General features: G+C 40.5%; 1 protein-coding gene across 1 annotated transcript; it reads left to right on the top strand.

Annotated features, from left to right (window-relative positions):
* The first annotated feature begins 28,991 nt into the window (after positions 1-28,991).
* tacr1a (tachykinin receptor 1a) lies at positions 28,992-105,251 on the top strand. Its single transcript, XM_033618839.2, has 5 exons — positions 28,992-29,744; positions 61,081-61,275; positions 92,359-92,509; positions 95,855-96,051; positions 102,940-105,251. Exons 1-5 carry the CDS (start codon positions 29,341-29,343, stop codon positions 103,283-103,285), a joined length of 1,293 nt encoding a protein of 430 aa, XP_033474730.1. The 5' UTR covers positions 28,992-29,340; the 3' UTR covers positions 103,286-105,251.
* Positions 105,252-144,179: the final 38,928 nt, after the last annotated feature.

Here is a 144,179-nt window from a genome sequence, read left to right as displayed (position 1 = left end):
AGGCTAGACTTTGCGGTTGTTTAGACGAAAAGCCCATTCAGATCTCTCTGATTGCAGTGTTTCTCCAGAATCAGTTGGACACATATGGCAAAATACATCCATGAGCAAGAGTCACCATGGATGGAGGGTTCACTTGCAGGTGCCAGGTGGGAGCTTCTCGCGAGATTTTGAAGTATCTCGTCTCCTCGTTCAGGAAAAAAAATTACCACGTAAAACAGAAAAAAAATACCACAGAAAACAGAGAAAAATAAAATAAAAAATTACTCCGAAAAACAGAAAAAAATACTCCAAAAAACAGGGCTTTTTTTAATTGTCAAGTGAATGCAATATGCTTCCGTAATACAATTACCACAGTGCAAACATTTAAAGATACAAATTTAGAAAAAAAGTAGAAAGTATACAATAGAATATGCCAAAAGTGTAAGAATAAGTTTTAAAAAATATCTGTTAAATCTGTTTTCAAAGTGCACAGTCTGCAGAAATGTGCAACTTACTGCCCAGGGGATGTAAAAGTTCACAGTATATGTAAAACTACAAAGATATATGTAAGAAGGGAGATAGTAAGGATGTACGTTGAAGCAAGGCATAACATCAGGAGTGGATAGAGTCTGAGTCAGTGGGAGTCCAGGCCCTTGTGGATGAGGTCAGCTGCAGTCAGGAAGAAACTATTGTTGTGACGGGAGGCTTTGGTCCTGATGGACCGCAGCCTCTCGCCACAGGGAAGTGTTTCAGAGAGTTTGTGTCCAGGTTGGGAGTAGTCAGTCTCAATCTTTAATGCCCACCCCAGGGTCCTGGAGGCGTGCAGGTCCTGGAGAGACAGCAGATTGCAGCCAATCACCTTCCCCGCAGAGGAGAGTGGGAAATAAATAAGCTGGAGTTGTTTCCCTGATGTTCATGACTCATGAGCTCATCTCTGGTGAAAGAGCTCCGGGTACGACTGCAGAAAACTGAACTGACAATAAAAACAACACAAAACAATGTGCACCAACACACCAAGGCAGCCATCCGCAGCACCACCTTGATAGAAAAGATGATGAAAGGTGATCGTGAGCAAGAAAAAGTGGACAGAGAAAGGAATGAATGATCGTGCACTGCTCAGTAAGATCCACAAACCTCATCCTTCTAAAGGCCAACTCATCAGCATATTCATTGATCTTTGCTGAATGAATTAAATCTATCACCGCTACTCACATTCTGAGGGTCATTAGGTCAGGGGCAGCTCATCAAAGGCAACACACAGTGTCTCCCATCTTTCAGATATAATTGAGTTTAAATTTTCATCAAGAGGTAGGGCAATGTTTAGGGCAAGCCACTGAAAGCCAATCAATCAAAAGGTCAGAAATAACATTTGAATTTCAGAAATGTTTTAATGTCTCTAAGTCCCGCGGGATCATGGGCCAGCCTGGGAGACAGTTTGCATGGATTGAAATGAGTTTAAATTCAGAAACCCAGCTCTTTTCTTGTGTTAAGCCATCTGAATCCAGCACATCCTCTGCCAGCCTTCTTTCCACACTCCAAACCACACACGCACACATACATACATACATACACACACACACACACACACACACACACTTACACACACACACACACATACACGCACACACACAGACTGACTGCATTTTTTAAACACCACGCACTGTAGGGGGCATATATACAGTATGTTAATAAATACATATAAGCAGTTCTACACAGTGATGCACATCAATGGCCCAATTTGACAAAACTGGTATAGTTCTGCTATTTTATTGAGTATATTACTTTATTCCCATTGCAGACAGCAATGCAAATGTGATGACTTCTATAAAACCCCTTCTGGACTGTGCCACCCTTTAATTACTGTCATGACACCAGGCTCTGTAAGATGATTTTTTTTCCTCACCTGAGATGAGATGCCAGCAGCTGGCTGACTAGCCCAGAATGGCACAGGTAGTCAGTGATTAAAGGTTCAGCATGTAGGATTTAAGGGAATTTATTGGCAGAAATTGAATGTAATATAATAAGTATGTTTCCCTTAGAGTAGAATCACCTGAAAATAAGAATAGTTGTTATTCCGTTACCTTAGAATGAGCTATTAATATCTCCTCATCCACAGAGATTGCCATGTTGCACTGCCATGTTTTTATAGTAGCCCACACAGAACAAACCAATACTGGCTCTGGACAAGGACAGTCATGTTTTCCATGTCAGCAGCTGTAGTTAGCAGCCCCTCCCTAAAGAGAGCGTTGGAAAAACACTGATTATTTTAAGGTGAAAATGCTTTATTCACTGGTTTTATCAGAATACTAGTTCCATTTGTTTCAGAGAGGAAGAGATCCCTGTGGATAATCTGGCTCCAGCTAAAAACCTCCTGAATGTCTGGATCTTAAGTTAGTAGAAAAGAAATGAGCACACATTAACAAGTGCTGGGCTAGCAATTTGTCTGAGACATGCCAGGCTTACTTATTTGTAACATGATCAATGTGTTTAAAGCAATGTGACCATTTGTTTTGGAGAGGAGGAGACCTCTGCGGATTATTTGCATCCCGGTAAAAAAATTCCTGAATGTCTGGATCAGAAATAAGGTTAGAACAAAGAAAATAATGAGCACATATTAGCAGGTGCTGGGTTGGCGGCCTGTCAGCGACATGCCAAACAGCGTAGGAGAAACATTGATTTGTAATGTGAAAGTGCTTTATTCAGTGTTTTTACAGGTCCATTTGTTTTGGAGAGGAAGATACCTCTGTGTATTATTCAGCTCATGGCAAAAACCTCCTGAACAATGAACACTGAAGGAATTCTAAGCAGGAGAAGGTACAGCTGGTCATAGTCATAGCTTGGATACTTAGAGGCAACAGATAGGATTCATTTTTTTTTTAGCTTGGCGCCACCTAGCATCAGCAGTGTTGCTCGCACTGTCGCAACGACCAAATTGACCGTGGGGATCAGAGATAATCAATAAAATGTAGGCTGTAAAGCCACCAGTATACCTCTATGTATGTTTTGATGCTCCTCAGTCTAAGGCCGTTGCAGTAAAAAGTCCAGTGTTCACAGCTGGGCGTAACTTAGCTGAGCGATGTCTGTCGATAGCTGCCTCCATGAGAAGAGAACAGAAGGAAGGGGGGAGGGGGGTATCACTGTCCGAGGGCTGCCGTAGAATGGCAACGAGGATGTCAGCCGGCCAACACTCGCTACCCGGTCCCTGGTTGCGGTGATTTGCGATGCTGGCCAGCTAGGAATTAACTAGCAGCCAGTACAGTACAATCCTCTCTCGTCTAGCTAACATTTAGCCGTGTTACTTACTGATCCATTAGAAAGAAAGCTAGCTGGACATCGGTTTTGAAACCGCTTTGGTCACGGAGCTCCCTCCATCTCTTGAACGCCTGACTGAGGTTTACTCATGTTTTTCCTCTTCTTTTATCACTCTCCTTTTTGCTCTTCTTTGCCTCCTCAGACAGAGGAGCTCATTTTCTTTTGCTAAGCCGTTTTTCACTTGTCTCCAAACTTTGTCCGTCTGCCATCGTGACTCAACTATCTCATGCCCAACTCCTCGTAAGGACCAGCTCCAGTCCCTGATTGGTTGGCTGACCAATTTTGCAATACATGACGCGTTTCCTGCCGTAAAGCAGATTTTTTCCGCGAAATTTCGCCCCTGGTAGCGGAAGCTTATTACAAAGATTGCAAAGCCACTAAGTAACCTATGTAAGCGCTGATAGCCTGATTTTACTGTGGCCACTACCCTGTGCAACCCACATTATTTTCAAAATGATATATTTAGGAAAAAATGCTATCTGTTGCCTCTTTAACTTCAAACCTTAACTCGCTGGAATCACACATGCCAACAAAGCGACTGTCAATGGACTCTTATTTCACTAGTTGCACAATAAATGGAAACATACAGATACATGTACATTTGGTTCTGTGTAGACCAGAAGTGTCAGCTCTGGCCCACTGGATGACTTTGCACTCCTAATATTGCTGCACTTTGTGCCAGGTTTCAGGAGCAAGTTAAACAGTGAGTAGCTTCTTCATGTTAAATGCTGCTTAAGAGGCTTTTCACCCTGACCAGATTACAGCTTTCTGGTCATATTTAAAGACATTAAACATTGTGGAAAATATTGTCAATCAGCAGCTTCAGTAAAAACAAATCTATATCAGACCTCTATCTTAAAACAATATTAGAGGAACCCATTGCTAAAGCACTACCAAAACTTTTGATTTGGCAGTGGTTTGTGAGGCAGGAGACAACTTCACTGCCTCCTCAAAACTATTGTATAGAAGTGATACCACAAGTGAGCACGATGCTGTGCTGATATTATATACAACAGCACTTCCCCTTGCATGATATTGCTATCACCTACACTTTACACATTGTACACACGAAGAGCAACATTTCATCAGGATGCCCTGACTTGCGTCCCAGCAGCACTACGTAACAGATGACTTCTTCTGAGCCATGGCCATCTGGAGGCTCAGCAGCCTGCAAAGTGGACTTCATGGCTTTCTTAATTGCAGCCACTGTGATGCCCAGCATCGTGAATGCTCTGCAGAGGGAGCAGCCAACAAAGCCTCTAAATCTCACCTTTGTAGGTATGCAGTGACCCCTCCATCCCTCATTATACCTGGCCCTCTTCATCCTCATAATCACTGACTCTGATCACCTGTTTTGAGGCTTCAAAGAGCAGGACCTCAGAGATGTAACAGTGTCAGGGAACTTAAGCTGCTTACCCAGGTTTACACACAGCTGCTAGTTTGTCACTTGACCTGTGATGTTCACAGGAATATTATGTGTTCACAGCAAGGCTGTAGCCATGGAGTCACCATCACATTTATTTTTCCCCATTTTTTAATACAGAGACAGTTTGACATTGATTGTACAAACAGAACAGAAATGCAGTTCATGTAATACTAGAAACATTGGTGACAATGATTACAATTTGTTATGATTATGAATACATTTGCTAATTATTATTTTAGACACCGATGCACCGATGGTTGGCTGTTGTAGCATATCATTTTTTGATTAATTTAGGTTTTATCAATATACTGAAGCTGGACATTTTGAGCACATGTGAATATTGAGGAATGATGTAATTCTATGTTTCTTGACCAACAATCCAACTTTCCAGCCACATGGTTCATATTGTAGGAAAGATGACAGCAGTAGCCTACTGTTAGTTTTCAGAGATTTACTGACATCGAAGCATGTCTTTTGTAAAATATATTCTGCTGCTATTACAGTGCATTGTGCTTGTAGTATCTGTTTTCTAAATGTAAGATTTTGTATCTCTGTCAGACATGACTCAAGCAATAAAAATGTTTACTTGGTGGTTATGGCGCTGAACTAGACACACGCAATTTGGGTGAGCCTCTTGTGAATTTTCAATCCTTAAGAGGCATTCATACAAGCCATTCGTTATATTTTTGTAGGATACAAAACTTGTATCATGTCACTGAAAAAGCCAAAGGTCAAGTATAGAACAGACTCTCTCTCTGTTGAGGAGGACAACAAGGTAGATACCAGCAGTCATGCTAGTGCTAGCTTGCCGGAATTAGCCTGCCCAGACACCTTGAAAAGACAGGTGACGAAGATATTCTAAATGTGGATGTTATGCAAAAACTTGACTTGATGAGTATGGGATGCCGTTTGTAAAGTGGCTCACGCTGAAAATAACATCAACATTTTGCAATATTTAGCTTCAAACAATGTTTAAAAAAGTGTTGTGAATTTTTTAACGTCACCTTTTACCACATTTACAGCAATATTTGTTAACTTAGAAATATATTAAATAGTTAAATCTAAATATTAAATGTGACACCTAAATGTTAAATGTTAGATCTAAATATTAAATCTAAATATTAAATCTAGATCTAAATCTAAATATTAAATCTAAATCTAAATGCTAAATCTAAATCTAAATATTAAATCTAAATCTAAATGTTATATCTAAATCTAAATGTTAAATCTAAATGCTAAATCTAAATCTAAATGTTAAATCTAAATGCTAAATATAAATCTAAATCTAAATATTAAATCTAAACCTAAATCTAAATCTAAATATTAAATCTAAATCTAAATGTTAAATCTAAATGCTAAATCTAAATCTAAATGTTAAATCTAAATGCTAAATCTAAATCTAAATGTTAAATCTAAATGCTAAATCTAAATCTAAATGTTAAATCTAAATGCTAAATATAAATCTAAATCTAAATATTAAATCTAAACCTAAATCTAAATCTAAATATTAAATCTAAATCTAAATGTTAAATCTAAATGCTAAATCTAAATCTAAATGTTAAATCTAAATGCTAAATCTAAATCTAAATGTTAAATCTAAATGCTAAATATAAATATAAATATTAAATCTAAATCTAAATGTTTAATCTAAATGATAAATCTAAATCTAAATATTAAATGCTAAATCTAAATGTTCTGGGTGAAACTAAATATTTAGCTAATATGCAAATTCACACTGCCGGTCACCAGAAGTACCAAAATAAAAGCTCGAGATGGTCAGACTGTGTTTATAGAATCAAATAACGAATTAAAACCAACTTATCGGGGAAAATGGACACTTGAACATACATTAGCGTGATAATAACTACCTAAAATAACAAAAAACATGTTTGGAGAAATTTTATTTGATGTGTACTTTGAGTTGTTAGTGCCCCACAGCAGCCGCCATCTCCCCACAACGCGTTCTGCTGACTCTGATTGGCTTACAGTGCTGTCTATCTCGTTTTGGTGGGTATAGCGTCATTCTATTGGCTCTAACAAATCAAACAAGGTCTCAATCACTCAAATCGACCAATCGACCATCGGAGATGCGGAAAGCTCAGAATAGAAAATCAGTTTCAAATGTAGTAGGTGTGCATTTGTCAGTTTGGAGTGGGAAATAGAGGGCAAAAAACGAAACAGACAGTTGTATGTGTATATCCTAAACATCATTAGGGATTTACAGAAACAAAAAATGAAAGATATAGGATTGTACATGACAAAAATCACATGCAAACCTGGTACAATTTTGGAGAGCTCTCCTGAATTTTCTGTACTAAAACCTCTCTAATATTCTTCTGCTTCACTTTATCAGAATCAACCTTTGCAAAGTTAATGTTCACATATTGTACTGATTTGATAGAGGTTTAGAACTGCAGCTGCATCATTCCAAAGGGATACTCATTCTGAAAATGCTTTTTTTAGGTGAACTTCAAAATATTTCATTTGTGCTGTGTGCCATCTTCATTTACTCTTCACGTATAACACATATACTGATATTTACACATCTTAACAAATCTCACAAGTGTTCCCTTTACTATGACACCAAAAGTATTCAAATAGACTTGTGGTAACTGACCTATTTCATTTCATTATGGGTATGCAATTTTCGAGCAGAGGCCTATAAAATAGGCCCAGGGTTTAAATTAAGCAATCCTTTTATGACCAGGGTGAAAACCCTGGTTAATTACTATCCTGGCAAATAAAGAAAATTAACTCAGAAAGAGCCATTAATTCAATTAGAAATGTGAATGGTGAAATTACTACAGATCCTCTGGAAATTAAACAGACTTTTGCAACATATTTTAAGGCCCTCTATCAGTCTGAATACCTAAAGAATTTAGGAATCCAGACAATATTTCTACATAGGTTGGTCATTCCCTAAATCCAAGAAGATGCAATGGTTTATGGATGTAAATGAAAAGTCAAGCCTGAAGAGCCGAAGAGAAACAAAAATGTGAAGCTTGCCTAAAGGCAAGCTAACAATTCAACATATATGGAGTTTTCAATTATAACTAATTAATGAACAGATATATACTACATTAATTTATATGTACAATGGATAAGGAACTGGGTTTGGAAGAAAAAAAGATCAAAAATCAGAAAGCTGCTTTTAAAGTTTTGCTTGGAATAGTAGGAAGCCAAGGCTTAGACTTTCACTTCTGTACTTACCAACGACAGAGATGAGCTACAATTACCAAATTTTCAATGGTATTATTGGGTGGCCCAAGTACAGTTCTACCATGTTTTTGTTTTCCAAAAAGAGGTTGATTTTCCTTGGTTACAACCTGAATTGTTATCTGCAAAAGGTTTAGTTTTGGGTAGACTTTTATACTCAGCTCCCCTTAATAAATTATGGAAATTACAGTTAATCCTTTTGGAAAAACACCATTATTGTCTGACTTGAAGTACAGAAATATTTGGGTGACTCCCCTTCACTTTCATGTTTTTCACCAATATGAGGTGATGATCAACTTACTCCAGCTAAAAATGACATGGGCTTTAAAATATGGCCAAGTAAGGGCTTATGTAATGTACAGGAGCTCTATAAGGACAACGATTTAATGTCATTTGATAAGTTGAGGTTGAAATATTACTTGCCACAGAAAGTAAGAGAATGAAATGGCATGGAAGACAAGAAAACATTTTAGAGAGTGAATGGAATACAATATGTGCAAAGGCTCAAACTCAAACCATCAATGCTTGACTGATGTTACTACAATATAACTGGTTTATAAGAACATACACCACACCGGTGAAACTGAACAAATTTAATCCAAATAATCCTGACCAATGCCTTAAGTACAGCATACATCAAGAGACCTTGTATCACTACTAATTATGGGAGTGTGTTGAGATAAAACAAAAAATTGGAGGTCGGTGCTGCAATTTGTGTCTTGGATGACCTCATCTCCATTACCTTTAAGTCTTAGGCTCTGCTTGTTAGACATATGTTTGTTTAGACAGTATTATTCTGCCTAGGAAAGAGAGAATTATGTTTACTTCAGGCAAGGCCTTCAATTGCGCTCTGCTGGAAGAATGTGTGTTGCCCTTCTCTTGGCCATTGGCTGAGGGATTTAACAGCGAGTTTGGCTCTCAAAAAACTCACCTAATGAGAAGTAGGGCTTCAGAGTTGATTGGTATTTGGGAAATGCTTAGATAAAGGACACATACTTATTTGAGGATAGGGGGCTGTACATAGTCCTAAATGTGTGCTTAAACTATGTATTTTTTTGTTTTACTGCATTATTATTATTATTATTATTATTATTATTATTGTTAATAATAAGAAGAAGTAGATGTAGAATTTGTATATGTGTAGTTTTTAAAAAAAGATTTTACAATGATTATTATTGATATTATTGTAATAACTATATTTTTATATATGTAACGCTATATGTTTTATCATGGGGGGCATCATACTTGTTTGTGCAACTTGTTAAATGTTTAAAATCAATAAACATATGTTTACAAAAAATGTTTGTGTTTTTTTTTCTTGATTGTGGGCAGTGCTGGGTGTGGCACACACAACATGTTAACTAATGTTAGCTGGCTTGTTAATAGATACCACCAAATATGATGTTATTGGTACATTTTCCATTCCAGCCAGGCAGCATCTCCCATGTGGCCTGTTTTTTTCATGGCCAATATCATACAATATTGGCAGCAATTATATCTCTTCCACACATACTTTTTTTGACACTGGTTGAGGCTGCAACTCTGCTGGTCTAAGTTGAACTCCACGCAATGCAAAGATGCAAATGTGCTTTGCCACCAGTATCAAATGATTTATTCTCCCCTTTGCTCACACTGAATGTAAGTGAACAGGAGGTGAATATTCATCAATGCTAATTTAGTGTATGTGTGATTTAATTTCATTTCATTTATTAGGATCCCCATTAGCTGCAGCCTAAACAGCAGCTATTCTTCCTGGGGTCCACACCAAACACAGTACTATATACATGACAGTACATAATCACTAAGACCATCCCACCACCACCACAACAACAACACCAATCACAACAACGATAAACAAAACACAATACAACATAGGACAGGACCTAGCTCTAGTCATTGGAAAACAAACAAAATTCTTCTACGGAGGTATAAATTACAAATGATTCATATTTAGGTTATTGCACAAGGCATTATAAATGAAAACCAAAATCAAAATGGGTTTACAAAAAAGCCTCTAAGTGCTTCAGAAATCTCAAAAAGGTTTCATGATGCTAACATCGTTCTTATCATCCATTATTCATTATAGTGACCTACACCAATTTTACATAATAAGACATATAATTTAGCTACAGTATTAACGCTCTTGTACTATATGATAAGATCCTCTGGATTGTATACTCTTTTAAACTTATCTAGTTGCTCGCTAACTATCATTAGATGAGGAGAGCTGTTTAGTTAGGAGATGTTGTTTTAGTGATATTTTAAAGCGATCTTTACTGTTTTCCTGAACAACACTCAGGCAGAGAGTTCCATGTAACCATAGCTCTGTACATTACAGTGTTCTTCAACATACTAGTTTTAACTTTGGGTACTGGACCATACCACGGAGCAGTAGTCCAGATGTGATAAAACTAATGCCTTGATGACCTGTCCTGTGACATTCTGTGGTAAAAATTTATGACATCTCCTTATAACTGAAAGACGAGACCAAGATAATTTATTATCTAATGTTACACCTAAAAGTTTGGTCACCAGAACTTGTTTAACTGGCGCTTCTTTTATGTATAATTACACATTAAGAACCAGTTTGTTATTAGTTACCCATTTAACTACTGACTGTAGTTTTTATTTAAAACACTCTGAAGTTCATCAGTAGTGGATTCCGCCCAGTATACTGTTGAATCATCAGCATACATACATACTTTTGCTTTTTGTAAGATTAATGGTAAATCATTGGTGAAAATAGCATATAACAATGGACCTAGACAGCTTCCTTGAGGAACTCCACAGCTATTTGGTTTTACATCAGAGAAATTTCCATTAAAGAAAACTGTCTGTTTCCTGTTGGTCAAATAGCTTTTCAACCATAATACTGCAGTCGGGCTAAAACCAAAACATTTCAGTTTTGCTAATAACAAACTGTGATCTATTATGTAAAAAGCTGCGCTGAAATCCAATAATATGGCACCTATTAAATTGTTATTATCAATTTCTTTAAGCCAATTATCAGCCATTTGCGTTAGAGCAGTTTCCGTGGAGTGTCCTTTTTTATACGCGTGTTGGAAATTTGTTTTCAAATCATTAACTGAAAAATAGCATTGTATTTGTTCATAAACTATTCTTTCCATGATTTTACTCACAGCAGCTAACAGACTAATTCGCCGGCTATTAGGGCCAGAAAATGGCACACTTACAGTTTTGGATAATGGAATAATTTTTGCAGTTTTCCGAGCTTGTGGGTACACACATTTTTCTAAACTCAAGTTAAACACATGGGAAATTGGAGTGGCAATCAAGTGTGCTACTGTTTTCAATAATTTCCCATCTAAATTATCTACCCTGGATGGTTTGTCTTTACATCCAGATAACAACTTTTCCACATAACTCACAGTAACTTTGGTAAATTCAAACCTACAATTTTGATGATGCCCTAATGAAGAAGCATGTCACCCAGTGCAACACTGCAGCTCACTGATGTATTTTAATAACTTTTGGACAACAGTGGAGGTGTATGGAACAGAGAAATAACAAGTCTTAGGTAAGACCCACTATCTTTCCAAGCCCACTATATAATGCCAGGTAAATTCTGATGATCTCTGTCTTGCCATCTTCAAAAATGACTTGTCTCCTTTATGTTCTTTAGATTGCCCCAGTGAGGGAACTCCTGATACTTGGGGGAAAAGAGTAAGGCACATAAAGATTGTCCATCGCTAAACCTTGAACTCTCCTCATGTCATACTAATATAACTCTAATAATTGATAGTAAATAAGTAGATGCACCACACACAAGGGGGCTGAATTGCTTCTTCTTTTAACTTAATCATCATTTGAAACGTTACAAACAATGTGTTTCACACATGGCTTCATCAGGTTTAATAATGGAAAGAGTAACAGTAAAAATAAAGCTTCTGTTTTGTTTAGTTTTTTAAGCTTTTGTGAGTTTGAACTGCAGGACTTTGATGAGAAGAAAGCCAAAACTCTGCTGATGTTGATAAAACAAGTAGCCAGAGAAGACTTACAGTAATTTGGAGTAAATGTAAAACTCTTATTTTATCCTTGGAATATGTCAAAACTGCACTTTATATCTAATTCATTGTTTCAAGTGTGGACAGTAATTGTCAGCAACAAAATGAGGGACGTGGAGTTTGAAGCCCGGATGCTCCTCAACTCCCCAGAGGCCTTACCTTCTAATTTTCAGTGAGTGTTTTGACACTTATTTACTAATAATCAAGTTACAGTGGTTTCAGACGCATCCACATGATGTCCTGGTGAACAGGACCAGGAGCTTGGCATCAGTGCTGCTGAGTGAAATTGCTGATGTTGCAATAGGACAGATTTTTGGATTGTTTCAGCCCTAGAGTGGGCGTCAGCTCATCTGACACCCACTGCTGAACCTCTTGCCACCACTCCTGTCAACATGGCTTTAAGTGAGGAGCCACCAACACTCAGTCCAGAGATTAAACTCTCTTGTGGTGTTACCTTCACCAGCTTCTCTGTCACCCCCTGCTAAGCTCTCCATACATTAATGATGTTAAGGCCAGGGTGGATGAAAGTGACAAACCCAGCCTTGAAAATAATGAACCCATCAGAGAACCAGACCCTGCTGCAACTCCTGCTTCCCCAACTCCACTGACCCCTCTTGCTGAACCTGTGATCATTACTGCAGTGCAGGACAGGTTGACCATCAGCCCGACTGAAACAGAGCCGCCAACCTGCAGTCTGAGACAACTCTACTGAGGTGTCAGTGTCACCTCCAACAGTTGAGCTCAGACATCCCCCCTGTTACTAATGTCCAGGACAGGGAGGATACCATTGCAAAGCCAAGCAAAGAGGAGAACGCCAAACCCATCAGAGAACTGGCCTCTGCTCTTCCAGCTTCATCGTCTCCTCCGACCCCTCCTCTTTAATCTGCAGTCATTGTTACAGTAAACCCAGAAGTGAAAGAGGAGAGAGCGCAGGGTTTCTTCAGCTGGCTCTTTAAACCACTGCTGTTGCTTTGTAGCCTGTGACACAGACACTGGGTGACTGTCTCAGTGTATTCAATAAATACACATTTAAAAAGAAAACAGTTGTGGTCATGTATGAAATTATTTAAATGTGTGAACACTGTTTTATAATTGGGAATATTTTTTTATTTACAGTTAAACGCTCAGATGTGAATGAAACATTTTCCAGTATAGTCCCAGATTTCATGTGTTGTTGTTATTGTATAGAAACAGATGGTGTCTAAACAGTATTAGAAGCGAAGTGTGCACAACGTCTCCATATGTTTTCTTTGTAAAAAGTCCGAGGTCTGCTGTGAAGGCACTGATGATAGTCAAGGACTGAAACATTTGCTGCTGTTGTTACTCATTCTATATCATTTTGTTGCACTTTAGGCACCTTTTTGTGCACTGATGTCTTAAATAAATAGACTATTTTTGCACTGATCTCAGCCTGTAGACCTTTTAGTGGCTTTCCAGCCCAGTTACATTGGTGCACGGGTATCTCCTCCATTGTCCTTTCTTTGTAAAGAGCAAATATTCAGAACCTTTAATGAAACATAGTGATATCAAAAAGCAAAACTACTCAATTACAAGTAAGGATGCTGCATTCAAATTTGATTTAAGTATTCACAGCAAAATTTAATTATCATAAGCACCGATTATGCGGAATGGCCACTTACAGTTATATCTAATAATGAAAGGTTCAGCTACATATAAATGAATGTAGTACATATCTGTTCATTAATTAGTTATAATTGGAAACTCCATATACAGTGTATGTTGAATTGTTTGCTTGCCTTTAGGCAAACTTCACATTTTTGTTTCTCTTTGGCTCTTCAGGCTTGACCTTTCATTTACATGATGGCCTGCAGTGCACTGACCACAAGACTCTCAAGGTTTTACTAGCAATTAATTGGAATTAATTAACTGGAGGTGCACCATCTGAACAGTGTCTCTGTTTTCCCATTAATTAGTACCTAATTCTTTACATAACAACTGGAAATGAGTATGAAATTACAGTCCTCTAAAGGAGAGCATATATAATTTTATGACAATACTGAATTTTTAATTTGTAGAAGTACAAATAAAAACTGAATTACAAGTGCCTGAAATTGTGTTCAGGTACAGTGCTTGAATACAGTATGTCGGTGAAGATTCTCAGTCATCCAAGTCATGGTAAAAATAAGTGCTACAAACTTCTTGAATGAGAGGCGAAACATCTTCAAGAAACGCAAGCAAGTCCAGTTGCCTACGACATAGCACTTATGAGTAGTAAATATACTTAGTTACTTTCCATCTCTGGAGCAGCTGGGTCTTTTTTAAAACACATGTTCCAAAATGTGCAAAAAATTGAAATGGTAGATGTGGTCAAGATGGATAGATAGATAGATAAATGTGAACTGCTGCAACAGGTTGCCACTTGGCATGGCTCCATCTTGCAAGATAGTAGGTTTGTAACCTGAACTGAAAGACAACTCCGTCTCCCTAAACGTAACTACCTAGGCATGTCACCTGCAGTTATTGCTTTGGAGCTACTGCACAGTTTAATAATAACAGTTTAGTAATACAGTTTTACCAGGCAACGTGATCTCATCTCTACTCATTGATTCTGATGCTTGGGCAGAACCTTATGCATTGCATCGTAATGCAGAGGGTCGGCAGGTAGCATAGTAGTCATGTACTTCCAAAAATGATCCAGGGCAGGTGGAGACAGCTAGAAACAACAAGAAAAAGGTCTGCACACTGTAGCTCCCTTAAGTGCACTTCATTATTAGTCTGAAGAGGAGCATTAGCTCCAAATGTGACTTGTGGATGTGCTAATAAATTGCTCTCAAGGGAGCTACAGTGTGCAGACCTTTTTCATGTTGTTTATTAGGAAAAGAAACATGGTTGGGCGTCTTTAGCTATCAGCTATCAGGCTTCTCTCCTGTGGAATGCAACTGCATCTTGCTAACTCGGCCATTCTGGATGTCACTAACTCGGCTTCTTCTCTGGAGCCTTTGTGCTCCACTGTCTCTCAGATTAACTCATATCGCAGCGGTGCCTGGACAGCGTGACGTGTGTGGTTGTGCTGCTGCCGTGGTCCTGCCACATGCCTTCTGCTGCTGCTGCCATCATTAGTCATTAGTCATACTTCTACTGTTATTATACACATATGACTATTGTCACACATGTATACTGCCAGATATTAATACATACTTTAAACATATTGTACCACAGTAGCCAGAACTATAACTATAATATTATTACTTTCAATAATGTTGTTGTAAGCTACTGTCATTACCTGCATCTCTCTCTCTCTCTCTCTCTCTCTCTCTCTCTCTCTCTCTCTCTCTCTCTCTCTGTCTCATTGTGTCATGCGGATTACTGTTAATTTATTATGCTGATCTGTTCTGTACGACATCTATTGCACGTCTGTCCGTCCTGGAAGAGGGATCCCTCCTCAGTTGCTCTTCCTGAGGTTTCTACTGTTTTTTTTCCCTGTTAAAGGGTTTTTTTGGGGAGTTTTTCCTTATCCGCTGTGAGGGTCATAAGGACAGAGGGATGTCGTATGCTGTAAAGCCCTGTGAGGCAAATTGTGATTTGTGATACTGGGCTTTATAAATAAAATTAAATTGAATTGAATTGAACTTTAGGTTTAGGCAAGTAAAGTTACGTAGATAAGGTGTAGAAAAAGACACATGATGACAATGTACCTTAAAATAACTCAGATTTCACTTGGTTTCATAGGGTTCCAAATTTAAGTCTCCTGGGGAAATGTCCTTTTGTGTTTCGGCCTTTATATTACTTACATCTTTACTCTCGTTCGAGAATTGTTCACATGATTGCAGCCTTCCCCATTATGTGGGTTATATAACAATTTCTGGCTCATGATTACATGGGTCATATATGAATTGTGGTGCATCACTTTTCATAGGTATACTTACAAACAGTGCACGAGAACAGCCTAGGAAATGTGTGTGAATAGGTCTTAAACTCTTCTACTTCTGAGTCCTCTCACTACCATTCCTTTGAGGCAACATGGCACATTGTCTAATAGCAGCAATTATTTCTGCTATATTTTCTTCCTGCTACTGATACTAAGATTAGATCTGTCCTATTCATTGCAATTTCACACCTTTATCATATGTAATAATTACAAGAGAAACAGCAGTGGTGCAGACAGACCTGGATATAGCTTGTTCACACATGGTGAGAGGAGTGGGGTTGTGCTTGTCAAGTAGATTTGAGAAACAGACTATAACTGTTTTTATCTCCATCTGCACTCTGCACTTGAGATTCTGTGGCATTGTTGAAGCCTCCACACACAGCCATCACTTCAGTGGTCAATACAGAGGTGGGCCAACATGTTAAAACTCTTTCACAATCTTTCACATCCTTCAACAGATGTTAATCAACTCAAAATGAGATTAGACACCTGACTAAGTAAAAAGGCGAGGCAACTGTCTGTGTGAAATAATGAATTTCTATAGCACAGACATTCTGAATGTTCATATCAGTCATCACTTTCTCTGTATTTCTTTTTTGAACGCCCTCCTGCTTGTAAAGGCTATTTTTTTATTTTTCTCTGACTCTCATTAAACTTCAGTGAAATCTATTCAACTGATAAATTCAAGAATCGCTGTCTGGTTTTGGTGTGAGCTCCTGCAGACTCACAGGTCAAAGCTTTTGTTGCAAGAATGAACTGCATTCAAAAGGATTCATTTATAGCCATGGGAATCAGATGACCCCCTGCTGGTGTCTCCAACCAGGGACACTGTAGTGAGGTGAATAGTGGAGGCAACTTGGGAAATCCAAAATTTGTTTTTCTCTGCGATCAGCAGTCTCAGTAGTAAACTCAAAGGGCACTTGGAGAGCACAGATCTTCGCTAAGGCCAGTAGTCCAGTACAACATGATAATTGAATCTGCAAGCACACCCACTTTATATGTTTGGATTGGTAATTGGAAATACTTAAAATACTTACTTACATTTGTGAAAACTAGAAAACTTAATTATCAAAAACAGTCTTAACAATACAAAAACCAAAAAAACAAACCTCTATGTACAGAAAGAAGACATTTTTATTTGAGTCAAATTTAAATTTGCCTATAGAGAAAACCCCACATAGTGTTACAAGAGTACTGCTTCTCCCATTAAACTATCAGCCATGGCCACCCTGATACAGTTGCTGAATTGGTTGCCCACTGCCCCCCCCCCCCCCCCCCCGGTGAAAATAGTCGGTGGGCATCATTATTGTCATTAAGCGGCTGTTGCACGCTCAATTTTAAAGGCATCCCTTGGTACCATCCATGTTGGCATAGCTTGTTGGGAAGGTGACTGGGCGCTCTATAATTGAGAGAGGTAACAAATATCATGGAAATTTTCATAGGGGTCCCTTGAACTCTGACTGAAAGGCATCTGAATGAAAATGGGTTCTGTTGGTACCCATGAGTCTTCCCTAAACTTAAGTAGGCCTGTTCTCCGTAAATGTCATGCTCCTTAAAATCAATGTACTTGTTTAAATTAAAGCTGTATGTTTGTCTTTTTAAGAAAAACAACAGCCAGCCTATATTCACTGGAAGAAACCAAACTCTCTATACTGACATAGTTTTCAACTAGCCTTTATACTACAACAGCATAATAAAATTCATGAAATTCAGTTATAGCTTTTGGCTTTGGTGTGCCAGCCCAAGATTTTCAGTGGTCCCATCTGGCCACCCCTATGAGAACACTTGAGAGGTACCACTGGAAACCACTGTCTTTGAGTTCTTCATCACGACTGTTCTCTGTATGAAGTTTAAGCAGCTATGTGTGGGCTGCCTCAGAGGATTGCTAGTACCCATGATTGTGGATTGTGATATGGAGTCATTGTATTTCTACAATTGCCTATGTTTTATCCCTCCTGAACTTTACTACCATCTACTGTGTTTTAAGATAATGTGGCATTTATTCCACCAAAGTCAAATGTCCTTCCTGCAATTTTAACAAAAGTGCAAAATAATTTGCTCTGTAATTTGCTCCAACATTTAATGGGTTCTTCCTTGCCTCGTGCTACACCCATCTACCAGGGTTCATAAACAATCAGACCGATAGTTTTGTCATAATTCTGCTGTAAAACAAACATCAAGAGTGAACACAGTTAGGTCATTGCTGTGAAACAAGAGTAGTAAAATCTTGTTGGGTTGTCTTTTATTTTGAAATATAGCAATCCTGGTCAGGACATTAAGGTGCTGACCTTGAACTGCAACATCCCCAATTAAAGTGTGGTTGAGGACCTTCCTTCATCTCTGACTCCTCTCATTTTACTGTCATCTCTCTACTGTCCGCTGTAATAAAGCCATAACATGCCCATGATGTTTCTCTGTGGTGAAATACACAGCTGAATGAATGATGCCATTTTAAAGCTATCATCATTATGACCTATCACAACGAACATGCCGCTGCCATATTTTGCCTTTTTACTGCTCTCCTACAGAACTGTTCCCCTTTCACTGTGACTGCCTGGTGTTATTGTAGCCACCTCAGACACATACAGCGGCCCTTTCCATCACAGTTGGTGAGAAAGTGCCAGCAGCCATGAAGATATGCTCAGTATCAGTCACAGTAAGCTGAGAGAAAATAGCTTTCCTTTAACTTTGAAAAACAGATATGACTGATTAATGTGTTTCCTGATAGTCTGGGAAAGTAGTTTCAGTATCTGATGACAAAAGGAGCAAAAATGGCTCCATCAATTTCAGCAGCTTGGGCACATGCTGATTGAGCTGGATTATATCATCAGAGGTGTCGAAGTAAACAACTTGTCATCATAATCATCCTCATTTGCATCACCTGCGACTAGCTTGTTTTTCTGTTTGCTGAGATTGGATGTAGCAAAGCCCTTAAATTACGAAGATGACTGGCAGATATAAATAACTAGCAGCTATAGAGCGCAATCATAATTATCTCCTTCAAGTAGGTCATGTGTGTGGTTTGGTTTTTCTGTCTGTCAGCAGGATAACAGTAAAAATATTGGCCCCATTTTCACTGAAATTTGGTGGAAGGCTGAAGCATGGGCCAAGGAAGAACACATTCAAATTTGGAGATTGGACTCACAGGGTAGATATATGAATTATTTTTCACTTTCATTAACATTGTAAGATATGGCATCTGGCCTTGGTGGAATAAATATAGCCATATATCTTAAAACCCAGTAGATGACAGTAAAGCTCAGCAGGGACAAAACATACCCACTTAGTCTTTATCAGTTACATGTGAGTATTGTCTGTGACATCACAGGGGCGCCGTTTTGAAGGTATAGTTTCAGTGAGGATACAATAAACAACGAGTAAGTTATCCAACCCAATAAATTGTCAAATTGGAGGAGCAGAACTGAACTGAGAGAACACCATGCTGAGACAAACTCAGCCAGGATTCCAGAGAAGGTTATTTGGCTGAATTGTTATCTGTTTACAATAATGATGACCTGACAGCAAAAAGTTGGAGTGCTGACCCCACAGTGCTGCCTCCAACCTCTTAATTTAATACTACCACATGAACAGAAGTAGTTGAAGATATTTATACTACTACTACTTTATAGTGGTGATATTTCTGAGGTCTTCTGCTAAATCCAGCCTCATGTTTCACTGTGATAAAAACGTGTAAACTACATCAATAAGGCAGCCAAGCATTATCTTAGAGAAATCAGTTATTTAAAACTAAAATTAATACCAAATTACTTTAAATGTCCTCCGAATGAGTTAGTGTCTGAGTCATCAAAAATCATAAATTAATTTCTACAGAAGAAGGAGTAGATGTTTACCGTAAGGATCAACTCGGTTAGTAACAATATGCTGACGGAGCAACTCAATCTAATTGCTAATACAACTGGTTAAGAAGAGATGGTTCCTGTGATCTAACTTAGGTTGTCGGCTGAATAGAGCCAACTATTCTGGCTCGTCTTCAATCACTAAAGCAAAATTTTTTACAATTTTGTCATAGAATAAAAATCGTTGACAAAGTTAACACTGTGATAACACATCACCACATGTTCCTACCTCCATTTTTCATACCATATAATTACTTAACCTCCTGCAACCCTGCGTCTTCATATGAGGACAATACATTTTGTGTTTGCTGTATCATACACTTCATTTTGCTTTGTCCTTGTTCGTGCGCTTTTTTGTGCCATCTAGTGGTACGGAAATTACACGCTCGTCCATGTCAAAAAAGAGATGGCAGCCATCTCTGCCCAGTTTACAAGTGATCCCCACACAAAAGTGGACAAGTTAAAAAAAAAAACTGATCAGACTTTATGGTTGAAACTTGTGTATTTATACTTTATAATGTTTGAAGTGTGAAATGGCATACAAATTTTATCAACTATAGCAATACTAACAAACTACAACACTGTTAATTAGGAAGTACTCGTTTGGGAACCGTGGGACTATATTACTGTGTTACTGTTGCATTTCACACAGGCCAATTAGGTGTGACCGACTGTTTCTACCGGAAAAAGGACATTCTTAGCATGGACTATAGAGAAAATTCAGAGTTACAAAATGAACACATCACAAAGGCTTTTAGATATAATTTGTAATTTTGCTTTTGCACAGCCTTGGTAAGGCATGAAACAGAACTGACTTGATCTATTACCACTAACTTATAGAGCTACAAAATATTGAACAAATGTTGCAGCCAACTCCAGATCTAACAAACATTCTTAGAATCTAAATCTGCACTTACCCTGGTGTGCTTAATGATGAATTCCACATGACTGTAAGGTGTTTGGCCAATGTTGGTTATCAGCAAACACAAAACCCCCTAAAGACTATATAAGGGCAGGTGTGCTGTGTGCAAATGCTCCAGCACATGCCTAATGAATGGAGAAATGGCACCAAAAGATGGCTTTAAGAAAAAGAGGAACTTGGTGGACCTGGAAATTGAGGACCTGTTAAATAAACTCAAACAAAGTAAACAAGATTTTTCAGGGCCTGTACAGGAAATCAGGAAAATCAAAAACCCAGCAATAGCAAAACGTTTGTGATGCTGTGAATGCTAGCAGAGGGATACACATTAACTGAAATGCAAAGGAAGTGTTTTTACATGAAAAAGGAAGCAAAAAACTCATTGTCCAAGCCAAGTGGCCCTCCATGATGACAACTGGAGGGGGACAGGAGGAGTTGGCAGTCTTGTGGGTGGACCAAAGATTTCAGGAAATAATTGGAGAGGTGGCACTGACAGGTGTCCAGTCTGACGTTCCAGTTGACAGCTGTGCTGCTCCAGTTGTATCAGTTTCTGAAGCCCCCAGGTGCAGACAGTGATCTACTGCCAGGTACCTCAGGGACTCAAGCCCCAACTAGTCATGCATTTACAGACACACCAGCTAATGAAGGTACATCTTGCATGTTCATGTTGGCAGTGCCAGACCTAGCTTAGAAGCTTTCCACCAGCAGAATCAAGGCACATCCTCAAGGTGCACATCCTGTGCACTCACCTCAGAGCAAGTGCGTGCTGTTGGTAGTTGTAAAAGTGCTTCTGTCTGGTCTGGCATCACAAGTGGGGTCATGAGCCATGGAGTGAGGGCATAGCCTCAGTCATCAATGTAACATTTTTATATAGTTTAGTTTTTAAAAAGTTAAGAAGGATAATAGTTTCCATAATCACAAAACACTTAACAATCAGTCGCCCATCCCCACCGGCTCCTTGCGGTAGATGTGCCCCTAGGGAGTTGTTCTGCAGCACAAAGGAGTCGTGTGCTCCCCCTGGACAACAGGACATGACATTCAGAAGGTGGCAATTTGCATCTGATATTATCTGGTCAGCAATGGAATGGTACATTTTGGTGTTTTGATGCGTATGTGGGTGCAGTCTACAGTGCCAGTGATATTTGGAGTTCAGCTAGAGCAACAAAGGCATTCTTCATCTCTGTCTGTTGGTTAGCACTGTGCGAAAACGATATGTACTGGGGCATAAATGATATAATAGCTTTCAGTACTCTGGGACGACTCAGTGAAGACTGTGAAATGCCTGACCTGTCTCCTCTCCCTCTCTCTGAAAGGATCCTTTGGCTAAAACTCCAAGTGCGCTGATTACCTACAGGCATGGAGACACAGGATTTGAGTGGTGCATGTTTTGCCTAAATTGGGGTCCCGAGTATTGCACAAATCTGAAAGCAGAACTCTTGGCAATCTGAAGTGTGTCAGCAGCAATTCCATCTGTCTCGTCAAATAGGCTTGTGTGATCTCTACAAATATTTTCTCTGTTTGAGGCCTGGATGGCCAAAGCATCTAAGAGCAGTATGTACGTTGTTCAGAAGCTGAACACACGCAGTATCACCCAATTGTTTTATAGTTTTAGTTGAGATCAGTGAATCAATAGTATTTCTTTAGCCAGAATTTTAACAATCCAATCATTATAATTTCTCTAATACAGAAGATAATCTAAATTTGATTACATAATATTCATGTGTTTTTTTCTGTTCCTAAATCTCTGAACTTGTGTTTCCCTGTGTTGGAAAATTTATGGACTGTGAAAACAGGGTGTTTTGCTCTCTCCCTCTAAGAAAAGTGAGGATATTATATACTGATAAAATTCTCTCTTGATTAACAGAGAAGCAAAAATAAGAAAATGCGTGCATCCTAGAAATCAACGGGTACTAACAAAATAAGAACAAATTGTGGATACGAACAAAATAATTTAACATTTGTCTGTATGTCGCTTCTTGCATGAGGCTTAATGTCTGCTTAATTCCAAATAGAATGTTATATAAATCTATTTCACACAAATAATTTTCAGAGTAAATCCTAGTTTACTCATTTAAATTTAAATTTGTGAAAATAATCTGCTGTCAAACATGGATTATTGAACTGCAATAGATCATGCCCACAGAAATTTGACTGGATGATTTCAATGTCAGTCCTTGACTTCCATACTAATGCAGGCTGTCAAAACCCAGTCGGTTTCAGGAAACTGGATGTAGAACTGATTTGACATCAGCGTAATTTGGTCTGACTCACACTGACCTTGAAAAGATGAATGTGTTAACAGTCAATACATGTGACAGATGAAGAAGTATTGTACATGGCATGCTGATTAATTGGGGAGAAGATGGACATATTGTATGGCAAATTGGCACTATTTTAGAGGGAAAAATATAACTTAAAATATACTTGCTATGCTTTTCTGCAGTCAGTCATTCTGTAAAAACTGTATGTTTTTTTTTTTTTAATGCTGTCTCATTTAAGACAAAACCGCAGTTGTGGTGGCCCTCTGGTTGATCTGGTCTAAGACACATACCAGGCAACCACAAAACATCCAATGATTGAATCTGGGAAGATGATAGCATGTCAACTCCCACTGGGTCCAATTTGTCCTGTCAGTCTCCACTATCAAATGAAGCCAACAATACCAATCTTCCCCAAATAAAAGTTCACGTGTATCTGAGGAACTGTAAAAAGTTATTGACATTTGGTCTGTTGTTGCTTTGTTTGTTTGTTTTTACAATTACATAGGAGCACATTGTGATCCTTTTGTCTGTGTGTCCAGAGTAGATATTGGCGTAACAATAAAGCAAGCACATATTTCAATCCTGTTTCTTTTTTTTTTTTCTCACTTGGGTTAGCTGCGGGAGGGCCTCACGTGTTTCTGTAACGGCACTGCTCATCAACTAGCTAATGGTTGGATCAGTTGTCATGACATTTGTGTTCCCAATGGATAACCTTTGGTGATTGTCACTGTAAAAATGCTGGCATAAAGACATGAGCATTTAGCACACAGAGCCACTGTTTCTAAATACAGCCTCACTGAGCCGTTAGCATAACTGTAGATTAGTTTTGTTTGGGCTGCACCTTGAATTAAAGCAGCAAAAAAATTTATGTTAAATTTTTTACAATAGTCATGGTACATTCATGGCGTAATTGTACAGATTATTGTGACCAACCTGATCATTTCTTATCTATTGCAACTCAGATGCAGCTGGAAATAGTGTGAAATGAGGAGGAATATCTTATCAGTGTGTGTGCTAGAGGGTAATATTGTTCACCTCCTTTGCTTCTCCTTCCAAGCAGTTTAGACTCTACCATGGAGCTTTGACACATGTGATGGAGAGGACAGTCCAGAGTGGATTGAAGCTTTTCCCAAGAGAGAAGCAATGTCCTTGTGCCACAGGAATAGAATCGCCATGACTGGACGCCATCTATAATGGTATTGTCTTTGGAGAATGAACTGATGAAGTGATGACCTGGGTAGAACGCAGCTCACTGACAGTAAATGAAAAGTGGACAGTTTCAGAAATGTACAGAAGAAAGAACATCCAACACCTGGTTCTTGATATCTACAGAGGATGAAATTACTGTCACAACCCCCAGCGTGGTGCATAAGCCTATAGATATTTCTGTCACACATAATTCCACAATATTTTATCTGTATTAAGGGTTACAAATCCTGTGACCTACGGCTATGTTACAACCCAGCTCGCAGGGGAAAGGGAAGCAACACAAAAACCCAGATGTTAAAAGGTAAAGCAGTTTATTGTAACTTAAATTAAGGAAAACTGGTTAACAACAAACCAAGGAAGAGGACTGGTGGGTGCTGTTTAACTCAAAAACAAAATATAACAAAAAAGAGGACTCACTAGGAGCTTAACCTACACTCTGACTAATCAAAATAAAAGGAAAACAAATTCTGATTATCTAATCCATCTTTTAAAACAAACCACAACAAAACAGCACCCCTGCACCTAGTGACTCTAATACAGATTATTATCTACGTGAGGATGAAAATGTGTGGAATCAGTCTAAATGTTTTACAATTTCTAACAACCTGGCCACACAGTTCTTTAACAAAGCGGTGAGCTGCCACCAACAGTCAGCCACCCAGTCTGACAGGCTGGCAGGGCACTTATAGATGCTGGCCTTGATTGAGTGGCTGGGATTGGCCCACTGCACGCTTGCCACACCAATCAGGAACCCAGGTGAGCTGTGGACTGGGCAGTCAGAAGCAGCAGACGCCGCACCAATCAAAACAGAGGGGGTGGAGCTTCTGAGTCCAGTGGTAGTGCAGGCAGCATGGCAGACAGAGGGAAAAATTAGGCCCCGTTTATACGACAATGATTTCAACTGAAAACGGTAAACTGCATTTTGGCTGACCGTTTACATGACAGCGGCGTTTTGAAAACGGGTTCCAGAGTGCAACTTTTTGGAAACGGCAGCGTCTCCGTTGTCATGTAAACTTGCAATATGCAGTTCCTCTGAAAACGGAGACTTTTCGCACATGCGCATTACAGTTCCAGTCACTAGGCACACCGACCGTCACAACAACAATGCCGAGCTCTGTTTATGCTGCTCACCCTGTTGATTTGAAGTGAAGTGTTACTGTAGCAACTCCACCTCGTCGTCCATCCAGACAAAGTTATCTTTGCATGCTTTCGCCATTGTGTCTTCTTTGTTTTGGTTTGCAATCACCACGTTGTAGAGGAAGGCGCTTCAGCGCAGGCACATGGCATCATGCCGTGGTCTTGCTTTGCAAATTTACACTGCCACCCACTGGCCTGGCATGCATACTACAGCGTTTCCAGTAGGGATCGTTTCAATAACGTCGTCATATAAACGCATACGTTTTTTAAAACGCAAAGGACAGACTTTTCCGTTTTTAGAGAAACCGTTGTCGTCTAAACACGGCCTTACACACACACACACACACACACACGCACACACACACACACACATAATGAAGGTGGAAAGAGTGGCGGCCGTAACAGGCTATCATTAATGAAAAGATTGGCGGTCAGCCTTGGTGGGGTGTAGTGGGGTAATTTTGACTTGGTAACACTAAAGAAAAAGGAAGATCATGTGAAATGTCAAGAGTTGTCTAGATATATAATATATATCTATATCTATATATTCTCAGGACCGAAGAGTCGGACAGATAGAGAAATGATAATTACATTAGTACATAAAATTGCTTCCTCCTTTTTCCAGTGGACCTTAGTCAAGATGGCAGCCCACAGAAGGATCCTATAAGAGGTACATGAGGTTCTGGGTACTCTGGCATAAACACAGAACAAGCCTGCATGAAAGCAATAGCCTGCAGTGCAATGAATATGAGAGCTGTGAAGAGAGAAGCAGAGAAGAGTGAAGTGTCAGAGATGTGAATTGCATGAATTTCTGTGCCCTGTGAGTTTGATGTAGTACTTTATGGCCTCAGTGCATTACAAAAAAAAAGAAATGAAAACCTCAGGAAAAACTGTTTTGTTTTCCTATATTATTTCAATAGAGCCCCACAATGTGTCTGGTTCTCTGTGTAGGTTTATTGTGAGGCTGCAGTGTTTCTACCAGTGAGTTTACAGTATATTTTTCCAACTGCATAGTAGTTCTTAGTTATTGTGGCTTTAACTATACAACTCGGTAATATAACACCTTTATTCATGTATTCATGAGAATACTGTTCTGGTAATCAGCAGGTTGCCTGTGTGGCTAAGATTGGTGTGAAAAATTCTGCATTAAATAGACTAGATAGAGTCTGTTTACATGTGGGAGATACAAGGTGCTCAGAGAATCCTTTTATAATTTCTAAAGTACTCTCAGTGACACATGGGGTTGAAGGCCATGTACATTAGAGTGTGGATACCCAACCTGGGCCAAACAGGACCCGATAAGTTGGGCAGGGTTTGGACAAATACTTACAAATGATGTTCCGGTTCAGGTTAGATTCGACCTACTTAACATGGTGCTTGCAACCTCGCGTAGGCAGAAGTACGTACACATTTGCACACCAGTGGCACCATTTAAATAAATACAGACACATTACAAGTGCATCAAACATCTTGAGTGATTTGGTTTGCCTGGAACATGCAAAGGACTACAGCCTGTATGGACAGTTTTGATTTTGCCTGCACACCAGGGTCTTTCTATACTTTTTCTTTTTTTATGGGAAGTACACTTCTTCTTCTTCCTTTTCTTTTACTGATGTTAGAGTGATGGGGCTGCCTATGGTCAAGTGCCCTGTAAAAAGTTTCAGGGTTCTGTTCCTCAAGGACACCTGGGCAGTGCTCTGGAGGTGAACTGGCACCTCCTAAGCTACCAGTCCACATACGTAGGCTGTGTGGGACTTGAACCGCTCACCTTCCAGTTCCCAAGCCAAGTTCCTGCTGACTGACCCAAAGACATAGGGATTCATTCTTTGGAACTATGAATATCTGCACAAATTTCGCTGCAATCCATCCATAGTTACTGACCATCAGATTGATATTGTCATTAATAGAGCCATGCTGCTGGCTTCGCTTAATAAGTGACAGAGGGTTAAAATATCATACCACAGTATCAATTAAAATCACACCTCTTAGATTCACAGCACCAAAACCTGTGGCTATTAAAGCTCCTTTATCCGACAGTCATACAGAGAAAGTCCGTGAATAAAGGTTCATTCAGCTTTTCACTTTTTCAGAGTCCAGTGGCAAGCCTGGGAGAAGCCCTCCTAATGAGCTCATTCATCCTCTCACATTGCTCCTCTGGGTAGACTCCTGCAAACGCAGAAATGAAGAATGGATCCACGAACAAGGATCTGGTACAATAAATGAAGCTTGGTATAATAAACAATAAAGGAGTGCAGTTTTCCGACAAACCAATACCAGCAAAAATGTTGGCACTTTACATTTCTGCAAACTATGAATACTTTACATTTGCATGTTATTATGTAGCAGATACATTAAAACTTTATTAACAACACTGTGGTTAACATGTGGTTAGGTTTAGGAAAAAACAAAGTTAATTTGCAGTGTTGTATTAACGTAGTGTGTTTATTTTGAAAGAGACTGAATGTGAACGTTAAATTTCCTGTGAAAAAGGAAGTGTATCTTGAAAGAAGAGAACTTGACACAGTGTCCCAGAACGTCAACAACCAAAGCACCCAGGGTATCTTCCATTTTGTATGTGGAAGTGGAAAGTCCGTGACCAAAACGTCAATATGTGACGAGATTGGAGTGAGAATGTGTTGCTGAAACACAACCTGTTGCGCTGTTTGTTTCTCTCAAACAGTGGTCTGCAGCTTAACAGAGATCTAACCTTGGTGTCATGCCATCCCCATCTCTTCCACCTCCAGATGACAAAATCAGCTTATATACGACACAGAGGTGCAGAGGTACTAAGGGTAAATGTATTCATGGTTTGTAGAAATGTACAATACCAACATTTTCTTGTGGCAACTGGGCTGCTACTAAATCTATTGTACTACTATTGTAAAGAATTTCTGTTGCAGTGATGCAGTAATGCTCAGTGTGCAGGCGACAGGACAATGTGTACAGTGGGCTACGCCTGTCTCCTTGTCATTAAATGTTGTAAAGCTACATTATCATACTTTACATTATGTTGTTTTCTCTTTAGTCATTTCATTAGTACTGAATGATTACATTGCAGAGAGTATTATAACAACATAGAGACTTTCACTTCTATACACATTTCTCTTCCTGTGCAATGTGTGTAGAAGCCTCCTAAAGCATGTTGCAATACTTCAGTCTCTGTCATCAGTATGTTCACATCCTCAGAAGCAGCTGATCTCTGAATAGGCAACACAGTCCAGACTGTGAGTCCACAAGAGGGGGCAGTGAGTGGGCAGATGGATATTCAAACACTGTGGCACCTTACCACATTAAGTACACACCACATTCAGGGAAAAAATTTTCCTAAATTGAATGTAGAGATGAAATCTGTTCAAGATTAATGTTATCAGTGATGCCACTGCAGTGTTGGCTACCAATACACAACTACAACCATTACTATTGCGATTAGTAGTAGTGTCATTAATATTGGTAGTTGTATTATTACTCATGTGCCTGTTCATTTATTCTCCTGCTTGTGTGCTGTTTGCTATTGCCCACAGAGGAATTATTAGCAAATTTAATCAAATAAGAGGTATTTAGGCATGGTAATCTCGTTGGCTTGCCCGTGCGGTCTGAGTCGGAGGGAATAAATAACTTACCTGGGCTCATCCATAATCATAATTACAGAGACTGCCTATTGGTGTGTGCGCAGTGGCTCGTTTCATAAGCTGGTGTGCAGCCGCTCAGTTCAAGCAAAGAAGCAGGAGAGAGCTCAGAGCGGCTGAGGGAGCAGGGAGCTCAGATATGTGTGAGCAGTTAGAGGAACACAGACTTGTTTCGCTGCTGCAATGCGCGTAAAAGGCGCGTTTTCTTTTTTACGCACAGCGAAAAGTGCTAAAGAGTAATAGATAATGATAGATTGTTATCGTTAAGTCCACGTGAATGACTTAAACTGTATTCCTATGTTTATGATTTCCAAGACAGCGGAGTCTTTAGGTGAACATTCCAACAGATTGTGCGGCGGTCGGGCTTTGCTGAAGCTTTCCTTTGTTCAGTTTGCGTTTGGCACTAGGATCTTTAACTTTGTTACAAAATGATTTAGGATTATATCCAGTAGTTTTAGAGTGATTTCCGATCTTAAACAGCAAAATGGATCCTTTATATAATATCACCAATGCGTCAAATTGGACCACCGGCTCCAACGACACTAATAACGGGACCGAGTACTGGAACCAGTTTGTGCAGCCAGTCTGGAGAATTGTGCTCTGGGCCATTGCGTACAGCTGTATAGTTATCGTGTCCGTGGTAGGCAATCTGACAGTGATCTGGATTATTATGGCGCACAAACGCATGAGGACCGTCACCAATTATTTTCTGCTGAACCTGGCGTTCGCCGAAGCCTCCATGTCCGCCTTCAACACGGTGATCAACTTCACCTACGCCGTGCACAACGAGTGGTACTTCGGACTGGTCTACTGCCGCTTCCACAACTTCTTTCCGATCGCGGCTGTGTTTGCCAGCATCTACTCAATGACTGCCATCGCTCTGGACAGGTAAGCTGCGGACTTCACTGTCTGTTGTAAAAGTACAGAAGACATGCCTCTCCGTGCAGCGCACAGTTAGACCATTCACTTGATGATTGATCACATTTTTTGCCATTTCTCCTGAATCATTGACGCCAAAACACATGGATATTATGCTCAAATGTTACAGTGGATGCGAAAGTAAAGTGAAATGATGATGCAGAAAAACTAGGCATTTTCAATTTGCTACAGGTGGTAGAGAACACGCTGTAACATTACTGCGCTTCTCTGGTTAAAATGATAAAATTTGAGTGCTCTTTGATCGAAAAAATGAATGAAAAAGTTTTCTTTATGCTTGCTTTACATCTTTTTGCAATTGGTAACACACATTCCTCTGAGTTACATTAAAATATACATCACTAGTATCTTTTATTAATGGATTTATTTAGCATAAATCAAGATTCTATTACCACAAAAAGAACTCTTGTTTATTGCATATATTGTGCTATCTTACAGTAAATGTCACATAAATTAATCAGAAATGCTGCAGTTTGCTTCAGCAGCCTTTATTGTTTGTCTTCTTTTTTGTAGAGAGCAAAGCGATTGCAAGTGCTCAAAATTAAACTACTTTTTTTAAACAATCATTCACCTGTACTTGAGATCCTTTTTTCTAAACCCTTAACACAGTAACACACCTACATCACACAATGAACCAAATTGTTAATTTTCAGCTCAAAACCACATTTTTTACTCTGCATACACTAACTCTATCAAAACAAGGCAAACTGGACACAATATCAAATCATTCCTACCAAACACAAGCACATGATTTCTGTCCAAGAGGAACATATATTCTGGCACAGCCACTTTTGAAATACAATGGTTGATGGGATGACAAAAACTGCATTACCTTTCATGTGTCAGTTCTACCTGCATACAGTAGACAATATCAAGTCCATTATTTTTATAGTTTAGTTTCCTTTTCCTGTGAACCTCTCTACATTTTTGTACAGAAATTATAAGTGACAGAATGGCTGCAGTAAAGCTTTATTAGAAACATGAAATCGCTGCCAGTGATCAACAAAAGAAATCCATCATACATGGCCTTCTGGTTCCAAATGAGTGTGTAAAAATAAAATGTACAAATACAGTAAAAAAAAAAAAAGGCACAAAAGGGAAAATAATACAGTCCTGTTCTAATTTATACAACCTCCTCTGTGTTGTTCTGTGTCCACATTGAACAAAATCAATCAAAAAAAAAGTCCCCTTTTAATGATTCATGTCCATGTAATTAAAAGCACCTGGTTTTGTGTCTGATTGTGAATGGAAATAGCTGTGTTAGTCTGTTTTACACAACTTACTGTAAATCAGCTATTTCTCAATGTTTCAATATGCTGTTCATTCAGAAATACTTATCAGTTTTCAGTCTTGAGCTGCTGTTGTTGCAGAAGTTGTTTTTTGAAGAAATGTCTTCAAAATTGGCACAAATGTTGGACTTGGACTAAATGATGAACTGATTAGTTTTCGATGGTCATAGGTCAAGGTCACTGTGGCCTTGCCTGTTTCATTCTTGTGAACATGAAATCTCAAGAACACTGTGAGGGAATTTTTTTCAAATTTGGCTCAAACGTTCATTTGGACTCTAGGATGAACTGATAAGATTTTGGTAGTCAGGGGTCAAAGGTCAAGGTTGTTGTGACCTTGCACCCATCTCATTCTTGTGAACTCAGTATCTCAAGAACAGCTTGTTATTTCTTGCTATATGGTATTTCTGCAAATTTGGACACAACAATAAACTGATTAGATTTTGGTGGCCTAGATCAAAGGTCAATTTCTATGTGACCTCATCTGTCTCAATCTTGTGAACATGATATCCTAATACCTAAAGGGAATTTCTACAAATTGGCACAAACATTCACTTGGACTGACTCAGTGATGAACTGATTAGATTTTGGTGTGATATCTCACGAACCCCCCCCCCACCACCACCACACACACACACAAACGAAATTTCTTAAGCGATGTCTCTGTGAAAAAAAAACTGCTTTTCCAGTCACTATCCCCAGAGGGAAAACAGCGACAGGTCACTAAACAGCCACATTTGCAGCCACAAAGCCACTGGAAACACAGTGATTGTAGCTGCAGCCTGGCAGGTGTCTGGCTGAGGTGTCAGGTTATCCACCTCTACGCCACCTCCTGACGACAAAGTCAGCTTATATATGAAGTTGCTTTGGAAATGCTGATATGTTTTTTATAAAATGTACAGCTTCAACAACTGGTTTGCAGAAAGGTACAAAGCCAAAATTTTCTCCTGCTGACTGGGCTGCTCTGTGGAAGCTCTGTGTAGCTCAGTGAGTGAAATAACCCATCACTACAGTCCTGGTAAATGGTTCATTGGCCTTTGGATAAAGTCTGAGTCGTAAAGCCTTTGCTAAAAGCGGCCAATAACTTAACTGTGCATACTGTAGGCTATGTTAGGTTTTTATCTGCTCTTGCCAGACTTTATACTGTGGTGACTCTCCTGGGGAAATATGGGTTTTGAGAGTTTTATGTCTTTAAATCTGTGGCTTCTCTTTCTCTCAACATTCATGTGTGAAGGAACCCTATTCATCAGTGGTGACAGCTTCTTGTGACAATGAGGCTGAATGGAAATTAGATTCATAAAAAGCCCTGTGTGCGTGTGTAAGAGTGCCTCAGTATGGGCATGTGTGTCTGTGTGTGCCTTCTCATGTTCATGTGTTTCGGCATGTGCATCTGTGTGTGTATGGTTGTGTGCATGTACTTACTGTATGCATGTGCATCTGTGTCCGTTAATATTATATGAATGTTTTATTTACATTGTGTGTTTGCATGTGTATCTCTAATCCTGTTTCTTTTTGTGTGTATGGGTAAACATGTACCCATGTATTTATTCAGATCCGTACTGATACTGTTTCTATTGTAACCACACTGCATCCACTCTGCCTGAAGCTTATCAACTCTGCATCTGTGTCTTTCCTCTGCATTTCAGGTGATAATGGCCTGTAATTCCTCAGTATATCTCTCATTCACCAAGAAAGCCATGAACTTGACCTTTTCCAAAATAAAGTTAAACCTTCAGAGCTAGAGGAAATGAGAACGAAAAGGCAGATTAAGATGGCAACAGGCTGCACATTCAGGCATATTTGCCATTCAGGAGATGTGGAAATCTTGTTACTTTCTCCTGACCCGTGTCCATGCAACACAATGATGCTATTAAAAACCTGGTAGAGAAGCATTTATTTCACACTGACAGCATCATACTTTCTCTGACTGCGGTGGGAAAAGGTATTTCAATTGTGAGAGACTGAAGAGTGAAATGAATGTATTGATAAGGTGCACAATAAAATGTATAAATGTGAAGAGGCTTTTGTGATCAGACCTTATTGTAACTTCATCAATTTTTCAGGGGTTAGAGACAGGAATATCTCCTGATGGAGTCTCAACACCAGTGGTGGTGGTGGTGAAGGGATGAAGAGGAATGCTTGACGATCTGGGTGGATGTGATGTGGGCTAGGGTGGAAGGAACCCTGCATGCTGGATGTAATGAGAACTGAAAGCAAATGGGGTGGAGGAGGTTGCATTGATTTCACACTGAAATGACAACTATCGGCAGCAGAGAGCAGAACAGTTTAAAGGTGTGACAGCAACGATATGATTGGCTCACAGGGATTGTGGAAAAATCCAATAAGTTTACTGAGAGAAAGAACACCCATACTCACCTGATTAGTTGGATCAAAGAGAGAGGAAGAGAGAGAATGAATGAGATGCATGAAAGTCTTCCTGAATGAACTGCTGCTAAGCCTCAATTCAGAATTTCTGAAAATGTCAATACACCCACTGTGACCTATCTCTTTGAACCATCTCCCACTGTTATTTAGGCACCAGTTAATATTTCAATTCTTCAAGGAGCTCTATACAACATTCAGAGCATTAATATAGCAGCAAACCTTTACTGTGTAAAGATATAGTGGAGTAATGGCGTCCTGAGTAGAGAATGAGGTCATGTGTGTTGTAGTCCGAGCCTCTCTCTTCGTTGTTACGGTAGACAGTCTGGGTGCACATGCATGTTGGTCCATGCGAGCCCCTGTGTGTTTCCCACTGGCTAGCTAGCAGTGATTACATGACATTTGTCTTTCCAACAGTAATATGCCATGTTACTGTTCTTAAATTCAGTAATCACATGACCGTTACTAGTCAAATAATTATGCCGACAACGGTGATGCCATTTAGTATGACCTTGGAAAGGCTCTTCAGCCTTGTTAGCATTGTGCTGACTCAGAGGAGGAACAGACTGCCTGACAAATCATTTAAAAGACTCTTCCTCTTAAGGTAGAACAACATCTTCTCATTCCAACTCGTCAAATACCAATGAAAAAAACATCATGGTTTGGCCTAAAATTCTCATGGGAAATGAACAGCGGGCACTCAGGTGAAAGTCCAGAGAGTGTTTGACCCATCCACCACTCCCCCCTGCCATCACTATACGGACTGACTCACTCTGTAATACGGTAGTTGCTGGCAGCATAACAAACTGCCGCCAACCAGTGTAAATTATACCATCGCAAAGAGTGCCTCTGTGCATCCGTGTCTGATGCTTATATCCCCCTACTGCTGTGTAAAGTACCTATGTGTGTTGGTGTCTGACGCCAACATCACAGACAACGGCAGTTTATATGCCATTAAAGCATGTTTTTTTTTCACTTTTAAGCCTGTCCTGATTTAATGGTGTTAGGATTGCTGGTCACTTATATTATTTTATTTAGGCCCATTGATTTACTGTTTATTGAAGCAGTGATAGCCTACTGCAGTGTCGTCTTGATTCTCTTGAGCCTTGTGTTTTGCTGATATTTAGGCATGTGCAAGGGTTAATGTTATGTTGTTAACTGGCAGTTACATGAGGTGCATCTCACTTTGTTGAATCTTTTCCCAAGAGCACATAGCATGCATTGAACATACACTGCTTTGCATTGATTGCACTGAATTCATTGAATGTTGTGGAGTAACGCAAAAGTAATGTCATGAATTGTGTAATGAATTATTTTTTTATGGGGAGTAAATAAAGTAATGCATTACTTTTTTAAAGAAGAACAAGTAATGTGTACTACATGATTTTTCTTTTTGAGCAATGCCCCCAACACTGTTTTTTCATCTCCATCATTGCAACAATCACTCCTGCGCTGTGTTGCACGACACAACCCATAGATCACCAGCACAGCTGAGTGCTGCTGCCAGTGTGCTGGCTTACATGCTGCTGATTGCAGTGAAGTATTGAGAGAAATCCCTTCCTTATAGAAATATGCACCTGAGCCACACACAGGTTCATACAGTACCTCTGAAATGCTATATTTCTTTTCCCTTGAATTTTCTGTTGATGAAATTTGGTTTTGTAAAAGCAGTACTCAATACAATGATACATGTGGGGGGTGAAAGACTAAAATAAATGAAACAACAAAAATAAAAAGTTGCTTTATGGCTTCCCTCAATAAAGACGATTAAATCATATATTAGAGTGATGTTTATTTTAAGCTAAATGCTATATGTGTGTGTGTGTTTGTTTGTTATGGGTGAGAAGAAACATAATCATTGATCGGTGTCCAAGATGCCCGTGTGGACACAGTTACTTATATGTGGACAGATGATTACTGCAAAATTGATTATCTCTATGCCACTTTGAATTACATCAACAACAAGTGGAAAAGTGGAAGCTGACTGAGCAAGCGCTTTGCACATCTGAATGGGACAGACAGTAGGCTACAGTACATGAAATGGCATGTTTAATCATGGGTCAGGTTGCAGGAGTTCTATTAACAGTCAGGCAGGTCCAGATTTGACTTGGAGATAATTAATAATTAATTAAATGAGGTAAAGGGTCAGTTCCTGTGCTGAGTTTGCGGGCATGGTCGGGTTTACAAAACTGGACTTGTGCAGGATTCTGCCCTTGTGCTTACTTCTGGTGACACTAGAGAAAAGTCTAGAGATCACCAAAATCACCATCCTCCAGGGAACATGACAGTTTCAATATATGACAATCCAGTCAAGCTGTGAGATATTTTAGTCTGGACCAAACTGGTCGACCAACTGACCGATAGACCGAATGTGCCATTTGCCAATTGGCTGAGAAATTATGAGGCCACTCAGTTTAGAAACTCACCAGTTAACAAGTTAATAGTTAAAAACTTTTACGTAAAGCTGGCACAACCCAATCCAAGAGCTCTCTCTGTGTGTCTGTCTAAACCACTCTAGTCCACAAACATGTGACTGAAGCGTAATGACAGCTCTAAATTGTTCATACGGTGTGTGTAAATATAATTGTCTAGAATGACAGAAAACATTGGCCCTGAATAGATTGGTCACCTCTCTGCCTTGTGCCGAAGGAGTCCAGGAATAGGCTTCAGCTCCCAGGGGTTAGGGAGTATGGAGAATGAATTGAAGGATATTGTTTAATAGTTACAATGTATCAGTGTGCTCAGTGAAGTGTAGAGGGTATGACCAAATTCATTATTGTCTCATTCAGCGAGGCTAATTTCGCTTCCATTTAGTTCCGGTCTTTTGTGTGGCCTCTACTGATAGCTGCTCTAAGCTCTTGTATGCATCACTGATGATCACTTTCCCTCATGCTTAGTATGTAGCAATTTTTGAACTTTTTAGTTACTGGTTTACTCGGAGGGGACAGTTTGAGATTACAGACACTGATCATGTAGAATGAGCTAGCAGGTGCATTTTTTAAAGAGTCAACATAACTTAAGATACTCTTGATTGGAGAGGATCAGTAAGACCTGTATGCAAAGTAGCGAAAATATTGTGTATCTGCAGTACAGGCAAATTAGCATTGTTATTCAGTCTACGTATTAACAGCAACGTTTGGACCAGCTAAAAGTTTTTTGGTGAAACAGAGTTGAGAGCACTGCTGCTCAGCACAACCAAAGCCCCTCCCATTCCCACCTTAACCTGAAAATGCATTGGGAGTTTTCTGTGCTATCATTATGGGGACAAGGAGGTGGGGTTAAATATCCAGCAGTTCAATTGGCCCTGCATTTTGTCAATGGAAGCTATTAGCTTGTCAGCTTTTTATTAGTTTAAGTGTGAAAAGGTGGCAACAATCCTGAATAAGACACTGGCAAGACTGTGATGTTCTTGGCCATCAAGGAGAGCCAGAGTGCTATTACACTGCAGATAAGTGATCCCTAAATAAAAAACTCCAGTCAAAAAAAAGCCAACATTTTGTCATTATTAGTGTATGAATGAGTTATGGCCAAAAATGTTACGTTTTGTGAGGTTACAGTGACCATGACATTTTACCTTTGACCACAAAATTCTGATCAGCTCATCCAGTGATGAGCCAGCCAGTGCCTGAATTAAACCAAAACACATGAGCCAATCATTTGCCTTGCAGAAATCATCAACTTGGTCCCTTGTCCACCAGTTTTCCCAGAAGTAAGCGGAGTGTTTACAGAGACATGGTTATGCATGTGTTTAGGGTTGCATACACACCTAGACTCACAAACTTGGGAGGTGGCGGTACGCAATAAGAAGTGAGGGTACTCATGTGGACAAAAATCAGAAGTGCCGGTAAGTACCGGCCCATTTCAGGCCCTGCCTCCAGCCACAGCTTAAAAATATATCAGATTGTAGCTCCTCTGTGAAGATATTTCTGTGTTGCTCACATGTCAACAACATTTGTGGCACCTGCTATTTCATTTCAAAGGTGCTTTGGTGGAGCTAAACTGTGTGAAGTGCTGCAGTTTTGACAGGACATAAAACGGAAGGATATTGTAGCTTATACAACCACTGACACCTTCCTGATTTTACATTGCCATGTAGGGCTGCCACGATTAGTCGACTAATTGATGACTAATCGACTATTAAAATAATCGTTGACTATTTTAGTAGTCGACTAGTAGTCGGTTTGAATCATTTTTCACAGAAAAGTACTATAAAAGTACCCCAAAATACTCTTACTGCAGCTTCTTACGTTCAGATATTGGCAGCTTTACACACTCTCCTGTGACAGTGAACTAAAACCCTTTGGCGTGAGTATGAAACAAGACATTAGATGACGTAATTTTGGGGTTTGGGCAAGACAGACCGACATTTTTCAACATTTTAACACATTTTTCGATGAAATGATTAGTCGACTAATTGAAGAAATAATCGACAGATTAGTCGACAATGAAAATAATCGTTAGTGGCAGCCCTATTGCCATGTTTTAAGCCAAAAGGACAGCACCACTGAAACATGCTGACATGATCACAGCTATGAAAATCAACACCACACAGAATGTGGCAGCCTGCTATGGAGAACTCTGCTCAATATGACAGCAGGGGAAAAAGATTGTAACAGACATCAAGTCTGGCCCCACACTTCAGACTTTCATTCATACTATGAGTTAACTTAAAATCCTAAACATTTTTATTCATGGTTTTGCTGTGATAGTGATTTTGTGTATTTAAACTAAATAATTATCTCTTTAGTAGTGGTGGAATCCACCGTTCTAAATGAAAAGGGGCATTCCCAGAAAAACAATGCATATACCAGTCGGGTGCCCGTACTTGTATTGTGGACAACCTGATCTCACAGAAATACGCGAAATGACCACAACCTCTTAACACCGCATTCCGTGGTGGCAGCACGCAATGGGTTGAAATTACGTGCCGGTACCACTGAAACAATGCCAATGTAAAGTCAATTAGGATCCTTTGTCGTGGTGGACACACGGATTCCCTGATACAACAATGTCACATCAACCTCGTTTTCCTCAGTGATATCTTTAACATTCCTGTATACACACAAAAACACTAAAGTGTCCTTGATAACTCAACAATATGACAGGTTAATGTCAAGGCCATAAAATGAAATAAATGTATTTTGCCAGCTTTTGATAGATGTGCTGTGGGTGGATGGGGCGCGTTCCACTACTGTTTTGTAGCTACGGTCTGCCGTCTGTGGGCTTCATTCCATTTCAGATTGTCGTCCGTCTGCCGTAACCGAATCCAAACTTCACTAATAAGTAAATAAATAAATAAGAAAAAAAAATAAGGCTGAGCACGGAAGAACCAAAGAGGAAACACCACCACATGGAGCCGTCCGCCCCCGGCCACCCGGCCACCCTCCACTCCACCAGGGGAGAGCAGACCCCAAGCTAGCGCCACAGAACCAGCGGCCGCCCCCTGGCGCACACGGCTCCCACTGAGGAAACACTGGAGTTAAGAACTAAACTATGATAAGTGACATAAAATATTAAGATATAGGCCTAACATAAAATAAATTTGTTATTAAATAAATTAAAACATATAGCCCACAGTAGATAAAAGTAGAGCATGCTAAAAGTAAATACAATAATTGGCTAAATAGTATCTAAGCAATAATAAAGTGTCTAAACAATAATAAATTGTATCTAAGTTATCTATTAGGCTACCATTCCACTCTGTAAATAGATTTTAAAATTTCAATATAATTTTAATATTATTTTTGCTTATTTCATTATTGTTATTATTGGTTTACTTTTTGGTAGTATTGTTTTCTCTGAGGATGATTCATTTTAGTAACTATCTACAGTAAAAAAAAAAAAAAAAGCAAAGGAACAAACAAAAATCATTTTATACACGGGGCCTTCAAAGTGCTCTCTGAAACTACACCTGGCATGGCTTGTGTCCAAAAAATGAAAAAATCTAAACTTTGTCGTAGAGCTAAACCAAATACATCATTGGAAAGGTCTCAACCTGGAGAGTAACATATGTCAGTTCACCTTTGAACCTTGACCTCAGTGCTTGTTTGAGGGCTTATAACTCAGCAAGGAAAGGGGGTACAGACTTGGGACCAACTATTATAGAGAGCTCTTGACTTCAACTATCATGTGAGTGTAGTCAACAACTGAGGGTGCTGTCAGATATGGGTAAAATATGGATAAAATTAATTTTCACCCATTTAGAAATTCGATATTTAAAATCTGATTACACAAGTGTGTTTACCATCCCCTTAAAGTCCACAGTGTATTCTCAATTCAGTATTTACAACTTCCAAATCTCGGAAAAACACTTATATTTTTTAAAAACTACAATTCCCTTGGACCGCGCCATGCAGTTTGATACATATCAGCAACATAGTTGTAGTTCTTCTGATTTGCAAAGTAGGGTTCTAAGTAGGGTTGTAAAAAGATATATCTACCCAATATAGCTAATATCTAATAAAGCCGAACTAGTAATGACACTGCACCTAGATGAACTATGTTAAGAAAAAGCAAGGATGATGGCTAATTTTAGATATTTTAGATAGTACTCTCGAAACAGCGTTTTTGGGACGGTAGGTTTTTTGTGGCTTGTTGGAAAATAGAGTTGGAAAATAGAGTCGTAAAAAGATACATCTACTGATTATATCAAATGTCTGGTAAAGCCGAACTAGTAATGATAGTAATGGTAATGAATATGTTAAGAAAAAGTAAGGATGATGGTTAATTTCAGATATTTTAGCAAGTTCTCTAGAAACAGCGTTTTTGGGGCTCCGGCTGTAGAGTTGTCAAATAGTGTTGTAAAAAGTAAATCTACTGAATATGTTAAATATCTTGTACGGCCGAACTATCTTGTTATCATTATTATTATTATTATTATTATTATTGGTGGGAAATTATAACAGAGGAATATATTTGCTGTTTTAATATCAAGAACACTTTCGTGTTTTTGTGTGTATACAGGACGTTGTTGAATCAGGGAATCCGTGTGTCCACCACGAAAAAGGATCCTAACTGACTTTACATTGGCATTGTTTCTGTGGTAGCGGCGCGTAATTTCAACCCATTACATGCTGCCACCACGGAATGCGGTGTTAAGAGGTCGTGGTCATTTCATGTATTTCTGTGAGATCAGGTTGTTTGTGGAGCCCCAGAGACCAGGACTGAGCACTGTCCAAGGTGTGTGTGTGTGTGTGTGTGTGTGTGTGTGTGTGTGTTTGATTTGGAGAGAGAGAGCGACAGAGAGGAAGAGAAGGTTCAACGTAGACTATTGCACTCATTTTTTTGGGTAAGTTATTAATAACTTACTTGGAACGCTGCTTTGTCACTTTTCACCCACCCACCAGAAACACTGCCTCATTGCCAAATGGAGCAGAGGAGAAATAGACATAACGTGTTACGTCGGTTCAACCTTGCTTGTTTTCTGTGATCGTAATACAACTTTCTTTTTGTCGCAAGCCATAGAATTACGACAGGGAAGTGAAGTTTTGTTAACAAAGGAGAAAAAGAAAGAGAGCAAAGTAGAGCTGCATGGCATGAGCAGAAAGACAGAGAAAAGCATCTGATTATCTTTTTTTTTTTTACATAATAACCCTTATCCATCATTCATTTTGTTATTTCAAGCAATTACATATATCATACTGCTTACAATGGTATAATGGCTTCTATTGTAGTTGTACTCTATCTTACATGTAAAGAGTTCATCATTATGATTATGATTGATGATCATCAGCTGTTTTTGTGCCCCCCACCCCAGATCTTGATGCCTTAAGCACAGTGCAGGATGCAAGGTATTGTACATATACAATATATTTCTGCTGCTCAAGGAGTCTTTTCTGTAATATTAAACCCCATGAGAAGTTGTCACGGTAACCAAGTGTCACTAAATGAGCAAAGTATAAGATTTTAAGGATAACAATTTGCACTAATTAATATTTTCTATAAATGAAACAAAAGGTATATAAAGAAAGGGTTCACTTGTGAAAAAAATTACAAAAATCTGTGGTTCCTCTCAGCTATACAGAGCACTTTAGTCATAACAATTTTTATCATTTTATTATTATTATCATGATTATAGTGCTAGCTACAAGTTGGTATATAGGGAAGCATTTTCATAACGGTAAATCCCTTTTGGTTGCGATGCACTGCACCCGTTTCAGAAGATCAAAGGACAAGTGTGGAGGCTCTGCTTTATCAATTAAAGAGCTAAACAGACAAAGCAAGTGTGATGAACCAGCCACAACCTGGCAAACCAATGGTTATGTTTATAAGGGATATCTTAAAGAAGATAATAAATGATCTTCTAACCATTAGGCTAATAGAGCCACAATGTATAAAGCCTTTAATAGAAAGTGTTACACAAGTATTTATGATCTCAGTACCTTTTTATTTATTTAACCTTTATGTAACCAGGAATAGTCCCATAAAGATTCAAAATCTTTTTCAAGGAAGTCCTTTTTTCTCCTTTAAAATCTCCCATGCTCATAACAGAATCTAGTTTAAGGTGACCCTTAAGGTCCCAGGTTCGGGGAATGAAATACATAAGTTATCCAAGTGACCGGAGGCTGCAGCTACTGACAGTTTTAGGAGTCAGAAGAGAACATAAACACTGAGGCTGTTAATGTAATATGGCCTTATAAAGACAAGTGTACCAGTGTTCTACAGTTGTATAGTGAAGACAAACCAACTTTCTCACACAAACTGCAATAATGTGTGCAATAATGTGTGCAGAAACCTGTATCAGTGAGAAATTGCAGCGCAGCGTAGTACACTGACTCTAGCATTATCAGGCAAGACGAATTTGCATGCATGTATAAAATGTCACCATAATCAATTACTGACAAAAGCACTGCTTGAACCATTTTTTCCTTGCACCAAAAGAGGAACAGCATTTGTTTCTATAATAGAAACCCAACCTCACCCCAAGGTTTTTTCTGTAAGACACTTGATATGATGTTTAAAAGACAGATTGTCTTCTAGGGACAAAAATCAGCTATTTGTAAGTTAAAGTGACACTTACCTTTCTGGAAATTTTACACTTTCCTTTGTTTAGGTTAAAATGCTATTAAGAAGCTGATGACACACTAAAATGTACGTGAATTCCACCAGAAATAAAAACTCATAATTATACCATTCTCATATAAACTCTTTATCATCGGACCGAATGCAATGATTGGTCGGAGTTTTCTCCTGTCCTGTCTGCCTTCCCCACGTCGACTGATGTAAATGCTTGTGTAACATTGCAGAAAAGGCTATTACTAAGAGAGAACTCAATGCTGGAAGAGCCAAAACTCGGGTCAACATTGGCTCTGCTTTCGAGCGATGGTGAAGACTGATGAAGCTTCCTCCTGAGCTAAAAATGGACGAGAGCAGAGTTTCTGCTGGACAGGTATTTTTAAAGTTTGAATCAACAGGGCGGCGCGACCAAGGCTTGTGGCAGCCTCTGTGTACACCGGCAAAGTAAACACGGTGCAACAAGAAGTAAATTTCTCAGCACAATACAGTCGAGAGTTTCTAACAGACATTAGAAACTGCTGCAGAGATCTGACGCTACAACCGCAAGAGCTCAGGATGTGTAACAAACTTGGTCTGCTATGTCGAGCTTAAGTGCAACACACACCGCCGCCATACGCCATGCGTCAAAACGCCCGCCTCCATTATATTCTATGAACAAACCCACACCGGCGCCGGCCGACACGCCACACCGTGCCGCTCTGCTTCAGCCCACTGCTCTATTTCCAGCGCAGCCGGCGCTGCTAGAAAAGGCTTTTATGTATGTCTTTGGCCAAATTTAAAATTTTTAATAAGAAGATTTTGATAAGAAACTCACCCGTGAAATCCAAGTTGTTGTTGCCTCAAAGTTTTTCCTCTTCTTCTTCCATTACTAGCAGTTGGCAACCGTTGGCAACTAGTGTAGGTACAGCCACCTAGCGGGCTGGGGTGGGAAATACATTTTAGTGTCGATGGTGCCGCTGCGCGCCGCTGCCAATGTGTGTTGGGGGATGGCACTTGACAGCCACAGCGCCGCACCGGCGGCAGTGTGTGTTGCACTTTAGACGAGATGACTGTGGTTTCACCTGAAGCTGTCCCGACGGGGAGACGCCAGCAGCGCTGTGACAGGATGCGGAAGCGGGGGAAGCGCTCAGGCTAAGAGCTAACCCCATCAAACCAGCTGACTCACGGAGGAGTGAGGGACTGCTGCATCACCTGGTAAGCTCTGTGGTGTATACACAAACAGTTCACGGTGCTGTGATGAAGGGGATCTCCCAGTTCTGCTCTCAGGATGTGGAGTTTTTGACTGTGAAATGTCAACCCTTTTCATCTTACTATTGCACTATATGTTCTTTCTTATATGCTGCACAAATTGTTTTTAAATGTTTTGTTTCTTTTTGCTTGGGGTATGCAAAATGTCATTTTGTTTTTGAGAAGAGAAGTTCAGTTCCGTTCATAACCAGTGTTGGGTAAGGGTTACTTTAAAAGTAACCAAAGTACTTTACTGCGTTACTTTTTAAAAAAGTAACCAGTTACTTTACTGCGTTACTCCCTGAGCAAAGTAACTCAATTACTTTAAAAGTACTTCCAACGTTACTCCCTGAGAAAATTAACTCAACCACTTTTAAAGTACTTTTGAGTATTCTACATTTCCTATTGGGCAATGGACCACAGGCGCTAAGCCTACATTTTTTTGTCTCCAAAATTAAAGTTATGGACCACTCGTCCTTCACTGAGATCCAATTCTCCCATCACAGCCGTCACTTTGACCAGTAGAAACACAGAATGATCTGCTGCCGTAGACAACTGTACAGTATGACAACAACACCCCAGCATTTTTAATATTTCCTCTCGGGATGTTACCACACAGAGTAAAAGGGGGTATTGATGGTGTGAAACAGCAGAGGCACTTTGTCAACCCGCTGAGTTAACGTTACTGTCATTAGCATCAAGCTAGCAAACAATGGTACATCCTCACGGTCAGACATAAAGTAATAACATTAACAAATAGCGGCGAGGCTTTTACTCACCACAACTGCAGAGGCTCCCAGCTTCATTTGAAACAAACTACATTATAGACGGTCCGTTATTTATTAATCCCTCCGTGTGTTTATATATTTACTTTTTATCCGCTCCATTGTCTTTGTAAAGTTAACATATCGCACCGTCATTTCAAACTCAACACTTGTTTCAAATTAAAAGCCCCTTATAACCTCGGCTGAGAGAATCCCTCCATTTTCTAAACAGGCTTTTATTCTGAAGCATTTGTCATAACTTCCTGTGGAAGATACAGTAGCTTTACGTATGGCGCTTCAAATGTAGCTCCTGCCACCTGCTGACGCTTTTAGGTGACTACAACAACATGTCGGCTGGCACATGAACAGACACAATGACTTAATAGTGAAAGTAATAAAAATAGGACAAGAATAACCCGATGACATCACACACGCCGTGAAAGACGACCGGGGATAACTGGTGAGTACCAGAGTGTAGCGTGTACCAGGCATAATGCAAGTCCTGAGTCTGAAATATGTCTGTCAGCGAGTCCTCCACCTTTTTTAGACTCCACCGTAGACAACGGCAGCATTTCTTCTCCATGTAGCAAGCCACAAGCTCCGTGGCTTCTTTCAGACTGATATCTCCCTTATTAGAACAGCTGAGGGAGCAGCGTTCTAAAAGTAACGGAAGTAACTGATGTTTTGTTTGAAAATGTACTTAAGTATTTGATTACTCAAACAGCAAACTAACACGTTAGGTTACTCGTTACTGCAAAAAGTAATCAAAGTACTCTAACGCGTTACTTTGTAATGCGTTATACCCAACTCCGTTCATAACATTATATATAGTCTGAGTGGGCGGAAGTTCGCTGCATAGATCAGCCTCTCACTGGGCGGAACGAGCCACCCGCTGAAGTCCCACCCTACCACCTCCGGTTGTGTAGCAGTTTTCAACCTTCAGCACGTCCTTTACTAACTTCTGCAGTGTTTGATCTTGCAGGGATGTAGCCATTTTTCTGCCATGGTTCGCGTCCTGTAGGCGATATTTTTGTGGGCGTATTACACCAAAACCTGTTTCCCCCCAGCAATATTTTTGCAAGTGCACCGTTGCTGTGGCACCGCCAAGAATGATTGTGATTGGTTGAAAGAAAGAAAAAAAGCCGGGGCGTTTTTTCTCCAATCTTAAAGTGAGAGTCGGTGCAACCAGACCTTTCTTTTCTTGAGAAAGGTCTGGTGAGCGAGACTACATTATATATGACAACACAGCATCCAGTTGCTAATAGCTAATGTTAGCCTACTGTAGTGTAGCCTCTGAAAAATTAACGTTATCTTCCTTGTGCGTTTCCACTTACTAGTAACGTTAACGCTACTATCTAACGTTAGCACTGTAACCTTATTCTAAAACTCATCAGTCATCACTGACTCTGGTTGAGTTTTAAAACTCTGTTGTTGTTTGACTGTCTTGGTTGTAATGTTACACTCGCTCTCCTCTTCTGTTTATCTAACGTTACTTTGCCAAGGCCTACGTCTATCACAGATGTACTGAGGACGTAATGGAGGAGGGGGATGGGACTTTGGAGGGAGACAGGAGTTGTGGATGTTCAAATTTTTGCAAAAGTGCCGTGTGAAATGCAAGAAAGGTAAGAGTTGCTTTAAGACACATTCAATCACCTTATTATTTGAAGTAACAATCTGATTTACATCATTACCTGTTATCACACTGACCCTGGAAAGCACATCATTTAAGTTTTGTCAGGATTTAGCACAAGTCTCAACTTACAAAGATTAGATTAGATTAAAAACAGACTGCAGCTCCTTAATCACGCTCACTAAAGTGGGCAGAAGTATAGATAATAGTGCCGTCTGCATAAAAATGAAATTTTATATTGACAATATTGCAATACAAATTACTGATATAAATTGTAAATAAAATATGGACCATGGAGGGATACCATTTTGTATATTCAAAAAGCTAGAAATACATCATCATCTTGGACACCTTGCGTTCTACCACTCAAGTAGTTTTTAAGGGCTCAACAGTTTTAAAGGACAGCCCTAAATTAACCAGTCTCTGTAACAAAACAGCTTGGTCAACTGCCTCAAAAGCTTTAGAAATGTCTAAGAATAGTGCAGCACAGTATTCATTCGAGTCAGTTGCACTTGTGATGTCATTTAAAACCTCACTGTAGCAGTGAACGGCTTGACTGCAATTGTAAAAACAAATGCTCTTGTCTCCGAAATGCACTCTGGGAAACACCTTAGTGTAATGTACAGTGCTTTGTGCACAGCTTGTCAGTGTCTGACTGATGATAAAGTGCAAGTGAGCTCCCGGGTGGATTGTTCCTTTAAGGGCACTTCAGTGGGAGTTGTTTAGAGAAAAAAGAGTGTTACTCATTCACAACCTGCCAGCTTTGTGACCACTCGCCTGCCTCTTTGACTTAGGAGCTACTACATGCTGCCTGTCACACGGCCGAGGAGCTAATAATACAGTAACAAATGCGAGAGTGATTGAAAGAGACTGGACGTCAGCTGAACTTTCACAGAGCTGGACCCATTATATTCACCTGCTGTGGCTGAAGCACACAGCCAGCTTGTCCAAGACAGACCTGGTCATGACAGCAGGTGACTTGGCGTACAGCGTATCAACACCATCATCTTACCCTGGCCTCCTCTCCAGCTCTCTCACCTCTCTCCTTCAATTTCCACTTTCTCTACTTCCTCCCCCGTCTTTTGTCCCCAGAGGGATCATCTCGGGAAGTTATTCTGCTCAGTGCCCACCCTTCTCTTTCTGGCTCTCTGTGCATGAAAAGTGGGAACAATGTGTTTTTCCTCCACAAAAGGACTAGGTGACATGACTAGAAACAGGCGTGACATAGATATCAAAAAGAAGATGATGTCGGTGGGTGCATGAATTAACCTCAACTCTAGCTGGCATCACTTTCCAAATTATACCATTTACATATCTACTGTGAGTGAAATTTTCCTGTGTAGATTTTTTTTTCCTAATTGAACCCTGAATTCACAAACCATGAGCACAAATATTTCATTTTATTGTAACTACACATGGATCTGTGGTCTTTATGGTTTGGTTATTTGTTTATTTATAGGGGACAGTGCACGTTAACACTGACATTTAACACCGCTCATGTAAATGTGTTGGGTTAGCTCAACAGCTTATTTTCACCAGTAGTACAGACACAATAAAAAAAATTATGTTATTGGGTAGAGAACTTCAAGAAAAAAAACACCAACACTGAACAAAAATTGAAATGCAACTCTTTCGTTTTCCCCATTTTTCACAGGCTTAAGTTAAAGATTTAAAACTTTTTTTTTTTTTTTATCACAAAAGATTTATTTCTCGCACACATTGATCTTAAACTTGTTAAAATTCATGTCAGTGAGTACTTCTTTTCCAAGACGGTGCATCCACCTCACAGGTGTGGAATATCAAGATGCTGATTAAACAGCATCATTACTACACAGGTGTGCCTTGGAATGGTCACAATAAAAGTCCACACAACACAATGCCACAGATGGCAAGTTTTGAGGGAGTGTGCCATTGGCATGCTGACTGCAGGAATGTCTACCAGAGCTGTTGCCCATGAACTGAATGTTCATTTCACTATCATAAGCTGTCTTTAGTGTTGTTTCTGTGAATTTGGCAGGACATCCAATCATCCTCACAACCGCACATAGTGTGTAACTGTGTCAGCCCAGGACCTCCACGTCCAGTGTCTTTACTTGCAAGATTGACTGAGATCAGCCACCCAGACAGCTGATGCAACAATACGTTTGCACAACTGAGGATTTTCTGCACAAAGCATCAGAAACTGTGTTCATCTGCATGCTTGTCATCCTTACCAAGGTCTTGACTTGACAGCAGTTAGTCATTGTAAATGACTTGAGTGTGCAAATGCTCAACTTTGAGTGCGACTGGCACTTTGGAGAAGTGTTCTCTTCACAGATGAATACTGGTTTACGTTGTACTAGGCAGATGGCAACGTGCAGGCAAGTGGTTTGCTAATGCCAGAATACGAGTGCTCCATGGTGGCGGTGGGGTTATGGTATGGGCTGGCATGAGCAATGGACAACCAACTCGTGCATTTTACTGATGGCAGCTCTAATGTAAAGACATACTGCGATGAGATCTTAAGGTGATTGTCATGTCATTCATTCGCATTAATTTGCATTTCTGGAGTGCTCGTCATGTGAAACCCTAATAATTGCATTTGTAAAGATAAAGTTGTACATGTTAGAGTGTCCTTTTATTATGACTATCCCAAGGTACACCTGTGTAGTAATGAAGCTGTTTAATCAGTATCTGGTGCATTAAAAAAAGTCTTAGCCTTTTATCTTAAACTTATGAAAAATGGGAGCAAACACCAAAGTGTTTGTTTATATTTAGGTTGAGTTTAAGTGAACATGTAGGAGGCAGGTGGACTTTAAAGTGACATATATCCAACATGGTCCCAACATGTTAAAAGACAGACAAAAATATGATGTAAAATAAAAATGTAGCAAGACTAGAAGTCTATGCAAGCGGCTCTGTGATGCTCCATAGCTGTCCTTTGAGCTAAATGCCAGCATCAATATGTTAACATGCTCACAATGACTATGTTACCCTGCTGATGTTCCAGTAAGCAGGTGCAACGTTCACCATGTTTATCATCCAATTCAGCATGTTAGCGTGCTATGTCCTCTAATTTATGCTGTGCTCCATTTACCTCGGAAGTCAGAAGCAAGAGTTGGGAATGACATCACGCCCAATTTCACCAGTATATATAACAAGTTGGAAAACCATTACTTGGCAGTGGAGTTTGCTCTGGCCAGGTTAGGATATCAATGCATTTTGTGATATTTTTGTGCATACAAACACTGTGGCAACATGTCCAAAGATAGAGGTTGGACAGTCCTGTGTGTTTGACTGATTTAAAGGCATCTGTAACAATTTCAGTTGTTCTTTGAAACAAACAAATTTTGCAGTCAAAAGTGTGTCCGCACATGTGTATTTACCTCCATCAGCGTATCTAAGTATGTCCATAAGCTCCGAAATTCTCATTTACATATACATTGCGACCGGTGTCTCATCATGTATGTGCGCCATCTTGAAAATACAGGTACATACAGGGACATACTTGAGAAATATGGAATCGCCTTTTGCGTTTTCACTTGTCGGTTTCCGGTTTCCACATGCAGGTAGAGTGACGAAAACCAGCAGCAAGCAGGCTATAGTCACAAGTGCCGGTGCATTTGAAAAAAGGCAAAAAGGCAACGTGACCGGCGATTTCAAAAAACGAGGGTCAACATCAGGGTAGCCTTTGGTGGAGAGAGCTGCTGAAGGAGAATCACAGCTAACAGCGGCTAACAGCTGTTAGCGACCAGCGCTGCTAACAGCGCCACTAACAGCTGTTAGCGATGCAGTGTTGCAAGGAGAGGAATGAGGTGTGTGAGGTTGAGCCACTTGTCAGTTGTCAAAAGACAAGACGTGATTGGTTTGTTTCAATTTACATCCGCCCCAACAGTCCTACGTTGTAAACACAGCCAGCATGGTGAGGAGGGGGTTTGTCAACTCGCGTCGCGTGTGTCTGTGTAGGAGCCTGAATCAATACTCCATGAAGTATCGGATGACATGGTTTCATCAATGTTATCATAGTTTTTCAGTACACAGCAGCTACCATTGTTGCAATACGCGTTTGAAACAGTGAGGCGCTAGAGTGCGCCATCTGTTTGAATACAATATACGATTTCAACAATAGATGGGAGAAATTCCTACACAGTGCCTGTTTAATGGAACACAGATAAGACAGAAGTGCTAATAAACAGCATATTAACCTACAACTGCTTTCACTACTATTGATGCGTGGAACAGCCATCTTGGATTTTGAGGTCAGAGTTGGTGAGGTACTCCTGACTTTTCATTCATTCATTTTCGGGGTCGCCAGACTATCGCAGGGCTAATATATAGAGACAGACAACCATTCATACTTACATTCACACCTACAGGCAATTTAGAGTCACCAATTAACCTGCATGTCTTTGGACTGTGGGAGTGGGAGTCCCCAGAGAGAACTCATACTGAAATGCAAACTCTGCACAGTTCCTGGGAACCCTCTTGCTGTGAGGCAACAAAGCTAACCACTGCACCACCGTGACTTTCCAAGTACAAAATCTGACTATAAGAGGCATTTTAGATGACATTTCCGACTGGGAACTCATAAATTCAATCTTCCCAGTACAGACAGAATGCACCATAACACTAAACACAAGTACAGCTAAGAATGACGTTGATAGTTGTTGGGAATTTCTTTCAAAACAATACATGTGAACATCTTGGTGGCGTCAGGGGATCACCAAAGTTAGTAGGATCCAGATAACATGGATGGATTGTACATGTGATGCAGCTTCTGTTGGTTTACTCTGAGCTGTACAGGCAGCAGTCCCACACTTCTAAATTTATCACTGCCAGCATGAGATGAAGGATGAGCATTTTGTAAATACTGAATAATTTTGCATGATACGCATTTTGTTCCTAAATTTAGAAGCCACTGCACCAACAGAAACTCATGTTCACTGTCACTCTAAGATGATATTCTAGCAATTAGCAGAGACACGTTGACACGAGAGTGACTGGTCCAGTTTGATTCGTAAATATGTAACACGTGTCTGAGATACAATTTCAGTTTCAGTTTTTCCTGATCTCAACATTTCATGTCACAGGAGGATGGAATTTGTGTTTCACAGATACGTAGTTGTTTCTGTCCCTCCTATTTTAAGGCTATATGTGTTTGTATGTGCTGGTCAGGTCACTGCGCACACAGCACATTTTGCATCAGGATTTCTTGCCCTAAGTGAGCAGGAATACATCCACTATTATTTTGACTGTGAAAGACAGTGTCAGTGCTTCTACAAATCCACATCCATCAGAGTCAGTGACACACATTTAGATAATTTTGAACAGCTGCCTCAGAGCCATGTCACCTCTGAGTGAATAAACAACACTCCAATCAACACTTGTCATCTCCTGTCACAGCAAAAATCCGCTCCCATTAGAGCTTGAAAAATGGCTTTGAGGCTGGTAGTGCCCTGCTTAAGGGTACATCGTCGACTGGTGCATGTTTTATTATGGATGTGATGTTATCTTTCATTTGGTGCTCTTGACTGTTTTAATTGTTTCTGAAAATTAATTCAGCGACAGTTTAAGTACAGTGACCCTGAAAGCTTAATGCACCGCAGCTTAGCAACACATGCAAAGAGACAAAACACAAGCAAAAAAAAAAGTTCACAGAGAAAAACAGCTAAATACAAAAAACACAATAAATACAGAAATGCTGCAGGTAGCACAGAGGATAACATAAACTTTTTCCAGGGTTCCTACAGCTTAAGACAGGTTAAATTTAATTAATTTAATTTTTGAACAATGCAGTAGTATTTATCAAAAGCACAATGTAAGCAGTGCTCATTATAAAAGCGTAATAATGTGCTATTTAAATCTTAAAAGATTTAGTCCCCCCCTCCCATTCCTAGTAGTGGTATATCCCACACTCTTTCCAACGGGCGGGGCTAGCAGCCGTTAGTACTTGGCAGCAGTTGCAGCGTGTGGCTGGACACATCGTGCGGGGTAAGATGTTCACTCACACAGATACAGTTTAACTTACACAAGTTACAACACATCCCATTTACTGTTACAACAAGCCCCAGGCCCAGGCTGATAATATAAACTGTCTGCAACATTTCTCCTGCATTGTTCAAAAGCCAGAGTTTAGTGATAGTCAGAGAGGACAGGAGAGAAAGAAGAGGAAGAGGACAGGACAAGAGCAGTCAGTGACGGAGTGGCTCGTAGTTAATATCTGTAGGCTCTCCACCTGTCACTGAGACAAACATGACAGACGTGCAGTTTAACTGACGAGGAGCGGTCACTACGCGCGATTATTACGCACGGTTTTGAGGTGTGCAGCGGCAGATCTCACAGCACACTGTTTATAAACCATTCACCAGTTTAATTACAGGAAATGTTTATCTCACTGCCGGTAAAAAAACGAAAAAAACAAACAAAACGGTTTGCTCCTGCAGCCAGGCAGAGACGACGGATCCATTCCACACACCTGAGCCAGATGAAAAAGAGGGAGAGAAGGAGAGAGATCGAGTTTCGGTCTTTGATGAATGAAGCCTTATTGTTTTGCTGCTATTAAACAATGAGAGAGTTTTCTCCATTTACTTAGTAGCATAAATATTCACACTACTGCGCAGAGACAGAGACCTGCTCTGCTCCAGACACACTCAGCACCTTGGACAACACAGCGCACCTGACTGTTGTCGTTGTGTACATGTTAATTTGATTTCAGTCATTTTGTTTTAAATCTGGACATGTGTAGGTGGACTCAGCCAGTGCTAAGAAAGGTCCTATGCCTGCCTGTTGGAGAGATAGAGAAAAGATTAAAGCGTCAAATTGCGGTAAAAGATGTTGTATAAAAGACAGGCTACAACTTTTTTTCCTTGTCCCCCCCTGGAATTATTCTCTAAAATTTTACTGTTTATTGTCCCCCCCAACTATGAAATGGGATTTTCGCCCCTGGGGTGGAGGCGTGTTGAAGACGAGGGTAGAACAGACCTAGGAAATAAGTGGCGTTTGTTGTCATGTTTTCTTGGCGGTTTTGTGTTGCTATCTGTGTATGTGGGATTCAACTGCCTTGATTCACATCATGCTGAGTTTGAAGAACTTTTTGCATAAAAAACATTGAGCGTTATATGCATTGCTTTATACTGGTTTCAGTCAACATTAGCAAAGGCATGCGATCGCAAGTGGTTCCCACCGCCAAATCAAACGGGATCAGATTAATCTGAGCAAAGTCCCCAACAAAGGCGCATGTCAAGCATCGTGGACAGGAGGTTCCAGACACAAAAGTGGCTTTACAATGCAACATTAGAAAAAACAATTCATAAAATTCTTCTTACCATGTCAGAGCATTCTTACGATTAATTCACAACATTTTATTATCAATAAGGTGTTATTTTAGATTATGCATTTTTAGACTAAACCTGGTTTCCAGGGAAAAGTGATGTGCACATCCAAAATATCTGGAAGAAGTTTACTGCCATGGTTCTAGCTTTCTGAGTGCAAAATTCAGATAATATTGCAGATACTTAGGTTTAACCTGCTTTAATTACTACTTATAGTAGTATTTATTAGTATTTAGTATTTATAGTCTATTACTATTATATTTATCTAATTATGTATTTATTTATTTATTTTATATTATATTATTTAATAAGAAATAAAATAAAATAAAATAAAGAAAAAATAATGAAAAAATAATAATTTTACCCTTAGCACCCCAAATTCTTTTGTAACTCTTTTCTGTTTGCTTTTTTTTTTGTATTTGCAGGGTGTTTCTGCATATGGTTGATTTTGTCACTTTGCAGCACTTTTACTAAATGCAGGGGATCGGATTTTCAAGATTATGCCTACCTCAACAAGCAAGCTCATCTTCTACCTCAGTGGACACACACTGCTTACCAAGAGCATTTCTCTGTGCACACACCACATAGGCTAAGAACACTCAACCAGGGAAAAGGTGATGCTATGGTGTGCGGCTGGATATTAGTTTTGCACAGGACCCAGGAGGTGTCTGCTGGTTAGTGATGAGACCGAGGTGGCTGAAGGAGTTATATGTATGCATGTGGACAGTAATGAAAACAACAGTGGCAATCCTTCAAATTACCCACCACCCACGACCCAACACACACATATGCATATGCACACGCACACGCACGCACACGCACACACACACTTATTTCTGATGGGAGGGTTGTCTCTTTTTCTTTTTCTTTTTTTTTATGTAACCTTCTGCAAAACAACAACAACAACAACCCCCTGAGAGGCCAATAATCTAGAGGAAGCAAATTCATGATCAAATTTCCACAGCCTATTTTCAAATGCAATTTGGAAAAAGGACAAAAAATCACTGGCAGGCTTGAAGGCAGGCAATTTCACCTGTCGCTTTCGCTGCTTCCCTCTTAATCACTTACGTTTCTTCAGGAAAACAGCGTAGCAGCCTCATGTTGTTTATATCGAACTGTTGCATTGCCATGGCAGTTTAGGTGCTATTTGTGGATAATTGGAGGTGTATGTCATGCATGCTATCCAGCACTGGCTGCCCATGCTGCCTGCCACCTATTGAAAAGGTATCCTATTGAGAGGAATGTGATTTTGCCCACAGACAGATATTTGGAAAGCAAAATCTCAAAGGTGTGCTTTCCAAGATTTGAAATGAAAGGGAGTGAGAGCAGAGGTCTCTTTTGACAAATCAATAAAAGTGAAAGACCTCTGCACTGTAGCAGTGGTTGTTGGGCCTTTTTTTAGGTAAATAAAGAGTGTTCATGTTGCGATATGCTGGAGGTGCTGGAGTTGAGATCATTCTGTATTTAGTGGAAAAAGAATTAAACTGAACTGAGACACTAAAACTGAAACATATTTAAATTAGATGAAAAGTGGCCTAGTGTGTAAAAGTGTGCATGCAGCGGATGGTTACAAAGCTCCTTTGCAGATTGATTTTCTCACTGTTGCCCTGAGGGAGCTTGAATTTATGACTTTCCATTTGTCTTCCATAAATTCCACTCTTAATGGGCAGAGTACCATATAATGCCATGAATGTTTAAAGTAAGACATGAAATATACTCTGAAGTATTCATGTTAAATGACTTCCTTGATATTGCCTGACCAACCCTGTCTCCTATAAATTAACTTCTTTTACATCTTTGATAAATCAATGACAACATTCAGCTCTAGTGCAGGAGAAAGTGACAGTCCAGCCCAGTCGGCAAAAGAAGATGTTGGCAATTTGAGTTTCTGCAAACCATGAACACTTTACATTTGCATGATTCATGCACATCAAATCAAAGTGATATAACTTTGTCATCAAAAAGTGGAGGGGATGGGTGATGGTGTTACACCCTGGTGAGATGCCTGCCAAGCTACAGACCACTGTTTGAGACCAACACACCACAAAATCAGAGTATTTTTAGTGAGTCATTGCTATGTTTTCAGTGGCTGTTTAGGCACCAAACATGGGTGTTTTATGGTGACCCGTCACTGTGCCTAAATCTAACCACACATTAACCACAGTATTGCTTAAATGTTATTCAGAATATCCACTAAATAATACCATGCAAATGTAATGAACCAGTGGTTTGCAAAATGTACAACACCAACGTTTTTCTGGCAATTTGGTTACATAGTCATACAGTGAAGCAATGGTGGTGAAAAGCATTTGCTTTCAACCCTGTTGGCTCTAATGTGTGTCCTGTACTCTGGCTGATGCTCCTCTCATAGAGGTCTTCATGGGTCCACTTACTGCTTAGAAAGGGAACCAAGGACCAGATCCAAATTACACTCTGATCAGGTAGGACGTCAAATGGATCCAACAGCATTCAATATCAGACCTGATGACACTGTACGTTGTAATCACTGAAGGAGAAAATGCTTTAGGGAATGAACTTGATATCTCAAGAACACCTCGAGGGAATGTCTGTCAAATTCTGCAGAAACATCTACTTGGACTCAGCGATGAACTGATAAGGTACTGAAGGTAATTCTGACCTCACGTCCATCCCATTCTTATTCACATAACATCTCCAGAAGGCCTTGAGGAAGATTCCTCAAATTTGGCACAAATATCCACCTGGACTCAAGAATGAACTGATTAGAATTTGGTGGCTGAGGGTAAAAGGTCAAATGTCTAACAGGATAAAATGATGAAGGGAGGACATTTTATATCCAAAAGGCCAAAGGTTCTTTTCGGGGAGACATTTGGTCAGATACTGAATTGGTGACACTAATCTTTGGTGTCCACCTTAAAATTTTGCAGATTGTATAGCTCTTCTGTTTTGACAGGTTGAAGATGTGTGTGAAGCATCCACACTTTAGAATATGTAGCTTCTTTGCAGCAAAATGCAAATTTGAAGCATTGTCTGCTGTCATAGCTACGTATGATTCTGGACAGACAAAGGTGTAAACTGTAACTGCAACTTAACTGGTCTGCAGAGGCATACAACTGAGAGGTGGTAATTCTGGCTTCTATTATTTCTGTAAATTGGTCTTTGAAACATAACAAATTGTTTTCAGATTAGTTTCAATGACTTAACTTTAATTCTTAAGACACTATTATATTTTTGCTTTTTTCAAGTGTGGCTGCATGTTAATTGTAATTATATCATGCTGGTGTTGGTTTTAGACAAGTCTGTTTCAGATCAGGTCCAACATTTTGGATCTGATAAAACAGTTAAGTGTAGTTTTTACGCTTTGGTTATCTTCGCAGAGTAAATAAACAAAATATAACATGCTAATTAGTAAGATTTAGAGGTGCTGCTGGGCACATTATGTTTCCTCTGGACAGAGACCATTTCCCCAATGTCAGTCTATATGCTAAGCTAGGCTAACCGACTGCTGGCTGTGGCTACATATTCACAGTATGAAAATGGTATCCATTTTGGATTCAGTCGGTACTGGATTCAGATTTGATCATTCCTATCAAATCCCAACCCAAACATATTTTGCTGGTGCAAAGCAGTGAACATCTCTTAGTAATAGGACAGTTTTGCGTTTCCTCAAGCATCAGCGTTTCTGTGTTCCTTTTCTGAAACATATCTCTTTAAACCCATTTCAAACCGGGTCCATGTCATTGGTTCGACAGCCCATTGGTTCGACATCCCATTAGTCCGACTGTCCGCGGTGCTGAACGGCTCGCAGCGGGCGTATGGTGCACCGCGACCGGCTTGAGGCGGAGCAGGCTCACGGCTTATGTGTTTGTCACTTTCTTTTTCATTTTAACCCACACCATGATCTTTTCCTGACCCTAACCAAGTGGTTTTTGTGCCTAAACCTAACCAGACCTTAACCACAGGGCATCATGATGATTTCGGAACAGACTTCGGAACAATGGGTTTAATATGGTCGGAACAATGGGATGTCGAACCAATGGGCAGTTCCCTTTCAAACCCACACAAACAGTCTAGATTCTTTCATTTTTCTTGATAAACTTTAGTCTTCAGTCATGGCAGATTGAAAGCCCATTACAATGACTGAACCTTTACTGTTGTCTGCTCTGGTGTAGAGGATACACTAAATCTGAGCCCAGTGCTTGCATACATGCCAGCAGGGGTGATGATGATTTGGGCTGTGAAGCAAGCAAAGCACGGTCCTCTGCAGGTGTGTGTTTGATTCTGACATCAACAGCCCAACTGTGACTCACCTACAAGAAGAAAAGCCACATGGCTGCCAGCGCTGTTTGAAAGCCAAAGTAAAGCCAAGGCTGTGCTCTTCCATTTTCAGCAGACTGCTGGGAGTGTTTGATTTCAAAGGCCTCCTCTTGTCTCTGATATAATTAGAGGGAGAACGTCCATTTAGCAGATTCATTTGGGTTATTAGCAGGATTAAGCCTTTAATTAGACTTCTATGGCTCAGGATGGCATTTCACTGAAGAGTTTTGCTTTAAGGGAAGCCAACAAAAATATTAACACTGATTTGACTGCAGTATACAGTACATGTTTTCAGACTGTATACAGTCGAGCATGACAGTATGTAAGTTCAGTGCTTTTTATATACACATATAGAAATGGAAAATGTGTCTGTAAGAAATGATGTTAAATCAGACATCACTTTACTGGATATATAGCTTCCAGGTTATTGTGTAATTAGGAAGAACAAATAATGTTTAAAGAATTTAAATGAAAGCAAATCAATACAGACAAATTTCTGTTAAACTTAAATAAAAAAATCTGCTGTTAGCAACAAAGGCACTTAGGTGAAGTACTGCATTTTCTCCTCACACCCTGAAATATTGTATTATTACTGAGGAAATGGATTCAACTAGCCAAAGTGTTTTAAATCCATTTCCTGATCAGACTCTGCGTTAATGGTGTACAAGATCATTTTAAGTTATTCATGCCTTGGGTCCCCTCTCTGATTAGGAACCTGATTATGACATTGTGATATGATTACTCGAACGCTGATGGGAATCATTTGATCATAGATATAGTCTACTTCATAGATATAGTCTACTTCATAGCACACACTCTTTGTAATATAAATGTGTTGGTTTATCTCACGTTTATCTAAATAATAATAATATGATATTTGGAAAATCAAATCTTACCATGTTGTCTGAGCTGTAAACTTAAAAAAACAAGCCTCCTTTTAAATGTTTCTGATGCACGGGTGAGTGTGTGTGAATTCTCATATCCTGCAGGTTGTGTTTCAGTGTGAAGTTTGAGTCACACTGCAGGGGCTCTATTTTCAGTTTCTGAGTCTTACACAAATGATCACTGTTTACACTTTGCCTACATCAAGGACCAAAATAACTTGTGATCGCACACTGAACAATAAATCCTCCATATGTACAACGTGTTATCCTCTCCTCCAGTCTGCCTTTAAGTGAACAATCAAACACACTAACACAAATCAGATTTATTTGGTTAGAGATGATTTATAATGTGTACTTTTGGCTTATAGATTTAATATTTCAATATAATGGATTTGTGAGCAGTCTAAGTGTGATCTGGCAACAGTTCCCTCAAAACTACAGTTACTGTAACAGATTGGAGTCATATTTTTCAAATCAGATGACTAATATCCGTGTGAATTTAACATTGTCTACTGTAAAGTGAGTAAGCCAATGACCACCATAAGGAAAAAAATACACTCAAGAAAACAAATTCTGTCTCTCTGAACAACATTAATTAATGCTATATTTAGACCTACTACTTCAAAGACTGTTCTCATGTACAATGCAGTGAGAAATCATTTAAACAATCACACAATTTGTTGTGTTGGCTTTGTACTGAAACTGTGACAATATGGTTAAATTGTTGGCTGGGGGTGTTGACATCCATGTCAACAGAGAAAAGTCCTTCTTATTCATTATCTCTGCATTTTAGGGGACACAAGGTTAATCATCAAGTTTTAATGAATTTGAATAAGACATCATATTAAATATTTAGTGTCAAATCCCTTGCAGTCAGTGAGGACCTGAGGGCTCTGAGTCACAGACATGAGCAGACCCTTGGTATCTTCACTGTTTGTTTTGCCAGACCTGCACTGCAGACAGCCAGATGGCATGCTTGTTTTCATAGGATTTTGATTTTAGTCTGGTCTTCAACAGGTAGAGACGACTGACATGATCAATCACTGCAGCCATTGCCTTGCTGCATCATCTTAAATGTGTTCACCAAATATTGATGTAAGCACCATAAAGCTAAAAGTCATCACTTTAAGCTTAAATGGTCAATGCCAAATATTGCCATAATACCATCACATATAGTAAGTCAACATTTGTTAGATGAGAGGATCAATCTCACTTTCATGCCTGTGCAACGAATATAATGCAACTAGAAGCAGCCATTTAGATTAGCTTAGCTCAAGACAAAAAAAATGAGGGAAACAGCTAGCATGGCTTTGTTGAAGAGTAACAAAATCTGCAAGCATCTCTTAAGCTCAACAATTTCTTAGACTATATTTCATTTGTTAAAGACACACAAAAACAAGACCATGATATAACACTACCACCAGCAGCCAATTAGATCAGCTTAGCATAGAATAAAGACAGGAAACAGGGGGAAACAGCTAGCCTGGCTATGTTGAAAGGTAACAAAATCTAGTAGTGCCTCTAAAGCTCAACAATTTACATGTCATGTCTGGTTTGTTTAAACAGGAGCATAAAATGGACTCTTCCTTGGTCGGGTGAATTGTACCTCTGGGGAGAGCCAGGCTAGATGTTTCCCTGTCTCCAGTCTTTATGTTACGCTAAGCTAACCAGCTGCTGGCTGTAGCTTCATGCATCATAAAGTTTTTAAGCCTCCACGCCGCTGATAGCCTTGGCTGGAGGCATTATGTTTTTGGGTTGTCCGTCCGTATTTAGGTCTGTACCTGCCCCATCCTTGTGAACAAGATATCTCAAGAACGCCTCAAGGGAATTTTCTCAAATTTGACACAAAGGTCCACTTGGACTCAGCAATAAACTGATACATTTTTGGTGGTCATAGGTCAAGGTCACTGTGACCTTGTCTATCTCATTCTCATGAACACGATAAATAAAGAACACTTAAAGGGAATTTCTTTCAGTTTGACACAAAGGTCCACTTGGACTCAACAATGAACTGATTGGATTTCGGTGGTCAAAGGTCAACATCAGTGTGATCCTGCATCTGTCTCATTTTCATGGACACGATATCTCAAGAACACCCTGAGGGAAGTTCTTCAAATTTAGCACAAACGTCAACTTGGACTGAAGAATAAACTGATTAGAATTCTGTGGCCAAAGGTCATAGGTCAAGGTTAGTGTGACCTCATACGCTAGTTATGACAAAACTTTACACAAATGTCTAATAGGATAAAATAATGAAGTGATGACATTTTGTGTCCAGAAGGTCAAAATTAATTCCAAACATTTTCACTGGTATGAAGTCAGCCTACTGCTTACCATGGCAAGAAAGTGCTAAGAAACCAAAGAGCAAAAGGTGATCATACAAACTGCAGTACAACAAAGGTGGTGTGACTAATATGCAACTTCTACCTAGGTCTGGAATCAGTACTCAGCTGTTGTTTATTATTATCATATCTTCTCCCCTTTGCCCCTGCAGGTACATGGCCATCATCCACCCTCTGCAACAGCGCATGTCGTCCACAGAGACCAAGGTGGTGGTGGGAGTGATCTGGGTGCTGGCTCTCCTCCTGGCCTTCCCTCAGTACTACTTCTCCAACACGGACCAGCTTCCCGGCCGGGTAGTGTGCTACATCGACTGGCCCGAATACGCTGTGTGTGACTTCAAAAAGATGTGAGTCTCTCTGTGGAACAGCTATTCAAATAGTCAACAAGCCCCGTTAATTACTTTTGAATTGACAGCAAATGTGGGAGGATGTTGTTTGTATCAAGTGTAAATGAGAGAGCATAGCGAAAAAGCACGGAAGCTTTTTGTGCTTTGTAGTGAATAAATTGAAGCCACATCATAGGGGATTTGTGTTCTCCCTCAACTGAAAGGCAAACAAATCGAGCTGGATGGGAGAAAAGAACAGTTAGATTTGATTGAAGCGTTACTCCACCATTCATTTTCGATTTGTAATTCCACTATTACAACTACTAAGCTAAAAGAGAACAGTTTACCAGGTGCTTTACAGAGCAAAACATTTCAAGATATAAAACTAGGACAATACACAACTGAAAAAACAGGAACAGAGAATAGGTTTTGAAAAATCGGTTTTAAAATCTATTTTAAAGAATGAAAACAGTATTTGCAGGTTCAAGCACACATCTTCAAAAACAATTTTAGTTTTCAGCTTTTTTTAGACATGCCTAAATTTGAAGTCAGAATACAACTTTCAGTTGCTAAAAGTGGATTAACCACATAACCACATGTCTATTCAATTCTTACTCAGTGCCCTAGGTTAAAGCTGAGAACTATGATTCCCAAAATTCAGCTTTTCACACTCATGTTAGCTCACAGGCACGTGTCCATGGCTTTCATCAGTACCATGGGGTCCATAAAGGGTGCTAGGGTGTCACCCGTCCTGCAATTCCAATTGTGAAATGCATATTTTAATGAAAAATCTTTTTTTTTTTTATTATTGTGTGAAAATCATTTCACATAAATCATGCATACAGAAAGGGCTTATTTTTCTAATGGTGGTAATTGGTTGACACCACTTGCAAAGTAACTGGATCTGGGGCGGTACATTTTATGTTCTCTGTGCAGTTGAGTGGCTTTGGGATGGATTATGTAAAAAATAACTTGGGTAGGTTGACAAAATTTTAGCCTGGTTTATCATAGTACAGACATTTTTCTTATTAAAAAAAAACATTTTTTTTTTTCAATATTCATATCATTGGCTAATAGTGATGTTTTTAAAGCTACTTGGCAACACTTAAGTAACTAGAGGACTATTTGACCAGAGGTGCACCTGTCGGTTTATAGCTGGTCAGACCAGCTAGTAGTCAGTTCAGCAATGGCTAATATAGATGAACAATTATTTGCTGAAAACAGAACTGATTGACTGCTCAAAACTGGAGGACATTATCACAAAAGCTCACAGTGAAAAATTGGACAGGACCAGCCAAAGAACTTGAATATTAGCAGCCTTCTGGACGTGACCAATGCCTGCTGTTTCGGAGACCCACATCTGACAAAGTTGGACAGACATGGGACAAATTTTCCGAAAAAGTAAAAAAAGATTAAGAAAGCAAAACTCAAATGGAAAACCCAATGAAACTCAAACACTGCTAGCCAGCTTAGCGACAGCTATGGGTTGGCATCACTTAGCAGTAACAGAGGTGTACATTCATATATTATTGACTGTGTCATATGATTTTGCATTAAGTGGCCACAATGAGAGCTGTTACATGGCGAACCCTGGGATTTTTAATGGACTGGTGGTGTTTGCAACTGAATTTGACGATGTGCTTGGTTGTATGCTGGCGATTACGATTGAGCACAAAGCAGAGGAGATCAAAAACATGAACTCTTCAGCCATTCAGGAAGAAACTATTGATGTGTCGCAACAGTTTCAGTTAGTGCTTGTCCTGTGTCACATAGACAGTGCCCATCAGGTTCAGGAGCACCTTTACAGCTTCACTCTCATATACCATCATGACAGCTCCCCAGAAGTGAAGCAAAAACATTTCAATCATCCCCTGGTGACTGGCTTATGTATAGGTCATAAAGCGCACCCTCTTTATGTTAGCAAATGGAACATGGGCCAAACAAAAAAATCAAAGTACATGTCAATTGAATTTACAAGGTTAAATTCTGTCTTTCTGATAACTTTTAATTAGTTATTTGATACTACAAAAGAGGATTTGATGTCATGACAGACAGCTAACTGGGCCAGTTGGTGTGCTTGTGATTAATGGCCCTGCTTGCGATTGGTTGGACAGGTAAATGGGTGGGAACTCTATTCTGCGAAGGTCACTGCTGCGCAGACTCTGGCTCAAAATGACATCACTGGTGCAAGATGACAGCATCCATATCCAGAAAAGTTTGTCTTAATTTTTGTACAGTGGAAGGAAGTGGAGACAGTTCGTCCATCTTTATGTACAGTCTATGAAACACTCTCAATGTAGAGACTGTTGCTACATCTTTTCTTGACCTGTTATAAGAAATTTTGCCAGCAGAGGAGATATGACAAACTAATAGCCCAGACGTATGACGGCGGAGTGTGATGAGACAAGAATCCATTGGTGTGTGTGAGGCGATACCAGATGTGAATAATTTGCCCAGTATGGACATGTGCACCAATTAAATCTAGTCATACAGCAAGTAGCTCACCAGATCCAAAGAGTGCGCTGTTTTGTTTTTCCACCAAATTGAGTTAATTTTTTAACTTTTTTCCTTACACCCTCAAGAGGACAACTGGGCTGGATGATGTGGCACACTGCAGACTTCCAAAAGCAGCTCCAACTCGCTGTAACTTCCAGTCCAGGCTGTCAATGATGTTCATGAAGACAGAGAAGATTTAATTAAGTGCTTTCTACAGTATGAATACTGGACAGCCGCAGTTCGATGCGAATACTGAGCGAGATCTAGATAGATTACTGCAATTCTTAGAAGACTGGGAATTTATCTTCTTCTTGGCTTTGTTTCACTCTGTTTCTGCCAGCTGCAGAAAATAGATATTGACATGGTGTACATCCCAGGTGTGCTGAAAACCTTTGTTGACAACATACAGTGTTTGTGAAGAATTTGTTCCAGTCTTGTGCAAAGAGAGCACACAGCATCCCCTCACAGTGGCCTCCTGACTGTGAAGATGGCCTGACCTGGAAACCTATGGCCAGACTGCCACTGAGGTGTACAACATTGTTATGGCCTATATCAGGGAGCAATTTGGATTCACAGGACATCTTCAAAGAGCCACATTGTTGAAAGTGAGACTCAAAAAGCAGCTCCCACAGCTCTCAATTGCACAGCTGATGCGTATCCAATGATAACCAAGGTGAAACTGCACACTGAGCTCTCTCTTATCTTCAACAGAGAGGAGTTCAGTGTCTATAGTGGAGCTCTACTCTACCTCATAGTGGACAACAACCTCCAGCTAACCTTCTTAGAGACAATCCACCTCCTTCAAATTCAGATCACAACCCCCATGAAAACATCGGCGGCTGAGAGAGGTTTCTCTGCCTTGAAAAGGATAAAAGCATTTCTCCGAACCTCTATGTCCAATAAACATATTAATACGCTCACTATTTTGTCGATTGAAAAGAGACTCTTAAAATGTATTCACAGTTTTTAGAACAAGGTCATAGACAGATTTGCATCCTTGAAACGATGACAGGCCAAGTTGAATTATGAGTGAGCTATATGCTATACGAAAAGAAATATGCTGATAGCTAAGAAAGAAAATGAACCTGAGTAAAACAATCAAACTGGATATTGACAATTATGATTGTTTTGTATGTGATAACACTGCACAGCAATTAGTTTTTGATGCTAATTTTTGTGTTCAATTCAATGATGTGCTGTTGCCATAGACTGTCTAAGGTAATGGACGTAGCCAGTATGATGTCACCCACTGGCTTGTGGACTCCTGTTCTGAAGCTGAGTTTGGACTTTCAGGCATCACTATCTTGTTTTTATTTTGGAGCAAGAAGTGCCCATAATGTGATGCGAGGGGGAGCTGTGGAGAAGGATCTGACTATAGAATCGTGATGCTGTTCTGTGTTATGCAGCGACACTGCATTGTATTTTATCTTTAAATTGCCCAGATTTCCACGCGGTCAAACAAATTATGCGGGCCCTAATGACATAGATGCCCAAGATACTATGACTTTTTTTATTCATGTAGTTACTATAACTATTATTATTATCATTATTATTACCACTATTATTATTATGTTTATTTTTTACAACCTAATGATGCCTACATCATAGCAAATGACCTGATTTCTTGGTTTGGATTCATATATAGGCTAATTAAATGGTGCATTCTGTTTAAACTTAAATGACAATGTAAATGATAGAAAACTGGATTAAATGATAAATAGGCCTACATCTATAAAAAAAAGAAAATAGCATCTAACAAATGCAAAAAAAAAAAAAACATTAACAGAAATAATAAACATGACTATTTACTAGGTTTGTTGTAAGATATATTGTATTTCTCATTTTAACACTTGAATTTACGAACCAAATATGGTCATCTTAAATGGTAAAATACTTGCCGACTGCTGTAGGATTTTGTAAGTGGTGCAATGTAACTAAGTATTCTTACTTTACTCGAGTATTTCCATTTTCATACTTTATACTCCTAATCTACCATATTGCAGGCAAATATTGTACTTTTTTTGTAACTACATCTGTAGTTACTTTGCAGATTAACACAAGTAATTCAGATAATAAATGATGATGTGTTATTATAGATTAAGCCACCTGGCAGTTTAGTGGGTGATCAAGATGAGCTTCACCTTTACCAGCTGTCACATTAAAGTGATGAATACATTAATCATGTTAATAATAATAAATTAATTATTTTCTAATAATATAATATTTGATTCTGAAACAAACCATTTGTATGATCAATACTTTCACTTTAGGGCACTTTCATATTTTGATGCTAATAGTTTTGTTCCTTTACTAATGTTACAGGTCATCTGGTTTCCCTGTTAACATGTGACAGCAGACGTTGTGGCGTAGTGGCTGTGGGTCAGGAGGTAGAGCAAGCCGTACACTAATTGACGTTTCAATCCCCAGCTCATCCAGTTTGCGTGTCCAAAAGAAAGATTCTGAACCCAAGAGTGTGAGTGTGTGTGCATGTGAATGGTTAACTGAGTGGTAGCCTCAGCCGCCAGTGTATGAATGTGTGTGTGAGTGGGTGAAAGTGCTGTGAGAGGTCAGAGGACTAGAGAAGCACTATACAAATAAAAATCCATTTACCATCCCCAAGATGACAGGAATGTCTGTAATGTTTGTGAATTCGGGCAACATTTTATGAAACTAAAAACATATGGTTATTTTTTACCTGCAGCCCCTGGCGACCTCTGTCTTGCCAACAATGCTGACACTGCTGTCTTTGCCAGGGAACAGCGGGCAGGCAGGTGTCAGATCTGTGCAGACCACCGCAACAAAAACACTGACACATCAGAAACAGTATGATAATAACATCCAAAACACAACAAGATTCAGTGACATGAGAAATGCTTTCAAAATGGGCCATCATGTTTTGAAATACAAAAATGACAAAAAAAAAAAAAAATCAGAGCTGCTGCCTATTGGATTGCTACCATAGCCCCCACCTAGTGGAAAACACCACACTACTGGTTATTACTCTCATTGTTAACCATGCTGCATAAAAAACGAAAAACAAAAAGACAGTACTCAGGCAAACCTCTTGCCTCATTTAACACCAGACCAGAACCTAATCTGAAAAACCTAATGTGAACAGAGACCTACATGCCCACCTGGCCCGACGGTAGTTGTTTATCAACCCAAAACAGATTGAGGTCAGCCCCCCATGCACTATGCAACTTCGCTAAAAGCCCACTTTGCAATTTTGCCTTGATTCTATAAATTAAAGAGCCTGTTCAAGCATCCCCTTAGGTAGCCGAATACAGACCTGATTTTATATTGTTAGTCTTTTGAATTGCAGCAGATTTTGAGAGCTTAACCAGAGGGCTGCACGGAATGCAAATTATTATACTACAATGGACAGTCGGGGGATTTTACTCCCAAGGCAGAGAGTTTTTCTGATTCAGAGTCATGCAGGGTCAAAGTCTGATCTTCAGCTGTGTATTCAGTAGCTCAATTTCTCCCTATGTTTACAGCATTATGATCTGCTTTGTGTTTGATTGTGGTTATTTTCCTTCATGCAGCAAACACCGTATTTCTGTGATTCGTTTTTTATATGTTCTCTCTAATGGGCCATTTAGAGGAAACATCTGAGAGAGCTACCAGCTATCTAGTGCAGCACAATAATAAGTTATATGTTTGTGTATTTTTTGTCTCAAAAGGGGGAACTTACGAGAAAGAATCCAGACATCATAGTTAGAGATCCCCTCCAGACATGTTGTAAAATAAAAATATATATACACTGGCTGACGGGTTTTATTTTTTGTTTTGTTTTTTAAACAAAGTTCAATCACCTCATTAAAAATATCTTAAAATTACACTATTCCTAAAAAAAAAAATCCAGAATCTGTGAATATGCGAATATTGTTCATTCCAATTTAACAACTTGACACTTTACTGTGAAGTCCATTCTCAGTGTTTGTGCACTTGAGGTTTCATGTTTCTGCAACACACTTAAGTCACATGCTGGATCATGTAGGGACCACTGGAACTCCATGGATAAATTCATCCATTTGTGCGACTTAAACTGAATTTTTACTGTGAAATGTAAGACACAACATGGACTCTGTTTCCCACAATCCTCGATTTTTCACAACTCCACTTGAGCTCCACCCGTGACCTTAGTGTCCACAGTGACCATAGGTTATTGTAGCCAATGACCTATGATGTCATCTTATCAACAACAACAACAAAAAACAGGTCGCCCCGTTATTCTTTGTCTCTCCAAAGCAGCCGAGGTCGCCCAAGGAGCCACAAAGCAGGTTACTGGCTGGAGCACAGCACCTTTGCCGGCTGCCCAGCCCCAAAAGCTAGGCTACATGAGTAAAGACATTTGGTCAGTGAAAACAGAACAGAACTACTAAATTGGCCTACATTAAACACTCACATGAAACAAGGGAGATTAGCATGCTAGGCGTTATATTAGCATGGATGTATTCGCGCCTAGTTTAAAAAAATTTTCTCAATATCAACTCACCAGGCAAACCAACTACTCGGGACATGGCTTCCAACGCCTGCTCCTTTTGATTTCGGTCCCTATATATAAACAGGCTCGAATCATAAAGGACTCAGTGTCCAGCAGTGATTAGCTTCTCTCTCATTTTGAAGTAGGAATGAATGTGTGGTAGGAATTAAAGTTTCCGAGGATGTTCTCTGGGTTTCACACAAGCGATGGACATCAACTTTTCGATTGGTGACTGGTCATTTGCAGCCGAAATGCATCATAGCTAATTTGCATAAAGTTCACGACTCCCCAACTTTCATCTGACGCTCTGGTCGTCAAAACGCGGACACTTTGCAGCTTTTGCAGCAGTGGTCGCCAGTGCCCATTGAAAATGAATTGAATCTTCGCCTTTGCAGCTTTTGCAGCTCTTGGTGTGCACGTACAGTAACTCCTTCCACCAGATGGCTCTCTAAACTCCATCGTTTGCACCGCACTTTTTAATGGCACTAATGCGAGACTTGGCCTGTCCCTGATTAATTCAGCATGCACCGCTAACCAAGAGTAAATTAGTTTAGCACTGCACAAATTGTGCTGGTTAACCTAACTTTACAAGCAAACAAAGTACCAACGCAAGTTAGCACTGAGCTGCAGGGAGAACAAAAGGAGCAACCGGAATCGGAAAACAGCAAAGCAAAGACGGCACTGAAATCACAACCAGGTCTCACTCCGAAGCCAATCTGGCACTTGGGCAGTGACTTCCGGCATCAGACACTGATTAAGAAACGCCGTCCTTTAACGTTGGTATGATATGCAGATAATCGCCATTAGAGTTTAATGGCATGACTGGGCATAACAGTACACGACCAAGCACAGGACTCTTTAAGTTTTTGTTTATGTACATGTAATGTTATTGATTTGGTTTAACGCTATTCACTGAGCTGTGTTTTAGTGATCTCTTTGTAGTTTGGTTACTTGGTATTTGGCTTTGCCACACCATTGAGTTCATATTTATGTTAGTGATGCATCTCAGGCACAGGGTCTTGCACACAAACTAACCATCCTTTTTACTAACCGAGCACCGTTACTCTACACAGATCACATGGATACACTGATCTGGTCTTAAACGTACACACTGAGAGGAAACTCAGAGTTCCCACTCTACATGTTCTGTTTTCTCACTCATACATGCAGAACATACGGAGGCACAAAAAAAAAGTGCAGAAATATTCTTCCTGGCACACACCCAACTCGTGCTCACTCTGGCACACGCCCTCACTCTCATATCCAAAACAAAATGAATACTTTAGAATCTGTATGCTGATCCATGTAATATTGTACAACAGTGAATATGACTAACCTTTACTATCCAGAACTCCAAAAACCTCAGCCTTTACAAGCTATTGAGATGGTAATTATAGTTGTAGTTATTAATTTAATTATTCATCAGAGTTCCAAATTGATAGTTCAGTATTTTTTATGAAACTAAATTAATTAATTTGTTATCACTTTTCCTTTTCAAAGGGTGGTGCCCTGATTTAAAATGAATGCAAATTAAATTCTGTCATTCAATTTAGATATTGGTAGCAATTTAAATGCTTTTTAAGCTGTTGCACCTACAACCACTACTGGCTCCCAACTAGTTGTGATTTACCAAAATCCTGCTCGCATGTACACATGTCGAACTGAAATTTAAGGTGAGCATAGAGAAACTTCCTTCCTTCAGCAGATGACCATAAAAACAAACTTGTAGTGTCATACTCTGCACATACATCGTTCTGCGCAGTGAAGCTCAAACATCCAGTTCAAGTAACAATAAGTGAAACACACTTTGACTGGAGGACAAGGCAGGTAAAACAGCAATTCGAAGAACTTCAGTATTATTAACCCACAGGCTGGTTGGAGCACTTTTTGCATATCATTTTAAACTCTGTGAGTGCCATAGAGGTTTGGCAAAAAGCTTGCCACCATTTGGATTAATGTTATGCAGAAGGTTGAAGATAGTTAGGACAAGCACTAAGAATAATTAACAGGCACAATGTGACCCTGGTCTGCCTGCGCAGTGACAGTCAGGGTTGACTAGTCACCTTTCCTCCACATATCATCTTTCTTTGAGCTGCTAAAATAGAACCAAAGGCCTCTCATATCATACCAGTGACTAAGCATTAATGTGAATCATTTTAACACTCTGTATTTATGCATTGCTTGGGCAGAGGAAATAGCAAAAGCTGTCATTGCTTCTGAAGCACACCAATTTCATCTCCCCTCACCCCGTGATCTACGATGAAAGAGAAGGCAAGGAAATGTATTGTTGTGCAAATGCTGGTGGTAATCTTCCCCTTGCACACACAGAAACCTTGCTGTGCAAAGCAAACTTCTGAAGCTGCTTTAAAACACAGGGTAAATGCAGCATGCCTGGAAGTGCTTTATTCACACTTTGCGCCACCCCAGTAACTCCTATTTCTTACATTTGTCTTTTTGTAATCCCACAGGCATAACTAGCCGACACACACATTTGAAGGCACAAACACAGGTTCATTTTCACAAATGTGCACACAAGAGTAGTTCAGCGAACACAGGAAAACACCCACGCAATGACGCACATATGCAGGCACTCAGATCCACAGCAACACGGCTCCAATCACAGCTCTGCTGATGGCAACCTCTCAGCTCATCAGCAATAGTGTTTACCCTGCTCTGCTGCCAGCCTTCCTATTGCCCTCCCCTTCTACTGCCTCTGTCACATTTCTCTATGGAAATATAGTTTGTTGTGAACAGCGCAACAGCAATTTCATTGTTCATTAAAGGGTGCCAGCTGCACTTATTACTTTTTTAATGAAACTGTAATCAGTGACACATAGGAACTGAGTGAGAAGGCAGCAGTCATTCAGCTCAGCAGCTGAAGTTGTAAATGATGCATTTGATTAAGGCTGACCCCGGGCCAGATCCTACATGTGTTTCTTCGTGGGCGTTGCCCCATTGCCACTATCGCAGTCACCCTGTCTGCCGCCTTTGCAGTCAGTGGGAATCAGTAAGTATGGCCTCTTGGAGAGTTTTAATAGATGACACTGTTTGTGAATGCACACTCACACAGATAAATGTTGTACATCTCCACCCCCATGACATAATCACACCTACCAGAGAGACACAAACACTTCTACACTGTAAGAAAAAGATAAGAAACCCTCTCATTCCCTCCTTTTACCTTTTTATCTGTCTCTGTTCTGGAGTCTACCCTGGGAACCAGATGAATCTTTGAGCTCACGTTTTATTTGCTCTGGCGGATGTGTTTGTCCCTCCCCTTCAGACAGATTTCCAGCTGAGATTTCTACTCATAACGACACAATACGTGATAATGTCATTTTTGGCTCAAGCATCCTCGAGCTGAGGACAGTATAGAAAGCATCCAAACACTATCCAAACAGCATAGTAACTGTCATATAAGTGCAGCTAGATAACAGCACCTGGATCACAACCATAATTGGGATGATTGAAATTAATGACTGTTACTCATTGGGGTTACTGTATGAGGTATGTGCATATGCCAATGCTCATCTGGTGGGAGAGACATAGGACAGAGAGGGCAGAAAAGAGAGCTGCAGGATGAGGGCTGTATTTTCAATTTTTTTTTTTTTTTGCCTTTTTTCAGAAAACTGCCTACCCCAGCTTCAACAAAATGAAGTCATTTTGAATTTTCCTCACCTTTTTATCCTGCAGAGAATATTTGCTTCTCATGAGAAAAGAAGTACAAGAACACGTCACAAATTAGATCAGTGTTATGATGAAGAAAGACACACACACATAATAAATACATACAATACATACGGTATGTAACATTCGGGTTTATGTTGGTTGGATTATATGGAGGAGCAGGATGGTGACTTTCTTAAAGGTCCCATATTATGCTCACTTTCAGGTTCAAACATTTCATTTGGGTTTCTAGAACATGTTACAAACTATGATGTTAAAAAAAAACAACAACACATTATTCCTCTTGTACTGTCTGCCTGAATAAATCTGTCTTCACCGTTTTAGCACCTGTCTCTTTAAGTGTTCCTCCTGAAAATGCTCAGTCATCTCTGACTGGTCAGTGTTTCTGGGTCTTTCATATAGCCAAACTGACTGTAACAGCACTGTCTATCTTTATATAGTTGTGACATCACAACCTCACGAAATCCTAATGATTTGCTTAAAGGCACAGTGTTTGAATATCCTCCCGAGATGTGTCCTCATATAAGAGCATCACTTTTTGGGTTTACTTGACCTTATACTTCATTCTACTTAAAGGAGCTATATGTAAGAAATCTAAAGCAAATAGTCGTAAAATCCTCCTAATATGTCACAGAGACTAAGGAATAATGTTCATATAACATACTAATCTCACTGACAACAATAGTACAGCCAGAATATTCACATTTAAAAAAATATTTTACGGTCCGCAAATCATGTTTATGTTTTGAATTTGTGTTTTGGCCTGTTGCACCACCCACCGCCGTCTACCAGTCACGCAGTCAGTAGAGTCTCAGCATCAGTTACAGTTATGACTGAGCTACAGCAGCACGGCAAACAGCATTAGCAGTGTTCCAGTACATAGCATTAGCAGCCAGCTCCTCCTCAGCTGTATCCCAGCAGCAGCGTTAGCAGTGTCCCGGTACATAGCATTAGCAGCCGGCTCCTCCTCAGCTGTATCCCGGCAGCAGCGTTAGCAGCAGAGAAGCCGGACTTGCTCGAATAGTCCGCTGAAAGACCGAAGATCACAGACGCGGCGACACGGCCCTGCCACGGCAGCCACCCGTGGGCAAACAAATCAGTCTCCAGCGTGCCGCTGTCCAGCAACCTCAAATCTGTAGGGAAGGGGGGGCGGACACGACTCGCGGCAGTATTTTGAATTTGAATGCAGTTACCATTTTGGCCACATTCTTACATATAGGGCCTTTAACTTCGACCTGTTGTCCTTGTTCATGGACCCTTTTGTGTGCCATCTACTGGTGGTAAGAGCACAATACACTAATCCATGTAAAAACAAGATGGCAGCCTTCTCTGCCAAGTCAGTCTGCAGCCCTTGTTCTTGACTCACATATCACTGAACTAACCAATCAGAAGCTAGAGGACAAAAGGCCAAAACACACAACACAATGTACAACCCCAAACCAGCGGCAGACAGATGCGCGTCAGGGCTTCTGGACATGCTGCCCCACTGCACTTCATGCCACTGTCCTATTTTCAGTCTTTTCAGGTGATAAATCAATATTCAAATTTGTTCATTCAAATTTAATTTGTGGGTGTCCAGACATGATTTTAAGATAATGCAAAAGTGGAGGAAGTACAGATCTTTCAGTGAAGCAGTAATGACTTAATGTGGTCAGTTGCTGATGAGTTGCAGCACAGTGCGTCCTGTGTGTGCTAGGGGCAACACTTGATGTGCATCACCTGACGTGCCTTTAGACTGAGGTAAAAGTATGACAAACCCAATGTGTTCTCACCCCACTCTTTCAATACCATCGCTTTGTCAGTGGACCTACAGTACAGGCCAAAAGTTTGGACACACCTTCTCATTCAATGCGTTTTCTTTATTTTCATGACTATTTACATTGTAGATTCTCACTGAAGGCATCAAAACTATGAATGAACACATGTGGAGTTATGTACTTAACAAAAAAAGGTGAAATAACTGAAAACATGTTTTATATTCTAGTTTCTTCAAAATAGCCACCCTTTGCTCTGATTACTGCTTTGCACACTCTTGGCATTCTCTCCATGAGCTTCAAGAGGTAGTCACCTGAAATGGTTTTCCAACAGTCTTGAAGGAGTTCCCAGAGGTGTTTAGCACTTGTTGGCCCCTTTGCCTTCACTCTGCGGTCCAGCTCACCCCAAACCATCTCGATTGGATTCAGGTCCGGTGACTGTGGAGGCCAGGTCATCTGCCGCAGCACTCCATCACTCTCCTTCTTGGTCAAATAGCCCTTACACAGCCTGGAGGTGTGTTTGGGGTCATTGTCCTGTTGAAAAATAAATGATCGTCCAACTAAACGCAAACCGGATGGGATGGCATGTCGCTGCAGGATGCTGTGGTAGCCATGCTGGTTCAGTGTGCCTTCAATTTTGAATAAATCCCCAACAGTGTCACCAGCAAAACACCCCCACACCATCACACCTCCTCCTCCATGCTTCACAGTGGGAACCAGGCATGTGGAATCCATCTGTTCACGGCGGTTGGAACCAAAGATCTCAAATTTGGACTCATCAGACCAAAGCACAGATTTCCACTGGTCTAATGTCCATTCCTTGTGTTTCTTGGCCCAAACAAATCTCTTCTGCTTGTTGCCTCTCCTTAGCAGTGGTTTCCTAGCAGCTATTTGACCATGAAGGCCTGATTGGCGCAGTCTCCTCTTAACAGTTGTTCTAGAGATGGGTCTGCTGCTAGAACTCTGTGTGGCATTCATCTGGTCTCTGATCTGAGCTGCTGTTAACTTGCGATTTCTGAGGCTGGTGACTCGGATGAACTTATCCTCAGAAGCAGAGGTGACTCTTGGTCTTCCTTTCCTGGGTCGGTCCTCATGTGTGCCAGTTTCGTTGTAGCGCTTGATGGTTTTTGCAATTTTCCGGACTGACTGACCTTCATTTCTTAAAGTAATGATGGCCACTCGTTTTTCTTTAGTTAGCTGATTGGTTCTTGCCATAATATGAATTTTAACAGTTGTCCAATAGGGCTGTCGGCTGTGTATTAACCTGACTTCTGCACAACACAACTGATGGTCCCAACCCCATTGATAAAGCAAGAAATTCCACTAATTAACCCTGATAAGGCACACCTGTGAAGTGGAAACCATTTCAGGTGACTACCTCTTGAAGCTCATGGAGAGAATGCCAAGAGTGTGCAAAGCAGTAATCAGAGCAAAGGGTGGCTATTTTGAAGAAACTAGAATATAAAACATGTTTTCAGTTATTTCACCTTTTTTTGTTAAGTACATAACTCCACATGTGTTCATTCATAGTTTTGATGCCTTCAGTGAGAATCTACAATGTAAATAGTCATGAAAATAAAGAAAACGCATTGAATGAGAAGGTGTGTCCAAACTTTTGGCCTGTACTGTATATGTCAGGTCGTATACACTTTCAGTTTTTGATGTTCAGGGACGGCATGTCAATTTACACTCTTTACATCCATGTAGTCTTTTTCAAAATAAACTTAAAACATACGTACAATGCTTTGCTTTTAGGTTAATTTACTTGGGTTTAGGCAACAAGAGCATGTGTTCAGGCTTGGCGTGACTTAAAATTAGGTACACTTGTTACTAACGACATGTAACGTCATGTGACATACCTCAGTACTGTAGCATGCCACACGTACTAGCACAATCTATTGATATTAAAATAACTCCACTTCACACAGGAAATGATCAGTGGGATTTCAGTCGAGAGAGTTTACTGGCCCATACACCACCCCGCTCACCCGCCCCGTACACACTTTCACGCTCTCTGTACCACTGAACAGTGTGTTTCATACTGCTGCGAAGGGTGTCTCTGTATGTCGGTGTCTGACGCTGACGTCTGCTGACAAAGCGTTGGTATTTGACGATGTGGGAGTGAGAATGGGTTGAAAAACCAGTGGCAGATTCACTAATGAAAGTATTAATAATGTTAATAATAACTGTGTTAACATGAATATGTAACTTGTTAAGTGTGTAAATTGGCACAAATAGATGATTTAACTTCACTTCTGAACTTTATACACACGTACATTATGAGACCCACGCTCAAAGAGAGGAAATCACAGAGTGAGCACACCTCGTCCTCTGTCATCTCTCTCCACTAAATTGGGCTTCACACAACATGAGCCTGAGATTAGTGCCTGCAAGGCAGTGAGAAGAGAGGCATCCTGTTACCTCCTTTATTCTCTTGCCTCTACTGGCAGGCAAAGTCAAAAGAACAGCTGCCCTTCCTCCCAACACACACATTCATTAATTATGTATACTGGTACAAACACCCACATCTTTAAATAAACAGGCACAATTGAATTATGCATGTAAACATGCCTTTCCTTCACATAATTCACACTTTAGTGCTCATATACTGTAGAATAGATGTTGATACAGTTCATTTCGTGATACAGGATTGAGCTGAGGGTGAGCTCAGCTACTCATATTTGTTGCATTTGCATTTGTTGCATTTACACACACACACACACACACACACACACACACACACACACCACACCACACCACACCAGCGGCCAGGAAAATAAAGACATTTGAAGCATGTTTGTCCGCTGGGGGAGAGAGGAGGCAGCAGCAGCAGCAGCAGCAGAAATTAAAACAACATAAGTTACTGTGTATAATTTGTCAGGGTGTCTGTGGCCTCTGTTGAAGGAGGTTTTATTGACTCAGCTTGTGTGACAGCAAGGTGACATGGTACAGATCTTATTCCCCAATGTGTCATCCATCAGTGGCGGTTAAGGGTCTGCTGGGGCCCTCTGGGGAGATGGTTTCTGTCAGAGGGAGTCCCTCTGCTCTTACAAGGTAATACTTCAGTTACAGTTGGTTTGTTGTAAATGAAAACTTTGAAAAAAGTATGCATAAAACTTTTTCTTTTTTTTTTCTTCCTTTTTTTTCAGTTGGGCCAGTGCATTGCTTTTCAAAGTCTAGGCAAAGACCCTCCCCCGGTAATAGTAACAGTGGCGGAATGTGAATGTGACTGTGTACATTAACTCAAATACTGTACTTAAGTATGCATTGAATGTGACTGAAATTACAGGTCCTGAAATTCCCTAATAATTTCATAGAAATTTCCTGGAAGGTTTTGTGTAATTTTGTGCAAATTCTCAGTAAAGTATAGACTAGCGGTTCTCAACTAGGGCTCCAAGGGGACCTGAGGGGTGCTAATGGAGTTCCAGGGGATTCCTGATCATAGGTTTCAGTCCCTTCATGGTTATCTCCTGAACTGTAGTTGACAACTATAGAATTCTGGTCTTATTCACATTTAACAACCAAAATCTTTTTATATGGAGGTCCCTGAAGCAAATTTTATCAAATGCAGGTCTGTGTTCTAATGATGATTCTGTTACTAAACCCAACATAGTGACAGGGAATTTAGGAAACACTTCTGTGCGTTGTATTAGAGGGTAGGCGTGACTATGGTCTAATGGGTTGGAGGACTTGTTGAAAACACCATGACAACAATTTGCACAGCCAACAGTGGTCGGCTGGCAGTAACATGGTGGAAGATTAGCTCGCTAGAAGTAATAGTTGGCCATAGACTTGTAGGTCCTAGCAATCCAATGAGAGTCTCGTGATAAAACCAAAGAAAGGGACCCACTTGTAAAAGCATTTCTCCATAGTGCCTCTAGTGGCCAAAAACACCACAGGGTACCTTTAAATCCCATTCACATACAACACTGCAAGGAAAACCTCAACAAAAGAAAAAAAATCCATTCATAAAAATAAAATAAGCAAACAGTAAACATCTCTTTGCTTTTTGTGTCTGTCAAGAAATGTTGGCACAGACACGTTTTTCATGATTTTAACAAAGTGGTCAACAGTCAGTTTTTGAAGACACATAAATGTTTTCAAATTCGGGAAAATCACCAGAGGCTGGCTTCCTTTCATTATTTGTTTTCTAAAGATGAAATGCACACACAGAAACTCCTAACATCAAAAAAAAAAAAAAAAAAAAAGTAAAGAAAAGAAAAAGAAGAAACAACAAAAACGAAACAAAACAAAACCCCACAAGTCAAACAGTGAAAAGTGTCAACCCACATTAAAAAGCCTCTGTGAGGTCTTGGAAGAACAGTTTGGTGTTTCTGTTTCTTAAAGATATAATAGGTAACATTTCTGCATTAAAACAGCAAACAGCACATTTCTTTCATTAACTGCTTGCCATTTTGCAACACAGTCATCCAGTAAGGACCTAATTTATTGGTGTGATATTGATTCAGCTCACTACAATGTGCTACTATGACAAATGACCTATACCAGCCACCCAGTTAATGTGTAGGCCCCAGATCGCCACACATTAATTTTCTTTTTTTCTTCCTCTTTTTTTTTTTTTTACCATTTAACAAGGGTAAAAACCAGTGGCGGCTGCTGGTCTTTCAAACAGGGGAAGCTCACTTTAATGTTTACATCATAAAATTTGTCATATTGTAGCGAGGCAGTAACTTATAAAAGGAACATTTAATTGAAGCCGTTTTTCAGCCACACTCATGCCATAGAAGAACCACAGCAAAACACACCTCAGTGATTTTCAGATGGGTTTACAAACGGTGAAAATTAGCTATATGGCTTATGGAAATAAGGAACTCTGGACGGCTCAAGCTCGAAGTGCAACGATGCTGGTGTGTATTTCCAAAGCGCTGTCAATCACAAAGGGGTTCAGCCTTTTAGACAATTCCTCCGCGTCCACTGTGCCGACACTCGAATGGATGACAGGGAGGTCGTGTTTGAAAACTGGTGATAAACAGCTGATGTTTGAACATCATAGTCATGATGTTAAATGCATCCTAGAGCACGTTTAATGCAATGAAAATTCTTATTTTAATGTAAATTCAATAGTGCATATTTAACCATTTCTTCTATGAAATTTTAGGGGAAGCTCAGCCTCCCTTGTTGTCTCAGTGCAGTCGCCCCTGGTAAAGATCTTATTTCATTGTAGAGCTGCTTACAGTGCATTGATTCACTCAGCCCCTCTTTGCCGTGCTCTCTCTCTCTGTTTACCAGACCACAGTGACAAATGTGACAAGCTAAATGAGCCAGGTTCACCGCTAGTGCAACCTATGGTCCCTCTACCTTATTCCCCATCTCGGAAACTATTTTGCCAAGGGAAGAGTCAACATGCAGCTCCAGAAACGGACCACAACAACAACAACAGAATAACGTTAGTTGTAGGGGCAGTCAACTCATCTAATGCTAATGATCAATTAATACATTACTTCCTGTATTGACTATTGTAACACAGTTGTCTTCGGCCTCCCCACCAAACTCCTTAACAGACTTCAAATCATACAAAACTCTGCTGCCCGGGTCATTACCAGCACCAAATCATCTGACCACATCACCCCATTCTTATCCAACCACCCTGGCTTCCTGTTCAGTACGGGATTGACTACAAAACTATCTGCTCACCTTCAGAGCCCTCCACAATGTAGCCCCCACCTACCTCTCTGACCTCCTCCAGGAATACACCCCCCTTCCACTCCCTGCGCTCTTCCTCTGCTAGTCTCCTGACCATTCCCACCTCATGCCTCAGCACCATGGATGCCAGGGCTGTCAGCTGCACTGCCTCCAGGATCTGGAACTCCCTGCCCCGACACATTTGACAGGCTGACAGCATAACATCAAAACATCATTCAAATCTCGTCTCAAAACCCACCTTTTCAAACTAGCTTACTCATTCTAACACTGACTGTACACTATACCCTGTACTCCAAGGGATGTTCAGGGACTTCAAAAGTTTCTTGTACCCATCCCCTTACTTGTGTTTTTCACCATTTAGCAAAGTAGCTTGTTGCATATCGACCTTCCAGAAACAGTTGCATTCATACAATGAAATGAAACCCCTCGACTACACATGCATTTTATCCTTTTAACTAATTGTGTCACTTCTCAAACTATCTGTTTACACCAGTGAAGTCAATATGTACAGGGCTGCCCCTGACCAAATTGGGGCCCTAAGCGAAATTTTATTTGGAGGCCCCCATCCCAAATGTATCATAGGTACAAAATGACCGTACAACAACTTGCCATTTAACTTGACAACCTTTACTGGCAATAACAAATGTACTGTAGATACAGTAGTTTGGCTGTATGAGTCAAATAAAATAAAAAAATTCAACCTGAAATAAATAAATAAATATTAAATAAAAATAACTTCAAACTGAAATAAATAAATAAACAAATCTGAGTCACAAACAGCCATCAATTACTCATCAAAAGAAAGTAACTTCCACCACCTCAATCCCCCACCCTTGATTAAACACTGAAAATAAAATAAAAGAGGGAGACAGGTTTTTTCTATTTAATCTTATTTTGTTATATTTCTCCCTCTCCCCTCTCTGGAGGCGTCCTATCTCCCTCAGCCCTCCGCCTCTCCCACCTTAATTAAACACTGAAAACAGAAGTAAAATACAGAGACATTCTTTTCTATTTTCATCTTAGCTATATTTCTCCCTCTCCCCTCTCTGGGAGCATCAGACCTCCCGGCCCCGCACATACCCCCAAGGCTCGGGTCTCCCCCTCCGTGGAGCCCGCCCGCCCTGCCTTCCCCGCACATACTCCTGAGGCTCTTTTGGACGACATGTCGACAACTCTTCACCTACTGCAGCTCTGCAAGTGCCTGCCAGCGCACCCCTCTTATTGTTCAGATGTCGAGTGCTGTCAATCATTGCAGCGACGCATGGGCGGTCAGGTCTCTTCTCTCCTTCCTCGAGCTGATTCTACGCGCGCCTCACGGTAGCGCATGTGAGCATCCATTACGCATATGCGCAAATGCATCCCCTCGCGCAAAATGTGGCCCCCCATGGAAGATGAGGCCCTACGCACAGCGCGTGTTCTGCGTTTAGGGAGGGGCGGCCCTGAATATGTACAGTACAGGCCAAAAGTTTGGACACACCTTCTCATTCAATGCGTTTTCTTTATTTTCATGACTATTTACATTGTAGATTCTCACTGAAGGCATCAAAACTATGAATGAACACATGTGGAGTTATGTACTTAACAAAAAAGGCGAAATAACTGAAAACATGTTTTATATTCTAGTTTCTTCAAAATAGCCACCCTTTGCTCTGATTACTGCTTTGCACACTCTTGGCATTCTCTCCATGAGCTTCAAGAGGTAGTCACCTGAAATGGTTTTCCAACAGTCTTGAAGGAGTTCCCAGAGGTGTTTAGCACTTGTTGGCCCCTTTGCCTTCACTCTGCGGTCCAGCTCACCCCAAACCATCTCGATTGGGTTCAGGTCCGGTGACTGTGGAGGCCAGGTCATCTGCCGCAGCACTCCATCACTCTCCTTCTTGGTCAAATAGCCCTTACACAGCCTGGAGGTGTGTTTGGGGTCATTGTCCTGTTGAAAAATAAATGATCGTCCAACTAAACGCAAACCGGATGGGATGGCATGTCGCTGCAGGATGCTGTGGTAGCCATGCTGGTTCAGTGTGCCTTCAATTTTGAATAAATCCCCAACAGTGTCACCAGCAAAACACCCCCACACCATCACACCTCCTCCTCCATGCTTCACAGTGGGAACCAGGCATGTGGAATCCATCCGTTCACCTTTTCTGCGTCTCACAAAGACACGGCGGTTGGAACCAAAGATCTCAAATTTGGACTCATCAGACCAAAGCACAGATTTCCACTGGTCTAATGTCCATTCCTTGTGTTTCTTGGCCCAAACAAATCTCTTCTGCTTGTTGCCTCTCCTTAGCAGTGGTTTCCTAGCAGCTATTTGACCATGAAGGCCTGATTGGCGCAGTCTCCTCTTAACAGTTGTTCTAGAGATGGGTCTGCTGCTAGAACTCTGTGTGGCATTCATCTGGTCTCTGATCTGAGCTGCTGTTAACTTGCGATTTCTGAGGCTGGTGACTCGGATGAACTTATCCTCAGAAGCAGAGGTGACTCTTGGTCTTCCTTTCCTGGGTCGGTCCTCATGTGTGCCAGTTTTGTTGTGGCGCTTGATGGTTTTTGCGACTCCACTTGGGGACACATTTAAAGTTTTTGCAATTTTCCGGACTGACTGACCTTCATTTCTTAAAGTAATGATGGCCACTCGTTTTTCTTTAGTTAGCTGATTGGTTCTTGCCATAATATGAATTTTAACAGTTGTCCAATAGGGCTGTCGGCTGTGTATTAACCTGACTTCTGCACAACACAACTGATGGTCCCAACCCCATTGATAAAGCAAGAAATTCCACTAATTAACCCTGATAAGGCACACCTGTGAAGTGGAAACCATTTCAGGTGACTACCTCTTGAAGCTCATGGAGAGAATGCCAAGAGTGTGCAAAGCAGTAATCAGAGCAAAGGGTGGCTATTTTGAAGAAACTAGAATATAAAACATGTTTTCAGTTATTTCACCTTTTTTTGTTAAGTACATAACTCCACGTGTTCATTCATAGTTTTGATGCCTTCAGTGAGAATCTACAATGTAAATAGTCATGAAAATAAAGAAAACGCATTGAATGAGAAGGTGTGTCCAAACTTTTGGCCTGTACTGTATGTAAAACTTTTGTACTGTATTTCATGTTTGTAATTAATTTTAGATCACTTTTTGAGAGATCCGTTTTCAGACATTAAAGGGTCTTTTTCTGTTGATCACATTATTTCGACTTTGATTAATATTGTTAAGAATAAACTATGAAAATTTCCAAGGGGGATATTTTGTATCAGCACCGCTTTTATTCTAATGACTTAACTTTTGGGTACGCCTCAGAGGTAATTAGTTGTTTTCAAAAGCTCATTTACATCTCTGTTGTTTTTCACCTGTTACAGAAGCTTGCTAATCTCTCTGACCTCTCATCAGTATCACATTTCGGCAGCTGGATTCATTTTGTTATGGTACCATTGTTTATTTCGACAGTGTAGAGCCAAAATCCCAGCAAAGGATGTTTTTTAATGTGGTGTTTAATGTGGCACCAACCATCTTAACCACCCACAAAGCCACTTTAATCATGCAAATCAGAAGGATCTGTGAATTTATCCATCAGCTCTCTCTGCATCAGTAACACTTTGATGATTCACTGTCTGGAGGACTTTGGAGGAAGGAGCACTTCAGAAACAGTGCATATGTCATTTAGATGGACACAGCATCTGATGTCAGTGTGTCATTTTAAGCACTCTGGTTTTGGGAGGTGTGTGCAGAAATGTGGCAGTTTAGCAATGTTGAAACACAGTGGGAGCCTTTGAACCTCTCTGTCTCTCAGAGAATTGACCCTGACAACATCTTCACCCACAGCCTGATCCTGGCAAGTCACACTGACACAGTTGACGTTTTCAAAGAAAGAAAGTAGGTTTGCTTTGACAGTGGCATTAGAAAAAAAAATCTAGATGCCTGAAAGCTGAGAAATAACATATGCTTTAGCAACAGGAGAGCCAAGAATGGAAATGCTGATTTTTTTTCCCCTCTTCTTTTAATGTGTCCCAGATTGGAGAGTCACCACATTATTTTAGCTTTTACAAGACAGAGATATATTAACAAGCACTCCTGCTTCTTCTCCGTCTTCAGGCTGTTGTGTAAACCAAGACATTTATCTTAGCTAGTGGTGAATTGCAAATGTGAATGAACTACCTGGTGTCCTTTATATTAAGCCTGTTTTTCATGTAAGGGAATTAGCAAGCTGTTACAGCCAGTTTCACACCTCAGCAAATCCAAATAAGGATGCCAAAGACAGTGAGCAAAAGGTATATTTAATCTGGTTACATTTCCCCAAAACTGAGCTTATATTTAGCAAATAACAGATGTGATACACAGTATGTTGTCTATGCTGTTCAATCTGAACTGAGAAACACACTTCCTCCTACATTACACACACACACACACACACACATAGACAAAGAGTTTGCCTTTAAACTCTGGGCACTTCTACATACAAATCACATTTCTACTAGTAATTGGATTGCGGAAGCTTCCGTTTTCTCTGAATTGATTTTCCTCAGCCTTGTGGTAAAGGTTATCGGCACCTTGTGTGACCTGCTGCTATGTGCATTGGCTTTGGTAACACTTTAAATAGTGTTTTATTGCACGGTGTGGGAGAATGCTTGACTTCTTGGTTTAATTAAAGACAAGATTAGATTTTATTGCGTTTCTTCTTTCCGCTCATGTGAAGGGAGAGGGTAAAAAAAGCACAGGTGTCACTAACAACATTAACGACGGCTCTTACTATTGAGCTGTGCCAGTGAGCCGACACGCACAACCATGTTCACAGCTCATTTACATTCACATTTTAAGCAAATTGAATATGCGGTAGAAGTGTGACCAAACTGAGAATAATCACAAAAGTGAGTATACATGTTTTAAACAAAACCCTGCTTTTTAAGTGTGCTGTTGATGTACAATATTATCCTACAATTCAATGCACAAAGGATATGGAGGAGCTTCCCACAGCTGAAAAACATTCAAACTAATAACAGATGGTGGTGAGACAGCTCAAGAAAGATGGTGTAAAACAAAAACATAAAGACATAAATTGTGCTTGTTTGTGTGAAGTTTAACAGTAAAGTCAAGCAGGCAGTGGAACACTAAATACTCCAACGCCACAGATTGGTTGTTTGTTGGTGCACATATTGCATTTCCTGTTGGTAAAAACTGCACTTGATTTCTTGTATCCTGCCTGCAAAAACAGTAGACTATGGCAATGTAATTGAGGAAATTTTCAATTAGTATGTATCATCGGTAACTGATGTGGCCCTGCACAGCCTGCTCCATCCACACAGGTGTTTTCACTTTGTTTCACTGATTAGACCTCTCCTCAGGACTGCGTGGGTGCGCACTGACTGTGATATCTCTCTCCCTTTGTTGTTAGTGCAGTTGCACCTGTTGAAGCCTGGTCACAACGGAAAGCAGTACAGCGAAGTTCATCCAAGCATCCCCACAAAACAATTGGTGCTAGAAGTTTGGTGATGTGCGACCACTTGCAGGGCTAGTTTGCAACTAACTGGCAAACAGTAACAATGTCGTGATAGCTCTGCTACAAAAGTAATCTAGTTAAGAGAATATGGTCATGAGAGCAGGGTGCCAACTACAGGGGAGTCAGGGGGAGCTTGGCTCCTCTTAATAAGACATAAGCTCCCCTGAAGGCATGATTTGTGAAAATTTGGGTGGTCTCAAAAATATTTACAATATTATTATTTTTATTATTTTCTTAAATCACTGAACTCAACAGGCTTATTTTTGGGACAGGTGTCTATATGGAACAGGCATTTCATTCCTTTTGCACAAAACTGTTGCTCAGCAAAGATTGGAAATGCGATCAAATTGTTAAGTTGAACCAGTATGAATGTTGCTTTAAAAAATTTTTTTAAAAAAAACAAGACTTAGCTTAGATCTAGCTCCGACAAACGGCATCAGAGAGGATTACAGAACCCAGCACTGCAACACAAAACCACTTTATCTAGTTATCTAGTTGTGAAAAACCCCTTTGATTCTTTTGATCGGTGAACACTTATGGACTAAATGAATATGAATGTTACTGGGAAATCAAAGAATGGACACATGATTCTGACTTTATGACAGCTGGTAAATCTGAATTGATTACGGTCCCCACTGGTGCTCATGGTTTCAGTAAAATGCACTTAACGATTTAATTGCGGAGAATCTAACCGAGTTAATAATATGTAGCATGTCCATATTGACATAAATGTAAACATTCATATTTGTATGTGCGATCTAAACAGCTAATGAACGTTAGCTCAAGTGGGTAGCCAACAGAGCATGTGAGCAGAGCGGGGAGTGGGAGGATTTTGTGTTGAGCGAGGAGCGGCTATGTTTTTAAAAGGTGGAACGGAGCCTTATCTCTCGCTCCAATTTCGCTCCGGTCGCTCATGCCCCACCCAGAATGCATCTTTGCACCTGCGCACACCCACACTATTTTCTTTCAAAACTATGGAGTTTACTGTGTACTTCAGAAAAGAAACTGAGAAGAGAAGCAGCGGTACCTTGGAGAACGGTCCCTAACTGCGGGGAGAGGCGAGAGGGCTTCCCCGGAGGTCAGCCGCTTAACCCGGTCGTCTCCTCTACACTTTGACTTATTTCCACCCTGCCAGCGATACCGTGTAGAACGGCCCCTAACTGCGGGGAGAGGGCTTCCCTGGAGGTTGGCTGCTTAACCTGGTCTGTCTCCTCTATACTTTGACTTATTTCCACCCTGCCAGCGATACCGTGTACAACGGTCCCTAACTGCGGGGAGACGGCTTCCCCGGAGGTCGGCTGCTTAACCTGGTCTGTCTCCTCTACACTTTGACTTATTTCCACCCTGCCAGCGATACCGTGTAGAACGGTCCCTAACTGCGGGGAGAGGGCTTCCCCGGAGAATCTACCAAGCTCATGTTTTATTGGTGCCGTAGCATTGTTCCAACCTCTCATTAGTCTGACGTCCCGTTGTTCCGATATGTGATTATTACTGTATTTGTGTACCATAGAGGATCAGCAACGCAACAAAAGTAGGCTACTGGTCAAGATACAAGTGTAATAGTGAGGAGAGAATGAAACACCATAACCTCCTGTTATTAACTCTGGGGTCGGGGTTGTGTGGGGAGCTCTCTGCAGTGCTGAACAGCTCCCGGCGGGCATATTTCTGCCTTGATGGTGCGCTGCGACCAGCTCTGGGTCAGCTGGGAAAGGCTTGAGGCGGAGCAGGCTCACGGCTTATGTGTTTGTCACTTTCTTTTTCATTTTAACCCACACCATGATCTTTTCCTAACCCTAACCAAGTGGTTTTTGTGCCTAAACCTAACCAGACCTTAACCACAGGGCATCACGATGATTTCGGAACAACGGGACTTCGGAACAATGGGTTTAATATGGTTGGAACAATGGGATGTCGGACCAATGGGCTGTCGGAAAAATGGGCAGACCCCGTTTTATTTGTGAATAGAAGATTACAGGTTAGGGTAATACGACGGAGTTTTTTTGAGCAGAGTGGTGAGCGAGTGGAGCGGGATAAAGTTTGTGATGGAGCAGAGCGAAGAATGTGCAGAACAAAGCGGAGCGGACAAGCGGCGCAAAGTGACAGGTCTGCAAGCGAGGAGCGGAAATTTTCACCCGCTCCGCTCCGCTCACATGCTCTGGTAGCCAACAACCTAGGTTTATACATCCGCTACTTTTAAGTGATCTCCTTGGCAGCAACACTGGGCGTCTAACTGAGACTTTTGTATTATATTGTGATGTTTTGTTTTGATACCCATGTGGAGGATGATGTGGTCACACGGAACCTGTTTATATAGAATACATTGTAAAGTCATTGTAAAGAACACTGGGCCTCATTCATCAATATCTTCCTAAGTTTTCCTTAAATTGGTTCTTAAGAAAGGTCCTTAGAAAAGTCTGTGTCAGATTCATGTCGTGTTCTTAAACTGCAGAATTGATCACACCAGTGTTCTTATAATGATAAATGCCATTGTCGTAGTTGAAGGCATATGTCAGTTGATGCTAATTAGAGTATGTCCAAAAGAAAGTCCTATGAGGGTGGAGCACCAGACTAGCGGCCATATTTAGTAGCATCAGGAGTGGATATAAAACCACACAGAAAGATTCATTGGATGCTTAAAATGTGTGACAATCAACCACCTGACCTGCAAACCAAACTCTATGCAATACAGTAGCAATAACTGTCATAACTGAGAACAGAGACAAGCACCATGGCACTCTCAAAGTAGTGTGTGTGTGTGTGTGTGTGTGTGCGTGTGTGTGTGTGTGTTTAGAGAGAGACAGAGAGAGGGGGAGGAGGTCAAGGTGTATCCCTCTTGCTGTGAGGCAACAGTGCTAACCACTGTACCACCGTGCCGCCCAGCATATTTATTGTTACATTTTTTTCTAAAAATCAGATCCATTGTTTTATTTTGTCATACCATGTTTACTGTAACCTCTGTAACCAGCATAAACCAAACTACAGATAGTAATGCAACAATACTGTAAGAACACTAGGCATATCAGACCGCCGTCCCTTATTATAGCTTTGGCTTTCACTGCAGTGAAGGATTAATTTTAAAGGTGTCCTCCTCAGTTTAGTCTGTAAGGCAGACTAGTGTCTCTGTAAATCTTAAAGTCTTCACTGCATATGAGTTCCCTTCAGGCTAAAGACTCCACCTGACGGAGCTCTCAAGGCTCTGATCTTAGTTGTCTATGCAATGTTCTCTCTTGGCTGGTGAACACATCTTCTATGCAGTGTATCTGTGTCTCAGCGTGTGGTCATTTGCAAGTCTAAAGGCACCTTAAGCCTTTAGACAACTTACACCTTTATCATTTTTATTTCTACATAATGTATATGCATACTGTCATCCCCTGCATAGCTCAGCCCAACCTCAAACTGAACACAGGTCTAATCAAGCAGAGTAATTGCAAACACCTGTGTGGATCAGGCAGCTCCGCAGTCCCGATGCACTCTGACGAAAGCTCCTGTGCTCCTGGGTATTTGGTGGGATTAACATAATTGTAGTTAATTGCCAAGAAAATGGCCTGTGAGTCTCATCTGCAGCATTTACAGAGGGGAAGACAGATTGTCCCTCTGTGGGTGCTGGAGTCAGGGGGTCTTCCCTCTCTAAACACAGCTAAACACGATATATACACTCGCTCTACACAGCTCAGGGTGATATAATACGATTACCCACATTTTAATGGACATTAATGCACACACACACACACATTCATACATGAACAGACCACAACACTCCCTATTAACCTGTGCAAACACTTAACAGGGAATTAACACGATTAAACAGCGTGTCTGTGATAGATTACCAAATCATGAGCTAAATACTTTAACTGTCATATTTAATTATCTCATTAAGGGTTTAAATTCATTGGACAGGTATTGAAGCAGAGGTCTAACCGATGCCCCTCACATCTTAAATTGTGTTACAAAACCAAGCAATATCTTAGTCCTCTGGCAAACAAACTAATGATGATTGATTTAGCTCTTGACTCGAATGAGTAACTTTTTATTTTACTGCTTGCTGCATCAGTGCTTCGGAGATAGGGGGAGTTGTCAGGGAGAAAAAAAGATTCAAAGGCCTGCTGTTAACTCGGAAATATCCACTGCCACTGAAATGCCCTTAAAATAAACATTAAACTGCATGTGGGACACTAAGGACTTCTATTTGGTATTCACTACAATGTCTAATGGTTATTTGACACAGGCATATATGTTTCCAGTCGCCTCTCTGTCAGATCTGCTAGATTTCTGCCAAATGTATGCTCTTTTATGCTCTTATGTCTATTTCGCAAGTCTTGGGGGTGCTTTTTGTGGTTGGCTTTGAACAATGGTGGCACATGGCTGAGAGTCATTCATCAGGATAAGGAAATCAACTCACCAGTCTGCACACTCCTGCCACTTCTGCTAGCTATACAGGTTGAGGTTTTCAAATGTAAACATCAGTAAACATCAAGGAAGAGATAGAGAAGAATGGACGTCAGCTGAACTAGCATCCTGCTCGCAGTTGTACAGGTGATGGAAAATAAACTGGACGACCTCCGTGCTGCATCAGTTACCAACAGGATATTAGGAGCTGTAATGTCCTTTGATACAATTAAACCTGGCTAAATCTTGGATGAGAAACTGGACTGGTCTCCCAACACTGGCGTCCTCTACAGGAAGGGGCAGAGCCGCCTGTTCTTCCTGTGGACACTGAGGTCCTTTGACGTGTGTGTGGAGATGTTGACGTTCTATCACACAGTGGTGGCCAGTGCACTTCTCTACGCTGCAGTGTTTTGGGGAAGCAGCTTGAAAGACAAAAACACCAAGGGTTTGGACAAGCTGGTTAAAAAAGCTGGTTCAGTGCTCACATTAGCCACAACAGGACTGGACTATGAAATTTTGATAAATTTTGATTTGATTTGATTTTTAATTTCTATTTCTGCTCTTTTCCTGTATGTCGATCTGACAGAGCAGAGGACTCTGGTGAGAGAAGGAGAGTCATGTGCTTTACCGTGTGTAAGGACTGGTAGAACTGGTAGAAACATGAAGTGCTGTCCTGTTTCTGCTTTAGATCACTGCTATATGCCATTTAGAGGCGGCTTCAGTGCAGCGCTACCCGCATCGCTCTCATTCAAGGAGAAGAGTAGGAACGTTAGCGTTTGCTCCCGGTGTTAGCACTCACCTGGCTCGCGGGCTGTTCAAGCTCCGGACATTAACCCATCCCGGTGTTTCCTCCGCAGCCTCCACTTCACCCAGCTTCACTCAGCTGCCTGACAAACCCGCTGCTTCTTCCCACTTTAACCTGAAGCGATGTTTTAGCCTAGCGGACAGCCCGCGAACCAGCTGCCCGCTAGGCTAAAATATCGCTCTCACTCACGGAGAAGAGGAGGAACGTTAGCGTTAGCTCCCGGTGTTAGCACTAGTCGAGATCCAGCGATGTCTCTAGCCGAGTCGGCTGTCACTGGCTACTGAAGTAACTTACAGCTATGGAGCGCTTCTACCAGCTCTTCTAGTCACTGAGCCTCGCCTCCATCTCAGCAAATATATTACAAAAATATAGCCTTGCGGGCTGCATGCCTGGCTCGCCAGGCTGCCCACAAGCCCGCCAGGCTGCCCACGAGGCTACATTTTACAATGCTAATTGCAAATGTTAGCTGGGCTGCCAGGCTAACTTACTCACCTAACACAAGGTGACGCCTGACCCATTGCTGGGACCAAGCCGCTAATAACTCAAGCTCCGGACATTAACCCATCCCGGTGTTTCCTCCGCAGCCTCCACTTCACCCAGCTTCACTCAGCTGCCCGATAAACCCGCTGCTTCTTCCCACATTAACATGAATAACAAACCAGGGCTCGGTGCTCCGGTTGGATCCAAACAGAGAGCCGGGGTTAGTTGGGAAGCTAGCGGAGGCTAACTGGCTGTACTTCCCTCCGGTCATGCTGCGGCTAACGCCTCGCCAGCCGCTCCCAGCTAGCTCCGGATTGTTATTGAGGTTAAAGTGGGAGAGGCAGCGGATCTGTGGGGCAGCTGAGTGAAGTGGAGCCTGAGGAGGAAGCACCGGTCAGCCCCGGTTTCGTTCCGCTCTCTGCCATTTCGCTTCGAAAATACACATTGCCATTGCTCACTGGCTGTAGCCTTTTATAGGGAGGGAGGGCCAAGGGCTCCGAGAGGGAGGAGGGGAGGTGGGGATTCACATGAACGTACATGAACGTGCAGCCGGACCGGCTTGTAAACAATGGGCTGGAGATCAACACAGAGAGAGGGTGTGTGAGGTCATGCTATACTCCAGATGAAATTACACTTCTAGTTCTTCACATAGCAATTTTTTAATTCCTTCAATCTAGAAATGATGAATTTCGCTTATTGCTCCTTTAAAGTACCTAAAGGCCTGAATGACAGAAACATAAGCTCAATGTCCATTTCTTATAATTATCTAATTTAATGTGGACAAAGGATGGATTTTTAAGAGCTTTCAATTAAGTGCTATAACTGCACTTAATCTTAACAACAAATCAACATTTTGAAAAGAACTAACGATTTTTGTGGAGGAAGATCAACACATCCACATGCTCTGCTGGGATTCTGGTCTGCAGCCTGTTGGCTGTGAGGCCTGCAGCGACGAACACCTGCTTGGAGGGCACCGATGTCCCAGGGATTGCCAGATTGCACCTTGCTAAGATGGCAAGCCTCAGAAATCTTCTCTCTTGTTCTTTGCGTCAGGGAAGGAAATTATTTTCAAAGAATGGGGAGATGTCCCTCAAGCAGGCTGTCATTCCACCTCACTCTCTGTCTCTTCCCCCCTGACGTGCCGGGTTGTGTTAGTCCCCTCCCAGAAGTTGCACCATGGCACTGCTGTTGGCAACATGTCACTCTGTCTTGGTAGCAGAAGCAGCAGCAGCAGTCTTGAGGCCCCAAATGGATGCCAATTCCACAAACCCTGCCAATTCCAACAGTTGTGTTTTTGAGGTTTATGCAAATGAACCTATAGACCAACATGTGTAACTGGTCATAAACATTCTCTGTGGTTAACCGATTAATGGTTAACTGTTGACAACACTTACCATATATTTTTACATTTAATTACATTTCTTCACAAAGCTGATCAGGTCTAGTCATAATCTAAGCTTTGAGGGTTGTGGAGCAGGGGGTGTAGGTTTGGTTTTAGAAGTACATGTTTTGCTTGATGTTCTATTCAAATAATATTTTAGAACATTATTAAAAATACATATATTTTTTATTTACCTAGAAAATGTAAGTAGAGGTTGTTTTCCTGCCTTGAAGAGTGTCTGCATGTATTTCTCAGATTTTGCTGAGCTCCACAACATTTTTCCTGCTCTTTTTTGTTTTGTGTCCAGTTCTGTTTGGAATTTATGCTGCTCACAAACAAATTGGATTTCTAGTTTGCATGACATTTAAGTAACTTTGTGATTCGAGAAAAAAATTTAAGTGCATGCAAATGCACTGAAATTCTAACTGGGACACTTGAAAAGAATGAAGCCATTGTTAGTAACATATGTCTTGTTGTAGGTACTATGTGTGTGTGGCCATCCTGATCTACTTCCTTCCTCTACTGGTGATGGGCTGTGCTTATCTGGTAGTGGGACTGACCCTCTGGGCCAGTGAAATCCCTGGAGACTCTTCTGACCGCTACAAGGAGCAGCTGACTGCCAAACGCAAGGTAACTTGCATTTTAGACAGCTACCCACGCACCCTTAAAAATAAGGGTTCCAAAAGGATTCTTCCTGAAGGGCTGAGGTTCTAGCATTTCAACCCCAGACAGTACTCTTAAATGTAGGGATGTTGTTACTCATTGCTCCATCCAGCTCTTGCTGCGCGTCCTCTTCACCAGTGATACAAAGGAACTTCTGCACCTCGTTTATCATCCACAGAATGGGGTTGGCATGGCGAAATTTCAAGAACAGAAAAGAATAGGCTGACAAGAGTCCCTCTTAATGGGATAGTTTTTAAAATAGTGGGTTTGTGCAGTCAGTTAAGAGCAGGGGTGTAGTGTTACTGTACCAAATGCACTGGAACTATGCTCTGCCATGTTTTTCTCCAAGTGAGGAAACAGAATTCACAGTTCACATAATCTGGTTGAAACGCTTAAAAGATTAAATCATTACTAAAGCATATGTCATCCTGGAAACAGTAAAAACAAAGTAAAAACAAAGAGTTATATTGACATTTAAGGTGTGTTGATTTAGTCACATTGTCAATTGAACTGAACTGAACCAGACTGATTGGTGGAAACAAGGCTTTTGTAAACTAAGGGTTCAATTAAGAACCCTTTTTGAAAGAAAGTGTCCTTTAAGATCGTTGAACGCATGGATGTTTAAAGCTCCTCACCCTCAAATATTTAAATGTTTACCCATGTATCAAATGGATGTAGATGTATCTGAATCCCTCTAATCAATATGTTTTACTTGTGTCCTGCAACAGTTGATATCTTTACCTTCATTTTATGGCATACATTATCACATGGTTGGCCAATTGCTCCACTCTTTTGCTCCATGCTTTAATAATTCAATAACTATGAATTGGATTGCAATGAAATTTTGTACAGATATTCATGTTCCCCAGAGGATATATCCTAAAGACTTTGGTGATGAGGTTGAAATTTGTGGTTTTGAGTGAAATTTCTCAACATCTATTGGATGGATTGTCATGAGATTTGCTGCACACATCCATGTCTCTTTCGGGATGAATTATATTTTAATTTTGGTGATCTTCTAATTTTTCATTTACCACCATCATCAGGTCAAAAGTTTCATGTAATGACCAAATAACTGCAGTACTAATGACATTCCCATCACCCACAGCTGAATTAATCGTTAGTGTTAAAAAACAAACTTCAGTATGCCATCATGTTGAACATGCTGATGATGTTGAACATAGTAAACATTACATCTGCTAAACATCAGCATGTTAAAACACCATTATGCCTCAAAGCCTCATAGAGGCTGGGAGAAAGGGCATTCATGACAATTCTCAGAATCTTCCTTCTTGGAGTCTTCCTTATTAGTTTCACAATTCCCTTGATCATGTTACCACAGTATGCATTATTATGGATCCCACTGCCTTTCTTGACAAGTCCTGTCCTATTGTGTTGTGATTGGCTAGAGCGTGAAACCTTCATTTAATTTAATTTTTAAATGTTCAGAGAGCAGAGGGAAGTAAACCCTGAGAAAAAAAATGACTAAGTCCACAGCTCCACATCCAGGCATATGTGAACACTGGAGGAAAGCTGACAGAGGACCCTTGGTCCTGGGCAAGGACCCTACCAACCTCGTACTCTCCCTCTGGTTGTCTGGCGGAGGAGAGCACAGCCTGGGATAGTGGGGTTGCTGGAGGCTGCTTAGGGGCTGTGGCCAGGCCTGAAGAGGCAGTCATAGCAGATGAGAGGAGGTCCAATGTCTGCACAGCATGTTAAAGTACCAGAGGGAGGCTGGGAGGTCTGCGAGGTCTATGCCCATGTCCAAGTGCTCTTGGCTTTCCACCAGTGTCTACACTCTGCTGGATGCGGAGTCTCGAACATGCTCTGTAAACACTGGTTCACCTCTCACCCACTATGACTGCCTCTCCAGCACCAGTAAAGCCTCCAGGTTTTTATAAACAAAACATACATCAAGAGTTTGTAAAATGTGTTTTATGTTAAACTAAACTGCACACAATGATAGCACAAAAAACCACATGGCTGTGGTTAGGATCAACATACACTTGCACTGCATGAGTATGGACGCCTGGCCTATGCTAACACTTGAATACAACATATGGCATGTCTGGCAAAGAAAATCAGTGGGATCTATTATAGCGCATACAGGATAAGAGTCTGCCTCCTAGTCTAATGAGGCAGCCTCACAGATCTGTTACATCTGTCCATGTGTGTTATTTTCAGTTCATTGTCAGTGAGCACTGTCTATTATTGACAGCTCAGATGATATGCATATGAGTATTAGGTTTCCTCTGACAGACAGAGAGGTCAAAGCAGCCTAGCTTTGTCTCGACTGACAGATTTGTTGTTTAGCCAACAGAGAAGCTTGTTAAAGAAAGGAAGTTGAATGTTGAGTCCTCAGAGGAGACAATGTATGTAGTACAGCATGTATCATCATCGAAAGATTACAAAAACAAGCAGAAAACTGTCAGAACCTGCTGTACCTGTCATATATATATACAGTACAGGCCAAAAGTTTGGACACACCTTCTCATTCAATGCGTTTTCTTTATTTTCATGACTATTTACATTGTAGATTCTCACTGAAGGCATCAAAACTATGAATGAACACGTGGAGTTATGTACTTAACAAAAAAAGGTGAAATAACTGAAAACATGTTTTATATTCTAGTTTCTTCAAAATAGCCACCCTTTGCTCTGATTACTGCTTTGCACACTCTTGGCATTCTCTCCATGAGCTTCAAGAGGTAGTCACCTGAAATGGTTTCCACTTCACAGGTGTGCCTTATCAGGGTTAATTAGTGGAATTTCTTGCTTTATCAATGGGGTTGGGACCATCAGTTGTGTTGTGCAGAAGTCAGGTTAATACACAGCCGACAGCCCTATTGGACAACTGTTAAAATTCATATTATGGCAAGAACCAATCAGCTAACTAAAGAAAAACGAGTGGCCATCATTACTTTAAGAAATGAAGGTCAGTCAGTCCGGAAAATTGCAAAAACTTGTGTTTATATATATATATATATATATATATATATATATATATATATACCATATACATATATATATGTATATATGTTTATATATATATATAAACATATATACATATATATATGTATATGTATATGGCATGTTCATTGTACTAACGTGTCTGGTGCTTTGACAACCTAACATCTCTTGCAGCATGAAGGCTTTATGCAAGATTAATACCAATTTGTCACATCCCAGCCTTCAGCTGGTCTGATCTGCTCTGAAAAGTACATGGACACTGGTGAAAGCCATAATAGAGGGGGAAGCACTTCAGTACAAATGAACACTATGAAGACAAAATGGTGCTGTTGTATCCAACAGGTGGTGAAGATGATGATTGTGGTTGTGTGTACGTTTGCCATCTGCTGGCTGCCCTACCACGTCTACTTCCTGCTGCACCAGTTCTTTCCTGACATGTTTGAAGAAAGATTCATCCAGCAGGTTTACCTGGCCATCATGTGGCTGGCTATGAGCTCCACCATGTACAACCCCATCATCTACTGCTGCCTCAATGACAGGTCAGTCAGCACCTAGATACACACACTTATGTATTACTTATTTACTGCAATTATCAAATATTTACCTCAACTGCAGAGACAACCAGGCCTCTTTTTGACCTGGCTTATTTTAGACACAGGGATAGTATGTATTATCATAAGTTAGTGAGAAGCCTCTCTGTTTTATGATGTGCTGCAATTTTAATTTGTACATTTAACAAAAAGTGTCAGTCCATAATGGCAACTGTATTATTTTAACACAAATACTGCTTTCATTAATCCATTCATTTTCCATTTTTGGTGTTGAAGCTGTAGTTGGTAATGTTTATAAGAAATAACTTTTTGTCATTTTTGCTGAAACTGTTACAATATCCTGACAGTACTTAATGGGACAGATAATCTGTGAAAAACAAATCATGTTCCTCAGCTTCCTCCTAGTACTTAAATGCCTAATGGCATTTGTAAGAATCCACCACAGGTGAAAAAACAATAACCAGTCAGAGCCAAGGAGTCTCTATCTTAGCTGTCAGTCTTAATCATTGCTCATGAACTGCGGTCAAATTGTCAAACTAGGCAGCCCTGATCAAATATGAATCAAGAATCAGGTTTAGGTTACTGCATTGCCTATTTCTCACCACAGATGTTTTCAGAAACATATTTTAGTGTTCAGAACATCCATACATCTATCCATCCATCCATCCATCCATTCATTCTCTTCCACTTATCCGAGCTGGGTCACGGAGGCAGCAGTCTGAGCAAAGTACTTCAGATGTCCCTCCTCCCAGCCACGTTTTCATCTCCTCTTGGGGGATCCCAGTGTGTTCCCAGGCCAAATGAGAAATATAATCCCTCTAGCGTGTTCTGTGTCTGCCCCAGTTCTTCTTACCAATTAGACGTTTTAGAAAACCTCTAACAGGAGATGTCCAGGAGGCATCCTGATCAGATGAGCAAACCACCTGTATTGGCCCCTTTCGATGTGAAGGAGCAGCAGCTCTACTCTGAGCTCCCTCTGTATGTCTGAGTTCCTCACCCTATATCTAAGGCTGAGCCCCGTCACATCAACTGATCTCAATCTTTCTGTCACTACCCAAAGCTTATGACCATAGGTGAAGGTTCAGGCATAGACGGACCAGTCACTCAAAAGCTTTGCCATCTGGCTCAACTCTCCCGCTTCACCGTGACTGTCCAGTGCAGTGCCCGCGTCACTGCCAGTGCAGCGCCAAATCGCCTATCCATCTCACGCTTCATCTTACTCTCACTTGTAAATAAGACCTTGAATTACTTGAACTCCTTCGCTTGCAGCAGCAACTCTCTCCCAACTCAAAGGGGCAAATCTACCATTTTTCAGCAGAAAACCATGGCCTCAGACTTGGAGGTTGTGACTCTGATCCTGACTGCTTCACACGCAGCTGCAAACCTCTTCAATGAATGCCTGAGGTCAAGTGATGAAGCCAAGAGAACCATATCATCTGCAAGGATGCAATTCTGTGGGCCCCAGACTGGACCCCCTCCTCCCCCCTGGCTGCACCTTGAGATCCCATCCATAAATAGCACAAACAGAATTGGTGACCAGAGACAACCCTGGAGGAGGCCAGCACCCACTGGAAACATGTTTGACATTGTGCCAAGCGTGCAGATATAGCTCTCATTTTGGTTATACAAGTATGCAGCAATGACCTGGAACCCTGTATTCTTGCAATACCTTCCACAGGACTTCCCGGGGATGTGGTCGTAAGCTTTCTCCAAGTCAACAAAACACATGTAGACTAGATTAGAAAACTCTCATAACCCCTCTAGCAGCCTTACAAGGGTGAGGAGCTGGTCTGCTGTTCCACAGCAAGGACGGAATCTGCATTGGTCCTCATGAATCTGAGGTTTAACAGTCAGCCAGAGCCTCCTTTCAGGCACCCTGGAATAAACTTTCCCAGGGAGGCTGAGCAGTGTGATACCCCAATAATTGAAGCATACCCTCCAGTCCGCTTTTTAAAAAAATGGGAACCACCACCCCGGTCTGCCACTCCACAGGCACTGTACCCAACTTCCACATGACACTGAAAAGGTGTGTAAGCAAGGGCAGCCAAACAATATCCAGAGCCATCAATGTCCATCGCTCAACAATATCCCTAGTCTGGGTTAGTAGTTATAAAGAAGAAGTCGGACTATGGCAATAGTTTAGTTGGATCGATGTTATGTTGCGACAGGGCATTCATTCATTGGGGTTCACGCACTGTACCCATAGAATCCAAAAGAGGGCAGAGCCTGTGTTAGATAGAATGAAGGATACAATATTGTAACCCTAGTTCTATTGGCACAGGCATAGCCCTCTACCTAGGGGCCCTGTAGCTCCTACGCCACTCGCTGAAGAGGGTGTAGGATGTCTGATGGTGGATATCCACCTCCCTACATAGAGTCTGCATGCATTCAGGTAGGATCATCCAGGTTGACCAACTACATTTTTTCTTTTTTCTGTGTGAATGTGTGCTCATGATTAGAGGAGTATTACCCATAGAACTAGGGTTACATTATTGTAACTTTGGTTTTCTTTAAGCCATGGCAGATTCTAGCAATGCAATTAGAAGCGCTATGAGGAGGAGGACGAACATGATTTTTCTCACTGACTATCATCACAAACAGACTGTTGATGTGGGGACAGTTTCATGAAATATGATGACAAATTATTTTCATAAAAGTTTTCAAATGTAGTTTTAAGCTGTTGTCAATAAAACTAGACCTTCCCTGCAGAGATGTTACACAGGCAAACTGCTGCAACAGCTCAAAAGGCATGATGCCTCCCTATCCTGATTTGCTTTTAACTTGGCACTTTCTTACCTTGATAAACTACACACAGCTCAGTGCAGATGTGTGTGAGCTTCAATGCAAGTCAAACTTAAAACAGTTTCCAGCATACTCCATAAAGCCCTTACTTTTTATTAAAAATTGGAACTGCCATTCAAACATAGTAAGGTTTGAGCAGTTAAAGACCTGTCAAGTGACTTATGGCCAAAATATATTGGGACATGGGCTCATGTACATGTCAGGACACGTCAGCCGCTGTATGCGCAGAGCAGACAGCAACCATTATAATTAACTGAAGCTGTTACACTGACTAAGAAAGCACTGCACTGCTCAACTCTTTTTGCGCGGCTGGTCTATTTTTCCCTGTTCCGTGGCCCTCCAACAGTAAAAAACTGTTTTGTACTGTGTAAAAAACTTGCATAATCTGTAAATCTGAATCTGTAAATTCTAAAAATGAATACTTCATTTTACCACAGGCAAGGTGAAAAAGCAGAGCAAGTGTGTTTTTACATTTCACATTAAAATAAATCAAACAAATTGATGCATCCTGATGCTAAAATGATCCAATTAATTAATTTAGTAACAGTTAATATAGCCTGTTCACTTCCAAACTGTCCATAACCAACTGCATTATCACTTGGCAAAAATCAATACACATGCAGTGAAAATTGCAGCAACCACTCGCTGCAGAGACTGAGTCAGTGTAGCAGGTAAAAAAACAAAACAAAACAAAAAACCTGCTCCGCTCTGCCTGTGTGACACGCTGTGTCCGTGCCCGGTGTATTTTGGCCGTTATAGATCACCATAGAAATATAAAGGAGAAATGTTAAGGTCCATAAAAACAAAGTATGACTACACAATATTTCAACCATTTTTTCAAAACACAATATTTCAGTGTTGAATCTCTTATTTCTAATACAAAGAAGCTAACGCTAAACAAGCGAAAGTAGTGGAAATGTCTCGTGTTTTTTTAAGAAAAGATGACAACTCTTCAGAGGGGAAAATAGATATTTTCTTGTTTAGAAGCAATCATATTGTCCATCAGGACCGCAGTCAGTTATGCACACACACACACACACAGGTACACACATCACATAATATATATGCCATCCTCCGCTTCTGCCTTAGTGACAAGCAGTTGACAGCGGTAGAGAGGCTGCTTGTGCTCACTTTGTCATCTCTCTGGATAGAAACTCTGTGCACTTACATGACTTCCACACTTGAACTGAAGTTAGAATAACTTCAAACTTTAAAACCATCTCTGAAACTGGCTGAATCAATCCCACTGTGAACATCAACAATTTACTGTCAAACTGGGGTGTTATTAGCATTCTGCCTGTCAACGAAAATGTCAGCAAATTTAGAGATTTGTAAAATAGAGACAGATGGTCAACTCTGCCTGTCGTCTTTAATTAGTCACCTCCCATTGTCTGGCATTTTGGCCACCTGACTGTTGTCTTTGTGCTGCCAGAGAAATAAGATTTCACACTTGGGTGTTTTCACCTCTGAAATTAATCAAATACTAAAAATGAAAATATGTTGGATGGACCACAGTGAGCCGCGGTTTAGTCATCATTCTGTACAGAATGATGACCAGCTTTTGTCTCTATCAGCTCAGCCGATTTAAATTCAAACGCATGACTGATGATGTCCTTTTCCACTCAGTTTCCATCAATCTCTTCTCATATATGTCTCCTGCTCCCACACCCCTCCCTTCTTTAGTTCTCTCCCTGTGTGGACTTTGTATGTATTTGTGTTTTTGTGTTTACTAAGTCAATGTGTTTCCATTCTGCTGCCAGCCCCTTGTAAGTTCTTTATCTCAACCACACAATTCTTATTTCTGTCATCTCTCCCCTCTGTGGTTTTTGTCACACTAAACATCAAGTGCTGGTTTTCAATAAAGGTCATCAGTAAATGCCACATGCAATATTTAGTGTTAATTAACATAAGAATGCCCCTGTTACACACAATCTTTGCTCTTAAGCTTTTTTTTATTTAATTTTTTTACACTGCATCTCTGTTAGCTACAGTACACCGATCAGTCAGTCTTCTACCAAACGCCTGTTAATCTGGTTTTACATCAAGCTGTAGCATAAAGTAAAATGTCATGTCAGATTGGAGAGATTTCCAAATGACTATTTTTGCAAGTGTGAAGTGGAAAAAATTGTTGCTCAATGTATAAATAGTGATTTAGGATCACTGTGGGAGGATTTTATTTATCTGGGATTTCTGTAAACTGTGTGATCATCATCATATTATATCTGTACCTTCATAACTATTTACAGATCTTTCTGATTTTTAGAACGTCAAATAAAGCAGCTTGGTCAGTGGACTCAGCATCTGTATCCAATGCACAGGGCACCGTTTTAGCGTCTTTTAGGGATATACTGGGCTTTTACTGAACTCCAATGTAAATCCATCTGTGGAAATGGTGTAGTGTAAAGATCGAGAAAGATGGCGTAAGGTGGGCAGGTGGGAGGGGAGCCCGTGACAGGCTTCACATGAGTCACTATGTCACATAACATAGACATTAAGTTATTTAAGTTACGTAACAAACACAACTATTTTAACCCAAACCATGATCTTTTTTCTAAACCTAAGCAAGTATAGTCCTGATGCCTAAACCTAAAGTAGTTTTGGTGAAGAAACCTCCTATGAACACAGAAGTTTGTTTAAAAAAAGATACTATACATGTAATGGACACACCTGCCTTAGCATCCAAAAGTGACGTTAAAGGGGTACTTCGAGCATCATACGTAGTTTAAAGCTAATGGCCACTGACCAAACTGCTGTATTTGACAAGTTAGGAGTAAGAACGTGTTGCTTTTTACACATCTGGCAGACACTGAGCAACATTAGCATTAATTTGGCGTTGTGTCCATATGAGCCATATCATGATGGATAAAGTTAGCAAACTTTAACCTCCTGCAACCCTGCGTCCTCATATGAGGACATGACATTTTTGGATTGCTGCACCTTATCCTTCAATTTGCTTAACATAGACCTGTTGTCTTTGTTTATGGACACTTTTTTGTACCCTAATCCATGTTTAAACAAGATGGCAGCCATCTCTGCCAAGACAGTCTAAACTCGATCAGGACACAAAAGTGGACAAGGTACACAACCTGATCAGATTTCATGGCTGAAACTTGCTTTTTTCCCATGCTCAGTAACATCTGTTGTTTGATATGGCATATAGATTTCAACAAATTTAAATATATTAACAAGCTAAGATGATGTTAATCAGGAAGTACTCATTTGAGGACATTGAGACTATATTATTGTATTATCACAACATTTCAAACGGGCCAGTTAGGGGTGACAGACTATTCCTACAGACAAAAAGGACACACAGCTTGGTATATAGAGCATACGAGGATTTTAGATACGTTGCATTATTTGCACAGCCGTGTTAAGGCACTGAAATGAACAGTTTTGAACTGTTTTAGACTTGAGCAGGGTACCCTAACTCAAAACACTGAACAAAGGTTGCAGCGTTTACAGTTTTACACTTTAATAATTGTGACTATTTTTTATACTTATCAGGTCCTACTAATCCCATAGCTAGGAGAAATTATAAATGCATACCAAACAAGAGCTCGGGTCCCAGGAGGTTAATTAGAAATTATTGTGTCACTGATATCACTCAGTCAGTTTAATTGTGTGCTATTGTTTTGCTGACTTAGCATTATCCATTATCTTGTAACTGCCCCTTGTTGCAGGGTAGAGCAGAGATTTCTGGCTTCCTTCCACACCAAATAGGCTACATAGCAAGTCTTACATACCTGCCTTGAAACAGAAGTCAGTGGTCTTCTGCCTTTTCCTTTCACAAATTTTCTTCAGATTTTTCAAAAAGAACGATGAGAATGTTGAACAATGACAAATTCAGGATGTTGCAAGCAAACTATCACCAACATTGGTCTTAGAAGAAAAAGTGGGTGGGTGGAATTATGTTCCTGTAAGACAGAATATGTTTCTGTAATACATAAAACTCTTTAATTGGCAGTTACATTTTCAGCCCTGGTGGGTGAGCCAACCACTTGAATTCACACTGTTTTTAAATGTACACACAAACCAGACTAAATAAAATTAATCTGTGTTTTCTTTGCTCAGGTTTCGTGCTGGCTTTAAACAAGCCTTCCGCTTCTGCCCCTGCGTCCCTCAAGGCTCTTACGAAGGTCTGGAACTCAAGTCCACTCGCTACCTTCAAACCCAGACAAGCGTTTACAAGGCCAGTCGGATGGAGACCACCGTGTCAACTATTCTTCAGGTTGGAGATGACATAGAGCAGCCCAAGGTCAAGGCGGTAGCAGGTCAAAGACCTGGTGGGGCCACGGTTGGGGCCAGACCACATAGCTCCTCCTTGGACCTCACCTCGAATGGGTCATCATCCCGGAGTGTCTCCAAAACAGTATCAGAGACATCCAGTTTCTACTCCAGTAACAACCTGCAGGAATAGACCTCAAACACAGGTGGCATTTTGCTGGACAGCAGGAAGAGAGAGTGAGTTGACTGTTCACATAGCTGCTTTTGCCCATGTGTGTTCATGCAAAAGTACAGCATGAATGTGTGAGTTTGTCTGCCAGTGACTGTGTGCTGTCATCATCCATAACAACATTGTATAAAATCCTCATGCTGCTCACAGTTAATGATCAACTTTCATTTGAAAGGTTTGCTCAGTGCCAAAAAGTGATGACGAGTTCTTTGATGACATGAGCACATTCCAGTTCAAAAGTTAAACTGAAGCAGATGATAGCGCCTCTAATCTTCACAGCCTCTGCCTGTCACACCAGTCTTCTCTCAGTGCAGAGTGAAGGTTCACACATCCTCAATCACACAAGCTGTGTGACTTCACATAGTCTATTTTCGATTGGAGCTATAACATGAGACAAGCATGCTGTGAACACAGTGGCATCTTGTTTTAACAGAAGTGTTGTCTGCAAAGAGACAGAGCTTGAAAACCCTTTACACCTCTAATGGAGAAAACCTAGTTTTCATAGGAACTCTCTCCCCAGAAGATAAAAGTTAAAAACACAGGTAGATGTGTGGTTTCAGTTGAAAGGCTCTCCCAGAAGAGGTGTTGAAAAGACGGAAACAACAAAGCATAAACTCTGAACTTTGCATGAGCGAGTCCCGAGCTGATCAGGATGCCAACTCGATCTCCCTGAGCAGGACTTTCTTAGCAATCGAATGTGCAAAATGAGTGCCTGTCTGGCTGAAGGAGTGCTCAAAGGATCCCCTGCAGGCGTTGCTGAAAAATTGGGAGCAATCACCTGAAATACCGGCAGCGTTTGGCTCAGCTTTCATCTGGCTAAACATTGACTTCAACAGCTGGAAATATCATCTCTAAAACATAGACGTGTCTCAAAAGCTGAAGAGGCAACAGCGAACCTCAAGAGAAAACTGCCCAATACGAGATCTCAATCTCAGATGTAATTCTCCATGACACACACTAAACCCAAGCAACTCTGGTGTGTAGCTTGGAGATCGATCCGCAATGGAGAGAAGATGAAATGGTCCAGTTTCCTACAGAATCAATACAGTTTAACAATAATAACTGTCCCCTCAGCTGCCTGTCTGTGTAACTCGCTCCACCTTTATAAGACACATAACACTGGTTCGTGATCTGAATGCAAGGCACCCCTTTCAAACTGTAAAATGTTTCTCTCATCAGCTGCTCTACCCTTCCACCTGGCAGTAACATGCACTCCGTGTCTAAACGCGATTTGGCTGGATTACATTTATTTTTACATTTACCACCAGTACACACACTTTCTTGCCGCCTCTTTGATATTTGTTTTTTCTTTTTCTTAGTATTTTCATGTTTATCGATGTGGCTAAAGTCATCTCAGACATCCAAATATCTACATTTTATATGCTGTCACTCCACCAAAATGTAATCCAGGCACACAAGCTGCATGTTAATATCAGGTTTAAGGGGCTTTGTAGTCTTTGCAGCCTGGAACGTCCACAGGCAGCCTGTTAGCTAATGGCTCTCTAATGTGCAGTGATATGCCTTGCTGCGTAGCATAATGTCTGTAAAAGGGCGAGGGGAGCTGAGATGCAGCTCACTCTGCTGGGGTCCAGGAAAAGGTTGGTTAGGTAACATCAGCTATGGAAGCCCACTGGGACAAACTGTCTCCTATAGTGGTAAACACATACACATACCATATGTAGACCCATAAACATATAACCAATGTAAAAAATAAAAATGACAAGCTTGTCTTGGGATTTTAGAATCAGAATCAGCTTTATTCGCCAAGTACGGGTGTACATACAAGGAATTCGACTACGGTACACTTGCTCTCAATGTACCAGAATTGACATAAATACCCCAAAATTTAGTCAAGCGGTGGAATATACAGAAATATACAATATACAAAAACTATATAAATATACATCAAAAATAAAAAATATACAAAACATACTGAAAACATATTAAAGGGGACCTATTCAGCCTTTGCCTTTTCCATATTTTGTGTCATAAATATAGTGTTACAGTGAAGGATGTTCATATTAGATGTGGCTAAAGTGTCAAATAAGGTGGTGCATATGTAAAAGTAATCCCTGTGAGCAAAAACCTCAGGCTTTCTACCGTTCCGAACCCTCTGTTTCTGACGTTTTTTTCCGCTCTGGCTACAGTATGACGTAAGCTTGGATGGAATTCTTCATATAGTCATCTGCTTTAGGCACACTGCTGCAAATGTTTACATTATGTAGCCTACACTCTTAAATGTAGCTACATGCTAACGTCAGTGAAACATGTAAACTTGGTTTCAGATGATTATTTCACCCCGGGTTTGGATTCCTTCCTGCTGGAACATGTCTGGTTGTGTTTAGAAGCTTTTGCCGTTATTCTTCGTGACAGTCATTACCTGGCTGCAATGATGATGCAGAGTACACTACTAATGTACATGTAGCGACATGCTAACAGCAAAGATGTTATCTTGGTTGCTAATGTTGTTAATTTCTCCCTCATACAGATCATATTCCTGCTGGAACATGTCTGATTGTGTCATGTAGATTTTTGGTGATTTTTCACGTACAATATGCTGCTACTCTTTGTGACTGTATTCCCTGGCAGCAAGGACAGTGCAGAGATGCCGAAATTCGGATGACCCAGAGCCATTTAATCTTAACTTATTGAAATCATTCTAGGAAGACCCAGAGACACTGATAAATCAAAGCAGACCAGACTTTTTCAGGAGGGGGGGCTTAAAGAGACAGACACTAAATAGAACCTTCTCAGACAGAGGGTCTATACAGGTGTTCCAGCACAGACAGTATGACGAAAAACAAAGTGTTTTTTGACCATTAAAGCATGTAAACACATCCTAGTAGACAAGTATAAACCTGAAAATAAGCATAATAGGTCCTCTTTAAACTTGTTCCACAATATTCTCAGTCGACCTGTCAGTACTACAGTGGCAAATAGTTTTATTAGTTTCAATGCATTTCACATTATATCATAATAATCCAACTTCCATCAAGATATTCACTTGCCAGTACCTTTGAAATAGTTTCAGTTGAAAGACTCCATGCATAGTTTGTAATTGTGAAATGGAAGTCAGAATATTTTCACAACAAACATCCTGGAGTGAGCTTAATAACTAATTCCTCAAGATTTACATAATCGCTGTGTACAGAGCAAACAGGCTTTAACCATGCACATACACCAAATAGTGAAGCTGTAATTTATCAGACAAAAGAGAAGAAAGTGAAGTATTTAAGACTAAAAATATATTTTGTCTTGAAACGGGAAAACAAGTTTTGCTGCTCTTGCTTGCTTTGCACTGGAAATCAATTCAATAATCTCCCTATTATCACACTATCAGATATATTTTGTGGAAAAATAAGATTGATCCTTGTTATAATATGGATATTCTCTGCAGTGTTCATTCATAACACATGCACATGCAAGGTTATCACCTGTTGACACCCATCATTCTGCTTACACACACACACACACACACACACGCACACGCACACGCACACACACACACACACACACACACACACACACACACACACACACACACTCCACAGTCGCCCTCCTGACTCCTGGTCTATTCTCAGCGCACAAAAGCTGTTGTTATGAATTCCTGTGTCAGCTGACATGAAACTGAGAAGCAGATGTGAAGCAACACATTGGAATCACAATACCAATATGACTTTAGATACTTTTCAATACTCTTCCGGACTTTTCCTAAGGAAAAGTTCTTTTGGATACAAACCTTTAGAACAATAAATAGTAGGGGTGTAACGGTACCAAAAAAATCATGGTTCGGTAAGTACCTCGGTACGGACGTCACGGTTTGGTTGCTCAAATGTTTCACTAAGTTGGTGTTGTCTCGTGTTGTGTCCCTTTGCGAGGCAGACTTTCTCTTGGGCCAGCTGCAAATGTTGATACAGGTGTTGTCATAAACACCACTTGCACAATCTGTGCTCCAATAGGAACAAGAAAGGTGTTTGTGTGCATAAATGAGTAAAATAAATTAACTAAATTAATGAATTGAATCAATTTCAAAGTACCGGTATTTTCCAAATGCAGTATAGTACCGTTTGGAATACTCTAGTACCGCGGTACTATTTTAGTACCGGTATACCGTGCAACACTATCCCACAGAGCTTTTGGGTGATTGATATCTTGGCCAAGTCATCAATTCAGTGATGAGAATATAGAAATCACAGATCTTCTAACACATTAACATAAATCATGTTGAGTGATAGTGTGGGATTTCCATTCGACAGTGAGAAGATTTAGCAAAGAACTTTTACTGCAGTTATAATACACATGGTAGGATAGTTCGTGTGCCGTGAGGATTCATGACTGATGAATGATTATATCATTTGATCATTTGATGATATCATTTAATGTCATATCATCAGCCCATATTACTATAATTTGTTTTTGGATGTCATGCAATCATTTAGGGAGAAGCTTCAGATGTTTGCAATCTGCAACCTCACAGCTAGATGCCACTAAATCCCACACACTAGACCTTTAAGACAATGGAATACTGATGGTTGCAAAGGGTATACATTTGTGTGATCCAAATTTGGACCAAAGAGTGATTCATTTCTCATCTGTACTTTGAGGAACCGGACTGGCCTCGATGACCTGTTATGGTGCCTAGAAATGCATTGACACTGCATTTGTTAGTGTTAGCAAGAAACCCACTATTGTTCAACACTAAACTTGTTACCATACAACAGTATATGGTACAAGTGTCTCCTATAACTTAAAAGTGTATGCTTAGAGTGTGTATGCTATGCTCAAGTCTCATCTTGGAGACCACCAGAGTCTCTATAATGTGTGCTAAAGTGTTAGCAACATCACAGCCAGTGAATTAGTGTGCTAGTGGCTTAAGGCCCATAAAAGTATTTCTTTATGATATTAAATACGAATGATTGAATAATCATCAATCAAAGTTTGACAAAAAACTTCCTTAGTTATCATTTCTACATCCTGATTGGTGCACAAAATTACATGACATCACATTTGTCCGACTGAGACTCATCCACTTCAAACCAGTAAGGAGGGCACAAAGAAAAACACAAAATATACTTGAGAAATAACCATATCTGTACTCACTTTGGCAGAATGACATCATGTAGGATCCCATCATTCATAGTAAGTAGCTGATCAACAAAAAAAAAAAGATTTTCAGGACCTTCAGGTTTTCAAATACCCAAAATCGAGCCAAACATCCAATTTATTTAAAAGCATGGAAAAGACATTAACCTGGAGCTTCTCCTGCCAACAGCAGTGACCCACTATCACTCAACCTTCTAGCAATACTTTATTGTGTTTTATGAGCAGAAGCCCTCCAAAATGCAAATCAGCAACTAAAAGACCATCTGCAAAGGCAGTAGACTTTCTCAGTATCATTACATTTCACCCACAGAGCCCCTTAAGACAGCAGTGAGCCAAGAGAGAACGAGAGCTTTGAGTTTGATGTTATTAGAACATAATTATCTGATTACAGTATGAACGAGACCTGCACCCTTGATGCCTCCTGCACTGATAGGGTGATTTGGAATCAGTGAGCTGCATAGGAAAATATTACTTATCTGCATGCACACCTGCAAGTAAATTAGCTCATACAGTAAGTGTACAGGAGTAAAGACAGCTTTGTTTGTTTGTGGTTTTGTTTCCTTTTGAGGACCAAAAGACCTCTCCAGGACAGAGAGAAAAAGACAGTCCTCTATCATAAGGATTTTGCCATTTCTCTTCACTACAATGGCTTACATTCAGGGTTCTGACCAGGGTTTAATTTGTGTCAGATCCTATATGTTGCAGAACCTCACAGAGTGGGACAGGTACTACTTTGTGCGACGAAGTACTATCACTTTTTGATCAAGATATTGTGTAATGCAGGTATCAACTATTGCCATGGCTGAGGCTTAGGCTGTAGTTGTGGCTATTGCTGTAGCTGTATGGCTATATCTATCACAACAGCTGTGGCTGTGATTGTAAGTGGCTGGCTACTCTTTCCAGCTCCTAAAATAGTTACATTGGCTAAGACAGCTGCAAAGTTCCTACCAGAACGTGAACCTGTTACATCTATTAGGTTTAACAGATGTGTTATCAATACACCACAGGAGTTTAGGAATAGCTTCGCCACAACACTCAGCCAAACCATTTCAATGTAATGCATCAGCACTTCATTAAAAACTTGCAGCTTTGCTATTCATAACAGCCAACAATTCAACAATTGTCATAACCCCAGCAATGTTCTTATCTATTGCCATGTGCACAATCTCATCAAAGCTACAACCACAGCCTATCACAATGCATCGTGACTTTGCAGAAAAACATGATATGACCATGACCTACCACCACATTACATGGTGGTGCATGTGATGTGTTAAATTACAAGGGGGCAGCATGGTTGGGTTTAGGTACCAAAAGCACTTAGTTGGGTTTAGAAAAAGTGATTTTTGGTTAAAATATATTTGTTATGTAAAAGACGTGACTACATCGAGTTAAAACAACTCAACTGTGACTTTCAGTATCAAACAGTACACAAATAGCAGTCTTCAGGGTGAAAGTCCTGTGTTTGCTCAACTCAACCACCACCCCGACCTTTTCCCTCCCGACCCTTCCCTAACATCACCATTGCATGACATTGTTGAACCAGGAAAAGTGTGTCCGACATGACAAAGGATCCTAATTGGCTTTCCACTATCATTGTTTTCACTTTGATGGCATATAATTTCATCACATTACATACCACCACCATGTAATGCTGTAATAAAAGGTCGTGGTCATTTCATGTTTTTCTGTAAGACCAGCAGTCAGTCATAAAATGAATGCTACCACAGTCTTCTGTAGCTAACTGCAGGGCTTACATAGAGTTATCATTAAAACAATGTACCCTTAGTTTTATATTACTGTTAAACTTTTACCTCATACATGCCAACTGCTATGAGGCCAGCTTAGTTTTGTTTCAGCCCGAACTTGTTTCCGCCCCCACAACCTGCTACAGCCAGGCACAGCACTGGGCACTCACACTGTGGTCAGAGCCAGTGCTTATGACTACAGTTGGAGCTCGGCCCTACTGGGGTCTGGTAATGACTGCCTGTTAGTAAGTAATTGCTAACAGTAGTTACTCCAAAGTTCCTTAAGTTTAGATGTCACACAGAGCCTTCACCAGAGGAGTAACAGAACAGGTTAAATAGGTGTTAGACATTCAGGGCTGCAATTGATGGAAGGTCCTCACAAGGGTAATAATGCAGAAATGTGTGTGTATGTGTGTGTGTTTACTGTGTGTGTGTGTGCGTGCGTGCGTGCGCATAGCAACAGTTTCCTTTTAACCTGTGGGCAGACAATGTGATTTAGAGTTTAATCAACCTTGTTAAAGTGAAATTTGTTTTGATGTGATTTGTCAGGTTTAAAAATCATATTGAATTTAAAGCCCAAACAGGCCTGTCAAAATTTAATTAGAGGTAAATCATGGACCTAATATGACATAACATATCCATAGTATCCATTATAATGTAGCATCAGCTGTGTGAGCCAGTGAGAGGAATGTAGAAGTGGAGTGAGCACAATGAACGTATACTCCAAAACTCCAAAACTCTTTTTATTTATTTATTTGTTATTGGAACATGGTACCCTAACCATAACCAGCAAACCAAGAGTAATCCACTCCTGTGTCCTGAATGCCGAGTATGTTCCCTCATCCGCCCATCACTTGGACAGGTCAAGTGGAGCGGGTGAACGAGAGGCAGGGGCTTTAATGAATGTGTAATCAACTTTGTTCGAGTGCTCGTGAAAAGAGCGTATGGCCAGCTCTGTCTCTCTAATACGCAAACAGCCGTGGCTCATGAGAGCTGTAGTGATGGAGACAAAAGATGCCAGCTTGATGCTGAAGAGAGGCGCCAGGCAGGCTACACAGCAGGGTGAATAGCCTCATCAGCACCATCTCTTCCTGTGTTTCGATCCATCCCTCGCTCTCCAATCATGCTAATTACAGCAGAAGAGTGGAGAGGGCAACCAGCCGAACACACGCAGAAGCATGCCTCGATCACAGGCACACACGCGCATTTGTGCTTGAAGGTCTCATCATTAAATGGGGTGAAAATATACAGATAGCCACAAGTGTGTGTGTGTGTGTGTGTGTGTGTGTGTGTGTGTGTTCTGAAAGTGTGAACATATTAGTGTACTTATTTGCTTCAGTGACCTCAGTAGTTTTGAAAGTGGCACAGACAACAAAGTTAGGTATTTAATGTCCTTACATTCACTGCTGTATCACTCACAGAGCACTTCATTGAGAAAAAGAAATGTTATTTACAAGAATGTGTACTCATATACGTGATGATATGGAGAAATTCTCTCAGTTTCCAGGGTCCAAACCATAGCACCCGGCAAACTGACCTGCAGCGAAAAAACATTCTCTGCCATACGTAGTCAATGTAAAGACGTGTGTTTCTGCAGTCTGGCTCAGTATTGTTGCTTTGTAAAAATACTCTACCTACAGTAACTTCTCTGGTATCCCTCATCTTGCACAAATTTCAACCTTTTCAGTGGTCTCTTTTGTGAATCTATTGTAATTTTGAATGTGACGTTTTGATTATGAGATGAAAAAAAAAGAACTCAGCTTGAATCATGGTATAGAAATATCTGTATCTGTGTTGTAATGTGAAATTAATTCATCCATGGAGAGATGTACAATACAGTATCACAGCACATGGGAATGTGTCCTTTAAGAAAAGTGATTGGACTCTGGGGAAAGATGCCAACTCTGTGCCATAAAGAGACATCTTACAGTACTAGTGCCTGTTCAAATACAAATGGTCATATACCTCTCCTCCACCATGCTGTTGGCTGTGTCTGAAAACTAAATATCATACTGATGTTTACAATTATATACTGAACCCACTGCCATGTAAGAGACACGTTGTACATACGACAGCTTTGTTGACATTTATGTCCTAAATTTGATCAGAAGGAGAGTCAGGGTCTGCATATGTTTTAAATTAAACATGCAGACAGTTTTGTTTTGGCTCTCATCTTCTGTGCATTCAATTGAGACTTTGAGGTAAAGGATAAGGCTGGCAGTATTCTACAGTTTTCTTATCATCAACAAATCCCTGACCTGATAATCAGCCAGAAATTTCAATTTGTTTCATGTCATTCATTCAGCCTGAAATTATGTTTTTGTTAACTGATTTCTTGTCGAGAGTGACGCCATTGTGGTCCGCAAGCATTCCCAAGCACCTTTTTCACAGTGCAACCAATCACAGCCAGCTAATACCTTTCCTTTATTCAGTAAATAACAATCTATGGTAAATATGAGGGAGACGTAAAAGTCGCACCTCTTAGCCCTGACTACTAAGCTCAGCTCACAGGCACAACACCAGACCAGTTGGCAATTTAGAGGTTTTAGGCCTCATTTATACCGCAAGCGATGTGTTCGCTTAGCGGTCCACAAGCATTGTGGCAGCACACGTGTATTCGCACCAAAACCAAACAGACGCGTCACACAGTGGCCGCTGCTGTCCCATCAAAATACAAATCACACCTGAACAGTTGGTGACGGTAGTGCACCGTGTTTGCAAATCTCTAATAAACCCCAAAGAAGAAGAAGTGAGTTTGGACTCAAAGCCCAGGGTGGACAGGTTCGTGCGCCAGTGATTATTCCAGTGCTTGGAGAATTAATATTTAGCATTACAAATGGGTAAGTACATGAAACATGTGCCCATCAGGTCTCACATTGTCAAGGGGGAGATGTCTACGGTGGCCAAGAGAGGTCACAACACACGCAAACTCTTGTGTTTTGTTGAATACCGTGACCATTCGCACGCATCGCTTGCGGTGTCAATGAGGCCTTAGACTTTGGGTAAACAAATTCTGCAAAGACGCTAAAACCAACTGTAAATTACAAAGACATCAATGAGCTACATCTTTGCGCTGGGTGACATTACCATTCATTACCATGAACAAACACACTGTAGTTTATTTTGAATCAATCCCACATACACCATCCTGCACAATGTTGTTGAATATAGTCCCCCAGAATATACTATTTACTACAGTGTCCAGTTGTAAGTGAATGACATAGCATTTTTTAAAAATGAAACTGTGCATTTTTGAGAGATTCACGTCTTCAGTCCGAACAAATAGGCTCAGGGCTGACTGAGTGCCTCAGACAGTTTTGGAAAGTTAGAAAGTATTGCAAGAAGGATTAATGCATTGTTGATTTTGGTCTTCTCAGGATTTGTTGACACGAGAAAAATATACCACAGCCTTATCCTTTAAAATGCTGACTCTCAGCTTTAATTTTGAGGGTGACTACATTCAAGTCCAATCAACTGTGTAGAACATGAATGCATATCCCCCAAGGGTATAGGGCTACAATTCTATGGTTCCCTCAAGATTTTTTTAATCCCTCAAATACCCTCAAAGCTAATGTCAGCAATTAAACTTCACAGTAAATGTTTCATTTGAAGTCCAACTGGCTGGAATACAGAGTTAAATGATGCTGCGCAGTATGTGAAAAAATACATTTCTGATGATATATGTGAATGAATACTGTACATGAATACGAAATATAAATATTAAACCTACACTAAGTATTATCAGGCACTTTTCAGACACAGCCACAAGTCTGAGTTGAAACTGTATTGTGCTCTATCTATTTTGCTTGTTTCTATCAAAGGAATATATTTCTAACAGAGATTTAGGTTGAGCATTTCAAACGGCTCTGTTTCTCCATAAATTCAATCATGCTATTGCTGTTTGAAAAGAAAAAAAAAGTTCATTTTGTATATCTTTTCACTGCACATACTGCTCTGAGGTGACTGTGTATCTGTTACTGCCTCCATTGTTAATGACTCTTTGCCATTTGTGGAGTCACATTTACTGTACAGTGGGTGTTTTTATCTGTGATCTTTGCCAGAATAGGGGAATCAATTTTAATGTCTTCTATTAAAGAAGTGTATTCATTTAAAGCAACATAAAGGTGTACAACTGATTTTATTTTTTTTTTCCCTTCACTTCAAACAACAGTTGTGAAGGATGGAAAGCAACATCTGGCACAGAAAGTGTCTTACAGCTTCCATAATGTTCAAAGAGAGAGTAAACCACAAAACAGTTTACTCTGTAGAAGTGACTGCCACAGCTCACCCTCTGTCTTTGTGAATCCTGACCTGCAGTACAGGTGCACAGAAATGAGAGAGGACAGCGAGGAAGAAGCAGCAAGGACAGGAGGCTCAGTGTGTGTGTGTGTGTGTGTGTGTGTGTAATCTTATAGTTGCTACATAGTGAGGACCAAAACAAGTTTTTAACAGAGTGAGGACATTTATGGAAAGTGTGGACATTTTAGATGATCCTCACTTCTTCAAAGGTCTATATGAGAACTAAGACTTGGTTTTAAAATTGAGATTAGAATTAAGATTACGGTTAGGCATTTAGTTGTAATGGTAAGGTGCTATGGAGTGTGTTATGTCAGTGAGGGTCCTGAGAAAGATAGAAGTACAGGGTCCAGTGTGTGTGTGTGTGTGTGTGTGTGTGTGTGCGTGCGTGCGTGCGTGCGTGCGTGCGTGCGGTGAAACAGGCAAAAAACAACAAGAGGCTGGGTGTGTGCTGGTGTCAGATAAAAACATGTCCTGTGCTGCTCTGGACCTTCAGACAGAGCACACTGTGTGCATATTAAACCACAGCTGAGCCGCCCTCGTGGGCCAGAACTTTCTGTTAGTTATAATACGAAGAGACACCCTGTCATGTGATTACAAGATTCAATTCGATCCTGTACTTTCTATAATGAAATGAAAAGCAACAGCAACAAAATAACGAAGGCCATTAAAAAAATCCTAGGGAGGATCAGTGCCACTGTCAGTGTTCCCAAGGTGATTGATGTTTGATGACCTACATCTTGTAATTTTTAACACTTACCAAATGATATTATGATCAGCCAGTAGTGAATATGACCAAATTAAGTGGCAAATTACATCAAATGCAATGACTGTATATTAATATTTTGCACCAGTAGCACAACAAAATTTGTGTTTCTAAAGATGAATACTTGGATTAAGGGAATAGTTCCAACATGTCAGGTCATTTTGGTAAACAAAAACATATTTGCTTAACTTAGATAAGCATTAAGACTGGAAGTAGGGTGAAACAGCTTGCCTGGCTCTGTCCAAAGTCCCTTTACCCAGCCAAGAAATTTAACACTTTAACACTTTGGTTACTGTACAGATTTAACAACCAAGAATTATCATGTTGTGGTAATTAGTGATCTTTAGAGGTGTTGGTAGGTGGATTTATTTTTAGCTTTTGATAGAGCCAGGTTAGCTGTTTCCCTCTGTTTCAAGTCTTTATGCCAGGCTAAACTAAGTATGCCCTGGCTCTAGTTTCATTTTTCCTGTACAAACATGAAAGTAGTATTTCCGATCACCTCTGTAGGGTATAAAAATCAATTAGTAGACTGAATTTGCTCAAGCTTTATTATCCATCACAGTGAACTTTTTTTTATCAGTGAAATTCAGAGGTGCAGAGACAAGGATTTATCAGCTTTGGACAGAGACAGGTAAGCTGTTTACCCGCTGTTTCCAGTCTTTATGCCAAGGAAATAAAGCAAGAATTTTTTTTTGCATATTTCCCCATATCTAAAACTACTCAGTTTGATTCAAAAAGTCTTCATTGTTGACAAAAGATAATTCAGACCTGGTGTTGACTGTGTTTAATTAAACATCTTAATATATAATGAATGTAATTGATTTTAAATAAATGAAAAATAGTGGCTGCCACATTCAAATATGTAAAACACAGCAGCATGATTTACAAAATGTGAAATAGATGTGAGTTGTAGTAAATTGGGTAAAACATGCAAAACCAGCAGTATAGGTTCTTTTCTCCAGACTAATTTTGAGTTAATGTTTGATATAATTAAATTCGCTCATGTTATTTCCCCAAAGAATTGAGTGTTTAACCCAGAATAGTTTTATTGTCAAGAAAGAAGAGTACAGACCACCTTGGGACTTTAAATGTCTCCACTGAAAGCCAGCAGCTCATTAGGGCTTGGTGATGGACACTTTATTGCAGGTTTTATGGACTGGAATGATGGGCAGACACATGATACAGAAATAACCTCCCCTGACCACTGGCTGTGGTCAGTGAGGACCTCCACTCGCAGAAGAGATAAGCCACAGCCAATGTATGATTTATAATGAAAGGTCATAATAATCAGCTCTCCTGTCAGCCTTTGGGAAGCTCAGCCTTGCACTGCATCTGGTTCCTGTCATTTTCTAAACTAGCAGAGAGAGATTTAGCGAGCAAATGTCTAAAGTCTGTCAGAGGAACCACAACCTCCAGGTAGCACCATCTGTGCTTCTTTTTATCCTTATTCCATATTAAACACTTTACTCATTAGGTGGGGATTATTGTGAGTACAAGCCCGATGTAGAATTGTTTTAGATCAAGGTTCAGAGTAAAGTAAAATGTGTTTAACAGAGCATAGCCATGTGGCATAAAAAATAATACCACATAATGAAAATCAATCCAAATTAATCAAAATCTGTCCCTCTGTTTTGAGGAAAGTATAGGCAACAACATTAAATGTAAATCAGGTTATTTACAGATTGTGTAGCACTGCAAAGTGTGGTAGTTATTTCAATCAGAGTGTATGATACGGATGTCTTGAGAAAGGTCCTTGTGACCAAAATGTCGAGTGTTTTTGAATGATCAATGCAGAGGCGATAAGTGTGTGCAGTAAACAACTTTTTTCTTCGGAAAAATGATTTTAATCAGCCACAAGGAAACTCAGCATGGCGTGGATTGTGGAATGACAATAATAAAGTCCCCCCATGAAGAACATGGACTCAAGTGGATGCTGGGGTGAAGGTGGCACTTTTGAAATGCTATATATACAGCGTCTGCAGCAATAGCAGCAAGCGTCCTTTCAGGTAAGCAGCGTGGGAGCAGGTATGGCAGAAAAAACAAGTGAACAGGCTTAAAAGGATGCATCGGACACATGCTGCAGTGAGAAGACTACACTCAACTTCAAGTTCACTGCCTATAGTAGCTCACAAGCTTCACTTCATGGTGACCAACACTTAAAAAGATTAAGTCAAGTTGGCAATACCACACCAATGGGCATATCCAAGTCCTTGATTTTATTTTCCACTTCCTCTCAAACACACATTTTTAAACTTGTTTTCCCCTTTATTTCAAATATTTTTGAAAAAATATAAAACCTATATGTTTAAAAAATGCAACAATCACACACACACAGGCGCACACACACACACACGCACGCACACACACACACACCCATTACTCTACCAATTTAGCAATCAATGATACAGCACAACTGGAATAATCATCTTTGTTATTTCATGCTTTCTCCAACATTACCAACAATGCAGGCTAGAGGTCTGGTGAGCTTTGGAGCCATTGTGTTATAAAATATGTAATTTTTGTTGTACAATGAAATACAGCCTTCACTGAAATCACAAAATCAATCTGATGTTAAAAATAACAAGATAATGGGTAACTTGTTTTATTGACTTATCTTTTAATTTATAAACACAATACCATTTCTGTTACTGAAAAGTTCAGTCCTTAACTCAGACATTGATCCGCATTCAGAAATTAATGAGATGTCTGAGTCTGGCTGTCAGACATCAGTGAAGGCTGCATGACAAATGCACTGAGGAACGCTGAAGAAGACAGAATACATGTTTTTTTTTTAAGGAGTACAATAAGATAATGGGCGGAGAATGACAGGAAATCCAAACTATTAATGACAACATGAAATGCCACAGGAAATTAAGGAAATGAGAGGAGGCAAGGAAAAAAGAGAGAACCAGGAATCGACTGAAGCAAAGGAGAAGGAGGTGAAAGAAGTTGGTGGAAGTAGACAAGAGGGAGAATTACTGTGAGAAGCTGGAGAGAAAAGAACCTTAAAATGGATTGAGAGAGAGGAGAATCAGGAAAGAGGGAGGAGAGACAAAGAGCAAAAGATGTTTGTAAAACAAGACAGGAGGAAGGAAGGGGATAAGAGATGAGCTTGGGGAGTTTTCATGGAGGCTAATTATCACATCTCAGATGCTCCATCAGCCCCTGGATAGCACCTGCAGCCCGGCAGCCTATGATAATACATCTTGAGTCTCCTCAACCAACCCTCTTCCACATTTGATGAAGGGTGTCAGAGTGGGGGTGGATTTGGCAGGGACAGGCAAAAGACTGCTGCCTGATCGTCACAGTAAAGATGGATGAGTTTCACTCTGAGTCCCTTCAGCGTGTGTGTGATTTGCCACACATCTACTAGGAGAAAAGACCCAGTCACACCAGGAAGTGACAAACAGAAGTTTATCCAACTTTGTGAAACAGGCAGTTCTGGAGCACAGAGCTAGTTGGTGAACTGCTGTAGCTGGCCAAGTAACAGCTAACATGCTAGCCAGCTTGAAACATGCTAGCACTAGTCAGGCACAACAGAGAGCTGAAGCCCTGATGTCACTTCAGAGTTAGCCTCTGTTCCCACCCTGAAAACAAACTCTGTTACAAGTCAAATTCCTGCATTTAAAATATTACTTAAGTTCAAGTATGTAAGTATAATCAAGAAAATGTACTAATAGTATTACAAGTAAAAGTACTGTAAAAATGTCCACTATGACTGTTGTAGTCTACAACCTTATCTGATCTCATTAGATGATTCTGACTCATGCAGTGATGAAAAAGCAGGATTTTACTGTTGTAGCTGTTTGAGGTGGAGCTCAGTTTGAACTGTTAACTACTAATTATTTTCATTATGGGTTAATCTGCTGATTATTTTCTCCATTTATTAATTGGGTGTTTGGTTTGTAAAAATTCCGGAAATAGTGAGAGATAGCGTCACACTTACCCAGAGCCCAAAGTAACACCTTCATAATGTTTGTTTTGTCCAACCAGCAGTTCAAAACTCAACATAAAAATTATAGCTGCTGCGCAGCAATGGTCGGGGCCGGGCTCATAATATAAAAAGAAAAAAAAAAAAAAAAAAACCCTCAAGAACAAGAAAGTAAGAATAACATTAACTGCTAGCAATTATGAACAAACTGGCCTGATCTAGCTTAAAACTAAACATTATCCATGGTGACTAAGATGAAAACATTTTTTTAAAATGTAAAAGTAGCTATTGGATAGACTCTGCATATTGACTGATAGCTAAGCCAAATAAACAGGGGAAAGAGACAAGGGATAACAGGGAAAAGTGTTGATAAAGAGTATTTGTCTCTCTGTGAAACTGCCTGGATCATCATTATTTTAACCTTAGTATTAACTTGGCTTAACTAAAGACTGATGACTTTCTCCCTGATTTTGTGTTTAGATGGGCGGATACAATTTCAGAGTTTAAAAAAACTCCCTACATTGCAGAACCAATAGTAAATCCGCAGGGTGGTCCTTCGGTGGCTCGCTGAACTCTTGTGCTTGTAAACATCCGACTAGAAACACGTGCAGCGGTACAAAACGGCTCAAGTCGCTGTAAGTCCTTCATTTCCACAATCTTGTGGACTGAGCACACGTTTGATAAAACGGAGTTTAATCTCTCGGCATCCATTTTCAAGCTCTCTGTGTGTTTGTGTCCTTGCAGACGAGAAAAGGGGGAGCGCACATTTCCGAGAAGGCGTGTCCTTTTCAAAAATGCAAGAGATGTTGCTTTGTTGTCAGCCGTTTTCGCCGGTGTGTTAAACACACTTTAGAAAGGAGTGTCCCCAGACTATCAGAAGGCGGAGATCTCTGATTGTCTGGTGGCGAGACTACCATCAGGACTATTGTCTTGTGTTTCCAGTTGAGGACATGGCATGGCATGGGACTGGACCTTTATGAAAAGTTTGGGTAGATTTCTCATATGGAAATGTTGCATGAGCTGAGACTTGAACTCACAATCTTCAACACCAAGAACCATCCTCTATCTCACTGAGCTAATTGGCAAACGGAAATGTCACATGTAGCTTCACAAATTGACTAAGCCAGTCACCTGTGTGCAAGACAGCAGCTGTTAGTGTGTAAAAGCAGATTTCAAACGGCTGTCAAAAATTCAGTTATTAAGACAAAAATCAGAAAATACACAAATTGCATCTAGACAGCATGGAGATGTTGGTCATTTGTTTTTAACGATGATTTCTTGGCTCCATAAGTGAAAAACTGATGTTTAAAAATGCCATTTTTGCATTGACTCCAATTGTTCACATTAGAGCAAAATTCAAAATGCTGTAAAAAAATTCAGTTGAGATAAAATTCTGATATTTTCCAAACATCATCTACCATGACTCTAGAATTTTGTCTTTTTTTTTATTAACACTGAAAATGTATTTAGCAAGAATTTGCAAGTATATGTTTACAATAACGTTTACAGTCAAACATTTTGATGCACTGTAGGCTCAATTTTTGATAAATCAAAAATCTGTGTGGATCGTTTGTGTAGGACAGTCTGAAGATGCTCTGTAGCAAGTTTGGTGTCAACTGAGCAAAAATTGTGGGAGGAGGTAAGTTTAAGAAGTTTTACAGTTTTTGAAAAAAACAGAGTGATGGACTTCATAATTTGCAATAGGGTTAAATGTACAAAAGTTTCTTCAGTATTGGAACTACATTTTGGTTAAAGTTGCAAATCTGTATCACATATGGTTGATTTGTTGTGAATTTTCAAAATTTTGAACTTCAGAGGCTTGCTGTAGCGCCACCATCAAGACTATTGGCCTGTTTTTGCAGCTGATGCAATCTGGCATGGGCCTGGATCTTTGTGCAAAGTTTGGTGATTTTTCGCGCATGGGAAGAAGAAGAAGATGCAGGATAACAATAGGGTCCTGTCAGCTTAGGCTGCCCGGCCCCTAATTAATTATAAAATAAAAAGCAAAAGTAGCAACAAAAAAACAACAACTCACAACTGAAGCTGGGACCATGAAATGTTTTGCATAAAGGCAACTTAGATAATTATCAAAATAGTGGCAAATTTTTTTCTGTCAGCTCATTAGTTGACTCATAGTTCCAGCTGTACTTAAGCATTTTCATATGTTTTGAGTGTGAAATTTTAATTTGTAAAGTAACTAGTAACTAAAGCTGCAGGATAAATTTAGTGGAGTCGAGGTAGACGGTGGCATGAGAAGACCCAGATTTGTACTGAGTAACTGTGAGTGAGTAAATGTGTTTGGTTAAATGTGTTTAGTTACATTCCACCACTGGGTGCAGTTTATGGATGTGTTATGTATAGAGGAATAAGAAATCAAAAACGGTATATTAGTGGAGATGCAAAATCAGAGCACTGTAAATGCACTTTGTAATAAATATTAATGTAAGATTAACAATGCACACTGTATTTAGAAACATGCTTTATGGCAAAATACATGGAGCACAGTTTTGGCTGACGGCATGGAGGAAATTGCATGTCCCAGCCATAAACTGTGGTCCGAGCGCAGGTGTTTTCCAAGTGGTCTCCGCGCATGCACAGCTCGCGCTGCAGATGTTGCTCACAGTATGAATGGGTAGTGGACAAAAACGCGAATATAAACAGTAGAAATGTGGGAAAAATGCAAAAACGGCATCGTGGCTGTCTGCACATGACCAAGATGAAAGCCTATGTGCAAGTTCAGAGAAACAGGTCAAAGCAGTGAGGAGGAAAATGGATGATGACAGAGAGATGGAGGGACAGAGGTTTCTCCATTTAATAGTAGATTTTTGTTTGTTGTGAGTATGACATGACTCGTGACTAGCTTGACTTATAGCAAGGACTCGACTTGACTTGTTTGATATTCACCATAGTGACTTGGAACTTGCTTGAGACTTGAAGGTTATGACTTAAAACTTTCTTATGTTACATGCAACTTGCATGTTACCCAATGCAATCTGTCATTCAGCATCGCTTCATCAGTCTTTTTGAAAAAATGGAGTATGTTCCTGAGGGTGCAACAATTATTTTGTGAGAATACAAAAAAATAAAGCTTCTGTGAAAATTATAGTATGGCTGCACATGTACTCACATCATCATAACTTGGTTAAGTCCTCTGACCTGCTGTTTGCTAGGTCTAAACTCACTGCAACATGTCGCCCATGGACTCACCTCTTTTGACGAGCTGTGTGTTTAGCCCATGAGAGGCTACTATTGGAAGGGCTGTTTTTAAAGGCCACCAAAAACAAAAATATTAAGTAAACTACCAAAGCGCATTACATTTACAAAAGAAACCTTGAGTTACTATCTCAGGAAAAAGCTCAAAAAAAAATCTAATTAATTATAGAAAAATGGTAATGCATGAATTTATATCCGTAAAACATCCCATATAACTGGTCCTGCTAGAAGAAAGCAACTACCAGCAGGTCATACTGGGCTTTCCGCCTGAACAGTCCAAACAACTGGAAATGCCTGCACAGTGTTGTTGACATTGTCTCATACAAGGAGGAAATAAAAGCAGATTAAATGCAATAGGGCCATCAATAATAACATAATAATAATACACTTTATCCATATAGCACCTTTCATACAAGAAATGCAGCACAAAGTGCTCTACAATAAGGGCAGCAGTATAAGCACTGAGTGCTTCACATGTAAAATAGACATTATGGACATTAAACAGACAAGGCAATTCAATAATAAAGGACATTTAAAAACATGTAAAACATTGATCAACTGATTCATAAAGTCATAGAGTTGTAAAACTATAAATCATAAAGTAAAGTAAGATTTCAAGAGTTGCAGCAGCGTGAAGCGTAAATAAAAAGTAAAAGCATAAAAAGAAAGTTTCAGACCTGTGTCAGAGCTAGTTAAAAGCTTAAAGTGAGCAGATACATTTTTAGCTTTCTTTTAAAATATTTAGCTAGCTAGCTTCCCTGATGTCTATAGGTATTGTGTTCCATAGCTTTGGGGCGTAATCGACAAAGGCTGCATCCCAGATCTTATTTGGGCTGTTGCTGGGAACCTCCAATAAACCAGCTGGTGATCAGTGTTCTTAGAGGCAAATAGTTGACAAGGGAGTTAGCAATGTAGCTCAATCCCAGGCCATTTGGGGCTTTGTATGCAAGGAGGAGGAGCTTAAAATCAATTCTTAATGTAACAGGAAGTCAGTGCAGAACAACTAAGACTGGCCTGATGTGCTCTCTCCTCCTGGTTCTGGTTAATAGCCGAGATGAAGAGTTTTGAACGAGCTTAAGTCTCTCGGTGGTGTTTTTTAGGAGTCCAGTAAAAAGTGCATTACAGTATTCGAGGCAACTTGAGATAAAGGCATAAATCAATTTCTCAGCATCTTTTTCATTTAGAATGGTCGCACCTTGGCTGTGTTTCTGAGGTGGAAAAATGATGTTTTCCTCACCTTGTTAATTAGGGACTTGAAGCTTAGATTTGAATCAAGGATCATGCCAAGACTTGGATTTGAGATCCAGGGAGTTAAACTCCCCAGATCATTAAGCAGCATTTCTCTTTTTGTTTTATGCCGACAAGCAGGATTTCAGTTTTGTCTTCATTTAACTTTAAGAAGTTATTGCTCATCCATTTATTTATTGCCAAAAGACATGTAGTAACTGCACTGTAGTGGCTGCAGGATTTATTTTTTCTTTTATGAATGCAGTGTGCTTTCAATGCATTTAATGTTTTATTTTTAAATTACTGCTCTTATCTAGACTCTTGTGAACCACAATTTAACCAAAGTTGTATTTTTAGTCATTTCCATTATTAGTAACCCAGGAGTTAGTGTCACTTTAGCTCTCTATAGCTCCCCAAGCTTCCTTTTATTTTCTCTGTAGTCCTTGTCCAGCATTTGATCAATAGAAAGATAATGCAGGGAGGAAAAAGCTCTCAGAGCTAGTGAGCCAGCTAATGGGGCCAGTAAGCTGCTTCAGAAGTGTTTTAAGATGGTCAAATACGTTACCTTGTCAGCTGTGTCCAACCACTAATGTAGCTTTCTGAAACCCACAATCAGACCCTATATTTTGATTTTTCACACAACTATTTATGACCTTCTTTGAGTGAGCAACCAAGTTTAACACCATTGATATCTTCCAGGAGAGACTGTCTGAAAATGTGCACTGTTATCTCAATATTTAAAAAATTTCACATCCTTTTTGATGACTGGGTTTTTCTCTTTGCCTTCCAGTGTAACCGATTTAATAGGTACAAACACACACTTTGAACCACATTAACTGTCAGTCAGTTTTAAATGCTGAATAATGGAGTTAGCAAAGGTCCTCACAAGACTAGTTTTTAAATCTGTGTAGTGCATTTACATTTGTGTGTGAGATTACTGAGTATGTCTTTGCATTAATGTTCGCGTAAGTGTGTTAATATCCATGAGTAAGTGATTGAGTGTGCTCTCTCTGACTGGTAAAGTGTGTGAGTGATTGAAGTGTGTGTGTGTGTGTGTGTGTGTGTGTGTGTGTGTGTGTGTGTGAGCTGAGGCAGGTGGTGGAGAGCTGAGTGCAGTCTTGGTTCCTGGGAGGTATCTCTCCAGGGACAAATTGAAGGACTATCATTTCACTTCACTGTCAGCAGCATTGCTGCCTCGCACATCGAGGACATAATCACATACCATACAGGAGCACCACCACCAACACCCTCCACTCTCCTATAGACACACACATACTCTGCTCCCACCCCCAGGGGTTAGAACAATATATATTCTGATTTGCTGATATCTCCAGCTGATATCAACATTTTTATTAGATATTAGCCATCAACCAGCCGGTGCTGTCCACCTCCGACATGATGAAGGTTATTCCTAGAATACTGAATTCTTTTTTCTCCATTCTTGTTTGAGAGGATTGCATTTAACAACTCAAAGAACCTGCTGTATAGCCTCTATAACTTTTATTAAATTATGGAGGCTGTAAAGTGTTGGCGTCATTCCTAATGACTTCAGGTATGGTTATGTAATTGGCACACAGCCATTCATAAATGCAGTTCATATTTAAATGGCAATAAAAAGAAAAGTTTAAAGGGGAACTAAACCCCTCTACTTGGTTCTATTTCTCCCTCTCTGGGAGCCTGGGCTCTCCCTCACTGCGCAGCAGCCCACCGCATCCATCCATCCATCCATCCACCCCTCCCTCCCTTGCGGCCCCGCACATATACCCCCGAGGCTCGGCTCTCTCTCACCACGCAGTGGCCCTCCACATCCCTCCCTCGCCGCCCTGCACATATACTCCCGAGCCTCGGCGCCTCTCCTTGACCAACTAACCTAAATACTATAAACACACTACTAACTGTAAACCTACACTAAAATACACTATGTTAACAATACAATTCGACAAATTACTAGCTATTCTCTCTGCTCTACTACTCTCTCTGCTCTGATCCAACCTACTCGCTATCAGTTTGATAACTGCGCTGCGGACAGAATGGTTTTATAGTAAGGGGAGGAGGAGTAAAGAGAGGAGGGCAGGCTTTAGCGTGGACGGTTAGTGACATCATTCGCCTTGAAAAAGAATCATTCGCCTCCAATGTAATGTAATGTAAATTCAAATGTAGTAACCAGGTTTCAAGCTGTAGAGGGCACTCCATACCACATTTTTAAAATAAAATGTAGATTTTCAACAGTTTGCACTAAACTGTCAAGATTTTGAGCAGGATCAGTCAGTAACACTAATATACAACCAGAAACAATGATTATCAGCTGAAAAAAATGGTTTTAGGGTTTAGTTAGTCTTAAATATTTATTTCTTAAATCTGTAAAAATGCCTTTTTACTGTGTTTTTTATTGTGATATGGATCCCCCTGGGTCTGAAATAAAGAATAAAGAATGAATTAAATGAATTATGTGGATGAATAATGTATTTTATGACAACTATTGGATGGATAGGCACAAAATGTGGTGTGTATTCATGGTTTCAAGATGATGTATCCTAATGACTCATCTTGTGTAGTCAGAGTGCTACAGAAAGGTCTGGAGCACTGTCTTTAAAATGGCCCCACAAAGGAAAACAACATAAAAACCTTAATGGTAGTATGTCACTGTGTGATTCAACCTATAGAGAACAAAAAGACAAACATAATTTGATGTCAGAAAACAGATCAACATAGAGTCTAGGCTTTTCTGAGGTGCATTCTAGGGATGTCACGATTAAAGATTTTCTTGGTACGATTATTGTCAGAGAAATAATCAGGGTTTTACGATTATCACGATTATTATGCATTAATTAATTTCACACTATAAATGTGTAAAATCACATGCACACTCCTTATAGATCTTTAAGTTTCATTTATTTCCATGTCAACGTAACAAAAATAATATAGCAACAAAGAAAAGTAACCAAAAAGTAGTGTACGGACTCTACTTTTACTACATGGCTCTTTGTGGTCCAGCAGACTAAGTTTTTGCTAGGATGTGCGTGTCTTTTTGTTCTCTTTAAATTACAATTACACAAATAAATTGAGAGCATATCTCGTGCAGTGTTAATAATAAATGAAACAGACATCGTGCTTGAAGGACAAGTCCAACATTTACTCAACACAGATGGGAGGAAGCAAAAGGAGGTAATACTAATGCTAAATGTTCACTGACTGAGGACCTTGAGAAGACATTACGTATATCTTCCACATTGCACACTGACACTGAAACAGTCTGACGACTAAAAAAAGGATTTGAACTTGTAACAGTCGAATATATGAAATGTGCCTATAACATGGTGTATACTGTGTCGCCTAGCAGCAACGTCATCAAGCAGCGCCTGTTATGATTTGAGTCTGTTGAAAGCGCACCCAACGCTGGTCGGACGTATACTTATGTGCTCCTGCTTTTTCTTTTATCTCTCAACACAACAGTGATGGTTTTAAGTACGTGTGGCGACTATTTTGTTCATGTATGAAAATGTAGTAGCCGTACAACCGGGCTTGGTAAGCTTGGAGTGTTTTTAAGTTGATGTAAAAATAAACGACGAGCATTTGTGAAATCCCACACTCGTGTGGAAGTGAGTTTCTTCTAACTCCAAAGAGCTACACGGACCCAAAACCATTACATCCTCACACTGTGTGCACACAAACTGCAAAACTATCCATCAAAAAAGTTTTTGAGATGTGCCTTAGCTTGTCACGTTGCACTGTAAGCCCAACTCGTATCATACCACTACGCCATTAATTGCAAATGACACGCTAACATATAATTTTTAATTCAATGTTACATTAGATAAATTGAGATTGACGTATTTTAACCCAGTTATTGTGCATTTACCTTTATTGCGCATGTAAAGCTGGGTGGTTGTCCTGCAGGTGTTGTATCATGTTGCTTGTGTTCATGTCATGTGATCATGACATCCCTAGTGCGTTCACAAGCTTTTTTATTCATTGTAGATTTTCACAACAATTTGCCGAAAGAACAAAGCTGGTATTCCTTATTGCATGATCCAAATATTCATCAAAATGTGCCATTTGCAGCCTGTAAGTTGTTAGCTCAGAGGTTGTTGTTTCCCATAGCAAAGGAGATTTTCAAAATAGTAATACGCAGATAGCAAAAAGGAAGGGCATGCCATCCGCGGCCCAATGGCAGGCTTATAGCCACAGTCTACCTTTGGTGAGTCAGACTACCTAATGACCATGAGGGTGCCATTCTTGGCTTAGGTAGAATGTCTTGTCAGTTAATGAATAGATTGGCATTACACCTGTCACAGACAGCCATGGTGCCAAGATGATGAATGCTAATGACTTTGGTGATCTCTTGACTTTTTCTCCAGCTCCACCATGAGATTGACTTTTTTGTTTTTGAGCAAAATATCTTGACAGCTATCTGATAGATTACCATGACATCTGGTACATACATACATGTAATCACTTTAGTGATCCCTTGACTTTTCCTCCAGCACCATCATTGGGTCATATTTTGAGTTTATCCAGTATTTTGCCTTTATGACCAAACACCTGCAGCACAAGTAACATTCACACCATGTATATATATATCTCATATATATATATATATATATATATATATATATATGATGTATTTGTTTCAGTACGTTTGTCTACATTCATTGAGCTGGTTGTCAGGACTAATCCATAGACATGACAGGCTCTGTTACAAAACATTCTCACTCACCAGATATCTATACCTCCACCCATTTCTCAGTGAGTCTAGAAAAAGGCTTCAGCTGTTTAAAATGTACTGACTTGTAGTTCATCAGTATTCCTGTCTGCATTTATTCATCAGTTTGTCAGGACTAATCCATAGACATGACAGCTTCTGCTACAAAACATTCTTATTTACCAGATATCTGTACTTCCATCCATTTCTCAGAGAGTTTGGAAAAGGACTTTAACTGTTTAAAAATGTATTGCCTTGTAGTTCACCAAACCTCTGACCCAGTGGGGACATAAATCATCTATGACCTGTCCAAGTCTGTTTTTGTGCCCCGCAGCCAGATTTAAAAAGCAGACCCATCCATTAATTGAATTTTAATGAATCTTTAAATCGTTAAATTTACAGTGGCGTCTTTTGTGTAAAATTTATTAGTGTGATAAAGAATACAACCCAGAAGGAAGTCTGCAGCCGAACAAAGCTTCTCAGAGGAAATGACTAACCTAAAAACACAACAAAAAGAAAAAAGCCCACTCTCAATCTCATATTGTTCATATTTGAGATGTGACAACTTCAAGACAAGACGAGTCTACAGCAGCTCTGAGGCTGAAGTTAAGTCAGCATTGTAACATGATCACAATACAATCTTAACATGCTGATATGTAGCAGATATAATCTTGACCTAGTTCACCATGATTTAGCATGTTTACTAATTTACACTAAATGTAGTGTAGTACTGCTGGTTGCATTAGATGAAAAGATGAGATCATTAAAGTCATTAGGATCCATCCTCTGGGAACTGTGAATGTCTGGACAATATTTCAATGAATCCATCTAGTAGTTTTCTATATATTTAATATATAACAAACTCTCACCTTATGTGAATATCATATATTATATAGTCAGAATTTACAGTGGCCCTTGGTACAAATTGTTCTCTAGTTGTCTAAAATTAATTATTTGTTGTCTGAAAGTTTGGGATTGTAAGCTTTTCGAATGATGATCAGTAAGTGTGTGCTCATAAATCATCCTTTAAACCTGTCAAAACCCTTCTGGAGAAAAAAAAAGTTTATAAATGTGTAGAAATTATTTGTAGTTGTAGAAAAAAGGATGTCTGAATAAAATAAAATACCTTGCCTAATTGAATTAGTTTTAAGAGAGGTAACATATTGGGCTCTAGTTTCCCGGCGCAGCGCAGGGTGGCGAACCCCGCGCAGAGCTAGTTTCGAGCAGCGCAACCTGAGGCGCGCTCAGTTTGGTAGTTTGGCAGACCGAGGTGCGCTGAGATGGGTGTGGCGGCGCAGCAGGGGGAGGTGTCGACAGATCCAGCTTGGCGCAGTGACAGTTTCAGCCAAAGGGCTTCGCCGAAGGTGCGCTAAAAGCTTGCCAACTGAAACCACGTCTACTGTCAGCGCAGGCGGAGTGCAGCTGGTGTAAGCCGAAGTTTGGCTGACCGGCAGACAGTGTGCACACGTCACCAAAACCTCACAGGCAGGTTTCCAGAATATCAGGCACATTAACGATGCAATAAATACCCAAAAACCACTATTCAATGCAACTATCTGCAATCAGCACATAAATGTATCTCTATATCGACTGTCCCGTCACATCTGATGTCAGATCAAAGGGGATTGGCACCGTTTGGCACGTTTGGCACGCGTAATGGAAACCCAACCCGATTGGATTAACACAGTTGCAAACTAATGAGTTCACATCCATCTCAGCCAACCACAAACAGCCACAGCATCAGATAGGGAGTATATATTCAGCATCTGTCATCTTAGAAAAGTCAAAAGAAAAGAAACAGAGTGAGACTGCGAGAGAGAAAGAGAGAGTGCACGCGAACGAGAGAAACGCAACACAATTGTGGTGACCTCCTCCCAGGCTACCTTTGCATCATCAGCCCTTGGAGGTCTGCTCGCAGTTCCGTATATTCGGACATTGCGAGCTTGGACCTCCCGGACCAAAACATCAGTTTCCTCCTGGGAGAAGTTTGGCCGTCTGACGCTGCTCCTCTCTTCTGCCATGGCGAATTGAGTAAACTGTCATTACGCCTTCGCGCGGCGCATTTAAGGGCGAGGAGAGGGGCTCATTTGATTGGTGTGATGTGTGTAAAACCCACTCCACGCCTTCTCTCCTCCCTCTTTCTGACTTGCGGCAGTAGGAGGGACGGAGGTGGGAAAGAGGAGTAGCTGCGCCAGGGCGCACGGTGTGCCAAACTTACAAAATCCGCCTAGCCACACCTAGTTGGTGAAGCGCAGGTGTGCTGCGCCTCCGCCGCGCCTGGTCTGCGAAACTAGAGCCCATTGACTTAAACTATTGCGTAAAGGTTGACTAAAATGTAATGACTTTTTATCAACCAAAACCATGAATGATAAAAATGACCACATTACTAAAACTATCAAGCATTTTTGTCTCAAGACCGAAGCAAAATCTAAAATAGCTGTCAAAATTACCACTGATGTGGGTTTTGTGAACGTCTGTGATATGTTCTATATTAATGATCTTGCATATAAATCCCAAATAACTAAATGCCTTTAGTGCCCTACAGAATGTATCTTTTTGGGGAAAGGGAACAATACTTAATTGTTTCTGAGTGATAGAAAATGTCGGTAGATGACGTGATTTTCATCACATGAAAATGTTAGCACAGACAAGTACCTTCCAAGTGGCAACCTCCAAAGCAAAAGCAAAATTTCTAAAAACTGCAGTTCCTCTATTGGCCACTTGAGGCTGGCTCCAAAAGCGAGTCAGTCCAAAGGTCCAGTTATACAGCAGAAATAAACATGACAAATGCACGGGGGCGGATTTTTATATAAGTCACCTGTTTACATTTTCTTGAGGTTTAATGTTATGCACAAGTAAGGGTGTGGCCACTTTGAGTGACAGAGTGACAGACTGTCAGCTCAGATCTACCCCAGAATCCTCCACAGCTCCACACACTCATCCAAAAATGGTCACTTTTAGCTCCAAAACAGGAGTCAACAAACCAATAGGTGACATCACGGTAATGTTGTCCTTTTTTTTTTTTTTTTTTTAAAATACTGTCTTTGGCATCCTCCCATAGACATGTCCTGGCCCTTAATTGCAAAATCATTTAATTTCGTATTTCAGAGCAAGCCATTATTTGGATGAAGATGTCAGGGGGGGCTTCTCTCTGCCAGCAGGAAATGATAACTTACAAACTCTTAAAAAACACACCTTGTTAAAGCCGCTACAAGGAACTTTTAACTGGATATGCAAAAGTCCCTCGTTTCTGCTGATGTCTATGCGTGACCTACAACAGCAAATGAGACCATCAGTGTGAAGATAAGCTATTTCTATATAGTGTATATCCATACCTTTAGGAAACTGTCTCCGGGTCCGCCGCAGGTCGCTTCCAGGACGAAACGATTTACGGCACTCAGACGGCACACTGCATCTTACCTAGCTGCTTATATTTATAAATAGTCGCTATTCCTCCTCCTCGACCCGACATCCGCGGGGAGTTAAAATAGCAGCAATCACCGGGTAAAAGTTCTGTGAAAGCACTGGACTCACCAACAGTCAGCCATGTCTCAGTCACACAGAGAAAATCCAATCCTCAGGAAGTCAGGAAATCATTCAGGATAAACGTTTTGTTCGCTAGCGATCTAGCATTTACCAGCCCAATCCTGGCAGGAGCCAGCGGGTCCACGGCGTTAGCTGTCCGGGGAGCCACACACAGAGGCCGCAGGTTGCGCAGATTCACCCCGCGCCAGCGGGGACGAGGAGAGCAGGGGCCGCGGGGCTGGAACACCTCATCCAGGCCGACGACAGGTACCAGCCAGGCGTCGACAGGGTCCAGCGAGTGCCGAGAAATAAAGAGGTGAGGCACCGCTCCATACTCAGTCCAAGAACCCATGGAAGTGCTCGCCAAACAGGCCTTCAGCCTTACCAGCCGACCACTGCGTTTACCCCCGGCGGCGGTGTCGCTTACACCGGAGAGGTGGAGCTGAGGCGCGGCAGAGGTGAGCTGGGATCCCCGATAGGAGCGGGGGCAAAGTTTTCCTGTCTTGTTGTTTCATTCATCCCCAAAACAAACACATGCGCGAGCCAGGTAAGCATCTTTACGACAATACGTGCTAGAGCTCATGGGAAATGTAGGCTTCATTCCGGCAAAACACTACCACTTCTGTCCACAGGGTCGCCAAAATCAACTCAAACTGAAAGTTCCTTGTAGGGGCTTTAAACAGCAAATGTTCTCTAATCCTTTTGGTATCATTTGGTATAAAACACCACAGATCATAGTGTAGCTTTAGATTTCATTGCCCTACAGTCTGACATCTTTTGAACTGAAGACAACAATCAATACTCATCACCGTAATCTGAGAGCTGCATCAGTTCAGACCTGCCAGGTTTCTCAGCGTAATGTAACAGATGGGCAGCAGGTGCTATAACCTGGTCCAGTGGTCACAACGAGGCTCAAGCCACCAATTCATCAATTCGTCCTCCCACCCTTACTCCCTGAAGACCCATACACCAAAGGTCCAATGTCTTTTCATGCTGTGAAGGGCAAACAGCATACCGCTACAGGTCAAGGAATTTAAGAAAAACAATATGTTGTCTGACAGCGGCTGAAAACTTCACTGGCAGCAGTGTTGGCATTGGATTTGGCTCAGTGTACATAGTATGGACAAATAAGAGGGAATTCCCTGGAGGGATGAGGCGGCTGATAGAGAATAGAACTAAATGTCAGGAAGACAAACTGCTGCACGTTCACTGACACCACTGAAGCTTTTGTGATTAACATGGTGGCACTGCAGAGGCACAAACTTCTATCACCATTGCTTTTGGGCACTGTTTGGAAATGGTTTTGAATTTGTATTAAATCCCCCAGTTACAGTAAAAAATGTTTTGTTTTTTTTTACCTGACAACAACATGCAAAATAAGTAGTAGTGTGAGGCTCATACCTTTATATCCATGGACACTTGAATTGAAAAGAATAGTTTGACATTGTGGGAAATATACTTGTTAGCTTTCTTGCTGAGAGTTTGATGAGAAGATTACTACCACACTTTGTGAGAGTGCATCAGTCTTCTCATTTAAGGCTTAGCAAGAAAGTGAATGTGTAATTCCGGTCTACTCCTTTGAATTAGGCTGTTGGCTTTTGACGCGAGTCCCGTCTTACTTGCAGTACTGCCCTATGATCTATTGTTTATTACACAAAAGCCATTAAATAACTCATTATAGAAACAACTATGTGCATTAAATCATCATGATAAAGGCTGCTAAAGGAATGAAACAAACAGCTGTCCCCTGATTATAAATTCATAAAAGTGCAGTGACTGAAGCCAAGCCAATTATATTAATCAAAAGCTTTCAGTGTATTTATGGAAATGCATCATGCCTGCTGACAGGTTACCACTGTGACTAATGCAACACAGCACTTGACTGTGCGGAAACTGTATGAGAGTAGGCCCTCTCTTACTGCTGTCATGTGAAGCCTCCAGGTCTCATATTTTGGTGATTCTTATGTTAATTTGCATTGTAATTCTAGGGATTACACGGTGCTCGATGGAAAGAGAAAAATGCACAGGCCGAGGTTTAAGAAGCCAATGGCAGATATTAGGTGATCAGCAGAAGCACCTCATAAAGAGTCAGGCTCTGCGGTCTTATTGGTTTTTTCACTTGTATGTAATGCTTTTAACAATTCAGAGTGCATTGATGAATTTTAAAATAAAGGAAACACAGTATGAGCAGCTACAGCAGGGTGGTAAATGTCAGATCTGCTGCTCCAACTTGGAGGAGTAAATTGGAAAAAGACTGGTTCATCTTTTGACTTTCTTACAACAGGGGCTCAGTGCATGAATTGGTTTGTGTTCAATGCATACCCCAAAAGTCTAATGACTTTATTCAATTGCATATTTGCAGAAATCATAATATCAGTGTGAATTTTGGACATAATTAGGGAAATCCATTGTGTTGCCACTGAGACCTAGACCACATGTACACAGGTATTTTTAATTTAAAAAAAAAAAAATCCCATCCACACAAGCAACATTGAAAACTCTGCACAGGGTAGTGGCCACAGTAAAATCAGACTATCAGCGTTTACATAGGTTACTTAGTGGCTGTGCAATAACAGGGTTTCTGCAGGTATCAGCAAATCTAATTTAATGCTTTTTAATGCCCTTTTTAATGCCACTTTAAACAAATTTAATGCCCATGTCCAACTGCAGATACAGTTTTTTTTATTTTTTTTATATATTTTATATACACATATATATATATATATATATATATATATATATTTATATATGCTTACAATTTTGTCTATATATATATATATATATATATATATTGTAAGCATTTGACAATGCTAATCTAAATTTACATTAACTGTCACTCTATAGTGAATTAGAAATGGCTCACAAGACGGTTTACAGTCTCAGAATTTATTTGCACATTTCAAAATTAACAAAACCAGGCTGAAGAATGATGTGAAAAACTAACTCTAACCTGAAAAGGCTGGAGGTGGTCACTGTAGTGGCAGGTGTGGTGGTGGTAGCAGCAGCTGCAGTTGTGGAAGAAATTCGGCACAGTTAACTGCTGCCTGCCTTTAATCGCCGACTTGTGACTATCTGACAGCATGTGTGATTTCACCCATTGTGCAAAGTTTGAAGCTCTTTTTTGCATACGCTGCAAAATGCCTCTCCGGGTTTACCGTCGATGGGCTATAACCAGGTTCTGAATAGTTCCTCATCCAACCTCTTCTGCTGAAACTTGCATTTTCCCATTTTTCCGACATTTGCTAATATTCCCTCCGCTCTTTCGCCACAGCATGAGCACGCACACAGAACATTGCATTCCAAGCATCCGGTGTTGTGTCACGAGCACAATGGCAGATGGACAAAGTTTGGAGACAAGTGAAAAATGGCTTAGCAAAAGAAAATGAGCTCCTCTGTCTGAGGAGGCAAAGAAGAGCAAAAAGGAGAGTGATAAAAGAAGACGAAAAACAAGAGTAAATCTCAGTCAGGCGTTCAAGAGATGGAGGGAGCTCCGTGACCAGACAGGCTTCAGAACCGATGTCCAACTAGCTTTCTTTCTAATGGATCAGTAAGTAACACGGCTAAATGTTAGCTAGACAAGAGAGGACTGTACTGTACTGGCTGCTAGTTAATTCCTAGCTAGTCAGCATCGCAAATCACCGCAACCAGGGACCGGGTAGCGAGTGTTGGTCAGCTGACAACTAGGGACGGGGCCGATCCGATCCAGTATCGGTATCGGGTTCCGATACCAACGTAATTCACGGATCGGAAATTTCCGATCCACCTGCGGAAATTTCCGATCCACGAGACGCGTCTGTGCTTTCACGTTGTCTGCTGGAATGATGATTGCTACATAGTAGTGTTGCACTGACCGAGGTACTAAAACATGACAGTACATATGATACCATAATGTTGGAGTACTACGTACCGCAGGTACCACTACTGTGGGATACAATCAAAGTCCAATCGCAAAAGCGTGAGTGTCCACGTGGCGTCCAATAACGGCGCGCGCTGTCCACCTGGCACTCGATATGCAGCTGCAGTGGTTTGTATCCACTGACATTTCAGGTATGAACTGAGCTATTGAGTATCTTTAATCTTTTATTTATTTATTTTATTTCGATCCCCCCTATCTTAATCACTTATTGATGCTGTTTTTGAAGTATGAATAAGTCAATAAGTAATTTATTCCATTGAAATATCATTGATGTATTATAGAAAAGTGATTTATCTTTTTATAAATGACAAAAGGCACATCTGCCTCATTTTCGCTGTGGTATCGTGATACTACTCAGAACCATGATACTTTCACTGGAATCGTACAGTGGGTCCCAATTTTGGTACCGTGACAACACTACTACATAGTAGTGTCTACTTGATTTGTATCTGTGCTGTTAAGATTAATATGACAGGTACTTTTTGTTTTTTGATAGTGTATATTGCACTAGTAGTTTAACACTGTCTTGGAATTTAATAAATATTGACAATCAAGTTGAAACCCTTACAGCTGCATATTTGTTTGCAGGATGGGATTTTTCCTGTGAACAGGATTTCCTGCTTTTCTGACCTTATACTTACCTCAAGTTGCCTTTTGGGACATACATGCATACATACATACATATCATACTTGCCTGTAGAGAGGAGTTTATTACAGCCTCATATAAAATCAACAATAATGATAATAATAATATTAAAGCAAACAGAGCTCTGGTATCGGAATAGTATCGGTATCGGCAGATATCCAAATTCAGGTATCAGGATCGGATCGGAAGTGAAAAAATGTGGATCGGTGCATCCCTACTGACAACCTCGTTGCCATTCTACCGCAGCCCTCGGACAGTGATACCCCCCTCCCCCCTTCCTTCTGTTCTCTTCTCATGGAGGCAGCTGTCGACGGACATCGCCCAGCTAAGTGAACACTGAACTTTGTTTCCCATTCAATTTGAGCTACAACCGGCCGCATCGTTTCCATACGGTACTGTTTATTCTAGAATGGGACTGTTAACATGTGCATATTGGTATAATTCCACTGTGTCTACTGTTGTTTGTACTGATACTGTACATATTGGTATAATTTACTGTGAGTTGTTTGTACTGGTACTGTGCATTCTGCTATAATTATTTGCATTACTCTTTGTTTTTTCTTCTGATAAATCTGATAATTGTTGCTCGGTCTCCTTACTCATTTATGTAGTATAGTGTCCACACCTTCTCATTCTACATATACATAGAGGTATACCGGCGGCTTTACAGCCTACGTTTTATTTAACTTACTAATTTGGTTATTGTGACAGTGCAACGCAACACCAACACTAGGTGGCACCAAGCTAAAAAAAAAAAAAAAAATGAATCCTATCTGTTGCCTCTTTAAGAGTATGCCAAATCAACAGGTGGATATATAAACCTAATCCTAAAGTCACACAGAAATGAAGAGGAAGAAGATGTCGGCCAATCAGAAGCCTGAAAAAGGGCTACCTCTGTTTGGCACCTCTGTTCCTCAATATAGTGGAAGTGGAAATGTACATACTGTAGATTAATGTGTAAACATGTAAAGACCTGTTAGCAATGGTAGAGCCAGCACTTGGTCATGTCACCTCATTTGTGACGCCTCACAAAGGACATAATGACACACACTCTGATGTCACAAGCCAAAAATTCTATCTTCCTTGTATACATGTCAACACTGAAAACACAGTCTGTGAAAATCTTCACCCTGGACAGAGTTTTACAAAAGATCTGTTTTTAGTGACCCGAAACACTAAGTCACTAAACTGTGTTAAACTGCATCTACTCTATATATGATTGTATACTACACCTGTTGATTGATCAGTAATTCTGCATCAATGCATAAACAACATTTTACTGTTGTAGCTGGTCAAGGTCAAGGTGCTTTTGACTAAATTCTTTATGCTAGTTTAGTCCAGTGGTCCCCTTCCCCTCCAGTGTTGGGTCACAAAATAAATCTGCAGGGGTAATGAGATGATTAATCATGAAGGAATTAAGAAAAAAACAAAGTTCTGCTACACAGTTTTGTATTGATTGTTTGTACTTTCTCTAATGTTTTCTTTTTGTAAAGTATTGAATAATTTTGCCCCTTTTTGATGATGATAAATGAAACCATCTGAAAACTTTAAAGGGGAGATCTCTTGACCTGCAAGTACAGTAACTGATAATAATAAATGTATAGCACATTTAGACATATGATAGAAATAAAAAAAAATGTGACAAGAGGCCCAAACTAGATGCTTCTTTTTGTGCAGAGTCACAAGCTTTAAGGTTAGGAGCCACTGGTTGAATCTGTAAAGTAGTAACTATAGGACCTGGTTGTGAATGTGGTTAACTATGAACAACAGATCAGCCCTGACTTACTTAAGTCAAGTACAAGTCAAATACAGTACAAGACCTGACTCAGAAATGGTTTGTTTTTGACAACTCCCCCTTATTTTTTAACACATCAAGTTGAATGCCTTCCAGCCATAAGGTGTGTGATCTTGAGTCAACACACACAACCTGCTGTGTTGGTCCCAGCATGGCTTCCAGGGGCCCGTTGCACAAAAGTAGGATTCAGACATCCAGCATAAATGACTGAGCTGGGTTCAACGAATCCAAAACAAGAGCGTCCAGGCTTAATTGGTTGTACAAAGACCAAGCCAGGATGAGCAGACACGGATTCATCATGCCAGGTGAAACCAATCCTGGATCAGTGCGCTCACGCGGCTTCCTCAAATATTCCCCGCCATCGATCACAGATTCACCGATTCACCATGGCAACAACAGCGGCGTACTTTTCCTCGTCGGAGGCAGAAATCCTCATGGAGGCTTACAAAGAGGTAAAGGATCAAATCAAAAAGAAAGGTAACACCGCCACAGTAATAAAATAACGAGAGAAAGCGTGGCAAAGTATTGCAGACCGCCTGAATGCGTAAGTAGTGCACAAATACACACTCACTGCTCCGCTGAAACCATCACAATTACAATCCAAATAGTTAATTACCATCTCCAAAAACACAGTTGTACTCTGATTATGAATCAGTTGAAATTTTAAGTGAAATTGATTGCAGATGTGAGTGAAATTGTGTAAATGTAACTCCATCAGACTGTATAACTCTTTGATAAATAGATGAGCTTACTGACTTAATTGAATTTCCCTTTGGGATAAATAAAGTTCCTCTTATCTTATCTTATCTTATGTTTGCTCCTCATTCTCCATGCTCCTCTGCTGTTTCATTATATGTATGCAAGTGTGTGTGTGTGTGTGTGTGTGTGTGTGTGCGCGTATAGATTAAACATGACTGGGCCAAAACGGACATGGCAGCAAGTCAAGCTTAAATACAAGAACATCCTGCAGATTGGTAAGTGCCCTGACTAATATTTAACAATGCAGAAGCGTACATTGTACCCAGAAGGTGCCTGCTCACACATTGTCTGTACTGTTTTAGCAGTCAAAAAAAAAAAAAAAGAACCCACAAGCAAGGCACGGGTGGTGGGTCACCATCAGCTGACCTCACCCCAGCAGAGGACATAGCCTTGGCACAAAACAAAGGCAGGCCTGTGTTGGAGGGGATCCCTGGGGGGACAGACACAAACATATGTCCCTCCCAAGATGCCACCCCTTTCATACAAGGTACGTTCTTCCATCTCTACATGGGACATAACCACATTCATATCGAATCCATCTGGACTATCTGACTTTGGTTTGCCATGCAGTTTCTGGCAGCACTGTCACACTGTTGGAGCCACCAACACCAACACACATCATGGCTGTGTCAAGAATGTCACTCTATTTATGAGGTTGTGATGATGAGATTTTGTATTGACAGGTGAATTCTCTGGTGTGTTGCTGGGGGACAGGGGGTATGCCTGCCAGCCTTTTCTCCTCACACCATACACAGACCCTCAGGAAGCACAGGAGGCCTATAATCATGCCCATGCCAGGACAAGGGCCAGGATCGAAATGACCTTTGGCCCTCCTGAAGGCACGCTTTCACTGTCTTCACCACTTAAGGGTCAGCCCTTTGAGGGCATGTGACATCACTGTGGCCTGTGCTGTCCTCCATAATGTGGCCTGCCTGAGGAAGGAGAGGGCCCCCATCACACATGGACTGGGACAATCCTGCCATCTTCCCTGATGACGACAGTGGTCGGCTGGTCGGGGACCAATATGTGTTAAATTATTTTAGTTAACATGCATGCTTTAAATTTAAGTTAAATATGTCCTGCAGTGGCAGAGACGCATGCTGTGAATTTCAGTTGAATATGGCCTGCATTGGCAGAGGAATTTGTGTGTTGTTTTTTTTAATTCAATTTAAATTGATTTGGCCTCTTATGTGGTGTGTCTTGTGTGGTTTTGTGGTGTATACTGTGTGTATACAAGCTTCCAGGGAGGCTACTGCATCCATTCATTTGTCTGTTCATTTGTTGTGTATGGATTTGTCCTGCATTTATTTCAGTGTGCCGGCATGCGGGGTGTATCATATACAGACCTTTGAATGTGTATTTATTCTTGTGTTGTATAATATGCTTTGATTCCGTGCTTTCTATCTTGTAGAGTCACTGTGTGACTTCAGTTTTGAAAGGAGCTGATGGTTTACCTTCTTTGATTTATCCTTATTCAGTAAAGGAACATCATGTTACTCTTTGATGTGTATTTATATTTATATGGGATGTGTTCTTTATATATAGTCTATGGGAAACTGTAAATTATCTAATGATTGCAAAATCATCTAAAATCATCACTTATCTAAAATGATTGCAATTAATGATCACAAATGTTTAAATAATGACAGTGGGTCTGGTTGAATGTGATAACAATGTGCAGTGGGCAGTGGAATAACTATTGGTTTCTGTTTGTGGTGACTGCTGACTGAGATAAGGGATGAGATTAAATAGATCCTGGAATTTAGCCTGGTCTGGAGCAGGCTAGCTCCACAGAATAAATCTCCATGGTAACTTATGTCATAACATATCCCGCTTTCCGCTATCCTGCTTTTGTGCAACCGGATCACAGATAAGTTGAGCCAGGATAACCAAGATATCCCGGCTTAATCCCTTATCCTAGTTTTGTGCAATAGGCCCCTGGGGATGAAATGCACACTGTACACACACAGAAGTCATGTATGGAAAATAAAAGATACCTTTTGACACAGAACCACACAGGTCTGTTTTAGCAAATAACTACCACTACTATCGCTGTGTCTGCTGAAGATGTGTTGGCTATACTGTTGTTAATTCTATTTAAGGAGCACGTGTCTGACTTTAGTATTCATTGTTTCTCTAACAGATGTCAGATGCTATTTGACACCATTAATTAAGCTTATCTCAGTTGTCCAACAAGTTACTGATAATGATAGATGATGAGGGAAAAATGATGGTGTAAGCTAAAACATGTAGTTCTCTAAACTGAAAAGAACAGCAAACATTACACACTGTGTCTAATATTTTATACTCTTCATGGCTCCTTTTGACCATGAACATTACAGTGTCTATGTACCTATAATTCAGAGGCGATTTAATACACTTAGATTTACACTTAGTCACACATACAGTACAGGCCAAAAGTTTGGACACACCTTCTCATTCAATGCGTTTTCTTTATTTTCATGACTATTTACATTGTAGATTCTCACTGAAGGCATCAAAACTATGAATGAACACATGTGGAGTTATGTACTTAACAAAAAAAGGTGAAATAACTGAAAACATGTTTTATATTCTAGTTTCTTCAAAATAGCCACCCTTTGCTCTGATTACTGCTTTGCACACTCTTGGCATTCTCTCCATGAGCTTCAAGAGGTAGTCACCTGAAATGGTTTCCACTTCACAGGTGTGCCTTATCAGGGTTAATTAGTGGAATTTCTTGCTTTATCAATGGGGTTGGGACCATCAGTTGTGTTGTGCAGAAGTCAGGTTAATACACAGCCAACAGCCCTATTGGACAACTGTTAAAATTCATATTATGGCAAGAACCAATCAGCTAACTAAAGAAAAACGAGTGGCCATCATTACTTTAAGAAATGAAGGTCAGTCAGTCCGGAAAATTGCAAAAACTTTAAATGTGTCCCCAAGTGGAGTCGCAAAAACCATCAAGCGCTACAATGAAACTGGCACACATGAGGACCGACCCAGGAAAGGAAGACCAAGAGTCACCTCTGCTTCTGAGGATAAGTTCATCCGAGTCACCAGCCTCAGAAATGGCAAGTTAACAGCAGCTCAGATCAGAGACCAGATGAATGCTACACAGAGTTCTAGCAGCAGACCCATCTCTAGAACAACTGTTAAGAGGAGACTGCGCGAATCAGGCCTTCATGGTCAAATAGCTGCTAGGAAACCACTGCTAAGGAGAGGCAACAAGCAGAAGAGATTTGTTTGGGCCAAGAAACACAAGGAATGGACATTAGACCAGTGGAAATCTGTGCTTTGGTTTGATGAGTCCAAATTTGAGATCTTTGGTTCCAACCGCCGTGTCTTTGTGAGACGCAGAAAAGGTGAAGGGATGGATTCCACATGCCTGGTTCCCACTGTGAAGCATGGAGGAGGAGGTGTGATGGTGTGGGGGTGTTTTGCTGGTGACACTGTTGGGGATTTATTCAAAATTGAAGGCACACTGAACCAGCATGGCTACCACAGCATCCTGCAGCGACATGCCATCCCATCCGGTTTGCGTTTAGTTGGACGATCATTTATTTTTCAACAGGACAATGACCCGAAACACACCACCAGGCTGTGTAAGGGCTATTTGACCAAGAAGGAGAGTGATGGAGTGCTGCGGCAGATGACCTGGCCTCCACAGTCACCGGACCTGAACCCAATCGAGATGGTTTGGGGTGAGCTGGACCGCAGAGTGAAGGCAAAGGGGCCAACAAGTGCTAAACACCTCTGGGAACTCCTTCAAGACTGTTGGAAAACCATTTCAGGTGACTACCTCTTGAAGCTCATCGAGAGAATGCCAAGAGTGTGCAAAGCTATTTTGAAGAAACTAAAATATAAAACATGTTTTCAGTTATTTCACCTTTTTTTGTTAAGTACATAAATCCACATGTGTTCATTCATAGTTTTGATGCCTTCAGTGAGAATCTACAATGTAAATAGTCATGAAAATAAAGAAAACGCATTGAATGAGAAGGTGTGTCCAAACTTTTGGCCTGTACTGTACATATTGTGGATACGTAAGACAGGGCAAAGTGAAAGCATGATATAGCACAGTGAACACTTTGCAACACTTTGCTAATAAAATGGCCCATAAACTTGGCACAATGTAAGGCATGGGGGAAAAATGGTTGTATTTAGTCCCTTAATCACAGGTTTGTTTTGGGTGTAACATGAATCCAACCAATCAGAATCCTTTCCCATTCCCTATAATAACCAGGTGCACCTGGTGCACTGCTATTTACGTGGCAGATTTGGCGGCAAGCGCTTTTCTCCTGAGAGTAATGCAGTAAGAGCTGTCATGGCACTGCAGCAAGTACTGAAGGACATTTAAGCAGCATAACTAAAAACTGTAGTTATAACCTTGACAGAGGAAACAGAGCTAAACTTTTAGCTCATGACATAATCAATAAAGTTAATGCACACAGTGTATCTCTTAATGTGGAGTCGCGATGCAGCTCTGCTCTGCTCTCTGCTATGTTCATATTTTACAGAATGTAATTAATGATGTATTATTTCACCCACCTGCAACCCACCCACGCATCCCTGTGTGTGTAACGTGTGACGTGTACATGCAATGTGAACCCATTTGTAGTCGTACCTTACAATTAAATAATGCACCCTTTAAACAGCAAGAAAATACTGCACCACTGACTTAATACCAGGTTTTTATTGGTCAATGTCAAAATCACTTTCAGCTGCCTCAAAATTGCAATATGCTTACGATGTGCCTGATCACACCTCATTTTAAGACCTACATGTCCACGGGCACATAGCTGAGAGCAAGTACATTTGCTACTTACACAGCGTGGGTGATGGCCCTGAAAATGACAAATATGTCGGTATGAAACAAGCGATGACAGTTGCACCACTTCATGCCAGGTGGCCCTCAGTGACTTTTAAGTTGAATCATGTGAAAGGGAAAATGGAAGAGATAGAGCAACAGAGAAAGAGAGTGATTTTATTTCGGGTATTCCACTGGGTAATTTTAGTAATGAGTGGTCGTAAGTCTGAACAGCTGGCCTGTGAAAGAAGAATTTTGAGTCACCCTGCAAAAGACAACAAAGAAAACTCCCCACGCATGTTGCTGTTTACTGGGCATTGCCCTCCTGGTCTACACTGCCAGACTGCCGAGTGGTAGCAAACTAATAACTCAAAATAACAAAATAGTACAAAATAGTGCCTCAATCAGCCAGTTCATTAGTGCTTTTACATGTGCCGTT

Source organism: Epinephelus lanceolatus, chromosome 9, assembly GCF_041903045.1.
Source record: "Epinephelus lanceolatus isolate andai-2023 chromosome 9, ASM4190304v1, whole genome shotgun sequence".
In the NCBI taxonomy this organism is placed as follows: Eukaryota; Metazoa; Chordata; class Actinopteri; order Perciformes; family Serranidae; genus Epinephelus; species Epinephelus lanceolatus.
Note: the sequence above shows the minus strand (reverse complement) of the source record. Positions and strands in the feature narration are given on the sequence as shown.

Bases quoted from the DNA above. Each gene is read 5' to 3' on its own strand.
- tacr1a (XM_033618839.2), top strand. From the start codon at position 29,341: ATGGATCCTTTATATAATATCACCAATGCGTCAAATTGGACCACCGGC. The intron at 29,745-61,080 runs GTAAGCTGCGGA...TTGCCCCTGCAG, and splicing joins ACTGCCATCGCTCTGGACAG to GTACATGGCCATCATCCACC. The intron at 61,276-92,358 runs GTGAGTCTCTCT...GTCTTGTTGTAG, and splicing joins GTGTGTGACTTCAAAAAGAT to GTACTATGTGTGTGTGGCCA.